This window comes from Aythya ferina (genome assembly GCF_964211825.1).
Source record: "Aythya ferina genome assembly, chromosome: 2".
NCBI classification, from domain to species: domain Eukaryota; kingdom Metazoa; phylum Chordata; class Aves; order Anseriformes; family Anatidae; genus Aythya; species Aythya ferina.
The window spans coordinates 15,348,213-15,492,391 of record NC_140297.1 but is presented as its reverse complement, the minus strand read 5'-3'; the positions used below and the strand labels follow the sequence as shown (position 1 = coordinate 15,492,391).

At 39.9% G+C, this 144,179-nt stretch overlaps 1 protein-coding gene and 1 long non-coding RNA gene across 6 annotated transcripts; one reads left to right on the top strand and one right to left on the bottom strand.

Moving 5' to 3' along the window:
• Positions 1 to 27,917: 27,917 nt before the first annotated feature.
• Positions 27,918 to 140,018, bottom strand: NRP1 (neuropilin 1). 5 transcript variants are annotated; one of them, XM_084508391.1, is made up of 18 exons: positions 139,888 to 140,018; positions 139,216 to 139,696; positions 135,861 to 136,035; positions 93,980 to 94,161; positions 89,106 to 89,333; positions 81,617 to 81,772; positions 79,138 to 79,304; positions 61,493 to 61,648; positions 58,460 to 58,604; positions 56,564 to 56,895; positions 51,856 to 52,000; positions 48,843 to 48,947; positions 45,796 to 45,855; positions 38,539 to 38,676; positions 35,553 to 35,827; positions 34,956 to 35,049; positions 32,950 to 33,006; positions 27,918 to 31,671 (listed from the first exon to the last, which is right to left on the bottom strand). In XM_084508391.1, exons 2-18 carry the CDS (start codon positions 139,280 to 139,282, stop codon positions 31,385 to 31,387), a joined length of 2,769 nt encoding a protein of 922 aa, XP_084364517.1. In that variant the 5' UTR covers positions 139,283 to 139,696; positions 139,888 to 140,018; the 3' UTR covers positions 27,918 to 31,384. The 5 variants fall into 5 exon arrangements, with proteins under 5 accessions (XP_084364517.1, XP_084364519.1, XP_084364520.1 ...); XM_084508393.1 differs by having other exon boundaries at positions 35,553 to 35,824; XM_084508394.1 differs by having other exon boundaries at positions 48,864 to 48,947.
• Positions 84,408 to 87,580, top strand: LOC311431985. Its single transcript, XR_014689753.1, has 3 exons — positions 84,408 to 84,505; positions 84,946 to 85,114; positions 85,705 to 87,580. It is a non-coding gene; the product is annotated as an uncharacterized lncRNA (long non-coding RNA).
• Positions 140,019 to 144,179: the final 4,161 nt, after the last annotated feature.

The window sequence follows — 144,179 nt, the reverse complement described above, 5'->3', positions numbered from 1 at the left end:
TGGCAAGACAGGTGAGTGTGCAATGGAAACGACAGTGTTGTGAGTGCCAGTTCACAAGGTACTACATCTATGATGTAGTGCAATCATACTGCCTTCAGTATTTGTGAAGTAACACTGAATTTTTCAGAATATTCTAGGGAATTTCAACAACTAGCCCCAAAGCACTCATGTGAGAGTTTTCTATGCTTTTCCTCCCAGCTGTCCTCTAAACAATAAAGAAAATGAAGGAAGGAGATGAACAAATAGATGGTATTCTTCTTCTCTACGCTCCCATTACACACAGACGTAAACCTCTTTAGAGCTGGTGTGTGTGGTGCAAAGCTTTTCTTCCCAAGACTTGCAAATTACAGATGAGCCCCTTTGCAGTATTAGATAACTGAAGCATGCAAACAGCTCACAGGCATATGTGGCTCAAACAGTTTTCATGGGAATGAACAGAGGGGCTAGGGTTTTAGTGGGAGAGAAAACATACAGAGAAAAAGAGAGAGAAAAAGGCCACGGAGGAAAAGCAGGTTATGGCATAGGAAAAAAAGTTGATGGAGAGCTTTCCAAGCAGAAAGTTGGCTGAAAAGAGGCTTGGAACCGTGACAGAAAAACATAATTCCTCCTTGACTCTTGTTCTGTTAAGGAAGACAGGCTGCTATATGCTATTTCTAAATGAGGAGGCTTGCATCATAGAAATAATTTATTTTCTCCTCTCAGAAAAAAAAAAATATCCACACAGGGTCCCAGTTTGGCTCAAAGAGTTTAGGTCAAACAGATAAAAAATATTTATCGAGACTTTGCTAATTGTGTCTTTACAGTGTGCCCTTGCTGGGGTTTATCAATGCCAAGAGCATGTTATAATTCTAGAAGGAGGGAGGCAAGGGAGCCCTAATAAATAAGTTACAGGGAAATTTATGCTTCCAGCCACCTGCTACCCAGTCAACTGTGTTAATGCCTGGCAAAATCGAAGTCCCAGTGAGATTTCCTGTCTCCTGAATATTAGTTTCCCCTGTAGTAGGTAGATACCTCTCTAATGGGTTTCTGGCCACCTGCAGACCTGTCCAGCTGGGTAAATTGCACTGCATTGTAATGAACCTGCTTAAGCAACCAGAAGGAAAGTTGCTTCAAAATTATTTCCATAATGGGGGAAAAAAATAATTAAAATATTATGCTCTTAAATAGCAAATAGAACAGCTAGAAAACTGAAAGCACTTATTAGTAGCTTGTCTTTTTGTCCTATCTTAAATGCTAATGAATATAGCTGATGATACCTATTGCAGGTCATATTATCAGGGCATACTAAGTTGTGTGATCTGTGCAGTAAGACATATGGGGACATTGCAGGCATTATCTGGACATGCTGTTTGGATATTTTATTAAAACATTTTCTAGACACTTTGTAATGCACCTGGAGCCTAATGTATTCATAGTTAATAAATTCTAATGGATATATAAATTTACAAAGGAGGCAAGGTCAGTGAGAAGGTAGATGTATCCCATAAATAGCACACTCCAGAGACTTGCCTATAAGATGACAAATTTCACCCTCCTTTCCTTTTCACCCCCTTAGAAATACTCATGGGAAAAGTAGCTGGGGAATCCAATGGATATGTGACTCATAGAAACATCAAGGATGAATGGAAAGGAAAATAACCTAGTTTCTCACACTGCTTTGTGACTTGTCACAGAAGATGAAGTGGCAAATCCTCATAGAAAAGATTTTCCAATGTGTCAAAGGTGAAAACAGGGCCAACCATCTCTGACCATATAAGCTGATAAGATGCAGTTCTTTCTGGAAAATTCTCACCTTCAGGGTAAGGAGGTGAGTAGCCCAACACACAAGCCAGCTCCTGTGTACAAGCGACTGGGGAAATCTTAATTGATAAGCATAACCTAGAAGGATATATTCCTGCCTCCTATTTTTCTATTGCAGTTTTATTATTGCAGATCCCTATTTTAATCTGTGTATGACAAAATGTAATGGTTCTTATGTGTTATTCCCATTTTGTATAGTAATAAAATGATTTGCTATCACTGGGTAGGCATTAGGTATTGTAAGTTCAGTTATTATGATTGCTGGACACCTCTTAGAATACCACGCACTGCAAGGATGGTCAAGAGTGTCCCAGATCTGTAAAGTAGTGTTCATTTGTCTGCAAATGCATGCTGTAAACTGGTAGGTTTGTCTCTCTACACTGGAGAGGAGAGTTTTCCATGCTCTAGATCTGGATATCACTTTGTTTGCATTGGAATGCCTCAGCTGGGATGGGATGCTTGCCTGCCCCTTACTACCATTTCCCACCTGAGTTCCAGTGGCTCTCCTTGCAGCCAAGGTCATGGGCTGACTCTGGGTTGCAGAGATATGCTGCAAGATAGAAAAGATGTTACGTTTGCAGAGAGGAAACACTTTTTCAGCCTTTTTTGTAATCACTAAAAGAAGTGGGAAGAAATGCTGGAACTATGATCTCCCATGATCCTACCACATGGCACAATTTCCCTGTGACAATGGTAAATTTGATGACGGTAAATTTACTGTCGCATTCTGTTGCATTGGGGTTTTTGCTTTTGAATTTTGCTCTGATTGAGTAAATATTCTGATTCTGTCTGGGCTTGTCATCCTTCTAGATTCCCTTGATTTTTTTAAATGAACCTCTGTGTTCAGGCATTGCTCACTGGGCAAATACTCCTGAATGCCAGAATGAAATAGTCAGCAGTTAGTAACAGCAATTACAAACAAACTCCAGGCCAATTTCTGCTCTGAAAATTAAAATATAGCAGCTTTTACTACCATTTCTTAGTCTCTGCTCCTTTTGTGATCTTTCTACAGATACATGAAATGTGGTTAATTAACCTGCCATCACCTTCTTTTCTGTGAATCAGTAGTCACGCTATCTGCTCTGCATGCTGAAGTTTTTCAGTGATGTATGTTCCTCCCTGCACTGACATTTTATTTAACCTCTTCATAATCTACTAACTTAATTCAGTTTTGCATACTTTTTTTCTTGTATGCTGGTATTTCTAGTGTTCCTGTTCTATTCATTTTGAAGTAGATAACCCACATTAGTGTAAGATGACCCAGTCGGTCATTCTTTCAGTTTGTTTCTTTGGTGGAACTTGGCCATGCTTTTCTGGAAGGTAAGGCTTCTCTACCTTTGCAGGTATATTTCACAGTTGGAATTCGGAAACTATATATATATATATATTTTCTTGACAGTTTTTCTATTATCCTAAATTTAATGAAAAAGAAAACTACAAAAGGAGAACATTTGCATTTAATAAAGAAGCTATGAAAAAATGAAGCTTGAAAATGTCGTCTTGTTTGAGACAGCCTTAGGGTAGTGAAATTAGTAAGTAAAATTTAGATAAAACAGAGAAAGATAGCTACCACTGCAATGCAGTGAAATGGAATTAAGGAGTCTGAGTGATTCTTTCTTGTAAAGGTCAACATCATCGACTGAGTTTTTGTGAACCTAATAAATTCTAAGATATGCTATAAATAGGAGCATCTCAAGGGCAATACTTAAGTCATTCAATTGAAAAATGGGACAAAATAAATAGTAAAATGATAATGAGAAATGGCAAATCAAGTTAAAATGGTACGTTTAGACCTGACTTTCTTGATAATACAATTTTAAAATGTTACCACATCAATTCTTATTTATAATGCGCTTTGGAAAGAGATTAACTAACTTTGGATACAAACTCGGTTTCTACGCAGGTTTTCAGTAATGCCAACACTGTATGTATTTGACTATTTTTAAAGGCTGTCACAGTAATGAAAATCTCTGTTTACATATTTAAAATCTTGTGTGAATTTTAACCTGTAAATCAAATGTTATATGAAAAAGGAACCAATGTTTTACTGTGTTACATTCTAGACAGAGTTACAATGTTTTATCTAATTTTTAGCTGATAAAATTGTAATTTGTTAGTAAGGAGGATAATTGATCAGAAGCTTGTGATAAATTATGTCAAACTGTATTTTTAAATCAAAAATTCAGGGAATTCATTTATTCAGTGACCTGTAGGAGATGAAATTAAATGAATACAGAGATCTATTGCAGCTTTAAATTATATTCACAGCTTTATAACAAGTACCCCACCAATTGTGTATTATATCATTTTCATTTTTATACAATATTTTTATAATTCTAAATTAGCTAGATCTCAAACATTATCGTCAAAAGTAATGGTTTATTGCTACTGGTTCTAAAGAACCAGTATGTTTAATATTTCAAGCAGAATATAGAAAAAGGCACCAAGAAGTAAAAAGACATTCCTGAAGATGGGCAGTGGTGAGTTTGGATGGGAGGCTGGTTTTCAGAATGACAGGACAGTCTTTGTCTACCCATTCACTTTATTTCATGCCATCATATACAGTGTTTTTTTTTTTTTTTTTTTTTTTTTTAACAAAGAATTAACATCAAAGTTCTTCATGGCTTCCACAAAGTCTTTGATATTTCTGCCTTTACAGAGCCATTCTTCTGTATGGGATGGTCTTTCTCATGCTAAAGGAATAGGACTAGGGGGGATTTTTGTGAACAATATCTTTCTCTAGGAAACTTTGCAATGTTTCCTAAATATGATCAGACTTCAGACTGGTCTTTTCTCATAAAGAAGAATGTCTGTAACCCATGATCAGCCTCCAGAATGCTCTGTTCCCAGCTCTGTCCTGACTGTAAAACCTCCTCTTGTGGCTTGATCAAGTAATTATATCATCAGGAGATGAGCAGGGACTGAAAAAGGGATTTTTGCTGCGGCCTGCTGTCTGAGTCAGTGCAGGGGAGAAACAGCTGCCTCCTGGCCTGGTTGTCTCCTTTTTGTGTGCTGTACCTCCCACTGAAGACATACTAGCTTTACCAGCCAACCATGTACACACTCTTCTTGGGCAAAGCAAAAGCTTTGTAGCTGGTGAGATGGAGAGTGAAAATGCAGAGGAAAGGTTGGCAGCCCTAGGTCTTTCTGCAGAAAGGGGTGCACCAATAAAATGCAATCATCACATGGAAAGTGAATTTAAGAAGAGATTGGACTGTGAACTTAGGCACATGGTCTGAACTTTTGGGTAGACCTGTGCGGTGTCAAGAGTTGGACTTGATGATCCTTAAGGGTCCCTTCCAACTCAGGATATTCTATGATTCTCTGATTCTATGAAAGGACAAGCAAGCATTATCTTCCGTGCTAAAAGGTATTGCCCACTAGACTTCATCCCCTTCCAGATCATTTGCTGTTTCACACAGATTAATATTTTCTACAGTTGTCCCTAATAACAGTTTGGAGAAAAGGAGTGCCAAGAAGTGATCTTATTGGTCTCTTCAACTTCCTGAGAAGGTGAAACGGAAAGGGAGGTGGCAGTCTCTTCTCCCTGGGAAGCAATGATAGAACACCTGGGAACGGCACAAAGCTGCACCATGGGAAGTTCAGACTAGAAATTAGGAAACTTTTCTTTACCATGATAGTGGTCAAACTCTGGAACAGGCTTTCTTATGAGGTGGTTGATGTCCCATGCCTGTCAGCCTTCAAGAGGCATTTGGATAATGCCCTTAACAATATGCTTTAACATTTGGTTAGCCCTGAACACGCTTTTTCATTAGCCCTGAAGTGGTTAGGAAGTTGAACTTCATGATCTGTGTAGGTCCCTTCCAACTGAACTATTCTAATTTATTACTGTATTAAAAAAAAACAACAAAAACAAACAAAACAAACAAACAAACAAAAAAACAAACACACAAACAAAACAAATGAAACATAACATCAAAAAACCCCAAAGCAGTTTATGAAATATTTAGCCACTTTCCTCACTTTCCTCAGCTAGTACTCACAGAACAGAGTGGTGAAGGAGAGCACTTAGGTCTCTGTACGTTGTGAACTGTCACATTAAACTACATCAGAAGAACTACATGGGGAAGCTGTGGACGTACTGCTTTGTTATATCTAGCACAATTTGTGGTTTTGAGGTCTTTTTCATACCCCTATTCTTCTCAATTAATGCATTTTGTCTACAGCTTCTGCCCTCTCCACCTTGTACTTTGTCTGCTGGGAGTGTGTGCAGCAGATGAAGGTAAAGCAACAACAGGAAAGCATATGAACATAGATGTGCAATAACCAGAGGCACTCACACAGAACAAGTGGTAAGGTCATGGAGAAGTCACAGGTAGTGCAGAACCTAAAAGAAAAAAGGACTATAACAGGATATGTACACAGAAACAATGCTGATAGTATCTCCGTCTTGTGCTCAAGACACTCTGCCCCCTAATGAATGATAGCACTGCGACACAATGGATAGGCACTAACGATTAAAAGAGCAGCAGGTAACCTGGCACTGGGGCCCTGGGCTTCATAATTTCTACCTAGCTGATGTCAGCGTGGTGGATAGTTTCTCATCCAGGCCAAAAGGATGTGGGATCCCAGAAGAATCTGCCCCATTCCTAATTCTTTTTTGGATCTTCACCAGAACTCTAGGAGAGAGAAGGATATCATAGTAAATGGCCACTGTTGCCTTATTTACAATCTTGCATCGCTCTTATAGGGTTATTTGAATCAGTTCATGAACTCGTAAAAGTTCAGTATGGTATTTTCTAAAAAAATGCCAAATGTTCAGTAACACACCTGTAAGCCCTGTGACGAAGGTCTAATATGAAAGTAGCTCACGAAAATCTTGCAGAGGGAAGGAGCCCAGACATGGAGGCATGTTCTTTAGCTATCAGTGGATACCAGGGGAGGTAAATAATAAAGACTGCTAGGCAGGCTAGAGATAGGCTTGTCTTCCTGTGTTGTGTTACAGCTTTAGAAAGGTACTTCTTTTATCTGATAAGCAGAGAAATTTTTGTAGGTGTAATATTGTGTAGAAGTCCAATCCAGCTGGCTGTTTGGAGGTGGCCAGGGTGTGAGGGAGGTAACTTCTGAGTCGGTCTAGTGAAGCTGACCACTTGAAGAGGAAAGGGCAGGCAGACAGTATTGCTGGAGAGGTTTTGTTTTGCAAGATATGGCAAAATGCCTGAGAGCTCTGTAGTGAGCTGCCTGAGGCTGTGAGTGAATTATACGTCTCTTTGTGCACTGAAGGTCAGACAAGGTGAACCAATGATCCTTTGGGATATTAAACTCCATGAAATGGAGTCAAGGGTGACCGGCACAGAAAAAAAAATGAAATAAGTCGTGTTGGGTTAACGCTAGTAGGCAGCTGAACGCCACACAGCTGCTTGCACATTCCCCATTGGAACTGGGGAATTGGAAATGCAGAAGTGAGAAAACTCATGGGTTAAAACAAAGGCAGTTTGGTAGGTAAAGCAAAAGCTACATGTGCAGGCAAAGCAAAATAAGGAATTCATCCACCACTTCACATTGGTAGGCAGATGTTCAGCCATTTACAGGAAAGCAGGGCACCATCACATGTAGCAGTTACTTGGGAAGACAAATGCCATTAATGGACATTCTGCTCCCTCTGCTTCTTACCCTCAGCTTTTGCTGCTCATCATAATGTCATGTGGTATGGGATATCCCTTTGGTCAGGTGGGGTCAGCTTTGTTCCCTCCCAGTTTTTTCACTGCTCAGCAACAGCTTAAAGGTTAGTGTGTTATCAACACTGTTTTGGTCTCAAATCCAAAACACAGAACCAAAGAAGAAAATCTAGTCCATCCCAGCCAAAATCAGTAAATAAGTTCATTCTGTTGGTTCTATTTATTTATTTTTTGTAGTCATTTTATTTTGAGAGAGAATACAGTAGAAATGAATTGCCTGCTACTCTAATGACTCAAAAGAAGCAGCCCAAGGCTGTTATAGAAGTTAGCACATAGTCAGTTGTTGTAACCATGTCATCCCAAGTTTGGGAACCATCAGTGTAAACTGTCCCAGAACTTTGTTTTGAAAACCATTAGGAAAACTTGTGGATTTCTCTGAATACCTTTAGGGCAGTTTGCAATGAGATACTTTTGTAAGAAGGAGAAAGTAAACACTCAAACTGCTAGATTTCAGCATGTATCAAGGAATCTAACAGAGCTGTGCTCTGTAATTGTAGTATTCAAGATAGATGAACCTAAATAGTTTTTGTATAGATTTCTGAAAGATCAATATTGTCGCCTCTTTTTCAAGCCTGTCCTATGACATAGATAGATACATTGCTAGAAAAGTTGTGTATTTGGCTGCTGCAGATATGGGAGAATTTCTGGCAGGTTCCCTGAAGATACCAAAAGAAACAATTAGAGCTTTCATTATATTCTCTGACATGTAAGAGTTTAAGATGTTACCTATAAATGTAACATACTGGTTTCTTTTATAAAAGAAATAGTTGAGCTTTTGCAGGAAAAAAAAAAGCCCTTAAGTGTTAAGTCTTTGGACACCAAACCTTGTAATAAGTAATTTGAAGAGGTATTGGTGGTGGTGAGTGATTTCTCTCTCACAACACCCAGGAACAATAGAAGTGAAGGTCATCATGGCATCAGTCAAGACCTGCTCGTTTCTGAGTCCTCCCATTGTGTAGATATGTTTCTGGGACCTGAATATTAGCTGCAAACTAAAATGCAGTTTGAATCCCACTGTTCTTTTTCCCTCATTAGATGAATACAGAAGAATAGAAAACAATGTCAGGAAACCCTTGCATTTATTTTTAGACCTATTCGTTAATGGTTTTCCCTCCCCCACTCCAGCCAAATTTCTGTTGAAGTTGATCACTAAGGGCTGCAAGACTTGTCCCCTTCATGCAGTGGGCTCTGATTTTGGCTGAAGTGAAGGCCTGCCAAGGTTCAATTGCTCAGTGAAGCAAATAGCAAGCCTCTTCCTGCAAAGGACACAATTTTATGCCCATGTAAAATTGTGGCTGTGATTTAAAGAGAAAAGTGGTAGCTGGAGAGTTTAAATGCACATTTCTGCCTGTCACTGTGTGGTTTTTGCACTTACCAGACAACAGTTTCATGTGTGCTGTAAGCCTGTCAGTGTGCCCCAAGGCAGAGAGAGGCAGTCCTGCTTCTAGCCCTGCTGTCCCTGCACCAACTAACTTCCCTGAAAATTTACAGTACCAAAAAAAAGCACAGAGAACTGAAAGCACAGTTGTGGTCTGGCTGGCAGTGTGGTTACAAGAGTGGTGATGCCAGTGCAAGCAGTGGGATGGTGACATACAACCACAGACATTGGGATGGCAGGGTCACCCCTTCTCAGTGGCTGCATGGTCTTCAGTTGGCTTGAAACACTTGTGGAAGCCCACCGTGAAATACAGACAGGTAGAGCCTTAGTAGTCGGTGATGTGAATTACCAGGGAGTTTAGCGGTGAATGAGCAAATCTCCATAGGAACTCCACAGTAGATGCCAATTAAAGGATCAAAGAGCAAAGATTCAGGTGCCAAAATTAGGTGATGATATTTGCAACAGAGAATGATCGGAGTAGTGAGGTGTTAATATATGCAGCTGGAAGAGAACTTTAAAAACTAACGGGTAGGGGTAAAGTAAAAATAATTAAAATTATATTTAATGAGGGAAACAGGAAAGGAGGCTAGCACTGTTTGCTCTCTGAGGAAATGAGAAAGAAGATAAATGAGTGAATAGAGAAGATAAAGAAGCAAAAAAAAAATAACGGAGGAAAAATGAAAATCACTAATTTGTTTCCTTTGTCTAATGGTATTATAAAAAGAAATATGAAAAATATAATTGTGACATTAGGGGAGTTTCATATTCCTTGATGATACATCAGTCTCAGTTTCAGATGTATTTGATCATCTGGATAGCTATCAGTAGGTAAATCTTTTGTCAAGATTAATCAGCTTTAAAAAAGTATGATTTAAAAAGCAGGTCTGTAGGGGCTCATCTGCAGTGGAGGTAAATTTTGCTTTCTCTGGCTGTATAGCACCATATTTCTGCCAATATGTTGTGGAAAAGCATCTGGCTTATTCTTGCTCACAGAAAAGGACACAAAAGTGCTTTATATTGTGTGGTTAAACTACTGACTTCTAAGCATCTGCTGCAGTTAGGGAGGAGTATATTGATATATCAATATCAATGCCATATGGCACATAGAGAGTTCCTTGCTTATAAAACTCTTGGTGTTTGTATGGGGCTGCTTTTGTCTTACAGGTAAGCAGACTGTTTCTCCAAACTGCACAAGCATTAAAATATTCTATATGCACAGGGGTGGTGAGGCCTGAGACTAGGCTGATCAGCTGGGGAGAGGCATTGCCAGAACTGGGAGCAGAAAGAAAAGCCCTTGATTTCCTGGCCACGGTTTTATATTAACCAACTACTTTTCTTGGGAAGAATGACTCAAACGTAAGTGGGAGGTTCAAATAGCAAAGTCACTATAATTCAAATAACACTATGAAAAATTTAAAATTCATAGCATGAGAAGTCAGTGGGAGAAATGGCAGGAGAGGACTGTGCACCCCTATGCTCTAAATAGCATCTCACACCGTGAAGTCTCAGCTCTGAATACCACCTCAAAGTAGTAGCTTATGTAGGATACTATGAGTTTCCAGTAGTGTCTGGCTATATGCTTGACCACAGAAAGTATAATACAGGCATTGATGTTGGAACTTGGTTGCTTGGCATAAATCCTTAGAAGGGGGAAGTCTACATCTTGTTTATTCCACAGGCTCAGTATCTGTCCTTATCTCCTAAGTACCAGAAGGTTTTGCAGCTCAGACTACCAGCAACACGGGCCACCTGCCAGCTGGGAGCAAAGCAGTAGCATGGCAGCCTTTACAAAGGCTTCTTTCTGTTTTATTCCACAGTTTTCTTTGGAGGTGATCTGTTGTCTTCTCTACACTCTCATGGTAGCTGATGCTGGCACAAGGACCTCTCTCAGGCAAAGTCTGTCTTCTATGGACATCTTTGATCCTTCTGGATCAGGCTTAACAATGAAGCCTGATATTGTCTTCTCAGCCTCTAGGCAAGCAACCTGTGGTCATCCACACTGATCTGTTTCTCCATTAAGAACCCAGTGTGTGGGAGGAGGGAGAAAGACTGATGTTGAAATTATGAGGCATTTTCTTTTAACTCTGCGTATTTGCCTTGTGGTTTCCTGTTAGTGTGATATCTCTTGTCCCTTCAGGAGGACCGAAACCAGAACAATGTACTCCTAGCCCTCTTAGCATTATGTAAAATTTGTATTTCTCATGTTTTAAAATATAACTAAAGACACAATTTGATCTGTCTCCAGTCTGACTAGAATTGCTCTGTTATGTCTGTCACAGAATATTCTTACTAATCTATAACTGACATTAATTATGTAAGACTAGCAAAGAACCAGGAAGGCTATAATGGTGGTTAGGTGACTCTGAAGAAGCAGATACTTGCAAAGAGAAATTTATTATTGTCTTTTCTGCTAAAAAAAAAAGAGGTTTGGCAGGTGTGAACATATCTAGTCACAAAGTAATACAAGTGTAAAAACCACAGATTTTAACAACAACTATATACACACGCGCGCATATGTACATATATATGCATATTTACACACAGGTGTCAACCTTATCAGAGATCTTGGAAGAAAGGTCTGCAGTGTAACTTCCTGTTTAGAAGAACTAAGGTATTAATACAGAAATATTAGACCTAGTCTTGTGAGCTGGGTTGTGTCCAATTGTGTTATAATGTTGACATATTGATGACTTTCTATAATTTTAGCTGAGATCTTAACGTTGGATCTCCTTGGCTTTAAACCTACAAGATTTTTTCCTACTTCTTACAGCTCACCACTGATTTTACCTTGCTAGATTAGATTAGTTAACCTTTACTGTTTTCAGACATGGGCTGCTAAAATTTCAAGATATTGTTAGACATAACAAAAAGACTTTTTCATTTGTAATTCATATAAGCTGTAAACAGTGTGCTGTTATTGCATACGGGGCATTTGTTACAGTGTGGAATGACTCTCAGAAATCAATCTTTTGCTGTTAGGCTTTTGGATAATATTTTTGTAGTGTTGACTAGTAGTGCTATTCAACTATTAGACGTTTCTTCTCTTGTCCTCTGAAACTGCTGGTGTTGGAATTTCCCAGAGACAGGATATTACACTAGACAGAATCACAGGAACTGTGCTGTCAGATCAAAACGTGTTAGGAATATATCTGTGGCAGTCTCAGCACAACTCTCAGCACAACTCTTATAATATTCTGTGGCAATAACTAGTCTTGGTTGTAGTTTCTTCTTATTGTGATACAGTTTTTCATCTGTAATAGTATTTTTTTTTTTTTTTTTTTTTTTTTTCAAACGCAGAGAATAATAAATATAGAATATTGTTCACTTCACAAGAGGTTTGCCAGTTAGACAGGGGAGGAGGTTGTTTCCAGGTTTGCATCCCTATGAAGCATGACTTCTCTCCAGCTCTATTTGGGACTACTAAATTCTTCCCATGAGCCCTCAGTACTTATCTGCCTTTCCCATGTCTTTTTCTGTGCTCCCGTTGGTTCTCATAAATACCCAACAGACTCTAAACTCTCTTCTTATTGAATCTGGCTTCCATTCACACCTCCTACATGTTCCAACTGATGCATTCATTGACCTTCAGAGATGAAATGAGGCACAAATAGCACCTATAACTTTTGAAGATGAATTCCTCTATCTTGGCAAGGCCTCACAAGCTCTGTCTAGATGAGTCAAACAGGACCTCTTGTGTCATTGAACTGACTTTTTTTTTAGTTTAAAAAATCAAGAAGTTTCTTCTTTAATACTTTTTTTGGCGTTCTTCTGAGTCTTCAGGTACAAATGCTTCAACTTTCCCAGGGTTTCTTCTCTGCCAAGAGAGCTGGAAATGTCCCTGTGTGGTGTCCTGAGTCCACTATCTGAGATCCTGGGAGTAATGCCAAATGTACAAGGCATGACAAAACCATGAATTGAAAATACTACTAACTAGACCAATCTAATTAATACTTTCTAAAACCACAAGTTTAGAAAATGAAGCAGGTAATTAGAAGTAACACACGTCTTTTGAAATCCTAGCCTTAGGCCATGTGGATATTCTGTAGTATAACTAGAAAACAGGACTGGGATCATTAATAATACTACTAAAAGAAAACTCAAGGCAGTGAATAGAAGGGACCAGGGTCAGCACTCTTTGATGGTAGTGGGTAGAAGTGCCTAACGGCCAGGACTCCTTGAGTCCAATGACTGTGTTCAGTGAGTTGTGCAAAATTGTGTGTGGGAGCCAGTGTAAGGCAACAGTTTCCTTGTGTCTTGGGCTGTGCTTTCCCATTCAAGCTATCAACCTCCAGACTGAAAAAATATATGTCCCAAATCACAGGGAAACTGTGGGCACTGAATTTGTCATCTGAAAAGTGCAGTAGGTGTTGTTGCCAGGAAGCCGTGGCATCCTTTATAGCTTCGCTATAATTTACAGCAGGCAAAGATTCTTTCTGGGGCTGCAGAGGCTAAGGCTAAAAGTGGTTTGAGTGTCAGTGAATTGGGTTGAGATTTTTCTTTTGAGGCAGAAATATTGGTAAGATAATTTGGAGTAGGAATCACTGGTGCTATGCTATTTTCTTTTTGACATCTCTCAGCGCATTGCCTGCACTTGCGCTCAGTTTCCTTGAACTGATGTGTTAATAAACCACAAACAAGAAAGCCCTTCCTTTGGCTAGCTCTGCCGCAGCATCTTCTATTTCTAGGATGCATAGAAAAGATAAAATATCCAAATGAGTGTGGGCTCTTTCTCTTCTCTTAGGGGCTAACCCTTGTCTTTTCCACTCCATACCAACTGAGTTCAAAGACCTCCTACTTAGTCTAAAATGGGAGCTTTGCCATTAACTTTCCCTGTCCAGTTGCTTGGCAACACAAGGTAAAGATCTAAACAAAAGGACAAAGAAAAATGATTTAATTCACAAGACACCCTGAAGAGCTCTGGAGGTAGTTACTTCATAGTACTCTTTCTGTGGTTTGGCTTATGCTGCAAAATTTTGCTCAAAAAACAGTGTGACACCCCCAGTTATCACCGGTATGCTGAAAAAAGCCCTTGTAGCAGACGCACATATGGCTGGAGAAAAGAGTGTTTGCTGGCATGGCTCATGCTGTCTGGGGAGGAGGTGTAAATAGATCAACAGAAAAATTCGGCTTAGTGACATATGTTACCTCCACCCTGGGGGTCTACAGCAGAGCCCTCTCTGCTGGTGCGGGGATGTACCCTGAGCATGTGTCTAGGTGACCCCTTGTGTGCCTGCTCCTCTCATCTCTGGCCATGGGAAAACATCGGGGGCTGATTCATTCATGTCTCCTTGCTGCCTCCAATGCGGGGTGACATGTCTCATTATGTACTGTGGTGGCTCTTGGCACTTCCATTCAGTGCTGGAATGAGATGCAAGTCCTCACAAGGCACGTAATGTATGCACTACTGGTGCCAAAGCGGAGCCTATCTCTTGTAAAATGGCTTTGATACATCGATAAATGGAGCTAGCTGACAAAAATTCCTTAACAATGAAGTATCATTTCAAAGCCAATATTTTTTTTAGAGTGGTGAAGGTACAAGGAGCCCTAATGACTAACAGAGGATCGTTATGTATGCAGGTGAAAAAGGAAGATGACAAGGATTTTAAATCAATCTATCACATTATGCATTTACCTGCCAGCAGTGAGTTTTTCACCCCTTTCATTTTCCACTGCCAAATACCACAGATTCAGGCTGGTAAGCAGAGAATTTGGGGGCAGAATTTACATTAAAAATGAACCTTTTACATAAATTATGACCTCTTTTGTTTCCCTGCTGACTGATGCACTTTAGCTGTCACATGCCCATTGTAGAGGGACTATTCTTTCCCTGATGTGTGCATGTAATTCTCATTAACATCAAGGCGACTTACAAGTACTCATTTGGGAAAGACAGAACCCGAAGTGCTTCTAAATGCTTATGACAGGGGTGCCCATAGTGCCAGGTCCTACCAGCCAAGATCCAAAATTTTTATCTAGTGGAGAGCCTCTCCCTCCCTGATATGTCCCTCAGACACTGAGTCCCAGTACCTTAACTTGAGTGCCCTCCCTGACCCTGCTGCAATCCCCCTCCAACTCCCCACATCCTCCTGCCTACCTGAGCCCCTCACTGGTCACAATCCCTCCTCTCCAAACAACCTGGGTGCTCTCACCCTGCAGCTGCCAGCCCTGTTTCGTGGAGCTCCCTGAGCTGGAGAGGCGAATGCATGCACATCATCCCTCCTGTTTCCATGAGCAGTGGGGCCTCCTTGCATGCTGTGGCCTTCCCCTTCCTGGTGTTTGACCTGCTGTCATCCCCTCCCGCTCTGGCACATCTGGTGTAAGAAAATGACAGCAGGCTGGGGGAGCTGGCAAGCTGTATGCAGATGACAAAATGTCACTTGGCTGCTCTCTATTGTGGTCCCAAAGCATTAGGACTGCAAAGAGAAGGCACCACAGTGGGAGGTTAGCTCTGGAAGGGGGAAGCTTTGTGGATTGCTTTTATCTTTGTGTGCAATTAGCATGATCTCTGTGTTAGTCATGGGCAAGATATCTGTTGGCAAGTGGCTTCTCCCACTCCCAGGTCTTCTTGCCGTGCTAGTACTGCAACAGAAAGAGTGGGACCAAATTTGTACCTTCTGCAGACATACTAGGTTGGTAGGCAAGGAAAGAGTGGAAAGGCAGCAAGGCTATTCCAACGGCAAGGGAAGAATGACCAATGAAAGTTTGACAGTGCTCATGCTTAGCATCTGTAACTTGTTTCTTGGTCTTTGTGGGTAAAAATCACAGAGACTTCTCATTTGATGAGTATAAAATAAAAAATTGCCCAACTGATGTTAGAGGAGTTTAGTCCAACTGATGTGAGAGGAGCTTAGAGCATAAAAATACTTCCAAATCATTTATCTCTGAGAGCTGGCAGCCCCTATTCCAGCCTTCCAAGGGGCCGCAGACTAATCACAACAATAAAGTAACTTGTGAAGTTAACAAGTTGTCTGCAACATGATAGAGAGGAGGGAATTGCCTCACTGAGGAAAAGAAAATTGCCTGCCAGTGGCATTGGTATTTCTTAAAATTAGAAGTCATGAAAGAGAGAAGAATGGCAAAAACACAGACAGAGATCACTGCTACACCTTTGGGAAGATGCCTTCAGTGACTGTGCAGAAGCAAGCAGCCACCTAACTCCTCCCTGGACCACCACCTGGTTGAATACTGAGATAGGGGTATTTCATAGTGGCATGGGGTTATTGGGCACTTGAGATTTAGATGAGTTTAGCAGATGCTTTCCAATCTCCAGAGTTTTCTTGTTATGAAGCCTTATGTATCTACCAGCTTTTGTGAACCTTAAATTAAAACAACAAAACAAAACACGCCTCTAGCTGTTTTGTAATTTTCCATAAGGATGAAACTGGGCACACGTAACTTTGCCTTAGAAATTTGCCTCCTGCCAGGTGTCTGAATGCATTTAGTTTCTTAATATGCTAGAGTCATGTAAGTTCAATAAGCCTAACAATGCACATTGTGGTATGGTTTACTATTTAATTACGCAGTTATTTTCTGCAAGAAATGTCTTTTCATTTTTTTCCCCTTAATAACTCCTTCTCAGGCTTTAGTGTTCTTTATCTAGAAAAAAAAAAAAAAAAGTCTTCTTTTTAACTGCAGAATGGGCAAACTGAGAGTGGCAGAATGCTTTTTGGAGAGTGAAACCGGCAAGTGCCTGCCAGGTTGTAGCGGTATTATGTGGCACAACTTTCAGGCTGGTAAACATGTGCACTTCTTAGTACTTGCTTTCATGTGGGGAGGGGGTGTAGTCTCAATATTTCACATTTGTCACCTAAGGGGAAGCAGAGCCATCATACTGGTACAGACCGGTATCCGTGCTGAGACTAGTCTGTTTTTCAGTAGTTTTAGAAAATAATGAATCACATGTTCTGTGCTTTTTGCTTAACAGCAGCATGCTCTCTAGAAGCTCAAGTATCTCTCAACAGTTGTTTCCTGTGCCTGAAGAAGGGAGTAAAAAGATGAGCAGTAACAGTTAGATGCGAGAGAGGATTAAGGCTGTGGGGGTGGTGAGCGATTCATACATATGTTGACATTTCAACTCTAATTAACTAAGAAGCGTTGAGTCAGTGGTGGCATGTAGCTACATGGCTGCTGGAGCAGAGCAGGGACTCATCTTTTCTTAAGATAGACATCAAAGAAATGTGGGCTAAATTGCCATCTGGAGGTGCCCATCTCTACTCACAGAAGAAAACTACATGGCTTGCTTTGACCTCACTTTTGGATGACTAGAGAGGATGAAGATGAATCCCACTGCTGTGACTCAGAGCTTGATCTCTTTTTCTGCTGTTTTGCAGAAGGTTGATAACTCACTTCTTTCAAGTTTCCAGCTTCCAAGCCTCATCCCTTACTTCCTTCCACACTTGTCCTCTTCCCCAGCACATGCAACTCTTTGGCAAGAGGCAGCAAATGACCATTTTTGTTTCAAGAATACTGCCAGAATTTAAAATTCTTTGTATGCAGTGGAACAAAATCAGACCTCCACTTTGTGTTGCTTTACATTCTTTCTGGTGAATGAACAAAAGCCTGGTGATGGTACTTACCTGAATGATTTGGAGACCTTTTCACTGTAAGATAAACCGAACTACGACCTTGGGTCATATTCAGCTCCTCTGCACTGCAGGTTTTCCATCTCTAGACTACTGACATGGGAGTTTTAATAGCAGAAGTTTTGTAACTTTCTTGTTACAATCCTGCCTGAAATATGTTGTGTTTAACTCCTTAGGATTTTCAAAGATGAATAAAGTGAAGCTGCAAAATACTGGCCACCTTCAATACATTCAGTGTTCTGACTTGTCTCTCTCTCCTATTCTGAGGGGGAAATCTCTGTTCTCTCTATAATTCAGAATGAAGTTACTGCTGCATATATAAACATATCCAGTACAATTCTGTAGTGATAACAAGGCTTCCATTTGCAATATAGTGTATGCTTTTCCAAACTAATTCTGGTAGCCTGCACTGAGCTCCACGCTTGCATGGCTACACCACCAGACTCTGTAAGGGACCAGTGTGAATACTGCCTTGCTCAGACGACTTGAATATGTAAATGGTGTGACACTTTAGTCTTAAATAGTAGCTTTGATGTTACTGTCCCTTTCATGCAAGAGGCTTTCTGTATTTGAAGACTGCCTTTATATGCACTGAAGTGCAATGGGAGAATCACTGCAGCAGTTCAATAGGAGCAGTAATGTCTGGTTCAAGAAGTAAAGAGAGCTATATCCAATTGCATCCAGACAGGTGGACTTGTGCCAAGCTAGAATTTAATTAAAACACTGGGATTAAATCCACTTTTCTAGTAGCACCCTCTTTAATTAAGTGCTTAAGGCAGTAGTATGACTAAGCTGTGTATCTTCTTGTTAGGCCTTCAGTGCAAAGTCTTCAGGAAAGAAAGAACCAAACTTGTACATTGAATAGGTAGAAAAATTAGACTATTTGCCACAGCCAAATGTTCTATTTCATCGAAAAGACAATGGGACTTGTGACAGCTGGTTCTATTTCACAAGCCAGAGCAAACAATAGAAATCATTGTCCAGATGGAGATGAAAACATGTTGTAGGAAACTGCAGTCACACTCTTCGCTTAATGAGCTACTTCTCTTTACTTGTATTTAATCATTGTCACATAGAATCTAGGGTCAGATATAAAATATATAATGATCTAAGTGCTCTTCAGTAACTCCTTCAATATACTTGAATTTGTGTTCAAGCAGGTTTCAAACCTAGCTTTAAAAATATTCTCATAATGCCAAACCCTTGCTTTAGGGAATCACTTCATCTTGATTGGTTGACAAGATATGTTTTTATTCAGTCCACAGGGGTAGCTTGTTTTAGAGGTCTAAAAATATCTATGATCTTTGGAATATTCATTCTTAGGGTTGCTCTTTGGTGCATTGCTCTTCAGTGTTTGGAAAAAGAGTAAAGGCTCTACTATCAAATGATAATGATGTATTGGAAAGTTGAACTCAAGCTTCTTGCAGCTGCACCAGAGTTCAATTACTCTAGAGATGACATGGAATTTAAAAAGACAAGTCCTGTCACTACCAATGACCATCAAATACATTTTACAGCCATATAGTTCTGTTGTGTATGGAATATTGAGATGATGCCAGGTCTTACAGATGCATTTTAAAGCATTACTTATTTATTCTACTACATGTGATGGCCACCAAGTTCTTGGGTCAAAAATCTTGGACGTATTCTATATGCACATTAATCAATTGCTGCTGTTTTCATTTTTTTTACAGTCAAATTAGGAGCAGAAGAGTTTCAAAAATCTGTAAACCTGCTATATGATGCAAATCCACAACCATATACCAGTTTTTCAGATTTTGGCAAACTACTGGCTATTGGCAAACTAGCCAACAAGTTCTTGAGACTTTGGATTACATTCAATAGTAATTTACAGAAGGAGTAGAGCATTGGAACCGCTTTCACAGAATCACAGAATTTCTAGGTTGGAAGAGACCTCAAGATCATCGAGTCCAACCTCTGACCTAACGTTAACAGTCCCCACTAAACCATATCCCTAAGCTCTACATCTAAACGCTTTGGGGGAAAAGAGGCAAGGGAATTTTTCTTCCACCATTTCCTCTGTGTTGGGAGAAATATGTTTTTTCTGACAGTAAGTTAGAACAGCTAAATTGGATGTTTAATGAATTCAGTGAGTTAGGTGCCTAAGGTGAACTGGTATCTGTATGCCGTTATGCACCAAACAACATGCCTAAGACTCAGAAATTACTTCAGCTGCTTAGAGAATGAGGAGCTACTAAGTTTAGGAAATGACATAAAAACTGTCTTTAGATATTTGTTAGCAGCAGTAGTTATTTGAAACTTGCCATCTGGGTTTTTCTTACATTCTGAATGTACGTTCTGAACTTACAGGTCTTGATTTTCATACAGTGACTTCAACTACTATACTGGATTTAATGTCAAAAATAGTTTCAGTGCTGGGAGCTATATCTAAGCTGTAGTGATAAAAGCTAAAATTGTGTTCTGTGCAAAAGATGATGATTATTTCATATTTAAAAGTCTGTGTGAATTACTGAACAGTTTTCTCTGCTTCTGTAATTGGTTAACATTTACTTTGCACATTTTTCTAGTTTTTCTACAATCTTTTTATTTATTTTTTTATTATTTTTTTTTATTAGTATTATAGCACTTATTGCATATCTGATAACATTCCTTTAAAACACTGGCATTGTTTTTCAGCTGGCAACGGTGGACAGTGGCCCTAAAACTTTCTCCTTCTTGTAAACTTTCATCTGATTTTCTGGGCTGTTTTACTTGAGTAGGACCTGCAGAACTGGGTCTGGTAGCACCAGTAACATAAGGAGTAGGGACATTTTGATTGCTCAGTGCTTTCCCCAGCTTCAGCATAGGTTAATGGATTTCAGGATGTCTCTTCACTCCTATTTAAATGACTTGGAAATGATGAGCCAGTTCCCATTTATCTATCATTTATATACTTTGTTTGTACAATGTCTCCCAGCCATTTATAACATATGCACCTAAGGGATGACAGCTGTCTATTGCATGCATTTTATTTGCTTTAGACTGAGGCAATAATCATAAATGAAACAGGTATTTTTTTAGAATGATTGAAGGGGGCATAGCAAATCTTCACCTTTGGTTTGCATAGTAAAAATGGAGAAACAGAAAATGGGCTTGGAAGACATGAAAATCAAAACTCTCCCAAACTTGATGACCCCTAAATCTTTGAAGAGTAGCATGGAGATAACATGGCTGCCTCTGTCTCTTTTGTGGAGGAAGCACTGAAAAATCAGAACAAAATTCACAAAGGTGTTGATTACTATGGCATATAGCGGTACTTATCCTGTTCGCCCACATAAATACAAAAAGAAGCAAGGCATGACCTTTTTGTTAAAATGCATAAGCAGATAAGAAATATGTTTTTTCCTAATAAAGGTAATCAGAAAAAAACTCAAGGTTCACTGCAGGCATACAAGTGTCAATAACATTATCTATAAGAATCCTTAATAACACTTCTGATAGTTTCTTCCAGAAGGATCTGTCAGGTTTCATAAATATGTTCACTAGGACTCCTGTATCACAAGCAGAAAAATTTTGGGTCATCCTTCATATTGCCTGTCACTGTCATAAATGTGTTCCTTGCTGAGAAAAATAGTCAGGAAACCATCTAATATAATGACTTGAAATGCATGGCAAGTTATGAAATACTGCTATATGTTGCAGGACTTTGAGACTTCCTAGTGAGAGCAGAGAACTGCACTTCAAAAATACATACTTTTCACTCAACGATTCAGAAAGAGTGTAAGACAATAAAATTGTAAGTATATCAAATCTCTAGGAAGAAAAAACCAGCTTTCTGTTAAGTTATACATGCAGATCAGAATGAAACCAAAGCACAAGACAAGGAAGTGAGAAAATGATTAGATGACTGTGTGGTAGGCAACAATTAATCTGAACTGCAGCACTGTAGGAATGTATGGTAATTAGCTCATAGCAGCTGGATTAAAACCAACCTAAGAAGCAAATTCAAAGAAGCCTATAAAAATCCAGGCTTAATTCTCAGTTCTAGATCCTGAATAAAGGTATGATCAAACCCAAGTCTGTCTAAGTACGAAGATAGGACAAGACTTCTTCAAGGTATATGCTAATTCTGTAGGTAGTAGTGGATGACACAGTTATAAAGGAACCAATCTTCTGCTTACCTTCACACTTCTTGTCTGCCTTTGCTACTGAAACTAAACCAGTAGTTTTTGAAAGTCCTACCATGAACCAAACACTTAAGCTTAGCTTCAGCTAGCATGATAGCAGGTGTACCAATGCTTTAAGATGTCAAAAGCAACTACAACCGAAATCAGTCAGAACAGTTCAGATCTTTAACCCCAGGGAAACTAAACAAAACCAACACTTGTTTGCTCATAATTAGAAATAGTTGGGAAATTTTATTCATTTCATTTTATCCATTGAAAATGTAGGCCCTATATAATCTGAACTGTAGCCCAGACTATTCTATAGAAAGGAGAAACTGATACTATGACAATAAAATTCACCCTACTGTGAGGTAGGCATCTGTAACAGTGGCTGTGACTTCAGCTTTGGAGGTGATGTTCCATTTAGCCATTAGCAGGTGAGCTGAATGTTACCCTTGAAAGCTAATCAATTAACTTTCAAGTGGTCAGCAATGTTTGTAGTAGCATCCCATTCACTTGATGCATTGATCATAAAAAACAGCAACGGCTCTGAAGAATGCAAGAGACATAGCTAGTAATAAAGGTACTTGATGAAGACACTGGCTTCAGAGCCATCTTTTCTCATAACAGCCACATTATGATTCCTGTCTGTGAGGCAGGAACATACATTTTCTGTATCTTTTTACGTTGTTTTACACTTATGGGATCCCAACTTCGCTATCCTGCAGGCACTGTCACAATATAAACATTAAATACAAATTGCTTCAGTTAAAAAAAAAAATAAATCCATAAAGTAGTAGAGGAAAATAGTTGCTGAATATTACTCTTTTTAACCTGCAAAATCTGAGCTAGGAAGTGAGCCAGAACAGCCATGTGAGAGCAGCCTGAAAACGCATCTGCCTGTAGAGGTGCTCTTTGTATTTCTAAGTGCATTGCACTGTCACAGGGAAGCTCCAAGCCTGACTTTCATATACTTAATAATCAAACAGGCCTTTCCCTTTAGGCAGAACTTCCATTCTTGTACTTCTAGTGCTTCTTCATTGTCTGCTGCAGAATCACAGTTGCATCTAAAGGGATAGTATATATGTGTGCGTACTATATTTAATATACAGACAGTGTGTTATTGGTTAAAATGTGTGTATTGATAATCAGCAACAGCTCCAAAAAAAAAAGCCAGTAAAAAAGCTGAAAGCTTTATCAGCACTGGTATCTAATGAAGTACCTTCAGCAAATATGTGCAGAGATAAAACCACGAAGGTCAGGCCTGTGCTGAGCTGTGCATTATATTTGAAACCCAGAAGAAATGGCAGTCTGTATTAAAGTTCACAACCTGTGTGAAATGAGACTTGATTAAAATAATACAAGTTGTTAGTTCTGAGATGGTTCTTTATGTGAAAAGAGCAAAACTCACCACATGTAACTGTGCAGTATAAAAAGCACTGAAATCTTCTCATGTGCATTTAAAGCAGTGCTTAGCACTGTAATAAAACACATGGTTCAGTTATAATGTGGGGTCAGTAATGCAAGGAGCAAGAAGAATAGCGTTAAATTAAAGAAAATGAAAGATCTGACTGACTATCAGTTTAGCACTATTACTCATGATGAGAAGTAAAATGAAGTTCACGACCCCATCTACTCTGCCTCTACTCTCTGCTCCTTCATGTCCTTCATCAGAAGGCATTTCCTCAAGGAGATTCATAAATCCATCGTTTTCTCCATCGAAATGACGCACACTTATTCTAGGTGTTCTAACCACCATACTTCTATAAACAGAAAAAGAAAAGCTGTTCTTTTGAGACAAGTTACTATGTCCTCTGTGGCTGATAGAGGTTTAGTATTTTTCTCTTAAACTACATGGTGACACCTTCAGAGCATTTCCTCAGTCTGTTTGGCTATCTAGTGCTGTGCACACTTACATTATTACAAACAATACATAGCAAAGAAGAACCAGAGTCCTCACAAATCATATAACCTATTTATTAACCATACTAATTAGCTGGTACCAGCTTATTTCAGCTTGGAGAGTAACCTGATCTTCTCCAGAAAGCAGCTACCACTTAAATTTTCATAAGCAAGAGTACTAACAGGATCTTTGGTAAGACACTTATGCTATAGAGAAATCCATCTTTTGTAATAATAGCTATTAAGAGCCATAAACTAATTGTAGATAATGGCCTACTATTCAATGGCAGTAATTCAGCCACTTTATTGAGATATATGGATTTAAGTTGACCACTTAAAGACCTCAGCATGCATGAAGAAAAGGGAATAGATTGTGAAAAGACTTGTTAAAAGTAGCAAAGATGATCCTGAGTTGTCTATATATTATGGCACTGAAATAGTCTAGATTTCAAATGAACTTTCAGTGACCTCTTACTGCAAACAGGATAGTGATGCAAAACAATCAGCAGGCCATGAAGAAGGGCAGCAGAACAGCATCAGCTGAGCAGATGGGAGGTCTGGTTCCACAATGGGCTTCCTAAGCTGACAAACGGGATCTGGGGTGCTCTGCACCATGCAAGACAGAGTCTGGGAGAACACGGCTTATTTCACTAATATTGTCTTAAGAATAATCAAGGCCAAATAAATGCAAAAGGAAGAAAATATGTCCTACAACAAATATTTGTATACAATTGATTATGTGGGCAATGGCTGCAAATTGGTATTGCTGCTTGCGTGTGTAACTGAAAATTATGCAAAGGAGCTGGGGTTAAGGGTCGAGGACCTTTTACACAGTGGGTGGTGGCAAGCAACTTCTACTTGTCTCAGTCTTAGAGCTGCTTGATAACTCTAGGGCATGAATTAACCAGTTTGAGCTGTACATAGGACTAAGCTTTAGTTACCTTCAGTCCTTGTTTTGGCTTCCATCTTCTGAGAACTGATTGAGACACTAGTAGAGCCTAGAATAAGAAGTTCCTTTCCAATCTACTCTTAGCACTATTTTCCTTTTTTTTTTTTTTTTCCTTCAAATTTTTCCAACCATGCCCAATATGTTTACATCTTGCCTACTTCAATATTCTTGTGCTGTCATGACTTTACAGTCTAGTTAAACATTTACAGGTGTTACAGAATATTTTTCAGACAGATCCAGTGGCTCACTCCTTAATGCTTCACAGCCATCTCAAACAACACCTCCAACCAGCCTGATGCCTTTGTTTTTCACTCCACAAAAAACTTATTTTAAAATAAATTTAATTCCTCTACTTATTCAATGAGTTCTTTCAGTCTCATAGACAGAAAGGTGACAACTATGCTTCCATTTTATTTTTATTTTTTTCCCTTGCTGACAGAGCTATGGGAAACACAGTCAGATTAGAAGGTTAAAAGGAGAGAAAGATAAAACACTGGGTTTAGTCAGTAGTCTCAAAAGGCAAAAGAAGAGTGACCCACTCGATTATGCTAACAGCGATGAAGCCGGTAAGTAAATATTAAGCAGGAAGATTGTTATCAACATTTAATTAATGGATTAATGCAAAAATATCAGTCCTGATCTATAAAAGAGTGAAGCTTCCTGAAAGGTAGATTATTTATTAAAGGGATACCAGTTGTACCCCTGACATGGAGAACACAACCCTGGTAGGGATGTGTAAAAGGAGTGGTGGGATGAAGCAGGCTCTTCCCTCTTCTGACACAGAGTATGTGGGCACTGAATGGGGCTATTTCATGCTATGCACACCTTAGTAATACATAATGTAAAAGTGTTTGGGAAGGGAGGGAAGCAAAAACTGGCACAGAGAAACATGTTACAGAGGAAAGGGAATCGGGGTGCTCAAAATTAAAATAATGCATGAAGAATGCCCATCTCACAGTCCTGAGATGCTGCCTGAGTCTTCAAAGGCATGTGTGCACCCATTTGCCTCTCTGAGTGAAGTTGTTCACCGTTTAGGTTCAGCTAATAGATGGGTTGGATCCCTTTCTTTCCTCTGTGCATGAGGAATTAAAAGCACATGGCAACTGCTTGAGAGGTTTCTGTAATGAAAACCTTTTTGGGGAACTTGTGAATTTTATATTTATATATATATATATATATTTTTTTTTTTTTGGCAAGGGAAAAACAAGAGAATTGAACAAGGAAGTTTTTTTGCAGCTTGTGTCATCTGAAATATTTTTTTTTTTTCCTCAGGCAAGCCCTTCATCCTCCAGCCTCTTATCATTAAATCCTTCAGTCTGCATTATGACAACACCTCCTCCTTGTTTTCCTCAGTTGAGAGCACCACCTGATCTCTCTCTCTGGTACCAATGGCACTCCAGTAAAGCTGTCATTCCTTTTTCAATAGGATCCAGCTCACCTATGATGAAAACACAGCAGTCTGTATGGTGCACAGTGATGCTGCACAGTGACAGGGACATGAATTAAATGCCTAAGATGAATAAAAACAATGTAAATTTAAATAGGAGAATATGATTATTGAAGGTGAAATTAGGTTTGGAAACATGATAAGAATCCATCCATCTGTGAAAAGTGCCAGAAGATTTTTTAATGAGATTTTCAGCTATAACCATTGAAGCACCATCAGTCCTGAGGTGATAAGATTACCGTTTGAATGAGTGTAACTATGAGAATCGAACTGAATACAGGGAACTGACCTACTGTAGAAAACCAATTAGGATCTGCAGGGGGACTAATGGGCAAGGAAAACATCTATACAAAGTATCCCATGGAAAAAAAAACAAAACACTTTGTTATAATTCAACAAACACTTGTAGATAGAATTGTGGTTATGGGTGACTAGATGCATAAGATAGTATAAAAGAAGAAATTAAAACTCTAATAAATTAATGTTGCTTGAACCTATATGCTGTTAGGCATAATGCATTGCAAAGGACAGGATAATTAAGGAATGGGAAGGAAATTAATTCTGGGATCTAACATCCGTAGTGTCTGCAAATTTACCTGTGATCTGAAAATCAAAACCAAATTGGACATTTGACTTTGGGAAAGCAGGTTAGGAGAACTGAATTAAAAATAGACTAATTACACATAAGAAAAGACATATGAGCATCAAGTTTAGAAATATGCTAGTAGGCACAACTGTCCTTTCCGTGATGCCAGGGGCTTTACCCAACTGTATGTCAGCTGGGCTGCCCCTGCCTCTCCTGCGCATCTGCCTGTTGCTGTATAATATTTTATGTCCTGCTAAAGAGCAATGAAATGAGACTGGGTTCAGCACTGCAGCTACATGGCTGCTGATTTAGAGCTGGTTTCTTTGATTTGTAAAACGACAGGGTTTTCTTGTTTCTACCTGCCTAAGACCCCTTTTGCAGACCATGACCCTAATATTTGAACCTCAGTGTTATGTACTCCTGGCTTTGGCTTTCTTTAGATGAACAATTTGTTATTTCCATCTGGTCATTATTTTCTTCCAAGTTTACAGGTTATGGTGGGTTTCACTACCAGAATCCATGGCATTATTTTTGTCTTCATGCAGTCTATTTAGTGCAGAAAATGGAAGGCTTAGTGCTAAGTAAGTATTAGCTTCTGGATTAATCAATTTCCCCTAAATGAAAGAAAGATAATTTTCTTAACTTGAAATACTTGTCTCTCTTTTCTCAACTTCATCCTCAATGGATTCACTTCATAGATTTTTTTTTTTTTCTTTACCACCCCCCCCTAATGTCATCCATGTTCCCTCAAATTGCCTTGTGGCTGAGTATCACAGAAACAAACAGAATGCAATGAAGTACATTCCTAAGGAATCTGGATTTAGTGATTGTATGAACAACCTTTACAACTAGCTTTTGAGAGCAATCCTCACTCTGACCACAAAGCAAAGTTTTGTTGGAAGCATTGCTGTAGTTCCATCTCATACTTTAAACAGATACAATGATGCTCTCTCAAGGAGGAAAGATTTGATACTTTCTCTTCAAGTGTCACAATCATCAAAAATATGGTAATAAATACAATATTTTTCCCAGTAGTAGTAAAGCAGCTGAGGTAAGTATGTCCATGCGCACTCAAACTAATGACATACTGTCAGTAGGTGTGTTGTTCATGTGTACAAAATAAAGGAAGGATTTGACAAATTTTAATGTGCAAAGTGATCAGTATCGAAACCATGGTGTTAAAACTATCCTAAACAATGAACTGTCCTACTGAGGTGTCTGTCCACTGTACACAAAGGTAGTTGAGACAATCAGATTAGATGAGAAAGTTAAGTTTAGAAATGTTCAGCAAATACCTAAAGCTAGCAAGATATATCCTAACTTTTATTCTAATTGCCTTCAAGCAAGTGTAACCATGATTAAAACATTGTGCTTGTTGCAAGATTCTAAAGAAAAACAGACATTTAATAAAACAAATCCATTTTAGTATAATAAAATACATCAGGTATGGGATATTTTATGAAAATGTTTAATTCAACTGTTTCTTTGGAATGTAGTAGTCATAGTTTGGAAATTTAAGTTACAGTTCAGTTCTATGTGATTTTTTTTTATGCTACTCAGTGTCTGAGAATACAAATGTCATTTAAAGTTAAGGCTTCGCTGTTCATTTTGAAACAACAATTTACAAGTGTCATATTGTCATAGAAAATAAAAATTTCTGTAAAAAAAATTTGCACAAAGTTTTATGATGGTACAAAACATGAAGCAATAATATACCAGTAAAATGAAATCATTTTACTACAGAAGATTTTTATAGTTTTTCAATAAAGAAAAAAATATGTTATTTTACACTTTAAAAATTATGAAACAATCTAAAACAATATAAACTGAACATTTTGTAACACTGCCTTTACAAATTAATAACTTTATAAACATATAATTTTTTTTTAAATATATTTATCAGTGCAAGATACTTTTCAATGTAAAGTTGCAGTATCATTTTTCCTTTTTTGAAGGGCAACTTTCATTCTATTACCTTCAGAGAAATCAAATCTTCAGTGCTAGATCCTCATTATCATAGTAAGGTCTGAAGACCACAAAGGAGATACAATTCTTTTTATGTTTACTATTCTCAGTATGTTAAAAGATCACAGAAAAACAGACAAACAACCACCAGCTTTACTCTTCAAACAGACCAAGACCAAGAGCTGGTCCAGAATCTATTGAGATCCATGGGAATATTTAAAAAGTTTTTGAGTCTGGGCTCCCCAGTGGGATTTTCTCTTCAAGGCAATATATAAACGTAACTCTCAGGCTAGTGGACTAGAATTGTTTTGAGCTAAGGAGAATAGATCTTAACACACCTGAATCACATGGTGGTATGCTGAAAATAGTTTTGAAAAATCCTTTATCTTTGGGTTAATTAACTAGCTGCTGTGATACCATGATGGTCAACTTACATTGTAAGACATAAATGAAAATTCTGCCTCAGCCAAAGTGAGCTTGTCACTTGGGCCATTTCATGGTCTAAATTTTGGGCTTAATTTTCAGGTCTTACGTGATCCGTCTCACCTTCTGGGCGACCCAAGGTCTAGAGGCTGGGGAGGTAATTCTTACAATTTAGGCAAAGGTATGATGACCTGAAGTGTGTGTTTGAATATTCACTGTAGTCTCTGCTCTCAGGAGTTCTTTGAAGTTGCAACTATTCACTGTTTTTTTTTCTATTGAGTCTTCCTCTAAAATATTTTCAACTACCTACCTCATATTTTTAACATTTAGTCTCCCTCCCTCTTCTTCAATTTTTAGGTTACTGGTTTCCACAGGATTTTCTGTTTTGTGATTAGTTTCTCTTTTATGATTAGCATTGTTTACATTGGTAGATATGCTTCAAAACATTTAATTGAGAAATAGGGGTGTATTCTGTTGCTGTAGTAACTCAAGGGTGAATTAGCCCTTCTGTATTCCTAACCCTTGGCAGGATACTTCATTGCTTTACTACAAAATCAGTTTTGGAAAGGACTAACTCCAAAAGTCACAATCACTTCCCTGACTCTATGAAGGGAATTCAGTGAGGAAGGAGTTCAGGACTTTGCAGGACACTTCTTCCACCAGGTTTGCACTGGCTGAAGCTCCCCAGCACTGGCTGTGTTGTGGAGGTCACTGCAGGTGGCCTGGGGCTGCTCTCACACTGGTAGGATGGGAGAAACCCTCTGTCCTCTCACCTCCTCCTGTGCTCTCCTGAGCACAGCATACTTGTTTCTTTTTACCCTTCTGGACCAGCTGCATAAGCTGTTGAATTTTCTTCATCCAATAATATTTGTCCCCAAATATTAAAAAATTGCCACATAATCATTGAGCACATTTTCCTGACAGCTTAAATTAGCTCATCTCACTGAATCTATCACTATCTGTGCTTCTGGTCAAACAGAAACCTTGTGGTATGAGATTGTGGCCAGTCAGATATAACAGAATGGTACGAACATCCCCTACATACACTGTGGGATTTTATTCTGCCCTCAGTACCCATGTGCAAGCCAAATTAGCATTGATTAGCATGAAAATACAGGTTTACTGAGAGAACAGAAGTCTGATTCAGGTAGTGGCAGCAGAAGGAAAGTTTCTCATTTTAAAGGCAATTGTTTCAGTGAGGGATTCATTTTCCCTAGTGTAATTAACAGGCAAGTTGTTCAGGATAAAAGATGTGTTTCATGACTTCAGGAAAAAAGATACTGTCACTTTATGCTGTTAAGAAGAAACCCAAAGTTCGACTTTGGAGGGTAAAGTTAAGAATTTTCCCTTATTTTTTTTTTTAACACAAACTCTAATAAAATCCTTTGCCATTACCAGCATGTTAAAGCTGCAGTTTTCTTTCCTTGGCAATGGCAAATGTTTATGCAATCTACTCAGAGAGAGAAAGAGAGAATGAGAAGAAAAAGGGAGAGAGATTTTACATTTGAAAATACATTCTATATGAAAGAACAATAAAAGGGGATATTGCAGCTTTATACAAAAGGGTCAAGAGACATGAAGTTGAAATACAGAAAGCAGAACAATCGAGCCAGGTGGTCAAATCTGATTAGCCCTTGCCTTGCCTAGGCTACTTTCTTACCCTAAAATATACTTTTCTTTTAGTCAGTGAGCCATCAGTATATGATTAAAGACAAGGGCGCAACTGGAGTGAAGCAGAGCTGTAGTCAATGTTAACACAATGAGAAGCAGTACAAACAAAAAGGCACTTGAGAGGACATACACTAGCCAGTGCCAAGGACTTTTTTGTTTAGGTTTTAGGCAGTACACTCGGTTACCAGTTGTGTCTGATGATGGCACATACTCTTTTATGGAGTTCACAAGCACAAAATTTAGTACAACACTGAAAAACATCAATAAAATTTGACTGTATTGCTTCGTAAACAGAGCTGACACACTATATCGGTACTGATGCAGCAGTACTTTCAAAAACATCCTAAACCTTCTTTGCCTATGCACAACACGAGCAATTATACACAAATACAGGTGCAGGAGTCCACTAAATTGCTGTTACTCCAATAATTTCTGGGCACTGAGCTACAGACAGCATGTCCATCCAAAGGACCCCACTGAATACATTTTGTGACAGCATCTTGGATTTTGCACAGTAAAAACAAAATTATCCATTAACGGAAAACAAAAGAAAGGGAGAGAAAGAAAGACAAAATGAACTATAAGTCAATCATACTTGGTCTCAACACCAGCATTTGATTATTTCAAATAAAACCAACAGAAAAAGCAGACTGTACATGATTCAGATTGTTAACACAGATTGGTGTCCATGTTTATCGGTTACACACTCATTGAAGCTCCTGAGAAAAGCTTGGCTCAGTGTCATCAATGCACTTTTCAGCCTGTACAGTAAAAGAAGATCAACAGTTCCCCAGCACGACCGAGCTATGTCCTTCCATCTCGATTCTCTGAAACTTCTCCACTCACTTTATACCTTCATGCTTCCGAGTAAGAATTCTGTGTGTTTAGTTTGTCTTTCTTCAGTTTTACACCATCGACCAGTTCAAAATTGTAATTCTCCAGTGCAGACAAGTTCCTCTCTGACATCCCATTGTGCCAACAAGCACAGTACAGGACAACTCCACAGATGGCTCCTAAAAGCACCCCAAGTGCGCTCATGGCTATGATAGTAATAAGGATTGGATCTAGGGTTTTCAGGACGTTGCCTGGTTTCCTGGAGATGTCATCGTAGTCCTCATCTGTATGATATCGAGGCGTAAACCCTAAAATGGAGTAAAGAATTGCAAAATGTTCAGAACAGATTGGAGTTAGAGCTTTGATTGATGAGCTGGAAATTTAGAAAAATAATATAAAGGTTTTGGCATAAATTGCTACATAATTTGAAAACCTAGCTTCTTGGAGGGTATTCATAAACAGCTGAAAACTATAATGTGGCCCAAATTGTTGTTGATTTCTTCATACTGTTCTTCAGTCATTGAATCTGCTACATGATAGTAGGGGTCTGACTCTGTCTTGATTTACATAGGAGTCTTGGGAAAGAATAACCAGACCTTTTGGTTATATTTTGCCAGTTTGTGGTATTTAGCTCCAAAATGTTAAATAAATATTATACAGCTCAGTGTGAATACTTATAGTCTTAGACATTGATCAGGAATTTCCACTGAGTTTGAGTCTGTCTCCACTTCACTGACTTCAGGATTGGACTTTGAAATGCAAACAGGGACAGAACTGACACGGCAGAACACTCTGCCCCCTTGTGTAAAATATTCACTGGGTATCATAATGTTTTCCCTCACCTTTTTCAGTTTATTAAGGACATAAAATAGACTTATAAACTTTGCTAATTGTTGCAGGAAAAGCAAAAAAACTCTTTCAGGACAAATGCTGCTTTCACTGAAACCAACGATAACAATCCCATTGACTGTAACAGAAAGAAAAAAAAAAACACCTAAGCTCTATGCCTGAAAAAGTGCGACTACATTTTATTATTGGGACAATATGACAATTATGATCCATTTAATGATCCATTTACAGCTATCATCATTGAAAACGATAATGCTTTGGTAGACTGGTCATAAAATGACATTTTCAGCAAGGTCTGAGAAATGATTAGCCTGAAGAGTTTTGAGCCTAATTACCTAGACACCGCATGAGACATAAATTGTAAGATATAATGATAGTTTTTCTTCAGCTTTGGGCATGCCTTCTAGATAACAAAGTATTATGGATCTATAGCGTCTGTATGTATAGATGCATGCAATGTAACAAATATATAAAAATATAATTTTAAATATTTGAGATAGTTATAAATGATAGAAAGTCTGTAATATTGTGTGCCATAGAAGAATTAAAATATGAAACCCTTGGTATAAATACAATCTTTTTTAGAAATTGATCTAGATAAATAAAAAAAAAAAACACATAGTACTATAAGCAGTTAAGAGAACCAATCTATAAATAAATAAATAAATAGAATACAAAAATTCACATGAAAATACACTTTTTAATTCATGCTCTTGTAACAATAACACAATTTTTACCTGTTTGATTACTTTCTGGGTCTTCTTCATCTATTTCATTCTCCACATCAGTTGATTCTAATGAAGCAAAGAGAATTGACATTGATTATTAAGGTTACAAACACTGATTGACTATCATGCTGGCAATAATGGTATAGCAGATTTTTCTGTGTCAGAGCATCATTATGTCAGCTTGACAGAACTGTTCATTATGATGGGCTCTGAAAATTAATGGAGAAAAAAGAAGGATTTAAAAACTCCTCTCCACCCAATCTTGGCAGAATTTTAGAGTTATCAGCAGGGGTTTTCCATGCCTAGGATAGAGAAATCAGTGTGATAAATTAGCATCTCATTCATTGTATTTACAATTTTGGAGCCCAATTCCATAACACTTCATCAGTGAAGGCATAGTTAATCACAAGAACAGTTTCACTGACTGCAGCAAGACCACTCGTGTTTGGGCTGCAGACTGAGCTTTTGGCTTTGGCTTCTAAAAGGAGGACACTGCAGAAGGATCAGGTAGTATGCCCTGCCTCTCCTTCCTAGTAACAGTCACTCTGGTAGCCTAGGATGAACCCCAGGAGATGGACTGAACAATAAAGAGACTGTACAGTCTTCTTATTTGGCAATGAAATTACCATGTAGTGGAAGCCTGTCATGTTATCCCCAAATGGCTGTTAGCCACAAAGGGTGAGGAACACCCTCTATTATTGTTCTCAGTTGTGCTGCCAACTCAGATGGCGTAAGTTTATATTTCTGATGCCGAAGCTTCTCAGTTCTATTTCCTCTCCTATGTGAAAGTCATTGCTTAATCTCCATCATGAAGGACAGGATTCAGTTTCTTGTGTTTATCTGTGGGTGCTGCTGCCAAATTACATGCAGTATGCGATGCAGATATGATCAGCAGTGACTGGAATAACTCAAGACTGGCCAGAAATAAAACCTCTGAAATAGTGGCTCAAGAATAGCTTGGCTCAGATGTGGAACAGGCCATGATCTAACATTACTCAGTGATATATGTCTGGGAGCTGGTGACTGTAGCAAACGAGGCACAGCAACCTCAGAGCTGCAGAACAGCACAGGACAGGTCAGGGGCCATTGCACCATGCTTGCACATCCAATGTGGGTTTGATAAAAAAAAGTAGGATAGTCTTCAAGTGGTAAATGATCTAAAAAGAGTGAAGAAATTAAATTGGAATTTTGAGCATTACTTAAGGCAGGTAAGAGCGTTAGGAAAAGCAGAATAATTTTAAGAGTACATCAATAAAAACACAGGGAGAAATGTGAGGATGTGAACATGCTGTGACCCATCAGTAGGGTGCCAGTTCTGAATCACAGAATCACAGAATTTTCTAGGTTGGAAGAGACCTCAAGATCATCGAGTCCAACCTCTGACCTAACGCTAACAGTCCTCACTAAACCATTTCCCTAAGCTCTACATCTAAACGTCTTTTGAAGACTTCCAGGGATGGTGACTCCACCACTTCCCTGGGCAGCCTGTTCCAGTGCCTCACAACCCTTTCAGTGAAGAAGTTCTTCCTAATATCTAACCTAAAACTCCCCTGGCTCAACTTAAGCCCATTCCCCCTCGTCCTGTCACCAGGCACGTGGGAGAACAGGCCAACCCCCACCTCGCTACAGCCTCCCTTGAGGTACCCATAGAGAGCGATAAGGTCGCCCCTGAGCCTCCTCTTCTCCAGGCTGAACAAGCCCAGCTCCCTCAGCTGCTCCTCGTAGGACTTGTTCTCCAGGCCCCTCACCAGCTTCGTTGCCCTGAACCAACAGACTGCATCACTGCAGTACAAAGGTCAGCCTATGAATTAAGCTATGGACCACATCAGGGTGTTTTCAGTGCAAACTTTCCGATATAGGCAGTAATTATGCGTCCCTTTCTCACAGAAAAAGGAAACAAACAGACAAATAAACAAAGAAAAACAACCAAAACAAACAAACAAAAAACCAAACAGCTACCTAAATAAATCATATTTTGGATGAGATAGCAATACATTCTTCCTATTTGTACTTACTTCTGCAATCTTCTTGTGCTACGTGATTGTCAATATTAATATCGTCCACAGCAATTCCTCCATTTCCTTTTCCAATTTCTCCCTCTATAACCACCTAGCAAAACAAGATAATTTTCACATTGTTTTCATGTTAACACACAATTGAAGCATTCAAGAAATTTTAATTAGCTGTTAACACACGTCTCCAGTTGTCACGATGCCATATTACATATACTTTGACTGTGGCCTGTCAGTCAGCACTGTAAGTCTTTCTGAACATACACATGCAAATGTGAATGTATATAATGCCATAACTTCAGTGAAGTCTTCTATATCAGCAGCAAAACTGTGGCAAGGATGCAGTTTTGTGACAGATGAGAAATGATTTCTAATGTATTTATTTGGCCTTCTATAACAAATTGCTTGTATCACTGTCATCTGAGATGCCATGAAATATGCCACTATTATTACTGTCACAGCAGCAGCACCTCATCTGTAGGTATAAACCTGTCTACATAAATCCTCCAGTGACATTTTCTGCTAAGGCGTATGAAACATGACCAGCAAGGTCTTACTGGCATCATCTCTGTCAGTGTAGCGAACAGCAGCCACACTCACCTGGTAGTGTTTCACAGACTTGTGCAGAAGAACACGTCCCTCCTTCCAGCAGTTTGCCTGGTGCCCACTCAGGGTCCAGAGCACCTGGTCGTATTCATCTGGCTTTTGGTACCGCAGCTTGATCTTCAGGGTGCCAACGTGCGGGCCGCTCATGTGGTACCAGAAAGTCATGCAGTGGGCAGAGTTCTGCGAGTAAATCACGGGGCTCAGCAGCCGGGCAACTTTGCCTTTCTGGCTTTCGTCAGCTTGTGAGTAAATGAAGTTGCCATCTCCTGCTGTGACAGAAGGACTGTGTTAGGAATAGTGACCAAATGTCATTTTCTTTGTTCACCTAATAAACCCCAGTCACAGCCACCCGTGCTCATGTTGCCTCCTGCCAAGTCTCACAGCTGAGGGTGGTGCTCTGAGAGCTCTGGGGAAGCACACGTGCTCCAAGGAGAGTTTATTTCTGCTGGCCATTGTCTCCTGTGCTTGCCAGGATGGCCTGTGCCAAGAATTGCTCAGGAAAGGACGCAAGAGCATGTTCAGTGTGACAACGTATGCTGCACTAGTCAGTGGGCACCTCTTAAGGAGAGCCAGTCCTCATGCAGCAGGCTTGGCAGAAATCCCATGGGCCTGCTCCACACTGATTGTGCAAAGAGCTATTTTAATCTCTGTTTAGTCTGTGTTTGAGAAGGCAAGGTTAGAATGGAGCACTGGAGAATAAGATAGCTGTGAGCAGCTATGGTCTGAGATCAGGAACTGAAATCTAAATGGTGTTCCTAAATCGAGTTATACTATTGTCACAAATGGTACCAGAGATATTCCCTTGGATTTTGGCAATAACAAATTGGGCTCCATATTTTTGTGAGCCATTTTCCAGAAGATTAAGATTATGTTTGGTATTTTCTGAAGAGCAGAACGGATCTATGCATGTTGAAATCTGAACACTGGATCCCCTTAACTTTGAAAATCATTTGCTTAATCACACCAGGAGGGAAGCAGGGGGGAATGTGATTTGGTAACAAGATGCTAAGTGAGATACTGACTACAGTGAAGTGCTTGTAATTTGCACTAGCAAAGCAGTCATTTCAGTCAGCTCTTGAACAGCCTATTTGTAGAGGATTAGGGTAGAAAACTACAAAGTTCACCTGTTGTGGGTGAGGAAATTGCATACACGATATAGTCACATAACAGGATGGAAACAGCATATACTGGCATATTTATTTGCCTATATGTTCTTTCCAACTTTGCTTCTGTGTAGAGAGCAGCACAACATGTGTGCAAATCTCATCAAAGAATGGTGATAGGGAAATCCAAAGGGAGGAAAAAAGAAAAATAATCTCAGATGACCCAACTGGCCAAAATTAATCATAACGTACATTTTGAAGTGGTGTATAGAATATCCTGCTGTCATAAAGCAATTGCTGTTGAAGATCACTTCTGTGGAGTTTCTTCAGCTTTATACAAGTAAAGCTGAGAGCAAGATATACCTGGGGATTGCTCATTGCTGTTCTGCCAATGTGCAAGGTGGCTTTGCTGGGTAATGGCCACACTGAGGGGCATGGTTGGGATGGCAGTGCCATACAGACTGCTCGTGGTCTGTGTTCACACCCACCCCACCCAGATGGCAAATCTGCCACATGAAGGAGCCCTTGGAGTTGAAGGAAAATTCTGGACAATATTGAAAGTGAGTGTAGCAAGCAGCAAAAGGAACTGCCTGTAAGACTTACTGAAGTTACAGTTAATGGAATGGATAAGCCTTCTGCACCAGCAGGGCCCAGCAGAAACAACAAAATCTCATTTGAAAAATATCATTTTTTCATCTCTTGATTGAAGACAGGTTCAGTCTCTCTATAATCCTTGGTGGCAAAGTGCAGATAGCTCTCATTTCCAGAATATTATTGCAGTGCTGGGTCAGGAACTCTGTCTTCATTGTCTTAATTAGAGCTTTACTTATGCATGCCTTTTAGATTTTGTCAGTCTCTGGCTAACGTAGCTTTTAACCTCCTTTCAATGTCAGATCCTACTGAGCCATTTCACTTTACTTTACATCAATTTTTCCACCATTACAGCCTTCACTTCAGCTAACTGCATTTAGTTAATTTGATGCCATTTATTTGTACAATGCCATTTATAGTCAAAGTATTATAAGTTTCTTTTTTTTTTTTTTTCTTTCTCTGAAACTACTGTACTTGTCTTAAGATTCAATTGAAAATGTCTCAGAATTTAAAAAGTCCAATTTTGTCTAATTTCCTTGTCATTCTCATTAGGCAAAGGGGTTGCAGAAGTGGGAAGGGGGGGTTCATCTCTAACACATTTGATTAATCTTCATGTATGCAAGGGAGAACACTGAAGTGAGAGGCTGTGCAGGTCACACACTACCTCCCCTTCTCCACTAGCCAGCAGCATATTTATTGCCTAATTATGCAAAGCCATGAGTTAGATACTACAAAACCAACCAATCGATTTCCCAGGGTAATAATTCTGGAAAAACTCTGTGTGAGCAAAGGGATCACTGTAATCTTCACCAACTCTTGTTGGAGAGGAGGAGGACATGGAAACAAGTCCATCGGGGAAGTTTTACTTGCAACACCTTTCTGTAGCAGACAGTAACTATAAACAGGAATAGTTCATGAGGTTTGTTCAGGACGGTATCATTTGGTAAGTTATATTTGCAGAATATTTGGCTATTCTTTTTTTTTTATTTTATTTATTTTATTTTTTTAATTATTTTTTCCCTATCCTGGATGGCAGTTATCCAAAGTCTAGTCAGAAGGAGGGAATATCTTCAATTCCTGACCATAAATGATCTTTATTCCCCAGCAGAAGGGACAATTATGGTCAGTTGTGTCTACATATAATGGATCAGTTTGCCCAGACTTATCTTTCCCACAATACATATTTTAGGTATAACTCATGCTCCTGTGGTTTTGGAAGGCATCTTGGTATAAAACAGAACAACTTATTCCCATGTAAAATGCCTAAATCATGAACTCATGATTACCTGTGTGGTCTTGAATTGGACCAGTTTTGCTGGTCAGAATTGCCCACTTCAAATCCACCTGGTTGTCATGTTCCCAGTGGCACAAAGTCTTGTGAGATCCCCAGCCAAACCCACAGTTGAAGTTGTATATTGGCAACTCTGCAGGAAAAGAGAGAAAAGAAGGAAGGAAATATGATTATTAATTGCATTATTCAGATTTTTCATTTCAATACCAAATTTCAAATTTCATTTCAAATATTCATTTGATATTTAAGGGAGCCATTCCCACTTGAAAGTCTGAGAAGCCATAACAAGAGCAGCCTTTCTAGGAAAAAGATGAAGAATGGCTATGTCTAGTAAATGAGATACCTGTTTTTTGTCTTTTTATGAACCATATTTTGTGATATTATGTCATTAGACTAATTCATCTGATTTGCCCACATTGTCTGGTAACTCTGTTGTAATATATATGACTCAAAAAGAAAGCTCTGGCTTATCAGATACATTCACTGGTTGTTAATACACATTTGCACCATAACTGTGCAACAAATCACAATAAGATTTGGATAAAAATAAGAAAAGTCAGGAACTCTAGTGGAATGTCCTTGTCCATAAAGGATTTCTGGTGAAATGTATAGTACGTGGTTTCAGTGAGAAACAGTATTTCAGCATCTTCCAGACAAACAGGCCCACAAGATGGCAGCATTGAAATGGACAAATTGAGACAGAAAAGGGACAAATGTGGCTGATTGCCAAGTGAACTGAAAATAAGCTTCAAAACAAGCTCCACGTAAAACAAGGGAAGTCTGGTATTATGGTCAGGATGAGATCATATCTTGTTTTCAGCTTCTCTTCAATTCTGCCCAAAGGTTTAATACCTAGTAGCTTATTTTATTCAATACAACTTGGAATTTGGTTGGGAAGATTATACAAAGATAGCACATAAATCCCTTATTTCTTATTTTCAGAACCAGTTTGAAATCTTTTGGGTTTTTGATTTCTACCCCACTGGTATGAACTTTTACCTCACCTTGAGCAATGGCAACTCCCACTAGAACAATACCCTTTCTACGGCAATGTTACCAAATTCTGAAGTCTATTCTCAGACATGACTCACGCCTTATTAAAGGAAAAAAACATAGGTTTAATTTAACGAGATGCTTTGTGCAAATATGAACTGAGAACAAAGGACTCTGTGCTCCCTTCACTATCAGCTCTGGGGGAACAATTGTGTTCTTTTGCTATCTCTCCCATTACTTAAAAATAAAAATTAATAATAATAATAATAAAAAAAAAAGAGAGAGAGGTAATGTAAAACTTAGAATGTCTTTTGTTTATTGTGGGAAAATACGGAGAAATGTGGGAAGTGAGCTGGGACCTGCAGCCAGGCAGACCTCTGAGGTGGATCTCCTTCAGTCTGAAGAGGCAAAGACCTTCTCCACACAGTGAGCCGCCCAGGGAAGACTGGAAAGACTTTTGAACTCACAACCCAGATTTTAATAGGAAGTAAACTAGAACTGTTATTTTATGAACCTCAAAGAAAACCTCAAGTGAGTAGGTTAAGACAGGACAGATACAAAAGGGGTTCATCTATCACTCTCTCCTTGCCCTTGTTCAGTGAGACCTTGCTCCCAGACAAAGTTTTAACTCAACTCACCATATTCCTGCATGGCAGCCACGGTGCCCTCTCCCCTCTGCCCCTCCCCAAAATGTCCTTCTGTCAACAGAGAGGTCTGGGTTCATGGCAGATCCCATCCATCCCCTCTGCTACAGCAGCTCAGCACTGAGCCCTGTCTCTTCTCCTGCCTTTCATCTGCCCCATCCCGCCCACTGCCCCCACCCTCCCGCCGGCCTCCGGAGGGGTCTACCCGACATTGTCACGGATGCGGCATCCTAACTGGGAACAAATGAATTAAACAGATACTGTCTGTTGCAGGAATTCAATGTGGAGAAAACGTGTTTCCTGGCGGACCCCAGCCCTTTCTAGGAAAGGGGAATATTGTGGTGAATAATCTCTCTTTGGGCTCACAACGTTGAAGAAGCAGAACTCAGCCTGTGCACACATGGATACAGAAAGGCAATTCATTATGTTTCTTACTTCAGTATATATTTTTTTTTTTTCCTTCCTAGACAATGGGACCGTGATCAAAGAGCTCTTGGCCAAAAGGGGACATCTGAAAATCAAGGGGATTTTTTTTTTTTTAAAAAAAAGAAACAGAGTGACATTGAAATGAATTAAAGGGTTTTAAATTTGTGAAAAATATCCTTTCATTGTCAAGGAGGCCTAGAGAGAGCTGTATTGCATGGCTTTGACATCAGAGCCATGAAACAGAACTTTAAAAAAGGCCCTAGAAAACCTAAAACAAAATTAATCTTATTAATCCCAAAGGATTATATAATGCAAAGCTTGTGATAGCCTGTGTGGTATTCAAACCAAAAGAAAGGAGAACAGTGGTAGAGAGATCACATATATTTGAAGATGTAACAGCATAAATGAGAATATAACACAAAGAGACTGAAAGGACAGGGATTGTTTGACTCTGAATAAAAATAAATAGCAGAGGACACAGGAGAAATATATAAATAGGTGAAGAACCTAGAGAAGGAAGATTACAATGTTCTGTTTTCTCAATTTTGTAGCCCAAAAACCATGAGGCATCCAGTGAAGTTCAATACTGATCAAAGGAAATACCTTCTCATACAGTGTGAACAACACTGCTTCCCTTGAATGCTGCTAAAGCTAAGCACAATTCGAAGAAAACTGGACATTGAAACAGATGAGGAAAATATCCAAATTTAATTGTTAATTCTAAAATGCAGGGAGTCACAAAAGCCTTTTGCTTCATGGTTTGAAGCAAGCTCTGAACTTAGAGCTTCAAAGCAGGACTAAATTTCACAGCACCATCTAATAAAGATTTTTTTTACACTTTCATTTGAAACATATAGGCCAGTAAACTGGCAAAGAGCCTAAGTCTGATATGCTTTGGCCATGCCTGTGTTCCTTGGCTTTGGTCTCACAGACAGCATAGACTAACATAAAAATGAACTTCTTTTCCATGCAGAAGTTAATGAGAATCCCCTGAAACTGAGCAGGATTAGGCATGTAACCTGCTCACAGTCAGTTACTTTTTGCTAGGCCCTTACTGTTTTCTCAGAAGTGATCATCTTAATGCATTCCTTAGACAATCACAGCAATGGAACTGAAGGTCAAAGGCAAGGCATTTCAGAGTTCTCTCATTTTATGGGCTCCTTAAACATGCCATCTCTTATTGTCTATTCTTAAGTCTCTTCCAATACTTCTCCCAGGGACCCATAAAAAGAAAAAATAGACCTGCTAGCCAATTAATAACAGACACTTGTAGCATCAGGATAGGTTCATTAGTCGTATGGACAGGAGGACTGTCCCAGGAAAAGATATAATAGTTCAATTCTTCTATTAAAGGTCCCAGGGGGCTGATACAGTAGCTCACAGTAAGCTACAGGCAATCTGTCCTCTTCTTTGTCCTTGAACTATAGCTTGGCAGCTCTTGGGGAAGGAAGGAAAGCAGAGAGGAAGGAAGGATGAGTAGCATTTGGTGGGCTCCCTTTGCAGCACTGGCCCATTCCCCTGCTAAGATAATTCCCTTGCCAAGAGGTGATTGATCTTGGGGTTTGTGCCTATTGAGAGGATGAAGAAAACCAGCTATTATGTAACTAAATAGCACCACTTCAGATGAGAATCTGAGAGGGAGGTGTGACGAAATCCCATATGTCTTTTTGAAAATGTAGGGTACGTGATACTGAATTAAAACAGATTTATCCTCTCAAAGAATAGCCAACAGCTGTACTTCTTGACCACATCTTGCTCACAGCTGGAGCCATTACAGCACACGAACAAGAAAGTCATTTGAAAATCTAGTTGAGTGAGTTTCTTGCAAGTCCATTAATCTTTTGCAGCCCACAGACTTTGACATATTTTTATAACTCCTCTGACAAGAGGCAAGAAAGAGCATGATGGCATTAAAAATGCTATGAAAATTCTCTATAGGATGCTCTTGCCAAAGGGTACATCAACATTAAAACGGGAAATTACAAACATAATTTGGACCACTTCAAAGTAGTATATTGGGTCTGATTCTTATTTGCATTTCACCTTTTTATACTGCTTATGCTGGTGGCATAGAATTACCTTAAATGATAGTAAATTTTAATTTAAGTGCTTTAATATCCCTTTACATCCCTTTATTGATGCAAAGTTGTCCTGCCATAAATGAGGATCAGACCTATTCTATCTTTAAATTATTTCTTTGTGTAGATTTTAACCTCAGGATTTCTTATTTATGTTTTCCTGAAATACCTCCTACATGTATGAAAAACAAGATAAGTTAGTTCTTGAACACTGCTTTGCAAAGAACTGAGCTTACAGTCTGAGAGCACATAATGTAAATAAACTGCTTGCTCTGGATGTAAATAGCTAAGAGTAAAGAGTTTCAGATATTTCTGTGGAATTAAAAGAGATGTGTTCAAAAAGGCTAGATGTTAGTGAGTCGTAGGACTGAGGCCTGAAAGGTATTTATCTTGACAGACAAGTTTGCTAAAGGCACCTTTTTAAGTCTGAGGAGCAAAGTAGATCTTATCTTAAAAAAAATCAAAGCTTTAAACATTTTCAGTTTGAAATCATGATTCTTTTTTATTTTCTTACAATTCAGTCCCCTTGAAATGAACTGCAAAAGTCTGTAATGGAAAGCTTGTTTATAAACAAGGCTTTCCAGCTATTTGCACTTAACTGTTTCCATAGGGTATGAAAGCTGGTGGGAATAGGATAATCTCAGGCTTTGACACACACAAGCGTGTTAGTCTGGGATAACAAGATTAGGAGTGTTTGCAGGCATGAGTGCAGGCAGGAGGACAGCAATACATGGTGTTAGCACGTTTTGCAGAAGTACCTATGCCACGGCAGGAGCTGGTAGTGAGAGGGCTGGAAAACATGTCCCAGATCACCGTGGCATGAGCTGTTGTGGCTGGCAATGGCATGCGTAGCTCATGCAGGGTTACCCGCAGGAGCCTGCATCTTGCATCTGTTCCTCAATAGCTCTTTGGCTTGGAGGTCACCATTTGCCTCGAGGTGTATTAGCATCTTAAGGTAAACCTTAGGGGTAATTATGGCTGAAGCTGAAGGCTCAGTCCTTGGTGTGTTAAACGGATACCTTGTTCAGCTTGAGAATAGCTGGAGCGTGCTGATCCCCTGATCCTTGGCCAGCTGGGGCCAGGGGGGCCCAAGCAGCTCTGTAGCTTCAAGGCTAGTTTAAACTATTCCATTTGTGGCTGCTGTAGCAGGCTTTTGCTCCCTGCAGCATGGCCTCTGGCTTGGACACACTTTCTTGTGCCAAAGAGGTTCAGCCGTGCCCCCTCCACAGAGGGAGATGCACCACCGCCATGCCAAGAAGGCTTTCCCCATGTTGAGGGGAATTTCTGGCTGCCCCTTTTGGGGAGTTTTCTGGCTGGTTTTCAGTGAGGGATTACGAAGCAGCTGGAAATCTTTATGTCTTAAACTGCAGATTCGGGAAACCTTATTTATTAGCATCTGACTGAACTTTGTCTATGATCTTTGTAATGTGCTGCCATGTGGGAGCCTGGGGTTTGGGATGTGAACTTGTCCCTTATTCCCCGGAAGGAAACAGCTCCTACCAACACAATGCAGGGAAGTAGCATTGGCATGCTCTGAAGGGAACCTCATAAACTTCTTCAGTAGAGAAAAAACTTGGCTCATCATGCAGTAAACGAAGGTGGTGCAGGAGGGAAGTAAGGAGAGAAAATGAGGATATCTTCATCTCTGGCAGAAACAGTCAATCTATTATTGGAGAGTCCCACCCAAGCCAAAGGGATTAAACACAACCTGTAACTGCATCTGGCACTGTGGAGGAGCGAGGAAAACTGCATACCACAGAGGCACTTTATGAATTTTCAATTAGCATTTGTTTAAATGCAAGAAAACAGTCAAAAGAACTGTAAAATAAATCCTTCATTTCAGCCAAATAAAAAGCTGCAAGATCATTTCAGACAGAAAAATCCAAATGTTCTACTCAAAAAACACTGTGATACCTCCCTCCCCTTCCCCAACCTTAAATTTTGGGTTTATAGTAGAATTGCTGGCTGAGGGAGAGTAGCACAGAGAAGTGTCTTGAGAAGTCAATGGTACCCCTCAATCTGCCTCACTCATACAGCAGGGCAGAGGTAGAAATGGTATATGCTGACCAAGCAAACTGTACGGCCCTGGAGACAAATTTTAGGGACAGTAAAAGCAATATGAGAATGAAGAGGCCAAGATGGGGAGCAATGTCAGAGAGAAGCCAGCTCTATCTCTTTAACAGCTGGACACCACTGGTGTCCTGTAGGAAATTTTTGCATTATTAGTACCTTTCTTCTACTTGAAGCAAAAGAAGTTTGTGTCACATAGTTGAAGAAACAATGATAAACACTTACCCACCCTGTTAATAAATCACTTGCAAGACTGTGCCTGATGGCTGTGACTGTACCTTAATGGAGGAAATGGGAGTAGCTGAAAACTGACCTCCTTACCGCTCTGCAATCAGTAATGCACAGAGCTTTAAACTGGTGTTTCCAGTCTCTACGGCTCAGATTTTCTGCCCAAATCTGTCCACTCTTCCACTCCCAGTAAATTGTACAGGATATTAAAAAATGCTATGAAAGCTGTGGAAGGAGCAAAGTAAGGATTTTAAAAGCTGCTAGTCATTGTATTGATTAACTAAAAAGGACCTGCTGCCAGTGACAACTTGTTTCTCCCTTTTCAAGTTTGTGGTAACAGTTTATGTAACCCCATTTTGAGAAAAATTGCTAGAAAACAATATTGTAAAACTGCCAGCTCCCTGGTGGAGAAAACTGGCAAACTTTACTTGTCTTAGTTTTGTAAAACCATGTATATAAATAGTGAATGGCTTGTGTGGCTCTGTTTTTGTTTTCCTGGAGTTCGCAAACACACTTTGTGTCACTGACATGCCACATTTAAAGACAGTGCACTGTGCGATTAAGTTAGTTCAATTTTGTCAGCATTTGGCATTTGCTGATGCAGAAGGAAATCTTGTTCTCTACTGTGTCTACATGTGGATGAAAGGAATAAAATATTTACTGTACAGAGCTGAGAGACCAGATGCTTCTTTACTTCAGAGACTTTTAGGGAATGGGGAGTCAGGAAGTGCTGCAATTCATTATTTTGTCTCTGGCATGAAATTTGGGTATGGAATTTATTACGTTTTTCATAAGATTTTTTTTTCTTTTTACCTGGTTGTAACGTGTTGTCTATTACTGTTGGCTTTTCTGTATTCAGCACTGTAGTACCACCTGGAAAAGAAATTATGCATGTCATGATACATGGGACACAACAAAGGACACAGCAATCATCAGGAATATCCTATATATAAATCTGAAATACTACCACCTTTACTAGACATGTAGGCAACTAAGTATGTGAAGCATGAAAATGTGACATTAAAGGTCTGGTTTCCTTTATAAATAAATAAATAAGGAAATTAGATTTTGTCTTTAAATAAAGCTTTCTGTCTTTGGAGTCCTTGCAAACACCAACTAATCAATCCTTGCCATGTCCCTATGGTTGTCATCACTTTATAGAGTGATTTGCTCAAAATCACATGGGATGTCAGTGACTGACCTTCCTAGCCCCTCTTAACACTCACCAATCTGTGCATTCAGCTATGACATGCTTGCCACATCAAAGACCTGAGATCCTCCAGCCCCTGCTGTGCTGGGTCCTCCCTGTGCATTGCTTCTCAGCTGCGCTGTGGCCCCAGCTCACAGGAGAGGTGTGTGGGAATTGCCCAAATTTTGGCTATCATCTAAGGCAGGTTTCACTTCTGTCTCAAAGAGCAGGAGGAATTAAGAACTTTCCCTTTGTCTTCTTCTTCAAGCAGTTGAAGAAGAGGTGAGCGGGGTCATGGCCCTCTCCCTAAGCCCACTAATTTTAAAAATACTTGACTTTTTTAAGGTAAGCCTCATATTGATAAAGGAAACAAAAAGTAAATTAGCACAATTATAAATGCGCAGTGGGGTGCTGATTACCAGTCAATGGCTTTTCTCTTCTCCAGCAAGCAAGTACTTAAAGCATTATAGAAAGGATGACTAAGATGACTTCCAATGAGAATGAATGCCTGAGCTATATCAGCTTTATGTTTGTGAGAATGATCTGATGGGAAATGCTATACGCCACGCAAATAGAGCAGCTCTGTATGGGGTCCAAATAGAGCAGGAAGGAATCTGGCCTACAGCACAATTATAGTTAATTGCGAGGAAGGCTTCATTGTGATACTCACATATGTGTGAGTACCATCAGGGAAGTGACTCTAGCAGCCGTACCCGCGAGAACGCAGGCGCCACGCTCACACTGGCAGAGGATGGAAGCGTGGAAGGCACTGATGAAACCCTTCTGCCTTTCTCTGCTAGCCTTAATGGGCCATAAGATTTACATACTTTCCTTCTATGCATTTTGGAGTAAGAAAAGAATATTTGCGATGAAATTATTGGTAAAATCACTTCTGTGCATTTTTGTGTTACATGTAGCATCATAAGTAAAACACTGAATTTCTGCAGTGTCCACAATTGAGCATGCACTGGCCAGGGTTTCTAGGTGGTGTAGTAAATTATACTCAAGTGTCTGCACTTTGGTAGAAGGGCAATGTAGTAATTTTCAATTTTAGTAGTGAAAAAGGTTCAGTTACCCAGAAAGCCGGTGTTCAGGAAGGCTGATGGCTGCTCCCTTGTCTTAGAGGTTATAAATGTCTCCCTAAGCACAGCCTGCAAAAATTGCCAAAGGGAGTTTCTTCTGCTCAATAACCTTTCCCTAAGGGATATGCGGGATGCAGTCCTGAGCTGCCTGAAGCACACAGACTATGAGCAAGTGAAGAGGAAGGTGCCTGCATAGATCTCTCTCCTTCCCCTCACACAGCCTCTATGTGAAATGTGTCTCTACCTATTGGGTCTTGCAAGACAATCGTCAACGTAGGGTTTTGCAGGAAGCCCCAGGGTTTTCTGACCTGACACTTTGCTTTCAGAAAAATAAAAAAAATACAATGTCTAGTAATATTGAAAGCTTCCTGAGCTACCTTAACACGATACAGACTATTTTATCAGACTCCCTGCATGGCTCTTTTTCATAAAGAGTAAGATTCATCTGGAACACTGATTTGAAAAGCAGTGACAGTGACTGTGCAGTGTCTTTTCTGCTCAAGAATTGTTTTTCAATATTTGATTTGCAACATGCATTTACATGAGACATTGGCAAAGCTCAGAAAGCTGAAACTGCACTTTCATTTGCATCTGCTGTCGGATGTTCTACTTGGCTGCTTCCAAAAAGCTGATCTCTCTCTTACCTAAGATTTCCCAAAGTCCTCTCGGACAGCTATTGCCAGGTTTTAATGCTATTTTATGTCATGGATATAAGAAGCAATAAACATTTATTAGATAAGCACACCAGGGAGAGGTGATGAAATAACCTGTGTTGCTCTGTCCAAAAATAAGCTTAGCTGCTGTAGCAGTATGGATCTGCTACAGAAAGATCTCCTCAAATGGGCCCAGAGCTTTGTGGAGCAAGTAACCTCCACAAAGAGAAAAAAAAATGTAGCAGTGCAGCTGTATCAGAAGAACAGTGGCTTGGTGCAGAAGGGAGAAAACAGGAAATTTAAGAAGCTTTCTCCCTTCCAAATGCAGACTACGCTATGTCCCTCCCTTCTATTTTTCTGCTAGTGATGGCAGTTTGGAGAATGTCAGCCCCTCTGTGTCAGTAATGCAGTGCTGGTGGGGAAAATCATGGAAATGTTTCCGGTGGTGTATGTGTGAGTATGCTTTGATGAAACAAATCTGCTTTGTTTCTGTCTGAGAAAGATTTGGGGCTGATATTTGAGTCCTACGCTAAATTTTAGGTGTGGAAGAGTGTATGCATCTTCAGCTTAAACAATATTTCATTTTGAGATCTTCAGTCTCAGACAATAAATCTCAAAAGGTTTGTCCATCTTTTTTCTTAATAAGAGGAAGTTTGATTAGGACATTTGATTAGACACAATTCCTGCTCAAAAATATGCCCTCTGTTCCAACTAGTCACTATTATTTGCTTCAAAAATTACATAGCTGAGAAAACAATCAAAAGTATTGTCATATATAAAAGGCAGATGCCTATGTTTTGACAGCACTGACAATACAAACTGCATACCAATGTCCATTTATGCTGAGTGATTAAATCAGTGCAAACATTTAGCTGGTTACTGGCGATGGGTATGAGCTACAATGAAGCTGCAATGGAATGAGGATGGTTTCTGCACCTGTCAGTTGGTAGTCATCACCTGTGCCACTGTGACAGTTCGCCTGGTCATCATCACACTCATCTACAGGCTTGCCTTCGGAAACGGTAGGAACAGCAGTAGGAGCTGAAACAAAATCCAGTTGCTTGGTTAAAAAGTGTGCTGGAGAATCAACATGCAATTGGCACTTACATTTTGATGAGTACCATATGCTGTCATTGTGTGTCATTTTTGAGGAAAGGAGCAACTCTACTTTGCAGGTTAGTTAGTATTTCTTTGCAATGGGAAGTACCTGTTCTGCCTCCTGCCCTAGGGCACTCTGCTGTGTCTGAGCTCAAGGGCTGAGCGGAGCTGTGCAGCAAAGCCCTGGACTGGCTGATGAGTGCTTGTTCCTAAAAAACTGGAGTGAAGGTCTGGCAAAGCAGAATGGGAGTCTCAGGGAAGGGTAGAAAACCCATGATTTTATTGCATAGCCAAAGCACCAGTGAGTGGGCCTGTACCTAGCAGCAGGAGGGCTCCGTGCTCAAGGTGGTGATTCTGCAGCACCTGCCACACTGCCAAAGAAACCTCTCTGCAGAGCACGTACAAGAGAGGAAATGTCTGAAAAGAGTCCTGGTAACAGTGACAGGAAGGCAGTATGATGTAGAATCACTTTGTGCTCAATGAGATGATCTGGAAGAAGTTTCTTTTGTTTTTATTGAAGTTATAAATAAGTAAGACATCAATGATGTCAGTCATCCCTCCTGGCCACCTGCTTGCTTCTCACTGGTGATGACTTTCCGGTAGCTGCTCCATAACCAGTAAAATCTGACCTTCGTTATTACAATTAAGGTCTTGAGATTTGTGAAAGATGCCAGAAAATATATCTAAATCCCAGTGTCTGCAAAACATATCACATCTGGAAAATCGGGATACAGATACCTGGTGTTATGTTTAAGTTTTATGTTCTAAGTATAGTTCCCTGGCTTAAGATAACCAGACTGGGAACATGGTCCAGGCTTCGCCTGCTGTCAACTACTGTTATTTTCATTAACAATGCTTTACTGTATTATTAGCTGTACAATAATGCTTCTCTTCCTTGGATTCTTCTTTGTCCTTCTACTGCCCCTGGAGTCCACTGGCCACATAAGGTATTAAGCACTTGGACTCATAATGTCAGAAGGGATGGTAGTTTCTGAAGTAGCTATATTCTGGGGTGAAACAAGGAACCCAACCTATGCTTTACAGGTATAATCTAGCCCTAGTTCTTCTGCACACTTCTGTACCTGTTATGAATTATACAGAGTGTCTGTTCCCCATATCTCTTTAAAAACCCCTCTGGGAGCTCCCTCTAGCTTTCTACATCGAGTTGAGTTTCTTATCCTGATCTTCATGCCCCTGTATAGCCTCAAGCTTGCCTACATCCCTGCCATCATTTTATATAAACCCCCTGGGATGCTCTGAGCACACAAAGCTTCCCCTTGCTCATTACTGCTGGAGAGCTGATTTCTACTCTTGTCTGTGCTTCTTTTCTCATTTCAGCTCCCGTCCTCCTCAGGAAATCTCAAGTAACTTCTCTTCATTCAACTCCCTCCTTAAGACACAGTTATACAATAAAGTTTTCTTATTCTGCTTCTCCCATAGGTGCTTTGAAATTGACCTTGCCTGTCCATGGGTGATCTACAGGTGAACTACCTTCAGAAGTGCACCATAGTGGGAAGATAAATAAAAGTAATGTGTCCCAGGGGAACATTATACTCGATGCAGCAGTTTCCCCAAAATAAAAGGCATTTTGCCTAGTTAGGCTACTCTTTGGCTCCTCCATCTCCCTGAGTAACACATTCTTGTACGGTGGTCCATGGGCTCATTTCTTGATGTCTAGGTGGCTACAGGACGCCTGTGACAGGAGGACGTTACCCACAGGTTGTGAGTTTACACAGGGCAGGTGCTGAGTTTTCTTTTCTCTTTTCTGAGCAAGCAGCACAATAGTCTGCAGGAACTAAGAATTCCCACAGGAAATGAGGACTTCCTGCAGGAACTAAGAAGTATTTCCAACCTACCCACTTTCCGGGCCAAGTGAAAAACACACTTATTCAGTCTGGCCTTCACTAAAAAAACAACACAGAACTTGGTAGTTCTCACAGAAAATACTTCCCACTTGTCTACCTTGGGAATGAAATGGTGAGAAAGAAATGGAGGCAGAACATTTGGTTTCATTCATCTTGGGAGCCTGTTCAACCACTTCTTTATGAGGTATCACACGAAACCCCCAATAATGTGTTTTGTTACTATATGTATTGTTAAGCTCTGTGATTTATAACCCATGCCACTGTAACATTATCCACCACATAAAAATGTGAAATTCATGTAGTTATCTGTAGTTATCTATGATGTTAAATAATTATTGTTTATATAACAAAAATCAAAGCATTATTATACCTCATGTCACAGCCCAAGGATAAATGTCTAAACTTTGCTTTTCCTGGTCTTTCATCTCTTGACATACTATTGCAAAATTAAAGCTTGGTATGGAACAAAGGGGACCTCCCTTTCTCCCCAGAAAGAAGAGCACAGACCCTAACCAGACAAGTAATCATTGTCTACCATACTGTCTGGTGCAACTTTCACAGTTTTTGAAGGAGCAAGAGGCATAATTGCTGTATTTAGTCCAACACACCCTCTGCATTCTCAGAAAACGTCTCTTCCTGGATTGTATCATTGTAACACAAAATATAAGTTCCTTTATTTTATAATACTAGCTCTATGCTTCTTGAAAGTATAATCATAAGGTTGCTTAAGGGAACAGAAAACCATGTGGCGAATATCACTGTGATTCAACAAAGGAATGGGAGAAAGAATAATATTTGTGCCTTGGGCATATTCAAATGTCTGCAGAGAAGGAACTGATTAGTCCAAGAAACAGCACTAATGGCAGTCACGGAAGCGAGAGTCCAACGTGCTGCCTGTACAGGAACAGCAGTGTTCAGCAGTAGTCCAAGTACAGAATGTATGTGTGAAAATAATAAAGTGCATTCATCTCTAGCAGAGCAATTACCTTCGAGTTCACAGCCCAGCAGCTCCATTCGCAGTCCCAGTCCTCCATGTGTGGCTCTCTCAGGATAGACACGGATGAATCTTGTCGATACAGGTTCAAAAGTCCGCAGTTCAGGTGTGTCGTAGTTGGTGTTTCCTTCAAAAGTCTGCAAAGCATAACAAATGCTACTTGTTAAAAAAGAAAAGGTATTTTCAACATTTTGTTCATTCTCTAGCCTTTGAATTAGATGAGAAGTAGGCCAGATTCTAACCATTTAATAAGTGTCAGACTTCCCTGCCCTAAATGAGAATGGAAAATACAGTTTAAGCTTCTTGGAAAAGTAATGCATTTCATTTTTCATTTTTCTTTTTTTTTTTTTTTTTTTTTTTTTTTTTCATAAACTCAGTAGCAACCAATCCATCAGGGTCATAACAAGAGCTGAGTGTTTAATGAGACATGTTTTTAAATGACGCTCTGATCTGGGGTTTAGCTGGGTGACATTTTCAACAGTTTTTAGGGAAAAAAAAATGACTGAGGTGAAGATCCTGTCACCTTTTAAGTGGTTACAATAATAATCCAACTATTCAAGAGAAAATTTCAATCTGATTTCCCCCAGTGACAGAGTTTCACAAGTTGCAGTTATTTCAAAAGGCATAAATTAAACTCCAGGAACAGTAGCTGCAAGAGTTCTTCCAGTGAGACTGCTATTGAATAAGAATAAAAAGAAAGAAAGAAAGAAGAAAGCTGCTTCCTGATAAAACTGCAATATAATCTAATGGGTAAGGCAGGTCAGCGAATGTACATTTCAGACAAAAATCTCTTGTCTGAGTTGCACTCTGGGTTCTTCAGCCATAATACAGCTCTCAATGGCATTTGTTTGATACTTTCAGCTTCTCCTGTCAGTGAAATTTTGCATATGGAACATGTTATAATTTGTACTTAAAGCAACACCCTGGGTGCATCCATGGAGATAATCGGTCATGAGAATGAATTAAATGTACAAAGAAACAGTCCTTGCCATGAAGTGTTTGCGATCCAAGACAGGCAAACAGGTTTTTTTTTAGCCTATTTTATGGTAAAAAATAACTTCAGAAGATCTTATAAAGAATAAAGAACAATATATGAAAATATGTATAACGATGAAGTAAAAGTAAAATGTTTTCAACTTTATTTTCTATGAATTAGTTAAATAACAAATCATTAAAACTAACTTATATGAACTGTTTAGAAGTGCTGTTACTTCCAACACATAGCTATGAGGCCTGAAGCTTTCTTCTGGAAGAAACCACCACCTGTCTGTCTTCAGTTTGAATTATAACAAAACCCAACCTGCAATAAACTCTTCCTATTGACCTGGGGGCAGAGAAAAGAGAAGCCACGGGTAAAACAGGCTGCATTGTCCAAGACAGAAAAAAAAGCATAGGTAAAACCAATTGCTGCTTGTATTTTTAGTGCAGTCCTAAAAGCCTTGCTTGTTTTTGCTCTGCATCTGTATATAATGAACCAATGGTCCAAAATGCCTTCTGGCCATTGGTTAGAGTGTCAGTCACAAAAGCCAATGATGATGGGTGGCTATGACCAACTGTATTAAAAGAAATAATTTCTACATTAACGCTTCTGCTCCTATTTCCTAGGAATGACTTATCTCTAACGTGTCTTCAAGGAGCACTGGCTGACCTGGTGTTCTGACAGTGCATAAAAGACAGTTGTCAAGAATTCACATGTAGATGGCCTGTCAGATCTAATTAACATGCAATTATATATTATTATATTTCAACAGCAATGTAGTGCAAATGATCAGAAAAGCTACCTACCATATGAGAAAGAATGAATGCCATTTTATGTGCAAAAAGTAGACAGACACATGTATCTGAGGAATCCTTGCTTCCTTTTTAATAGTAGTCTTAATAGCAACATATAATAATGAAAACTGTTTTATAAAAGACATCAATACTGGAGTACTGACACATAGACATTAGAATTCAATAGGCATCTAGAATTATATTGAATCATAATTATATTGAATCATTGTCCTTTGTAGTGCAGAGCTGCCTGTGATTCAATTTTGACTGTTCATTTAAAACACGCACTGATATTCTTTGTGGGGGAGGAGAAAAAAGTATACAGTAAAACTTCATTTTGTGAGTGTCTTTTATATAGGGTATGTCACAAATCGCTTTACTTCTTGCATACTACTTGTACTGCAAAAACAAGTATAATAAATAATTGCTAAACAAAAGAGAATATAAATAAGCAAGAGGGAAAAAAAGTCTTCCTAATAGCTTTTTAAATCAAAATAAGTATGGCAGAGAAATTTAAAAAGGTTGTTCCAGATGGCAGGATATTCTGTTTCTTGTGCAAGACATGACCAGAAGAGGTGTGAAAAAAAAAAAAGGTCATCAGTCGGTAAGTGGAAGTAGGAAAAAAGTATGGAAGACAAAGATGAATGTACTGAGCAAGCTTGAGCAAGACTTTGGAGAACAAATACCAGCTGGATTTTGAAATAAGTATGGAGTTCTGCATGGTTGTTTGAGGATCTGAGTGGTGTTCACTTCTCTGTGTGCTTGATAGAGGCTAAAGGGGAAACATTCTGCACAGACAAAAACAGTAGAAAGTGGAAAAAGAGGAAAGAGTTATGGTAGTCCTATGGAAGTAGCTGCAGGTATGGATGACAAGGTTCCATTGAGGACCAAGGTGATGTTTCATCCTTTGGACACACTCTGTTTTTACATTTAGCTTGTCATTGTTCTTTCTTTTCCTAACGTGCAGTTGTTTGTTTATTGAAAGTCAAGACTTTAACCAAGTGAAACGATGTGTTTCATTTCATAAAACAGGGCTGTTTCTAATCCATGTTCCTGCTGTGACTCATTATAGCATTCTGTCCCATCCAGCTCCACTTAACATTCAAAAATACTACATTCCAGTATTAACATTTTAAATCCCTTAGACTCCCAAATCATAGGATTTATCTAATTCTCTTTAAAGAAAATTTGTGCTTTGGAGTAAAGTTTATTAAAAGTCTTGAATTTTGGGGAAGGATTATAATTAGGCCACAAGAGATTTGAATTCCAGCCCTCCTAGTTCCATTAATCTTTGAAAGTTAATTTCTGGTAGTGATGAAAGCTGAGGATGGGCTCAGTGTGTTAGTTAGCACTCTAGTTTTCTTGTCAAACCGTTAACTTCTGACAATGATGGCAAGTGCTTGTATTAGAAAACAGAAAGCCATGCAGCAGACGGCGCACTGCTTTGAAAGCATATGGCATTATTTTTTTCCCTCATTGAGCCGCAGTGTAGAAGTACATGTCAAAACAACATCTATTTTAGAAAGAAAATGGTTAGATCCCATTGTTGATTTACACTCTCTTCACACTTTATGATGAAGTCAAAACTCATGGTAACAAGAGAAAGGAGCTGACTGCAAAGGCTGAATTCATTTAGTTTTAATCCCCAAAACAAATGATGAAAAGTGATGAGAAGTGAGAAAATGCAGACATATTCAGTGAGATTAAAACAGGAGAGAATGAAGTCCAATATTTACCAAATGTGCCTGGAAAAGCTACATCCATGAGCCCACTCAGCTTTTCCTTTAAAGAAACATAGGTTTGCCCAATTGAAGTCTCTATAGCAAAACAGCTTTTACATTTAATTTCCAGACTGACACAGCTAAGATATGGAACAACTCTCAAGGTTTCCGTCTGCCAAGCACCGTACTGATTTGCCTTTTGAGGGCACATTTCTGGTGGATCACATTCCCTGATCTTCCCAGTACTGCAGCAGTTCAGTCCCTGAACAGTTCTGTGTGCCCACTGCTTCCCTCAAGGGAAAGGAAGGACTGAGAAAGGGTTGTGACTCTCAAGGCAAAAATACACTTGGTTGAGCAACAATAGCAAAAGTAGATGGAAAATAATGAATGGGATTTGGGGTCAATTTTCTAAACAGTACATTTTATGTCCTGAAGAGCATACGTTCAAAGACAAAGCGAAGTAGGTACGTTCCCAGAAGCTTTTCTGGAGAATACTCATATTCTTTTTCCTGTCATTTAACCCAGCAATTTATTTGACCCTTCCCTGTAAATGCCTTGCACTTTTTGCTTGATCCTACAAACCAGCTTCCCTTTATTCCCAATCACGCACCAAGATTCTTCACTCGTAATAATACAATAGTACTTTCCACCTATGATGGGATAATGTCAAAAACGACATCACTCTTGCAGTGCGACTTAGATCAGACTATCATGGAGAGCCTGTGAAGCTCTCAAAGCAGCCTACAGGCAGTTCAGAAATCCAACAGGTACCCCATTGAGTTAAATAACACCATCCTCATTCAGCTGCTCAGAAAAAAAAAAGAAGCAGATGAAAAGTAATTCTGTGTCTCAAATAAGCCCACTCACAGAAAACTGCAGATGGAACTCCACTTTTTTGGTAGTGCTGGATATTACCGTTACATGGGATTTTGGAGTAACCTAGGGGCTGAAGAGGTGCATCACCCTTGGCAGAAGTAATCTTCTGAACTAGCCGCTGAATACATGAAACCTTTGCCAGAGTGGTTAATTTCCTGAGATCAGCTCCTGCACTCATTTTACCACTACCACAGCACCCCTTCAGTATTTTTGTCCTACAAACCCTCCTGTTTAGCTTCATTCTAATGTGCCGTTGTGCCTTTCCAAGATCAGAGATAAAGGTATGAAAATAAATATGAGTTCCTCCCCATGCAGAGCAATCCTCCTTACCTTTATCTTTTTCTTGCTAGAATCCATGATCATTTTCCAATCTGATCCATTGTTGCTGTAGCCGATTTTGAATTTTTTCATGAATACTTTGTTTTCTCGGTGCTTGCCTCCTTGGACAATTATGCCCCTCACCTTTTTTTCTTCGCCAAGGTCTATTTGAAGCCATTCATTTGTATATGGATGAGTAGTTGGTGGCAGCGCCCAACCTGAACGGCTTGTTATGAGGCGAGCATTTTCTGGGATCCAGTTTCGATCAACTTGAGTAGATGCAGTAATTTGAGAGTCAGGAATGAGCCCAGACACCATACCCAGCATCCCAGAGCAAGGATAATCTACAAAGAAAAAAAAAAAAACAAACAAAAAAAACAATGAACTAAATAGTTAATCTGAACAAACACCAAAACAGAAACAGGACATATCAATCATTTCAACTCTCATAAGCAATTTCTTATTTCTTTCTTATATCGAAAATAATCTTTTTGGGTTTGTATATAATTTTTATTTGTTCAAACTTGCACATCCTAGTTTTGGCAGGAAATGGAAGTACCAAAATACCACAAGTATTTCTGTCTTGATGGGAACCAAAAGGATCAGAAAATCTTATTCTATTCTTGTTTTCTATTCTTCTTGCTAAGCCAAAGAGTGCAGGGTCACATCTGAATTTGTGAATATTTCCCTAGGGAAAATTTCCCAAATCAGCCATAACCCTGTTGCAGATTACTTATTTCTTATGATGTTGGAAATGGAAATCTTTTATATATTCTATAAAATACAGTTTATTGTAGAACCTGTATTTTTCTATTGCATTTCTTTGGTCTCAGGCATTTTCAAAGGACACATAAGATAAATAATTACTTCTGTTATAGTCCCAGATAAATATAAGTCAAAAGTAGGAAAAGCTACTAACAAGGAATGAAGATTTCCAATATAGACTGAAAACCAGTTCTGCTGATTTTACCTTCATCTAATCTGGAAAGATTTCATAGATTTACTTGGAATTTTATAACTCTGTATTCATTAATCTTATGTTCCTACTCTATGGAGGTCAGTCCTAAGAAACATTTTGAAGAAAGACCTTAAGGAAAGAAAAATCCACAGAACTATTAAAAATTAGTGCCAGTAAACTGTATTAAGTACTATAAAATGGCACATTTTTTTAGAAAAATCAGATTTATAAAAATACTCAATCATTAACGTTTACTTTAATATGCACCTTGTAAATGGTCTTATAGAAGATTATTTTTACTTTACATATAAAATGTTAATACATTTTTGGAGGAGTCTAACATAATTCTTGGTTGTGTCTATTTTTTTTGAAGATAGTATTTTCATGGTAGTGAACACCTTTTGCTGTTAGCTCAGAAAGTACTTTGGGCAGTTATTTGGGTAGGTGTCTGTGTGATATAAAGGGATTACATTCCAAGAAGTGAGCACCAGTGGGCACCTGGGTTTATATGTCTAGGTGCTGGAATAGGCTTCAGATCTCAGGGTTTGTACCTTGCAGTGTTATATGTATATGAAATCTGCTGAGATCAAACTACAAATAGCAGTCGTGAGAGAGAGGGACGGGAGAGTAAAGAAGGGAAAACAGGAGGTGAATTTGGAAAATAGCTGTGGATCTCAGGTAATTTGCATGGATCCGTAAAAAAAACACAACATGAAAAGTAATTGCACTTTATTTATTAAACTTCTTAAAGCCAAACACTTAAAAGAGAATGCTAGAACAACATTAAGATAACACTGGATGTTTGTGTTGGGTTTTCTTTCTCAGTTTGTTTACATATCTACATTCAGACCACAGTGGAAATAGTGAAGATGCATTTCAGTAATAAAAATTAAAAATGCAGCATAGGCACAAGAAGTTCCTTTGTTTTTAAAATCCTTCCCAAGACCTACCTGTTATCTTGCAGCCATACACTTCAAATCTCAGCGATACTCCGTTTTCCCAAGTCACAGGTCTAATTCGCACAAACCGTGTTAAAACTGGTTTGGCAAACGGTCTGTAAACAACATCAGTGGGATTGCTATTCCCTTGAAACACCTTTGTGTGGAAAGAAAAAGTATATATATGTTAGGCTTTCTTTTAAATGGTGTTTATAATTCTGTGCTTTACAGATACTAGTGACACAAGGTCTAGCCAGGATTATTTTTGTGGGGGATGAGACAAAAGACTTACATGGAGAGCTATCTCATTAAACTGCTAACACAATGTTGCAGAAAAATAAGCTTTCCTTTGGGAGGAAAAAGATGGTCAATTATATTAAAAAAATATTTGCCACCTGCCACATCCCATAGCACACCATAATGCTGCAGAGCAGACCAGGGGAGCTCAGGGCCACCAGGAGAGCAGGATCCCCCCCTGAACACAGCAAGGCTCTGTCCACTCCCTGCCAATGTTGATGTATTCCTAATGCCTAGATCTATACACAGCTCTTTTCGTATCAAGGATTGCCATGTCCTGGAATAGTCCCTCACTGCCCAATTAGGAGAGTTTTATTCCTTGCACACTCACAGAATGATGCAAAAAACTACAAAACCTCACGCCCAAGTTAAAGGTTTGGATTTCAGTTAGACCATGTAAAAATCCCTGTATGGAGTTAAGCTAAAAACATATATTGTTTTGCTGTCCTTGGACATAAGTGTTTTTCAGAGCGTGTTGTGCAACCCTCGCTCTGTTAACCTTCTGTCTTTAAATCCTTTAACAAACACTCAGCCTTTCTATCTCCTTGCATACTGCAATGGAAGTCTATTTACAAGCTATATAGAGGGTTCTAAGATTTTCTCTGAGTCCCCTGAGGCTAACGGGCAGATCAGATGAACAATGAGACTTCCACAAGAAGAGACAGGATTGTGCTGTGCTTTCATGTCGAGGATCCTGCTAACACACTCCTTCCTAGCAGAGCCAAAACCTTGCAATGTTCTAGTCCAAAGAAGGTGATTCAGCTTCCTGCTTCTTTCTCACATAGAGGGAACTGACTTCCTGTTGTTTGCCAGGGACAGGGGCCTCTGGCCTTTTATGGGATATTCTTCAATTTCTTACATACGGTGTCTACTTTCCTGTTTGTTACTTGCAATAACTGCGCTAATTTGCAGTGGAGGCCAGCAGCACACAGCTGCCAGCTCATCAGGACTGGTAATTTCTTAAATAATTTAATAATTTAATATTGGAGTTTCATACCCAGCAAGAGATTTTAAATGAATCTACATTTCTTTTCAGCAATTATTATTTTTTCTTTCTCTGAAGGACATGCTACCATTCTCGAGGTGTGCCTCTGGCCAAGGCAGTGAGTCTCCCTAATGCACACAGCTCCTGATGACTACACAGCTCGCTGAGGCTTCCTTCAGGACATTGGTGGCTGCCTGTCATTTTTTTCATAGCCAAGTCTCCTTAACTTTTGATTTGTGTAAAGATACTAGAGGGAGACCGGTTGTACAGTTGTTTTTTTTTTTTTTTTTTTTTTTTTTTTCCTTGTCCTATTCAACAGCAAAATATTGTCATTTTAGAACTCTGATTTTTTTTTTTTTTTTTTTTTTTTTTAATAAACCCTTTGAACAAATACAAGACATTTAGTTCAGTTCTCTGTGAATTAAAGACAGCACGTACAATGGAAACTCATGTAAAATACACTCTTGGAGAGTTTACAAATTGAAGCTGATAATGAAAATCGGGCATGGTCTGAATTTGAAAGAGGCATTTGTTCAGATTACGGGAACCAGAGCCAGGAAACTCTGTGTCTTGTACGTGCTGTAGTGTTGGCTCCTCCTGTGACTTTGGGTAAGTCAGATATTGTACTTTTACAAATCATTACATAGTGCCCACAGTGAGGCATGTGACTTTCTAAAGTTCCTTCTCAACTGGAAAACCAGGATAACACCTGTCAAAGAGAGGCTTTCAGGATTCCTTGTTATTATTATTATTTGGTTTATTTGTGTACTAAGTGTTTCAAAGAAGAAAGATGAACACACTGATCACTGCTACCATTTTGACTAGATAAGTGTAGCAGCCTTGGCATAGCACTTACAGATAAGTAAGGGACAAACCAGTAACCAAATATTTACAGCTAGGTATGGTTGCACTGACAACTTAATATTACACAGCCATGCTGAGTCCTTGCAGAAGAGCCACAAAAAAGCTCTTTTGAAGAGAGTCAGTACAAAACATTTCCAGTTTCATCAGCTTCTGGCAGTTGCTGGGGATGCTGCCCCTGGGTGTGTCCCAGGTGAGGCAGGAAGGGAGGCACAGCCTCACTGGGACTATTCACGTGAGAGCTGGAGCAGAACTGACTTCTCAGTAACGAGCTTTATGCTCGTGGTAGCGGATAATGAAGATTTTTCTCATGAGTGTCTAAAGCTGTTTGATTGGGAGGTCACAAGGAGCAAATGCGCTGATAAACGGAAAGGTGATAAAAATCTATAAGGATGGAAAGGTATGCCTAATTATCTGCCTACATGACCTCCACCACTGAAATGCTTAGAAGTCTAACAAATTACTAATGACTTGGTAGCACTCCTGCAAGGCAGCAGGGCTATGCTGAGGTACTGAAACAGCACATATCCAGAGCTTTGCAGCAGATAAGGGTCCTATATTTTAAAAAGTTCCCCCATATTGTTTTCTCAAGATCACATAGGAAATCTCTAGCAAACTGGGAAACAGCAGCACACTCCAGGGAAATGAGCCAAACCACTCCAATTCTGATGGCTACAGTGGGTGATGAAGCACCTTTTCGGCTGCTTGAGGCTGCCCACAAACAATTTCTGTGGTCCATCTCTATTGAGACAATTTCTGTCTTTTAGGTTTGGGATACTGTGAACCTTCATCATGCTGATTAAACATTTATTTTATATATTTATTTATTTAGAACAGATAGTAACTAAGGAGTTCAATAGCCTATTTCTTGGCCAAAGAGAGGTAAAAGAGAAAAGACTTACAACAGGCTTGTTTCCCTCCTTAAGTGTAATCCAGTCTTCTCCATTGGAGCTGACGTCCACACGGTATGTTTTCAGGTAATATTCTTTCTTTGTTTCTTTAGAGATAGCTCCTTGGGTCCCAATTCCAGAGACGAAGCGGAGAAGGCTTAGATCCACCTGTGGTAATGAACAAATGGGGATGTGAGGACAATCAGTTTAGAGAACACCAGTACTGCAGAAGTGACCCCACAAGCCCCACATGTTTTACAGAGATAATAAAGATTTTTATAAGGAAAATTGCAGCATACTGTTGACAATAACATGGTCATAGCCTCTTCTTTTGCTAATAGTGTCTCACAGGAGACAGAAACATTTGCCTGATCACTCAGGGGTGTTACCCACATGCCAGAGAATTATTTTTGTTCTGTGAGGTAGGAACCAGAAAACCCATCAGTGCCACTGGGAACCACTACACTGCAGACTAGTTACTCGTGAAGTTCCTCAAGGACCAGTCTGGTGAGCAATCTTCTTTAATACTTTCATTAACTATCTTGCATAGATGCTAATGAAATTTGCTGAGGACACAATGCTTCCAGGCATTGCCAATACAGAGGAGAGTAAAGCAGTGAGAGCTGAATGACCCTGAGGATTGGAGTATTAGAAATGGGATGAAATTTAATAGTACAATATCAAAGCCATGCACTTAGGGAATGATAACAAGAATTCTGTTGAAACCCAGGAGCTCATCACTTGCAAACAGACAGGGAGAAAAGAAACCCATAGTGTATTACTTAGACACAAGATAATTATGAATCACGGTGTAATTTTGTAGGGGAAAAGGCAAATGTAGCTTATACTGCATGAGGTATTTGCAGAAAAAAAAAGAAGGTAGCACTAAAACAAGTGCAATAATTCTCTTCCAACTGACAACTGTAGTGAACTTCAGTCATTAGAAAACACTGGCATTTTGAACTTGCTGGAGAAATGGAGGCTATGATGTACACATGAATGCATATTGGAGGCTTTCTGGAAAATTCAAAAAATCAAAAATTTTTTTAATCGATTTAGGTTAACTCCCCCTCATTCTCCTCCTTAAATTATTTGCAATACAGATCTGTTTCCTCATCTAGTTCATCTCATGGCATCACGGAAGTTGAACTGGGAGGATGATGCTGGGTGCCAGAGCATGGCTACCAAAGTCAGCTCTACTAGCAAAAGAAGCCTTTGTCCCAGCTGCCAAATGGCTGAAACTAGGCATTAAACTTTCTCACTGCCTGGTCAATAACCACAACTATGAAACACCTGCCATTTCCTTACTTCCTTTCTTTAGCCATAACAACAAACCAATTAAAATCAAATTAATTGCTCTGCCTTCTCCACAGCTAGAATATCTGTTTCCTAAAACAAACCATTTAATTTCAACACAAAATTACACTGTTCACAAATTATTAATCAAAGCAATTAATTTGCCTCAACTTCAGTTGTCCATACTTTAGTAGCACAATAATAGGTTGAATTAGCCCTTCACATGTAAATGTCCAATGAATGTCTCAGGCCTTCTCATTATTTCCAAAGCATGCAGGATGCAGCATATAGGTCCCCTGTGTCCGACAGGCATCCTTTTTCCTGGATGTATGTCATATATCCAAAGGCGCTGGAGCGGTTAAATCAACATGCTCTGCATTCTCTTTCAGAAGGCTGAAGGAAGTGCTACTGAGGACAGGCTGGCTGCTTTCTCAATTCCCATGTCATATACAAGTCATTTTGAAGTCTTCCAACACAAGAATAGGAGCCTTGTGTGTGACAGATAGAACTGGCTTTCAGCACAAAGCTGCTGCCCCTGCCTCAGATTTTAAAGCTGGTAAAGTCTATATGCAATATTTCAGCCTTGGTCTTCAGAGGTGAAATACTGCAACATTTTGTTTTGTCTTGGTTAAAAAAAAAAATAAATCCAGTCTTTAAAAAAAAATAATAAAATGGGAGCACTGCCTTACAAAAACAATCAAGTGATTTAAAGTAACTGGAGAGTCTCAGATGTTAGATTGTTGCAATCTGAAAGTTAATGGGGGAATCTGGGCATCATTGCACTGAGCAATCTCAGCTTAACTTCAAATGCTCTCCAAACTGTACTCTGCTGATTGTAAAGTGTGCTGCGCTGAGTTATGTCCAATACCACATTCACTTCCAGGCTGAAGTGCACTTGAAAATCTGGAAGTCTGAGGGAGTGCAGAGCTAAGTTATTTAAATGATCTGCTTCTCTTACAATTTGAAACAGCTCTTCAGTTTTGAAATGATTAGGGTCCCAAGCCTGTACTGTTCCAACTGATTTGAAATGATTCTAGTAGGGGCTTTTTAATATACAGTAAGTACTTCATTGTGAATAAAGTCAAGCAATGGCCTATTGCAAGAGTTCTAGACATCTGAGGACAAGTTAAAATTTAACATGGGGTTTCCAGGGGAAGATTTGATTAACTGATGCCTGAACAGACAAAACAGCTACTGGTCACTGACTGTTCAGACACCTCAGGCTTGTCCCATCAAAGAACTTCAGGCGCCCAAATTTTGCTCAGACCCAGGCACCGATATTCAATACACCCCCTTAAATCTTGGGGCACTGAAAATCCTAAAACACTTTAATCTAAAAAAACCCTGTCAGAATTCAAAAGGTAGGCAGAAATTCTCCTGCAGAAATTAACAGTTTACTTGGAGAAAGAGATTCTGAGCAGGCCTCCTTCTTTTTTTTTTTTTTTTTTTTGCCTACAGGTAGGGAAGAGGCAATTCGTGCTCCTGGCCCTGGTAACTGTGAAATACAATGTAAGAGGGGGGCATCTTCTGTCATTAGGAAGAACATTTCTTCATGCAGAACTGCTCTCTCCAGATCAGCAAATCTTCAGGTACTTCATGAAAACAGTAGCAATGTCAACAACAGCCCTGGCTCACCTATGGCAGGTGGCTGGAGCGTTTAACTGCCTGCTGCAGCTTCAAATACCTTGCAAAGGCAAGCTGCAGCCCTGGACCTGCTGCATGCATAGGGATGTTTGCTCACAAGTTGATAGAGGAAAAAGAATCACATTTCTCCATCACTGTTTTGTGAGTGAGGGACAGTGCATATAGAAAAGGTGGGGTTAAGCAGCTGGGAAGCAGAAGGGTTGGAATTAGTACTAGCTTGGTCTCAGCACGGAGGTCCAGAGGAGAGGTAGAGCTTAAGGCATTTTCATCCCTTTGGCTGTTCTTCACTCTGGCCTCCAGAGTAATTGCTCCTCTCCAGGTGCATAAAAACAGAATTGCAATGCTGAGCACCTCTCTGTAGTGCCTAAGTGTGTTTGTGAATCAAGTTCTAAATTTACCAATCTTCTTCTCTAAGTAAGGGGATAGAAATAAATTATGTAGAAGACTACCTTGGAAACTGTATGAAACATCTTAAAGAAGCTGTTAAACTCATCTTCATTAATCACTTTGTGATGATTTTTTTTAACTTTACCTTTTGTAAAATGCAAAATTGTGCATAGAGTACACAATTTAAATGTCATGGGGACTGCTCAGGGTTGGAGCTCAACCATGTCAACTGCTAATAATGAGTGGAATCTGAAAGTACCGAAATATAACAGAGGTAAGACACAGCTCTTCTGTACCTTTATCCTCAGGAACCACTGCAGGGTGGTAGCTAGTAGTTCTAGTACAGATGTGTCACCAAATGGTTAGGAACTCCTATGCTTTTTGGAGACTTTTGCTTCCTGAGTCATTAAATTTCCAGTCAGCTTAGTATGTCCTCTCAACAGAGGCCTCCAAGTGTTTACATGACCAGAGGTAAACCATTTTTCTCAGATCCAGTTGCTGCCAGCCAAGACATTAATATGAATCCTTAACAGCTAGCTTTTTGTTTTGGACTTCTTGTCCTTTTTGTGTCAAGAACTTGTGTTTCATGTAAAAATGAGCTGCAGAGAGATATGCTGATGAAACACAGTACTTTTGAAGATGAACATCAAATGCATTTCCCTGCAATTATTTGACATTGAACTTTCTGCACGTATGATAAACAAACATCTGGTATTTATTTTACAGGATGCAAACGATTTTGTAAGTTATTGCATGCTGTATTGCTGTGATCAAGATAGGCAGCTGTCTCCAAGCCTGAAATCATGACATTTCGTTTCCATGACCAGAATTTTAGCTTTAACTAACTGTAGTACACTGACACTTTTTCAAAATTTTGCTCGCCTTCATTCAGACTAAAAAGCATCTCCCTTCTGGAAAATGGAGCCTTAGGGCCTTATCCAACAAATTGCCTGTGTTGCGATGTGACCACCTTTATTGGTAAGTACAAGATTGGGAGCAGACCTGCCTAAAGGAATGAGCCTCGAACTTACAAGAAATGAAGAATATCTCAAGTGTGTATTTTTTTTTTCCAGGAGAGAAATGTTCATGTAAAAAAGCCCCAGTTGTTCCTCTTTCTAAAATCAATTTATTTCCTGTGAAATCATATTGCAAGACAGTAGTGGTTTCTATATATGAATTATTTCCCCACTATTTATTCTGCAATATCTTTTAGCATCCAGGAAAAATATTTTTATTGCTGTCTTACTGTCTCCAAAAAATGTGGGTGGGTGACACATTTGTAAGACATAGATATGCAAGGGGTGGCATGCACATTTGATTTGAGAGCAGTTAAGGAGAAGGAAAACGAATAACATTTAGCTCTGCACAATATATCATGTAGCAAGTCTTCGCAAACTGCTGGTTAACGAACAGCACACAACATGCATGACATGAAATGAATATTGCTTCTCCCTGTTGTCATACATAACCATGCCATTGTATGGAAGTCCTTATTTTCAGAATGAAAATCTGCCTTGCTAAATAAAATACAGTCATTGAGGGAGCTGTAGCAAGGGAGCAGTTTCACAAGCTTTTAACACTCCTACTGTAGGTCTGCTCAACAGCCTGAGAAAATAAAGGACAAAGCGCTGGAGTTTGATTAACAACAGGAAGCTTTTTGTTGTGGGCATCTCTTGTGGCTTGAAAAGCTGTATAATCCATCACTTGACACAACACACCAAAGTAAATATTTTTAAAGAACTGTGTCATTTCCCTAGATAGCATACAGTGCTCTGAGTTAGATTAACTGTTGTGATGCTTCACTGTTCTTCTGTCAAATATTTTAATTAAGGAAGATCTGATCTTTTTCATTAGTTAAGCCCATATTTTTTATTAGATGTTGCTGCTGTTTTGACCAATCACATTCTCCCTTGATGTATACAAAACTATCACTTAATTCTTTTATTGATCAAGCTTGAAGTAATAAAGATTATAATGCTAAATAAAAATGGCACAGTCTCTAGTCGAAATTCTGAAAGGAGTTTTGTTAATTTGGTTGGAAAATTACTTCCAAAAGTCTTCATCCTTGAAATAAGTCATCACTACAAGAGCACAACTCCTTGATTAATGACAGGGTGTAAATATTCATCCTGAGTTTAAGTGAAAGTAGTTAAATCTATAAACCATCTCAGACTTTTGTGCAAGATTCTCAGTGTTATTTGTGACAGCTCCATAAACAAAGAAAGATGAAAATAATGCTGTTAGTAGGATCTCTCCTGAGTCACTGAAGTCTTTCTCATCGACCTTGACAGCAACATACTGAAAGCCCCAGAAGAGAAAGCAGCTAATCACACGCTCAACTTCTAGCCTGTGCTAAACAACTGCCCTCAGTCAGTATGCTTTACTGAACTGATGCTTATGTGACTTGGCAAAAATGGGAAGGTATGAAAGCAAAGATGAACAAATATTCTTGCCAAAGAAATAGGAACGCTTGGCAGGGAAAAGGAAATGAACTTTCTTTAGCAGTTGAAATATTCCTCACACTCTTTGCCCTCTGCCCAAATGCTTTTCTGCAGCAGAAAAAACGTGAGCGTAAAGATTCCCTGTCTGAAAACAAAGAATTGATTCAAGGCAGGCTATCGCATTGAGATACCGATGCTGGGATTACAGTATTGAGTTCAGTGATTTCATTTATTCATTTATTTATTTATTTTTGCAGAGGCAGATCAGCCAGTTTTTCCAAGAGAATATTCAAGATAGGCATGAAAACGTATGACTGACAGACATAAAAGAACCTGGGTCATCAGTATGGGGCTGGCTGAAGAAAGAAAATATGCAGAAAGTATAAGAAAAATGAAATCCAGAAACAAAAAGGAAAAAAAAAAAGACAAGAAAAAATGAAAGAAAAGGCCTCTGTGTCTCTGACAGAGAAAAGATAATGCTTGTGTGGGCTGTATTGCATCTGGATTCATGGCACATTCTCCCACTTTTATGTTAATTTTTTTTTTTGCATAAATCAGAAGCAACTAATTAAAAAAGAAATATTTAATTCTGACATGTTCTTTGAACTGGTGTTCCATCTGGTTCTGTTTGAATAGTAAAATCTGCTGTAGTTGTAAAAATTGGCAAGCAGCACTCTGGTGAAGAGAAACAAAAGAGACTCAGTATAGCAGGTTAATACACTAGCATTTCAACTTGAGACATTTCCAGAATTCAGCAAACCAAATCGCTCCAGTATGGAAACTATAAAGATCAAATGCGAAAGAGAAATGCTGCAAGTGGGCTGAGAGAAGTGCTGCCACTGGTACACATTAGCTCTGCATGATATTTTTAGTGTGAGGCTTTGAAGGGGTTGGGTGTAGAAGTTCAGGCAATGCCCTGTTCCCCTGGAAGGGGATAACAGTACTGTGTGAAACACAGCCGGTGCCCATGCAGTGGCAGGGAGCGATCCTGCCGCTGTTCATTCATTCCCAAGCTCCACCTTATGCATCCTGGTAGGGCTCTGATGTGACGCGATCGTTATTCAGGAGGCTCAGAAAATACCTTCTTCTTAATTTATTTCTTACTTCAAAACTACTTAAAACCTGAACACCGAGATACAATAAACTCTGATAACAAAGAGAGGAAAATGTAATAGTATTGGGATTTCTATAGACTCTGGGATCTAAGTAATCAGCATCTTGTGCCATTCGAAACCTCTCTGTAGCAATGAAGAGAAAGGCTGATTAACTCCCAGTGCTTTAGAAAAAGATTGTTTTACATCTTGCAGGAGCATATCTTGCTGTGAAATATTACTTCTTTAAAATGAAAACCTTTGCTTCAGCACTACATTAACTTGCAAATGGATAACCTAAGACATTTACAATGACTTGGTCAAAAAAGGAGGAATGTGAATGGCCCCTTTCTCCAGCTAAGATACTTAGGAACCCTTGCTGAGCCATAAATGAGTCAGGAACGTAATACTTTTAATTAACGTTTTCTGAATACTTATTTGTAATTTACATTTAATTTTAAACCTGAGCTTAATCCTCTGATCTGGAATGAAGACAACTATTTAGTGCAGTTTGAATGTAACCTTCCCTAGTTTGTGTCAGAAACTATAGAAAAGGGAAACTCTATAGCAATACTTGCAGAACCACTCTTTTCTGAGAGAGGGACATAATTGTAGGACTTTTTTTCCCCCAAGTGTACTGAGCAACTAATGCACAAATGGGAAACAAGTAATCCAAAGCTTCTCTATCAGACTGCCTCACATGTGAATAACTGGGCTTTGGGTAGAAAACACTGAATTTTGCCTATGAAGTTCTCATGGAGCATTTTTTTCCCCAGCTGCTGTCTTGTTGAAGTCAGAGGGTACAGGCAGCAGGGCTAGATTTGAAATATGTTTTGTCATTTTAAATATAAATACAATATTACACATGCATACACACACAGAAATAACCTCTGCTTCTTCCAGTTTAGCAACATGCCTATGTTAATTGTGTAGGAAGCTCGGAAGCTCGGGTATGATGTGTTATGCAGAGTTAAACCTATCTCAGACTTTGATAGTGAAGACAGATCTGACTCTGTGATCACTGGATTCAGAGAAACTGCCACTGAAGTTGCTGGAATTTGCTATAAAGTCCAAACTTTGGGTTTTCTATAAAAGTAGCACCAAAATGTGGAAAAATGTCAGTGTGAGATTTAATACTTTTAAAGCCTAATTTCACTGGCAATTGGAATAGGTATATAACCTGTGTCACATAGAAATTTATGTATTTATTTTTTTTTTTGTGATCAGCTTTCTCATCTCAGAAAATCGGTGCAGTCTCTTTAAATCAGTCAGTCATCCACAGGAGTCTGCATTCATTTATTCTCTGTTAAATGGAACTGTCAGTTTTGTTGCACCAAAATTCGATTTTCTATTTCATACACATTGTGTATGATGATTTTAATTTACTACTGGGTCACCAAACAAGTCAACACTTTTTTAAAAAAATAGGAGTTTCTTCTACTTTCTAGAAAAATGTCAGGTAACTGCAGTTATATAGTGTGGTGAAGGCACTGTAAATGTTCAGGGAAAAATAAGTGATAGGCTGTACATGCCAAGATCATCCTGTTTGGTGTTTCCCTCATAGCTTCAGATGTGGATGAAATCCTTCCGAGGTCGTGATTTGAAAGACCCACTCTTGAGCACGGTGCTTTTGTCCCATGCCGGAGGAGGATGGGGACAACAGAAGGGATGCTGCAGGCTGGTGACAACCAAGGCAACTTCCCCTCTGGTGCTAAAGCAGAGCAGGAGACTGCTTCCTCTCCAGTGCTGCCCTTCTCTCATCAAAGCATGCTCAAACTCCAGCTGCTGGGATCTCATTTTCAGGGTTTTGCTGGCCAAAGCAGGGTGCCTGGTTTGTGTCCTGCCTCTTTGTCTCTCTAAAAGTTGCTCTATCTCTGTCTATGTAAAGGGCAAAGCTATTGATTTTTAAGTGCTGTGGCTTTGTAAAATAAACACAGGATGTATTTTCTTAGTTAAGCATATCACAGAAAGGGGGAGCACCACTATGGACTGTTAATTTTTACAGCCTGATAACAGCATTTTAAAATTATTCTGTGCTCTGTCAGCCCTTCAGCCCACAGTTTGAACTTAATAGTATTTGCAATGGAAGAGCTGCTGCTAAGGCTGAAAGCCACCTTAGTCCCTACTACAACCATCTATAACCTAAATATGACCCATTAAAATATGCCCTGGTTTTACATGCAATAGGACAAATTAATCTTTTCAGCGGCTTCAGAGGATCAACACCAGAAATGAATTTGGCCACAGTGTTCAACACAGGAGGCTGCAAAGAAGAGAAAGACCAGACTGCACAGGTACTGCTGGCTGCTGGAAGCTGTCTGTAAACAGAGCTCCTCCAAGGAGAAGCCAGTTGCTGCTGAAGACGGAGGAACCCAACCTCAGCTTAATGTTTGGTTCACTTTCTCTGCCAGTAGGCTTTGTTTATCAGACAGCTGTGAAGTTTACAGTGATGACTTTTTAAAGAGTTTTTTTTAAACACCTTGAACGAAAACATTAGAGGTGAAGCAGAATGGAAGTATTTCTCTGTTGAAATATACTTTTTTTTTTTTTTTCTTTTTCTTTTTTTTTTTTTTTTTTTTTTTTTTTTGGTGGAAAGAAGACAAATTGCTGTCTGAAGGGCAGGTATTTACCACTTGTGAGAAATGTCATTTATCCTTCCACTTTACCTATTTTGTTACTGCTGTGAAAATGTCACCTAATGGGCAGAACAGAATTAAAGTGGGACAGAGAAGCAGAATAACACAAGGGCAGGGGAGACAAATAATAACTCAGCAACAGAAAATCTGGAGCGTGGATGCCGGAATGGAGAAAGACCCACAGGACTCATGAACTCTTCAGCTTCATACTACTGTGCAGGTGTGGAAAGAGTGAATAAAAATGCACAACTGTCTCTGCAAAGCACTCAGCAGTGCACCTATCATCTCCAGCCTGGGGTCAGCCCCGTGAGAGCAGAGACCTTTAGCTCAGTAACAACTCTGCTTATTATAACATGCCTCAGCTGTGCGTTCCTACCCAAGACTGTGTTTCTACCGCTACCCTTAGTCATTTAACTTCTAGCCTTAAGCTCTGCCTTGCCTGCAGTTTGACACCTGCCCGGTCTTGTAGATTAATTTATTTCTGCTGGACACAGAAAAATCTCCTTTTGAGATACCTTCCCTCACTTCTGTACAAAGCACTGGCTGCGGTGGAGCAGATGTGTTGTGGTGCTGGGTGGGCAAGGCTGCCTCAGCCCACAGGGGGCCTGCAAAGCGTCCAGGAGAGAGCTCCCCTGCCAAGCACGATGGCACAAACAACTGATTTTTTTTTTTGGCCTGATGGCAATTAAAAAAATCAGGAAATAATAACAAATGGTTTGAGTCAAGCTAAACACGTGAACCCGTTGAATGGGGGGAAAAAAAAAGAGGGAGAATAATCATACAGTTCTTAATATTTTTAAGTGGTTTTAATTTCTGTGAAATAAAGTAGAAGGAAAAGATCTTGTGATTAAAAACAAACAAGCAAACAAACAAACAAAAAACCAAAACAACACAACAAAACTATGTGGCATTTACTTTAAAAGCATATTTAAAGGTTTTCATTTCTTTCCCTCCTGGAACCAACTATTTAGCAAAAGTGAGACAAATTTACAAAATTATTTTCAGAGTTGCTGATTCAGTGCTTTTGCTGGACACATTTTTAATTTGCTATATCAGCTCTATAAGGCCATCTGTCTTGCAGCCATTGAAGGGATGTAGGGCTGGACTGGGAAGTGGATGCATAGGTAATTACAGAGTTATATACAAACTACTCAGATCTCTGCATAATGGATCCCCTGAAAGAACTGCAACTATTATAATGATTAGGCTGGTGGTGGAGGCTCAGAGGGGCTCTGCTTCTGCTGCTCTTCCATATGTTGCATGCAGGATTGCTCGAAGCCACATAGGACTCCCCTCTGTATTAGAGCTGATGCTGAAACATGTCAGTGGGATGTAGAGAGGATTTTCTTCTAAACTACACTTTGCACCTGCACTTCTGGAGCAATAACGCTGCCAACGGCTGCACACAGCTCTCTGAGCATCCCTTCAGCCTCCCCAGAGTGATAAATCTATGGCTGGGAACTTTCTGGTACTAAAATAGCTCTTAAAGCACTTTGAATAATCAAAAAAACCTTCATACTTTGTAGGCCCCTTTTATTTCTCCCTGTCCCTCTTGTCTAATTTCAGTACTTGCCTTTGTGAAACTCTACCATTGATTCCCATGTCACAGTAAATAAAGGTACGAATGTATCCTGCTGGGTCAATTAACCCCAGTTCTGCACTGTGTCACAGCCTGCACTGGCTGTGATTTCCAGGAAGGAATATTCTTTTGTCATTCTTTGCCCGTGTGCAAACGTATGTTAAGACCATAAGATAACTGTAACACTTTTCCACACAAAGCTAACTCTGCTTTTTGTAATTTCTGGAGTGCAGCTACGAACTGTAAAATGACATGAACCATGTGCACGTGTATTCTTAAGTGGTAGAGAAGACAAAGGACTGACAGTTTTTGTACTTTCATGTCAGTGTGCTCCCTAATGATGGGCAAGCCTTGCCACAAAGCCTCTGAACCTCAGTTCTTAGGCAGTCCTTCAAAGGCTACAAGAAGTGGGAGGCTGAGGTTTCCTAGGTTTCATGTTGTTCTATGCAGAAAGATGATGCTCTTCACTGCAATATCAGACTCCGAAAGAAGCAGAAATAATAAGAATAAAACCAAAAGACATTGTTGACTTGCATTTCCTTGAGCTTTCACGTGAAATATTTAGATAAGCTTGCTCAGTAAAGTTAACCTGAGCAGCTGCCTGATGTAAGAATAAACCTGTTAATAAAACAAATGTGCTGTGCAGCAGCAATGTATAAATACTGACTGCATTTTTAAGTGAATACCTGATAAGGAAATAAGCTATGACACAGATGAAAGGTCGAGACACCAAGTGATGAACTGCAATTATTTTCAGAAGTGCTGCAGGAATAAATCTGCTCTAATCTATATACCAGTTTACAGCAACTATGCATGCTTGTGGGTTTCACTTACAAAGGAGCAAATAACAGAGAAGGTAGGTTACCGCAAAAGTAAAGGAATGAAGACAAATGTGGAAGGAAAATTCCACCTCAGAGGTCCCACTCATTCTGGTGAAGCAGTGTATACATAGAAGTGTTTTAAATCAATGGAAGTATATTTTCCTTGCACGGGAGAGTTAGTGTTAAATAAACAACTGATATTTCAATCAGTGCAGGCAAGGGGATCTCCCAGGTTGCTTTGTGAGGAGGCCACTTCTTACCTCTCCCTGCCTGGCCCTTCTCCAGAGCCCTAACTGCCGCAAGATGCTGAGGGATAATTTTACACCAGGTCGGCTGATATTCCCAGGGGCGGCTAGGCTAGAGGTTTGCCCTGCAAGAGCCCTGGGTGCCAGAGGCACTGCTGTGGGGAGAGGTCTGGGTGGGCAGGAGGAGGCCAGGGGCAGCACACCAGATCTGCTTCCCCTGTGGACCTCCGACCCTGTGTCCACTTCATTCCAGATCTGTGCCCTGCCGGAAAACCCAGCAGTGCAAATTTGGGCTGAACAAGCCATTTCTGTCATATTAGCCAGGACACACAATATGGAGTTTATCTTACTCCATATTCCTGTGTCGGCAGCAGAATGGAAGATAATACCCAATCCAGAGTATAATGTCTATTTGTGTTAGCCCCCTGTTAACCTTTTTGAACAAATGTGAACTGGCAGAGTGTGTTTATACCAGATTAGTGCCTTTTGTCTTATGGCTGCAAAGTTTTGATCTGACACTCTGATACTAGGATTCTTAAAACTGAATAATTTATGGCTGTGTTGAACCTCAGCCATAATACAAACTGAGGATCTTGTACTATTAACAAACATGCTTTTTAAAAAAAAAAAAAAATTTTTTTTTTCTGGGCAAGCTGTAGGTCTTGTTCAGTGTTACAGGATGGAAGAAAAATTATGCCACCCAGAAACTATCATCCAGCTTGGTGGGAGTGCAAAGATTTGCGTTACATGCATTAGAAGAAACATTTTGATAGAAAGCATACAGACTGCAGTAAAAGTACCCAGAAGGTGTTGCTCCTTGCGGGTTTGAAAACCCACACCATTATGAGGATTGATGACAGCAGAGGTTCCCAGTGACCCTGGTAATAGGCAATCAGTTTCCCTTCAAAACCACACGTACGTGGGTCTCAAGTGGCTCTGCCTTAAGGCACTCTCTGGATGGGCACCCCACAAGGATCCCTGCCTGTGAGAGCCACTGCCACCTCCCATCGGTGTGACCTGATGAAGCAAAGGCTTGCCATGCACAGCCAGCCATGGCTCCTGCTCAAGGGATTCAAAAGTGAGATGCAAAAAGTTTCCTAAATGCAAAGACTCTGCACGTTACTTTTTCAGATGCGTGTAAACGTGACTGCTGTTCTTAAATGCAAACATTAAATCTACTCTGTAAAAATGCAATTACTGCTGCCATGGCAGAAATCAGTCGTCCCTTTTGAAGGAATGCCTTGAAAATGCAATCATAAAATCCCTGCACATTATGGATTTCATTAACATTGTACTCCCCTAGGATTCCCAATTGCACAATAACAGCAGTTCTTTAAATTTTAAATACCACAGACAGGAACAGTTTCACTAAAACCAGATGTGAAACCCTTGCACTGGCCTTCTTACTGGTTCTAAGTACTGAAACTGGCTGGTAATTGATACCTATTAACATGTTTGTTGTTCAGATTACAGAAATGGAAACACTATACTATTTTTCCTGTGAAAGGATACGTTAATGAGGGACAATGACTTACACTGCAATGGCAGTTCCCTGCTCTTGATTAAATTAAAAGTCTGTTTTTATTTTTTTATTTTAAATTATGCTATTTCACACTGAAGGGCAGCTGAGTGTGGAAAACCTAAGTGTAATAAACAAGGACATTTAGCTTAAGTTTGAGGAGCTAATAACATCCCATATGACAATAAACTAACTTCATGCTTATTTTTGGCAACCCTTGCCTCGTGAATATCTTTATTCCATTAATATTAGAAAGTCCATAGACTTTATTAATGCGATTTTAAAGAAGAAATTCAATCTGGAGTGACTCTGTTTCTGATTATGGAGTCACTCCAAATCTAAAGTCAGTTGAGCAATTTTTAAAAGTATATTTGAGGTTAAAAATAAGAGAGAAGTTACTGTGCAGATTAATGGTGTGAGCACGTTATTGATATTTTGAATCTAAGCTTTGGCATTTATTTCAAAACAAGTAAGGAACGGAATGAACAGGCAACTTTCTTTTCACAGAGCCTGGCAGGCAGGCAACATTTAGATGCACCCAGGAGCTAGTACTTTGTCAGACACAAAGGAGAAACCCAGTTTTTCCACCAAAGAATGGATTTCATGTCCACAGATGGAATTCATGTAAATACATTGCTAACAGCAAGCCAACATTATTTTCCTAATTATTTTCAGTGAAATGGTCCAAAAGACGTCAACACCTCAAAGGAGACAATCATATCGCATGCCCTCTAGACGTCCTCTGTAGATACCAATCTCCCTTTGCTGATATGTAACTGAGGTTTTCTGTTTCTTTTGTCTTAGCAAAAACATTAACCTTGAAGGGAGGGCTAAAAGGAAAGGAAAGGAGACCTATAATATTTGCCCTATATAAGAAAAAAAATAAAATACACTAACAAAATTAGTATTTGGAGCTGAATTTTCAAGCTGTTTTGGTCATGTATAATTGTACATATCTCAAATATATATGCCCTAGTTGCATATGTGTCTTGGCAGTTTAAAGGCAGACGTTGCTACTTAACCAGCTGCAGTGTGTGTGCAGGTATGGAAACCCGCAAACACGGAATGATCAATGAATAATGATATACATAAAAACTCTCTCAGACAATGGCATATAGGCAGAAATTTTCAAGTTAAAAGTTCCAGGTTTGCCACAGCTGTATCCTTCAGCCTCTTTTTTGCTACTGAATATTATCTTGAGCTCTTGCACTGTGCCACAAAAACTATTTAAGTAGTGCTGCACAAAAGCGTATACTTCACACAAATTACTAGTTTACAATAGCATACAGAACAAAACAGAACAAAGTGACCTCTGTCCTTCATATAAAAGTGCCTTCATCCTTTTAGAAAATATTACCATTTTTTTCAACGGGTAATTTCAGAGCATTTTATTATTTGCATGTCCTTGGTTGTTTGTCTGTAAGCTCTTATGGAGATGAACATCTGTTCCTGGGGATATTTGTACAGAGGAAACATGGGATTTCAATACTATATCCAGATACAAACTCACAGCACATGCTTACTGCCAGTGGCATCAAGCCTTTGTAGAAGATGGTGGTTCACGTGCTCAAGGACACTGCTACTGAGGTACCTGGTGATCTGAAGTGCTTCGCATCCATCTCAAGATTGTTGGTTAACTTTAATGGGGAAGTATCTAGAGCACATTTGGAGTCTTGAATTACTAGTATGGTTGTTGAATAGAACTATAATAATTAATTATAATAATTCATATTATCATCACACAAATTGAACAAGAGAGGAGTTAAGCCATTGTACCTTGTGAAAAGCCAGGGGATAGCAAGTCCCCAGACTAGCTTATCAATGTGGTTGCTTCTGCTACACAGATGATGAGTGGTAGGATGATGAGATGCTACACAGGATTAGTGGTAGGGATGATTAACAGTTCCTCTGCAACACATGTAAAGCACGCGTATACAATGCAATTAATCTTCAAGCAGGATTTTGTAGGCTCAGTCCTGCAAACAAGACCCAGCTCTGCAGTGGAGGCTGCTATAGCTTAGTTTCTCTGTTGTGAAGTCTGCCTCTGGGGTGCTTGTCTCCCCAGCATGGCTTCTAGGTAGTGGAGGAGATGTCCTAGTGCTAGAATACTCAGGGAAATGGTACATGCTGCCTTTCCCAAACTGGGCCTGGGTGAAGCAGGTGAGAGCTGTGGCATGAGCAGGATAGCATACAATAAACCTCCAGCTTCTTGGCTGATGGAGTACCTGGAGGCAGCATAAAGCTGCTCAACATTTTGCTTGGTAATTGTTTCAGCCACTGAGCACCCTGGTTTGTGGCAGAACACAAAGGAGGCTGAGAAATTCCTGGGCAGGAGGCTTGAGGTACCCTCAGATGTTTTAAGTATAAACCACAGAGTAGCTTGGATTCTGTTATGTGTTTGTTATTAAAAAAGTTAATGGTTAAAAAAGGCCTTTGAAACTTTTTCTCAGAAAGATCTAGTTCTAAGTGAAAGGATTAAGCTATATATATATACGTATGTAGTCATCATAACTTAATAAAGTTAATAAGCACATAGAACACATGAATGAGATTTGACTAGTTCTCTTGTTTTGATTATCCAGTCATAAATGCATAAGTGACAGCAGAAAAGAAGGAAATAAAGAAAAAAGTGCCAGCCTTCTGACCATATGAAACACATGGACTTTGATTCTGCTGCATTCCAGCCTTTTTCTACATGCATTCCATAGATTTCAAGTGGCAATGATTAATAACAAGCCTAGCACTTAGATAAGGCTGGGGAGATTTTAACTTTTATTCCTAAGTAAGGAAAAAAAATCAACAGAATTTTTTGCCACTCTGTAGCCTTATTAGGTCCATCATACACAATTACCAAGTTGCCAAAAGCTCAGGACGTGTAGGGGCCCCTAAACAGGACACATGAAATTTCCATTGTGTGCCAAGGATCAGAAATGAAAGATTTCCCCCACTTTCTTCCCTTTACTAACTACTACTCAACATGTTTTTAAGCTTTCTTGCAGACAGCAAACCTCACAGGAAAAACCTATGTGAACATTCTTATTGATGGCTAACGAGGCATTGTTTTTATATGTCAGTTAGTAATTTCCTACAGAAAACAACAGGAGCAGGAAAAAAGTTTCACATACATGAACAAACTTTCAATATCATTAATATGGATCTAATATGTTCAAGTCCTTCTCTTATTTTTTTTTTTGCCAAAATAAATAGAAACTAGAACACAACAAAGAAGTGTAAGTCAACCTACATAATCAAGATAAATCAGTATTTTTTGCCTAATGAAATTAATACTGGCCTGTTACTATAGATTACTATTTGCATACAGTAATTCATACAAGCAATTTTTTCCTGTTCAGGAACCATGCACCATAATGCCTTGGAGCTGGTTACAATTAGCAAGCAACAAGCTTGAGCACAAGCAAGAACCCATGAAGTCTCTTCATGGGGGCACATGTTTGCAGGATTACTGCAAAGCCCAAGTCTTGCTAAAACAGCTGTGTTTAAGGACGTGGAAGAATAGCCACTGTACAGAGACAGGTAAACTCATCTCATGTGTGAGATATTCTAGAAGGGATTTAGGTCTTCTGAGGTGAAATCTGAGTGCATGAAAACACCATCCTGTATTAATGCTTAACTATAATCAGCTTGAGACATAGCACATGCTCAGTTTACTGGGACATTCCACTTTAAGTGCATGTTAAACTAATATTGACTTTTCCACTAAACCAAAATCTCTGTTATTTGTGCCCAGAAGACTGAAAAAACAATAGATGTAGGAAGCAGAAGAATTAATCTTCCTGACCTTTCCTTTTTTTTATACCTTTGGGAGTCAGTCTTTTTGTGTGTGTCTAATAAGGAATGTAAGCTATTCACTTGCAACGATTCTTAGATTATGTAGAAGTACTTTACTGTATTATTTTGCTCTTTCTTTTGCATTCTCCACGTTCAATAAAATTCCACAGGGTATTATTAATAATATATTTAAAGTATTATCTTTTTACCTGTATCCATTCCCTGGTAGAATCTTCCCCTGGGGTCCATCCATTTTCAGGGTAATTTAGCCGGGACCTTTCTGAAGACCAGATAGCACTGTACTGGGAGGAGACAGTGATTTGATCAGAGTGAATTTCTCCTGACTCCATACCTAGTGGTTCCATGCACTGGAAATCTGAAGAAAAATAAATTACCATCATTACTATGGTCAGCTTTTTGATGTAGACTTTGAATAATGAGAACATTTTCCTGCTTTGAATATGAATATCTAAAGAATTTATTTTTATGTGACTTTGAATTCTTTAGCAACTTTAAGTGAGGCAGTATGGTGCTTATGGTGTCATTCTTAATACTGTCATTCAAGTTGCCATGGCAATTCCTGCAATAATAATGCTATACAAATATTTTTAGCCCAGCATTGTTGCCATTTCAATACAGGACAATAGAATTCTCTTTTCTAGGGTAGCACACTCACTTCTGTAGATTCATAATATAAAACAATGTATGCTCAACTCATAATTATACACAAAGCCAGGAAAGACAAACTATAAGACTGTACAAAACAATTTTGTTTAGAACTATTTACTCCAGTACAAAAAGTGTAAGATGTTTTAAAAATTCAAGCTATTCTCTTTAGGTCCTGGACACCGGGAAGAAACAGATCAACTAAATTTGAATCTAGGTCAGAAGAGTATTGACACAAGGGAATTACCACCTCTTCTGTAATGTGCTGTATTTTAAATGAGTTGACCATCTCCATCCAATCTCTTTCTGTTGACATAAAAATTACCTAGATAATTTAGAGTCAATTGACAATCCAGTCAATATACTGAGTTCAGAGGCTGATAGGGCATGGAGTCTGAATTCTTTTCTCACTCTTCAAAAAGATATTACTACTGAAGCAGTAGAAGCCAGTGGCCTTAGATGGATTCTCAGAAACAGCTGCTTGTGGACCTCTGCCAGGGCAGAACATGTGGCTACACTTCAGTTTGGGAACTTCACCATACATTAGTATAAATCATTCCTTCACTGGTAGCTTAAGATAAAATGCCAGTGTGTGAAGTAGAGGCCCTGACATTTGGGTACATACTTGTTCTCAGCACACCTTGTCTGGCTCTGAGAGAAGTAGCTGTGTCTCTAACAGAGGGGTGGGTGCTTAGTTTTCAAGACCCCCTACTAGAAACTGCTGTCTGGATTCAGTACTAAGGTCAGGACTACCATTTCCATGTTACTATGGGAAGCCTGCTCTGCTGCTGCCTCTGATTCACCTCATCTGTTGAGCAAATGCAATTGCGAGCTTTGAGAGCTACAGCTCACTGCTTCTGTGCATTGGACCTAAAGAGGAGGAGAGTAGAAAGCATTCTGTAAAGTGTGAAAGTGAAAATTGACTTAGCCTTGGAGACTAATTTGTAGTTAAGGTGCTCCATAACAGAATTATCAAGCTTGCTGAAAAAAATGCATTTCCTGTGTTCCACCTATTTCCCCATTTCCCTGCTGCTTCAGTGTAGTAGGGGCCTTTGGTGAAGTACTGAAACTGAACTACTTTAGGGTAAGACTTCAAGTAAATCAGCTTCTGCTTGGAATCAGAAGGATTAGCCACTACAGAGGACACAAGTCATGCTAGGTTGGAGTCATAACAAAATATCTAAAAAACAGGTGTCCAGTCTCATGGATTCTTCCCATTCATGCCAGCTGGGGTATGTCCCATTAACTCCTCCTTGCTGTGCATCTACATGGTAGCTAATGAAGATGCAAGGACAAAGGAGAGGTGAGGAGAAACATGAATAATTTCAGTTTACTGATTTTTCCTTTGTTCCTTCTTTGATTAAACAACTACATCAACTCCAAATCTACTCAAAACTCAGTCACAGAAAGGAGAGTTTGATTTAAAGTATATTTTATCATTAAGCAAAGAAAGGAAATCTGCAAGGACATGTTGTAACACAGCCCATTATTTTCCTGTGTCTCCCTCACTTGGTTTCATTCTCTGTGCAAAGAGTAAGCATGAAAATGAGGCAACTGGGAGAAAAGTAACAGAGAACAAAGCTTCGATAGCTTATGAAATGGTTTAACAAGAGCACGTATTATTAAATGGGTTCTTTTTATTCAAGAAATCGATCATCAAAGCTTTTTCCATGTAATAAAAGAAGGCTTTGGATAGTGCATTCATTGTTCATGTTTCATTGTTTTAATGTAACTATTCAATTGCTCTGCATTTCCGTGTTTCCTCGGTCAGCACGGTTTTTAATGATAATTTTTCCAACTTCCTGGCAATACTGAGGAATAAAACTGTGAGGAAAACATAGCTTTTCAAAGGGTAGCTGTATTTAAAAAAAAAAAAAAAAAAGGAAAGAAAAACAGAACCAATCCTCCCCCACCATCTTATTTATTTAAGGTTTCTTTAAAGTTTCATGCAACACCTGGTGTGCAAGAAGACATAACAGAGAGTATTTTCCAAGAAGCTCTGCAGGATGGATAAATACTGACCTTCCGATACACTGCTCTGCGACACGCTGTAGTTTGCTGAGAATCCCTCTTTTGCTATTGCACTGTCGGTGTAAAATACCATTGAAAGAATCCCTGTTGAAGAGCGGACGCGGCCTGGGTTGTTCTGCCCACAATAGCGCCCTATGTGTGGGCCAACTGCAAAAAGACAGAATATAATAGTAAACTACCACTTCTGCTGCAACAATAGATGACACTACAATAGCTTCCAAAGAGATTCCCTCAGCAGGAATAAGTGAACCTCTACAATGGTTTAAAATCACAGCCTCATCAATAACTTAGCAATGAACAATAAATTGCTTACCCTGCCCCAGTAATCTTACTTCTAAAATGTTCCAGGTAACACTCCATAAAACCTCTGAAAACGTAAAGAACCAGGATTTCAAAAACGTGTCCTTTAAAGTGCACAGAGAGGGCAATGATGCACAAAATTACATGTACAAAACAGCAAAAGTATTTTCCAAAGTGTGGTTGAAGCACCTATTTATGACAAGGACATCTGAATGTCCTGATTTGCCCACCCAGCCAACAAGATGCTGAATACCCTTAGCTCTAGAAAAAGCTCAGACAACATTTTCCAGGATTTATGCCCAATGCTGCAGACAATCTGTTAATTTTATAGCAGATTTGGGAAAAAAATAAATTAAAAAATTGCTCTTGTATTGAGGCAATGACCAAATTCTCTTTTTTTTTTTTTTTTTTTCCCCTCCTATTTAGACTTTCAGGACATCCTCATGGATTGTTCACCCATATGCTCAATATTAAAGAATATTGTAAAAGAATTCAAGAAGAAAATATTAATCCATTCAAAAGTGCAAGGATTTCTTAAGTATACCTCCATCTCACAGAACAAGCACACATGATTTCTCTCAGTGTTAATAATGTATAAACTGGTTCCTGATATTTTTCTGGATTTCCTGTGCAGTGAGATAATCTTTTCCCTTAATTAAGCTACTCAAATCACAACTAACATATGTGGCCTTCTTGCACTTGAGCATTCCCTACAGATAGGTCTCTAGGCTGTTGAGTAGTGATACATCTGTGCTTACAAACAATAAGAACAGATAATGCTAAAACGCCATGCATGGAGTCAATCATAAAACTAATCAGAGAACGTCATTCTAATGCTTACACCACTGGTTTCCAGGCTTAAATTAACACCATGTCATATCTCTAGGAACTCCATTTAACTTTCAGTTTAAAATATAAAATGTTTATATATCATAATTATTCACAGTTCAAAGAAAATCCACAGCTAACATCATTTTGTAGTCATTTGTTGGCATTTTCCAACAAGTAAAACAGTTCCAGCTTGGAATAACTTCATTATGTAAGCTACACATTTCTGTAAGGCCTTCGAGTTGCCAGAAAGAGAGAGCTCAGATGATATAGCTTTTCCTGCCAGCATCTATTTTTCAAACCATATTCTGGCCAGAGTTAGTCTTCAGTTACTTTGGCAATCTCAGGGCATTTATAGTACTTGCCAGTCCAGACTTTTTCACCAGGGTTGTTCAATGTGGTATTGACAGTGTGGAACACCCTATACAGCATATGAGTTGGATTCTTTCTCATTCTAGAAATCATTAAAGCTTTACAGTTTTATTATCTGTAGCAAGAAACTAGTTGTTTTGTTGTTACCATTACTAGCCTTTTTAAAATACAAAATAATGCCCCACTTCAGGCTCCAATTGCTGCAGTTCTGGTATATATATATCATTCTGTATGTGTAAACAGCTCTGATCCTGCTCTTTCACATGATGGTCTTTTGACGTTACAGTCACTGATCTGCAAGAAAACAGGGAGTATAAGGCCATCATGTTAGGACATTCTGAGCCTCCTTCCTCTCATTTCCTGCGGGGAAGCATCTTTGAGATGACAAACAGAAGAGAACTTTGTTTAAAGCAGACAGGCTTTAAGATTCCCCATGACTCACTGGTTTATAATTTTTAAGACACATTTAATGTTTCTGCATTTCAGTCTTCTGCAGATTAGCACTGCTATCATAGTACCATTCCCTTTACTAGCTGTGTAGATGCAGGAGCCAAAAACTTGCAGAACATGACAGAAAAAGGTATTGCATTTTTTGCACAACATGTAAACCTTACTTGTCTGAGCTAATATGGAGCTAATATATCCAGATCTAAGCAGAACTGGATCAAATAAAGATTCTTGCTTTTCCTATGTAAATAGCTAACACAACTAAAATTCTTCTTTTTCCCTGCCTTTTTCCTTTTTTCTGACTCTTCTTTATGACCCGAGATGAGCTTTCATAATAGAACAGATACAGCCCCAGATGGGAATTTTAGGCTGGCAGGTGCTGAAAAGTCATTAGGCCCAGAAAGCTCTTTGCAGGCTCTGCCTGTAGACCATCATGCCACTTTGCTGGCATCCCGCAGGAAGGCTTACTCCAAATATAAGCCACTTGGAAATGTCCTCACTCAAGGTCACTTTCACATTACCTGCAGAACAGAGGCATTTTTTGTGAGCCTGCTACTTCACTTGACTGCACATGCTTTAGCTATTTCTGAGACTTTGGCTCCTCTGTCCACTGGCATGGTATGTTGTAGTAGAAAAGAACTACTTTCAGGTTAAATGATGGAGGAATAACCAAGAAAGCTGTTTTACAAGCTTTTTCCCAAAATGCAGAGTCTAATTTTAGTGCTTGAATAAATCCTTGGTTATTCTTAGTAAATATGTGTGAAGGTTTACAGGATCTGAGTTATCATTTGTATAGAATATGGCTGACGGCTTAAGGCTAAACAGAAATGTTGTCCCTACTTATTCTTCTTTTCTTTTGCTTCATACAACTGACAGCATAAAAGGTGAAATTAATTCCAAATCTGCTGTTTGCCTTTCTAGCTTTCAAAGACTGTAAGTATCAACTAATTTTGAGACTTGTTGAAATATGTATATGTACTTTTGATTGAAATCTGAGCTTTTGGAATAGAGTAATAATTATAAAAAAAAAAAAAAAAAAAAAGCAATGAAAAATACTATATTTTATTAGAATATCAGAATATGTTTAATATTCTATATTTTTAGAATATTAGAAGAATATTCTAAAATATTAGAAGAAATGTTCGGTTAACTAGCCATTTTACTGAATTTTAAACTTGGCCTTTATAAGTGTGCTGGTGTGAAAATATTGCTGTGAACAATATTTTCACAGCAGTGTGATTGTTATTGGCAAAACATTTGCACACTATTTAGGATGCTAAAGAGAAAAGAATTGAAAAATGAATCCTGTTTTCACAGTCCACTAGTCACACTGAGCTTACATACACTTTTATATCTTAATGGTTTCTCACAAGAGTGAAGAAAGCAACCACAATAGAGGAGGAAAACATCCAGATTAATAGCAACCTTCATTTGCACTGATGTTAACAACTGCAGTAAAGTCTCCTGTTTTGCTCTGTAATTCGGTGGAAGCTCTTGTGGTATTGACTGAAGCAGCAATGTTTAGCCTGTGGTTCTCAAACCGTATGTAAACTTTATATTACTTTTGAGCCCTAGTAGACAGTCTATAGAGTTTCAAAGAGAGCTGTATGATGAATATGTGCAATTTGTCACTTAAGCTAGTCCTGGTTTTGAGTGGGCTATTTTTCTTCAAAGTCATCAATGGACTGTTCTTGGCCAAGGCTCGCTGAGGTGTATTTGTGCTTTGGGCAAAGACACTTTTGGTGTCTAGTTTATTTATTCAAAATCATACATTTATATTCTGTGATCTACTCCCTCCTGCTCCTGCTCTACCTGTTACTGTTACCGTCTTCAAACCACCATCCCTTTTCTGCACAATATTTGCAAAATGCACCTGTAATTTCCAAATATTCTCCAAAAGTGTTTCACTTTTTGCTTTGTTTTAAAGAATAGACCAAAGAGTTCCCGTGGCATAGTTATGTAGAAACAAAATACCAGGATTAAGGCATTCCTGAATGCCTACCATTCCCATCCTGAACTGGGAAAACACTTACACTAGTGCTTAACTTCAGACCTGTAAGTGTCCTCTGTGAATTCCTTTTGAAGTAAGTCTAACTGCTCATGTGTTCTGAAGATAAGCACTTGTTTTGCAGAATCAAGATGCAAGTACTCAGCACCTGCCAGATTCAGTCAACTAAAAGGATGACCAGGAAGGCTGAGGACTTCACAAGCATGACAGATTTCAGAATTAACTTCTTCATGAATGATCATTATGGTTGCTGGCAAATTTTCTGAAGAAAAATATCCTTTTTAAGTATCATTGTTATTTTTTATTTAAGAGAAAATTTCTCTCTCTCTCTCTCTTTTTTTTTTTTTTTTTTTTCTTTTCCCTAGGGGGAGGAGACTGATGCAGGGGTGCTCAGGGACTGGCAGTACCTGGCTCAAACATCAGTGCCCACTTTCCACAGTTAGAGGAGAGCACCATGTTCAGCAGGCTGCCCACCTCATTCTGCACTGGTTACAGTCATGACTACTTTCCACCAAACTGTTCTGTCATATTATTAAAAAAAGAGAGAGAAAAGAAACAACAACAAAAAAATCATAATCTCTGCAAACCAGAGCTTTGTTGCTTGGATAAGGGGACTTGAACTGAAGGACATACATCTTTTCCAAACATTTTTAGAATAAAAGTTTACAGTAAAACAAAACAAAGTGTTAAACTCCTTCTGGTACATTGCTTTCCTCTAAGGCCAGCTGTCTGCCCCATTATTAGAGCTAGACTCTACTCTGTGTTTATATAAGTGTAGTGCAATGGGGACTTTAACCTCTACCTCAACTGGGCATGTGAGCAGTGATGTAGTACAGTAAAGTGAAATAGCTTCCTTCTTTATGGCTATGTCCACATGAGAAAATAAAGCTGGCCAGGGAGCATCCTCTGGACCTGCAGTCAGTGGCCAGGGACTGTTTCTGGGACCAGACTAGCAGTGTGACACAGCTCGCTCCCATATGGCTCTTCCTTTTGAAGCAGGACGGCCATGTCCAACGTGCCTGCTGGGAACAGCCCCTCGCTCCTCCAAACCATGCTTGGGAATTATGTGGGGAAGTTTAAGCTGATGTGGGCTACAACTGTGCAAGGGAGCATGCCAGTGATTAAGCAGTACATGCAACCAGAGACTGTTTCTCTAGCCTGGTGCTTCAAAACATATCTTCAAAATGTTGTTTCATGGACTGTAGGGAAACAGGAACAAAGACTCATCCTGGAGGAGCCTCCCTTGCTCAAAGGCAGCCAAATTATTGAATATTTTTCTGAAATGTACTACTTCCATGTAGATCCAAATTAGATTTATGTTGCGTCTCTTCTCTCCCACCCCTATCTTCAGTCTATTGCCAGATCATACCAGCAGTTTCCTGTGTCATCTTTGCTCTTTGGCTGAAATAGTTCTCCCTCTCAAGTATTCATCCTGTGATGCATTTATACAGAAGAAATCACATCCTCTCTGCCTTTGTTAAGTTAAACAAGAAAGCCTGACTGCTGGCTAAAGAGCATCCCACAGTGAAATGATGTAGGAAATGCTTCCCTACAACCACTACAAGGTCCAACAGTTTGTATCTAAGGAAACATTTCTCTAGTCTACAAATTCAGCTGAATATTTACAAACATGTAAACACCCTTATTGGATGTCAGGAGCATTTTGGATTTAGACAGTTTGTGAGGGAATTGGAAGGCAGATAATGCCTGTTGTTAATTGCTCTTCAGTATGGCTCAGTCACTTTCTTGAACCAGGAAATTACCACTTTGAAACCCTCTGACACTAACAATAATGCATTTCTTTTTGGTAATATTACACATAAATTGATTGATTGGATCATCTTTTCACAAGTCATTTGAAATCCAAGTTCTACAGGAATTTAGCTTGAAAAGATTTGGCCTATATACAAATAAAGCTATTATTAAATGTTCCAGACATCATTATTGTGTTGTTAGAATACTGTTTTTCCTAACTGAAGCATTAAATACTAAGTAGTCTTTCAGTTACTGTTATGGCTCTTTCTTTGCTGTTTATTGGAGTAGATTGAAAAGAGCCACGATAAACCCATTAAGCATAAAACAAAAAGAAAGAACAAATATATGTTAAAAAGCACATACCTATTTACCACAGTATCAATAAATACTTTAATTAAAATGATATTGGGGATTTATCTAGGAAAGCAGGCAAGTTTAGATGAGTTATTAAAATATATTCCTGAAGTTATATGTTTTCATTTAAATGAAATATTGATGTAGCATTAGCAGTTCGTAGAAACTGCCAGAAAATATCTATTAATATGGGTTAGCACACCAGTGGAAAACTGAAATATCTGTAATTAGCACCCAACAAAACAACATCAATCATTAATTTTCATCAGTCAATGAATTTTGCAACAAGTTACAAAAGAAAGAAGATAAAAGGCAGCTACATGATGCTTCCCTTTATCAGTCTGCACCATACAGGAAAATACTGAAAAAGGCATCACAAAAAGTATTACATAGATGTTTGCACAATTTGTATGGGCAATAGGGCATCCTAAAGGTTAGGTACTTATCTTGAGCAGCCCCTTTTAGACTGCAGCCTACCTAGCTGGGGTTCATGGCTGCCCCTTTCCTGGAGAGGATTTGGCTAATATGGACTGGCTGACTTAGGTGAAAAAATAAAGAAATCACAAAGTTATTTTGTTAACCGGTCTCAGTGTAGAAAAGGGATGTAAGATTGGATGTGGGGTGAAATGAGGGCTCATTGGCTCCATAGACTTAGCTAATATCTAGTTGGGCACTTATTGAATTAAACAAAGTCAAGTGTCATCAACAACTAAGTGGAAAATTACTGAGATGTCAGAGAAGTACGTTCCAGAAGGGCATCAACACACCCACCCTGGCACGTGTGCCCAGCTAATCAGAGATTATAAATTAGCAAAGATAAAGCCTTTGAATTTGTTTATACTGCTGGAAGAGAGTATACTGTGGGAGAGGAACACTGCAGTGCCTGATCACCAGTGCTACCTGAATGGCAATGGGACTGCCCATTGACCTGGGGAATTGTTCAGTGAGTGTAACTATGGATGCCACATTTGCTCTAGCAAAGAAATTCTCTGCTTGGTCAGCAGTTCTGAAACCTGTTTCCTCTGGCTGGAGAGTTAGTACCTGAACTCCAATTTGTGCAAGTTTCTGGATATTACTGGAAAATTCTTGTGTTTTATCTGTGAAAGTTTAGGACTCATTACAGGGTTTCATATTTTAGTGTAGGAAGCCCATCACATATTCCCTCTAAAAATGCATTTTTTCCCCAAGCCAACTGTTCAAAAGTACATATATTTCATAAAAAAAAGTACTTCACACTGTGATATGCTTTACTGAATGAATTTACAGAGCGTTTTCCCCATTTCTCTTTAATTCAACTCATTTCAAATAAATCAAACAAGGACCTCTCTACTCTGGCATTTAAAAAAATGAGAATATGCCTTCTGCAGCACACTGTGGAGTAATGGTTACGTGTATCACAGTCCATTTTTCTCTTACCATCAGGGAATCCATCCCAGATTTCCAATCGGTCATAGCGACAGAACGCTCCCCCTGGGGTATTTGAATCAGGTTCTAGTTCAAAGCTTTCAAATTCCAGTATAATCTCTGACATCTTTGGTGCAAAGATAATATAAGTGCATTCAAGGCTATTGGGATATTTTTCAGGGAATCCAGGGGACTTTATCACTCCACTTGATGAAGTAAAGTTTCTGGAGCATTCAGGTCCTGCAAGAGAGAGAAAAAATCACCTGGGTTAACACTATGCTACTAAGCAAAGTAGTTAGCTGGAAAACAAATTAGGCTGTGTTGTCTCTCCAGCAGCAAAGGTGGCTTTTCAATGAAACACCTCATTTTAATCACTGTATTAATCATTCAGCCAGCTTGTTCATATTACTGATAGTCAGGTTTTAAAGTGCAATTCACATACACTGTCTGATCTCCAATTTTCAATTTGTATGGAACAATATGAAAACTTGTACCAGCTCTAGAAAAAAATTATGACAAATACAAAGCCATGTGGGAACAATGAAAGTGTAAGCTGCAGAAATCTCGACAGAGCCCTAGAGAAATAATTATAGCCCCTTCAAGCTCAAATCTTTAAATCTTATGGCTGACAGGCTTTTATTGGTGAAATAGATTTTTTTTTTTTCCAAAAGCGGGTGAGTGAATTCAGTAGAGGGAGTAGTGGTTTCAGATTCCTGGAGCACTGACTCAGTAACTCTGCCAGATGTGACCTATGCCTCCTTGACAAACTAAATGTGAAAGGTAATTCGTACACGTACCAAGGGTGAGTGACTCATTCTGAGTGGTGTTGACACAGGTGCACCAGTAAAATGTTGCTGCTAGTGCAGGCATGATAAACTGTGTGATTACAGGCAGTGTTGCTAGAAGTCACCTAATGTCAATGTTGACACATTGGTTTCCCCCATGTCCCCACCATGGCATAAAGTGATGCTCCAAACACTGCTCTCGGTAGAGCAGGAAAGCGGTGCTGGAGATGCGAAGCCAGGTCAGTGGACTTGCCTTGAATACAAGGGACTAAAACCAGAGTCAATCTCTTGTTGACAGATGATGTTTCTCCTTTGTTTAGGTCCCTCAGGAATCCTCTCTGTGGATCCCACATCTGCAGGTGTGCTCTCAATAAACTGCAGGCACAGCCCACACATCTTCCCATGAGGTCAACTCAGGTACCCCCCTCTCTGACTTTTGACACCACTGGTTTAATGGAAAGTGATTTACAGGGTTTGGGACATCTGTGGATGGCAGCCAACCTGGGGAGTTTGGGTAGGATGACTCAGATGAAGCTCTTCTGACATGGAGTAAAAGAAGGACACAGGCAACAGAGTTTGGTTGCAACAGCTCTGTGCTGGGGAATGAGTGTGTGTGAGCTTTCAGTGTGGATGAGGATGCCCAGCTTCCTTAGAGACTGTAGTCAGGAACCTTAGAGGACTTCCAATGCTTAACACAGATCATTGAAGGAAAACAGTCTGGCTTGTTGCATATATGAATACTCTTATTTCACCATAGAAAATGTTTTCCTTGTGAATGTGCCAAACATATTACCCCCCACAGATCTGGCCACCTTCCAAGTAAATTCAGCATACAAGAGAGAGGGATGAATGAATTTAGTCAGTTCAGGTATTTTTGTCCTTCAGCAGACACTGACGGGAAATGCTTGAGCTATCACATCAATATTCAGAACACTTCATGGCATATTTTGGAAGATGTAGATATTAATGCTCACGTAACCTGACCCATTCCAATTTGGGAAATTACATTTTGCCTATAATTATATCACCCCCATACGCTGGATATTTCTCTTCTCTCCCTGTCATTCTCTTGTCTCCTAGTCATGTATGGGAGGGTTATATTCTAGTTGTTGCTCCTCACTCCCACCAGTAGCTGTTCCAGGATAAAATAGCTTTGGAGTATGCCATTCATAGCATAAAGTGCTCTGTACTCCTCTTGGAATCCAATAAAAGATGCAATATAAAATGTAAGCCAGGATCATTATTGCTTTATTAAATACAGCCAAATCCTGGCTCTGTGAGTATGTGATCATCAGGCTCCTTACATTCACACATGGCATCTCAGTACCAGCTTGCGTTGTTTTAAACATGTTCAAGCCAATCTGGTGCAAGAAACAAAAAACTGTATTCAGAAGAGCTGCCTCACTAAAATGCCCTCCACAGATTTTGACCCTTTATTGACACTGTGAAAAAAAAAACAACAAGAATTAAATCAACACTGAGGCTACAAGGAACTCCACAAAGCAATCTTCATAGGAAACTGGCAGAAAAGGCTCTTGCAGAGACCTAACAAAACAGATACCTGTGAGGCAGGGAGATTGCATGTGTGTGTGCATGCAACATAGTAAAAGTGATGAGCTGAAGGGAAGGGAGACAAAAGAGAGAGCAAAGAAAGAGAAAGGGATCATTTCATTTGCTCTCTATAGGTGTCACGGAGCCAGAAGATCATTTGCCTTCTTGGTTGACACTGACTTTTCTCTGAATTTACACCATAAACTAAGGTTAGGAATGTTGGACGTGAACTATCTTGATCCTCTTCTAGTCAGTACCCATCCTATGGGAGGCTGGCTGCCAGAGCAAAATAAGGAACATTTCAGGGTAGCTAAACATTAGGCAACATGTTATTCTGGAACTCAACATCTCCTTCAGTGTTTTGATGGCTCAGGAACTGGATGAGAAGTAAAGGCAGATCCTACTCTCAAAATCCATAATGCATTTATCATGCATTTATCATTTATCACATGTGCTAAGTGTTGGTTCGGGATTCAGCTGAACCTATATTTTCAGGAACCTACAGGTTTAGGATTCAGTTTAGTGCATGGGTAGAGTAATGCAATTTTTCTTTTCTAAAACTAAAGATGCTCTCACATCTTGGGATGTAGGAGTGCTGGAGTGCAGCTCAGACTTTGTCTCAGTGCCGCAGGAGCTTGGGATTGGGATCATTTTAATGCTTCTCATGTCTGGGAAATGATAAGCGAGGTAGTGAATATGCTAAAACAGGGCATGCTAGTCTGCTGTGCACATCTGAGCTTCATCTGCATAACAGGGTAAACTGGTCAGCTTTATTTGGTACAGAAATTAAAATGCAAATTTGGAATAGCATCTATGCATTAACTTAGAAGTTAAAAAGGGATGTGTTCCCACGACAACTATAACTTGTACCCTTTGTGTACACACAGCTTTTTCTAATGCTGTACCCGGTGATAACTTTTCTGCCTTAATATACAGTTTATGTGGAATGAACTAGAGTTAAAGTTGTTCTGGGAGCCATAATTTTGAGTTTCCTGACTTCTGTGTGTGTAAAATCACATTCATAATGCCAACTTAACGTGCTTAATGTGTATCACTGAGAAATGTAAATGACCACACAAGGAAATAAGCACAACATTCCTGTCAGAGTTCTGACTTGCCACTACACTATTAGAAAATAAATAAAAGCTTTTCTTCTTGAAAACACTCAGTTACTAAAATAGATTGTTTCACGGGCCATTCTTTCACTTGTTCTCATGTTTCAGCCTTGGTCTTTATGAAAGATGGTACTATATATATATAAGCCCTGAGAAACTTCAGGACACAGTTTCAAGAGTTTAGCTTCCTAAAGACACCAAAATAAATAGAGATATTTTTCAGGAAAGCTTGGTGTCATTTGGATGCTGAGTTCTTTCAAAAAATTTGACCCTGAAGGTCACCAAAAGAATTTCTGGGAGCCAAGAGTGGATTTACAGACAAGGAAGATAGTGAACAAGAGGTCTGTGGCCCCAATTAGCACTGTGCAGAGCAGCACTAGTGTGCAGCTGAAAAGAGACCTCACTACTGAGATTCTCCTCACTAACAATACGGCTACTGCCAAGTGCGTGTGCTCAACACAACTGAAAATCCAGCTCTGATTTAGGTGCATAAAAGGGACTTGAACTCATTCTGAAAACGTAACACTGTCTGGGAGTCGTTTGCATTGGAAATTTGGAGTTTTTATCTGCTTTTGTAAATATGACTTGTATCATTGATGTTGAAGTCAATATTTTTGGTTGCTTGGTTGGTTTTGCCTTGTCTTAAGCTTCTTGTCTTTTTGTATACTATCTGGTTGTGGTCCTATATTCTTCAGGAATGGGATATATGAATTATTTATCTCCATCCAACTGTAGGGAAAGCATATGCCAAAAAAATTATCTCAAGGTCCTTTTAGTATTGATTCAGAGAATTATTAAAGAAAGACTATCTATTGGTCTGGTTAACCCTGGACTGTTTCTCTGGGCTTTTTTTGCCTGTACCACTATCTGTGCTCCCTGCACAAGCATCCAGTAGGACTAATTTCTGAACTGTGTGACCTTCCCCACTCCTTTAACTCCCAAACATGATTTGTGAAAGGAACAGTAACATCATCTGCTGCCCATGTGTACACTGGTCCTTTCTGAGCTCACAGCTGCCTATTGGGAATGCAGAGCAAAGCACTAACCAGAATAAGACAGGGACTCAGAAGGTTACAGTGCTGTTAAGGCAGTAACATTGTAAATCATACAGCAATTATTATCACAATAAAATAAAAATAAAAAAATAAAAAAAAAGCTTATGGTTTTAAGAAGATCTGAAGATCCAAACAAACAGCTGATGAAGACTATCAGATTACACCCAAAGGAGTCAATCCTCAAATGCAGCTGACCCATTGGATTCATAACAATTTACACCCATTGAATACATGCCCCACATTGCAATGACAAGGGTAGTATAATTCTCTCTTTCAAGCATTTTACCATATTCCCGCCATTCCTAAAAAGTATGGTGAACTTTTTGATGAAAGCAAAAATCACAAAGTGATCAGCTATATAACAATAAATTGTTTCTCACCTCTTTTGAAAACTTCGTAACGGATAGAAAATCCTGCTCCATGTGTTTCATAGTCGGAAACAAATTTAATGAAAAGATATGGTCCTGAAGACACTAAAGGAGGGGGAGCAATTTTTCCACAGTACTTTCCCCATAAGCGTCCTTCAGCATTATCTCCATCAATCACTTCAACATAATCATACCTGGTAGATAAATGGAAGGAAGAAACTTTTAACTTCCAGGAAAGAAGGAGACCTAATTAATTTAGAAACCATAACACAACATAGATAATCAAGAAAAATGCTAGCTTGCTTGGAAAATGCATTATGCTGAAAGATGTAAGCAAAATGAAATAATTAAAATGGACTACATTATGTCTGTAGACATCATCTGGCAACATGGAACTATTAGGAAGAATGGTGTCCATTATGCTTGCAGACAATGTCAGCTAAAGTAACCAATTAACAAGAAAAAAAAAGGAAATCTCATGAGCACAATTCTGTATTATTAAATTGTGTTTCTTTGTCTGTGTAGTGTTGTTATCAATACATAATGCATAGCATTCTTTTCAAACTGTGAAGTTCTGTTATGAATTCAAAAATGTCTTTTTGGCTGGAGCTCTTTATGAACAATACTTTGATTTCCATATGCTGTCCTCCAAACATATGTCCACAGAATAATAAATAAATCCCTAAACATTAGTTTTTCTTCAAAACTCCTCCACGTTGCAGATCAGTGATAGAAAAATCTGTTATTTTCCCCATTATTTGGACAAATAATTTTGAATCTCAAAATCCACACACCAATCACAACACTTCAGTTTTCTCAGACAAAACTTGTCTCATTACAAATCACCTTTTCTTAGGTATTTGAATCAAGCACGCTACACTGTTCATGCTTGTTCAGCATATGATTACTGAACAGGCTGGGCTAAATCCTCCTCGGTTACTTGCTAGATTCTCAAGGACTTCATAAAAAAAAGCAATAATATGCAATAATGATAGGCCTGGGAGCACCAGTCATGTTAGGGTTCCTCAGCTGAGTGACCAGAAATGCCAATACATGAGGCTGGGTCTCACAAATTGGATTTCAGTGGGCTGGGGAGAGCTCGGCAGCTTGGTGCACTGAGCCAACCCGGAGAATACAAATGAGCATCATGGTCACGGAGAGGCATGAGCTGCATGTGTGGAGACAAGTCGGGTTTTAAGTTTTATTAGCAGATGATTTCACTCAACCCTAGGTGGGAAGGAGGGGCAGACACAGTCTGAAGAATTGGTTTAATCTTTTCCTAAAATGTGGTGGCATTTGGAGCCTAGGTTCTGCTCTGGTCTCTTGGATTGTATCTCTGCCTGTAATTCTTTGCATCTCAGGCATGCTGCCGTTTTACTTAACAGGTTGCTGTTAGTCAGACAATCTCATTTACTTTTCATTAGCCTACTACAACTGACACTAAAATGTAGCCATTAATTTGTTTAGACCTTTATTCTACTATTAGGTTCACCGAAATGTTCTGAACATATTAATATACAAGGAAGAGCTAAAAATGACAGTAAAATAAAGCGTGTCTGACATTTTTAAAGAGATCAAAGGAAAAAGAATGTCTTTGTGATGACCAATGTCATTTCTAACAACCCTGTTCCAAACCATCCAGGGCACATTACTTATGTTTACATAAAGTCCCATGAGACAACTGCAAAGATGATATCACTAGTTAAAGTGGCCGGCTTAAGGCTCCTTAAATTAAAAATGACATTATCTCATCAGTTAAAACTGTGTGCCAGCTTTGGTGTATATCAAGTAGAAAATAAAGCTGACACTGATGGAACTGTAAGCATTAACATATGTGAAATATTGTGTTAACTGCATTTCCCCCTATGTATTTGATTTTTCTAGTAGCAATTGCTCAGCTAGTTAGCTTCACTGTCCCATTTCAAATTGGTGGAAATACAAAGAGGAAATGTTCATTTATGAGAAAATTTAAAACCCTTCAAGTAACTTGCATTTTTTAAATTAAACCTCTGTTCTTGCTACAAATTCATTATGATGGATAGGAGTATCTGAAAGTTGTGAAAGGAATTATTAAAAGACATCAGAAAGAGTTCCTTTTAAAAATTATTTTATTTTATTTTATTTTATTTTATTTTATTTTATTTTATTTTATTTTATTTTATTTTATTTTATTTTATTTTATTTTATTTTCCCAATAGAAATATACTTAAGAATACCAGCTCTAAGTTCCCTGGAATACCTATTGGATGCACTCAGGGTTGCAGGCTGCTGGTTTTCAGACCTTATGGAATAATAAGTGTTAAGACTTTTGAACTAGACAACCTTTCTCCATATCCTTAACTGCTTATTAAAGAGTAACCACTCAAAGCATTCCAAACACTGTGATGCAGAGAATTTTGTTCTAGCTCAAGAGTAGGTGCTTAAAGTTATTTGTGAGCTTTGCATCATCTGACATTAATGGGGTTCAGATATCTCAGTCCCTTTCTGATTTTGAGTGACATTCTTTGCTCTTCTCTGACAGCATTACTTCATCAGTTACCCAGGTGACATTCAGGGCTCAAGCCTCAAAAGTACTTGATTTTTCAAATTAATATTGATAACTCTACTGCTGAATTTTTACAAATTAAGAACAATTTTATCTGTAAATGTTAATCCAATTTTACATGTTTTTACTATTTGTATAAAGAAAAGAAAAAAGAAAGGTTTGAATTCAACATCTTTCTTCTGCTACACCTTAAGAATAAAAAATCTTCTACAGTCTTCCTAAAGCTTTCATATACCACTAAAAACAAGTCATCGATGAGTAAGTACCAGCTTTGCTATTATATGAAATAATATTAGGCAAAACACATTGAAATTAAATTCTATTGCTCTCCAAGGTTTCCTCCTCTATAGCAATAGCCTGCCCACACCTTTTCTTTGTCCCTTATAGCAACAGAACTGTAATTTACAGTGCTCTTTCTGGCTGCTGTGCAGTTGTAAATGAAACAATTTGGTTACAAAAACACTGTCTTCTAATGGATTTTGCAAGTTATAGGTCATGCCGGCCTGCAGAGATTGAAAGATATTTTTGATTTTTTTTTCTATTGCTCTGAAAAATTACTGACAGACAGAAAAGGTTAGATGTGAGACAACAGGTATGAAGTAAGATTTGAAAAAGGGAAGCTCTAGAGATCGGCCCTACAACCTTCATGTTTAAGGGATCATGGCTTTCACCTGGCAACCAACAAATGGGTTTGGATTCTCCCACACTGGCAGCAACATCTGAAATCTGGGCTGCAATAACTGAGTAATTTTGTTATTTTTTTTACTAGGGAAATTAACTTTGGATTTTACTAGTTTATCCTTGGAAACCGAAGTCCTACTGTCATTTTTGCACTTTTCAAAATCCTACCAGAGATCGTAGTGTATCACAAACAACTGTTCTTGTAAATAGGGGAAAGTACAGTCACAACTCAAAAGTGGAGTTGCTGCCAAGGAAGCTCAGAAAGCAGCTTGCATCTCCCTCTGGACTTGGTCGCAGTTCTTCTCCATAAGTATGTCAGGAGAAGATGCTGTGCCAGGGATGCAGTTGGCACATTGGTTTCCCTGTGAGGAGCCTGAACGTGTCACCTCCGCAGCGCCCAGACAGCCTTGGCATGCAGCCCAGAGTACTGAGTTTGCAAATTCGGATTTCCCACTTGGCAATTCTTCGCTCAGTTACTGCTGCCAATGGTGTGGCAAATATTTCTTGTAATGTTATAGTCCTTTAGGGTTTATGGCATGGAGATGTAAATATAAACACAGTGCTAACCATTGCTCTGAGTTTCAGGTGAAAGACTAGCACGTGAGTTCATGTGTGAAAATAGGAAAGGCGTGCCCATGCCAGTGGTTTGTCAGTGGGTTTGCTCCTGGAGCCGCTATGCCAGCATACAAAAAGCTTTCCCTTTTGCTTGCCTGGGTCTCTCCGGATATCCCATTTGTGTTCACTTTCAGTTAGCACTGTAATAAAACTCTCAGTTTTGTGCGGGGTGGTCTCTCGAGGCAAGCCTGCTGAAGCTCAGGGTAGGGATCTTGTGCAGCACCACTCCTCCCAGCCAGTGCCTGGGCATGCTCTCACTAGGCGGTCCTAATTTTATGGTTCAGCAACACAATGGCTGGGAAATATTCCCATTGGAGTGATGAGGGAATCTAGAATTCCTCTGCAAATTCTTGAAGGAATTGCAAAAAGCATGCTTTTTTTTTTTTTTTTTTCTTTTTTTTGTCTTTTGAAAGTGTAAGTTATAGGTTCAAGGAAAAGGCCAATGCATACTTATAAAAATGAGCAATGGGCAATGAAAAAAACATAAACAGCTGCAGAATACAGATTTTGGTGGATTTTTCATTTCCAGTTTCTAGTAGGTGATAACAGTGCTCATGTCTGTTTTCAGTTGTGAACGTGCTGGCGACCACTGAAATGCACCACAGCACAACGTGAAGGGAAGTGAGAGCATGGGAAAGCCCTGCCAGTGCTGCAGCCAGCCACTCTGCCAAGCTACATGCTTCTGCACATTTTCCTAATATTAGGGCGGCAAGAGCTTATGCCTTTTGCCTAAAAAAAATATTCCTTCCTAAGACCTATGTGGAACTCAGCTGAAATCTAAGCTTATGCTATGAAACAATCAGTGAAGCGTATAGAGCTATAATTTACATCTCAATATGCCATATTTTTCTTCAGCCTACTGTAATATTCACCTATAGGGCGGTTATGAATATTTTGGTTATTCACCTGTTAGAATTAAAAGATCTTCCACCTCTCTGTTTCTTTCTTTCTCTGTTTCCCCTTTCACCAAGCTGTTAAATCTCTCCCTGATTCAAATTATCCATGCTGGACAGACTATCCTTGGTTATGAGAATCTGTTTCCCAGAATATATCTTTCTTTTGCCTTTATTCTATAATAAACTCTTTTTTTTTTTTTTTTTTTTTTTTTTTTTTTTTTTTTTCCCCTCACAATTCTCCATCGTAGCTGAACAGAAGGCACTGGAAGAAGAAAGTTAAATAACAAGTTTCGAGTGGTTCCGCTCTGTGAATTTGTGCCCCATTAGTGACTGAAGGTTAGCGGTGTGGGATTTACTGCAGTGCTTGTGGCACAAAGCAATCTGTATCCCAGAGCTAAGAGCTTAAGAACGGCAGGCACTCAAGGGATACCAACCTTAATCCCGGTTTATTAGCGACAAGAAAAAGAAGCACATGCTGTTAAAAATAAAATAAAATAAAAAAATAGGCACAGCCCCAAAGAGGCTGTTTTTCTGCCGGGAACCTCAGCGTCCATCAGGTTGCTCTACATCAGAGCTCTTGCACAGCCCGACTGCTTTCCAGAGCTCCTGTCCCCAACCCTGGTGAGGTGACCCCTCTGAGGGGGGGCTGAAAAGGCAGCCCCCTCCTGAGGAGACACATCAGCCTTTGCTGGTGGCTGGGACCCTCAATGGTGGTTTCCACCCAGAGGTGGTATCTCCCATTGCAAGAAGACTTCTCATCAGAAATCTTCCTCCATCCTGCCAAGTCAGCTGTTGATGTGGACATGTCTTTGGCAGAATGAGTGAAATGACCATTCTGTTTTTCTTGCTTTCTTTCTTAAATCCATTTGGAACCCCAGGAGATCATTTCTCGGAGTGGGAACACACACACAGTTGAATTAGCACCAGCCAGGCCATGCACACTCTGTGCAAACAGGGGAGGTGGGAGTGAGTGCCCATGGCAGGAATCTTTTAAGCTGGTTTTGGCTATGCAGGATTCGCAGCATGGATAGAGCACCCTGAGGGAAACAGTATATCATCTGAATCACACAGTTCTCTGAAGTGCTGGATATTTAAATTAGCAATTTGTAATCAGTTAATGATTTGTAATTTACTGAAATCCTTGTCAGTCTGGGAGGCTTTTGTTTCAGTTGGTCTTCTCTAAGCTGCTGCTTTCATGGTCTTCATCCAGGGCCAAAACTCACTGAAGTTACTCATGCTGAGCTCCTGTCAACCTAAGAGATTTCTGGGAATAAGGCCATTGGGATTTGGCCACTGTTCAGTAATTTACTAATGCCATTAACTGACAGTGGGTCCCCATTAAGAATGAACTGGTGAGGTTATATTTTAGTGCAAGGCAATGCTGTAGAGAAAAAGAGAAAAGATGTAACAAAGACATCAATGAAGATCTACAGTTACCCACTGTAACAGTTTGATTACAACTAATGCTAGCAACGGTTTTGTTATTACACTGGTTTCTGGAATCATCTAATGCTTTGAGATTTGACCTTTTATGTTAAAATCAAGCTTTTAATTCTCTGCAGAGCAGGGGAATCTGATATACAACATACCTTAACCAATAAAAGTTGAAAACCCAGAAGTAATAAAAATAATCACTACTATTTTAGAATCTGATTATCCTTCATCTTATCACACGCTTCTGGTTGTTTGGCTCATGTGTTTTGAATACCTGGGACTGGCAGAACTGAAGATCTGAACTAAATAAGCAAGATTATATCTGTACTTTTATCTATACTGCTCCACTGAGAACAGCAGAGAGATCTTTGGCTGCTGCAAATGAGATTAGCCCCTTTATGTCCATGGATCTAAGCCAGTTTACACTGATATATGGCTAAAGAGGGTGGAAGTGGTGACAGAATATTTTTCCTTATATTTATTTAATTCTATTCTATTTACACCAAATAAAACCTGGAAAATTCTTCAACAGAAATATGAACACCAGGATTCAGTCCAGGAATGAATGTAACAATGTCATGCAGAATTGGAGGCTGTGGTCCAGGTTTTACCATTTCAGTTTTGTAGAGTCCTAGGGGAAGTAAGAGCAAAATTCATCTGCTAAGGTCTTCAGCATATCTATCTGCAAAAATCATTTTACCAATGAAAAGATCTGATCTTGAAGTTAGGGCAAACTCCACTGATTTCATTGCTTGTCACACACTGTAATAAATTATAATATAATGATCCTAGTATATAAAAACGAAAACCTCTTCTGGGAAGAAACATTCAATTTTAAACCTCTTCAGTGAGGAACTTTAGTTCATAACTTTCTGGCATAGAAAAATGTTATATTTTCACAGAAAAAGGTTTCTGTCTGTCAAATAAGACAAATTTACAAATCCATGACTTCCACTTTAAGTGGGGAAAAAGAAACACTTAGGAGTTGAAAGGCTTCAGAGACGATGGAGCTTTCTACTGTCAAACTGGTGAAGTTTAGTATTTATAGGAAATTCACATGCCTCTAATTACTCTAAACTCAGTTCCCAAGTAAAATATGCCATCTGGAATATATTAGAGTCATTTACAACTTGTTCACCTCCCTGTTTCACTGCAAAATTTTACCTCTTGCCAACTTCCCAGTGTTCTTCACAAAATAAAATGCAGGCTAATTTTTACTGGTTCTTTCATAGCTACTTTATCTATGTTGAGCCAGCTAAGGGCTTAAGAAACTGAAACAAAGTCCATTTCTTTTTTTAAGTAATTGTTTTTATCACTGGCTATATTTTAGTTTTGTGCTCCTTCGTACATTTCAGGTATGAGGGTTATGCCGTGGTTTAGTTTTGTATAAAGCCACTAAGTCAACATGGTTAGATTTGGAAGGATATTATAGGTGATAAGAGAGACAAAAAAGGAGGCACAATCAATCATCTTGCAGAAGACTTGGCTTATGAAAGCCCCAAAAATAATTTCCCCAAACTCAATTACACAGCTTTGTTTTTGTTTTTATGACCTCCCAAGAGATGCCCATCCATCAGAACACTTCTCGTTAGTTGAGCAACTTCACCCAAGTATGCCAATCTGTTTATACGTGAAGCTTTGCAACATTCCTCTGAGGTAAAGTTGTCATTCTCATTTTACATATGTGGAGACAGAAGAGAGAGGAGTGCCATTCTAGAAATTTTGCAAACAGCAAGGAACAAAGCCTAGATAGCTAGATACCGTGTTTTAAATAACGTCAGTCTAGCTCCTTCTGAAATAATGGAAAGATTCCTAGTGGCTTCTGTGGGTGTCAAGTAAAGCTTCTTAACAGAGGCTCAAAACTTGGAAGTTTTCTTAAACCGTACAACTGGAAGAAGGGGCTGCAAAGTCTCACACAATTAAAAATCAAATACATTTGTGTGATTTCTGTAGGAGAGCTAGACTAAATTACTTACAGAGACTTGTGCTTATATACACACACACTGTTGCAGGGAGCCAAACTCTATCTGTATGCCTCTATATCCATTAAATATTGTTTTCATGTGCCTAACTAGTTTAATGGTTTGTGGTTGTATTAGCGCTGTTAGCATGTACTGCTGAATTCACTAAAAAGCCTGGTTAATTGCTAAGTTATTGAAGCTTCAGGTTTGGTTCCTCAAATGCCTGAAGAACAGAGAAAGGGACCGAACTGAATCAAACCAAGATCAGACTCTTCTGTGATTATTTTTCTTTCTATGAAAGTAGAAAAGGAATGCTTTAAAGGGATGGCAACCTTATAGTACTCCATTTGGGAGTTTTGAACTGCTGATTAATTTGTAATTATCCTATTGGGATCTATGTGGTATATTAATCATAACCTAAGGAACTTGACTTTCAAAAGTATTAGGTAGATGTTAGCTTTACACAGAAACTGTGAAAGTTCAGAACATAAAATAAGTTTCACGCTTTTGAAACTCTCAAATATTTTTCCCTTGTGGGCTGTCTACAACCTCTCTGAGCAACACCCGTAATTAATGAAACTAAAAGAGGCTAAAGGAGAAAGGAAATTGCAGACATACATATCAGCATTAGGACACAAGTTATGGCAATTTTCTTCCATGGCAACCATGTCCTGAAGCTCTGTAAATGCAGTAAAATGATGGGTATTTATTCATTTATTTTCAGTTAGGAACTGTATTAAGAGAGCATTAAGGATGCAGTGTTAGGCACTCAGAACTCAATATTTCTTAATGTTTTTCTCTTTGTTCTGTTTTCTGCATCACTTTCCCTTTGGGCAGGCCATTGGCCAAAATGAAAAATCCACTGTTGGATTAGTGTCTTCGTGTACACAGTTGGTATTGATATAAATGATTTCTTTTGGTCCTGCTTGCCTGGAAGTGTGACACATGTAAATGAATACATTGATTTTTGCTGAAACTGCATCTAAAACCTGTATATAGTCACACAACTAGAGTGTAAGGCATACTTACAAAGAACTAGAGTTATTGAAGAGCATACATTGCTGACTTTTTTGACCTGTCAGTGTTTAATTAGATCTCTTTTCTGTTTGTTTGTTTTTGGTGGGGAACATGGGCTCTTAAGTTATTGTCAAAGAAAAAAAATATATTTGAATTTAAAAAAGAAGATCAAAATTTTCAAAGCTTCTCTGGCTTGAAAATTAATTCCTAGGGTGTGTGAAATGTGGGGAATTACTAGCTAAATATTGTCATAATGCTGAGAAGACCTTTGGCAGTTTGTTGTAACACTTAGAGATGAAAACCCTCTCTCCTTACTTCTCTCATATAATACAAACATGGAAAGACAAAGTGTCTGACCATAGCATCTAGAAGCACTCTCTGGCACGGGAGGCACACAAAGCTGAATAAGAAGCATTTGTAGTTCAGAGATCAACCCACTTACAATGTCTGCATGCTTCCTGGCGGGCTGTTATCTCAGCACAAAATCATCTGGTTGTGTACATTGCCACTTTAACAAACAGCCCTTAAGCAGCATGAGTAATATGTGCAGCCGGCAACTTTAAAGAAGCCATGGCTTTGGGAAATCTAGATGATATTTCGCAAGAGCAGTGCAAAGAACATTTACTCATGGAGGCTGCTTTCAAATTTCAGCCTTCTGGTCTCAGTAACTGGTCTGAAGACCTGCCTGAAAAAGTCCCACGGTTCTTCTGTTTTGCAATGGGAACATGTGTATGCACGTATGTGTGCTTCCCTCTGCATGAGTTTTTACATTATTCCTTGAACTAAAAAAGACCTGAATCATTTTAGCTCTCTCTTTCCAAAGTTCATTATCGTGCAGATGAGCAGCCTGGGAAACTTTCAGCCTAGAAGACAGGCATTTCAAAACAAGTAAGCCAAATGACAACAGGGAAGCAGAATGGAAACTTCTGCAAATTAAACTATAGTAATGGCTACCAGTTACTTTCTACTAATATGTTGTCTAGCTTCAGTACAGACATTATGAATAGAACTGGTATTGGTAACTGAATGTGCTTCCTTATAGGTGTAGTTGGTTTTTGCACACATGGGTTTGTCAATCCAGCATGTTAGTTCAAACCTCCCCATAAGGTTCTGGTCTTGAAGTCTACATTAAGAAATTCAATAGCATCCTCAGCATCATTTTCTTATAAAGTACATGGATACTTAACATTCATTGCAAACAAAACAGTATTTCTCTTAAGCTCAGTTTAGTACAGTTCTAGTACCTAGTACTTTTTTTTTTTTTTTTTTTTTTTCTTGTTTTGTTACAAGAGCTCAGTTGAACTGCACCAATTTGGAACATCAGTATATAAAAGTTGGTCCCACTGAGAAATTTTGTTACCATTTTAATGTGTGTATCATTGAACTAAAAAGTATATATATCTTCAAAGAATACATTTATATTATGATGAAATATATCATAGTTGTTTAAAGCTGCTAAGCCTGAAGTTAATTCATTTGTATCCTGTATCACAGAGAATGTCACAGTTTTTATGAGTTTTGTGACCTTATGATTTATATGGATCTTGAGAAACAACTATGTGTTTAGAATGGAGGAAAACAGTGGCCTATAAACATTCCCAGTAGCCTACAAACAGGAACAGCTTGTTAGCTGAGGTCAGCCGTATGACCCAGCGCCTAGTGAAACCGCATTGTTACGGCTGAAGCATGGGGCAAATCAGCCATGCAAAAGAAACCCACCCCAGTGATCCACCTCTCATAAAAATGTCTTCCTTAGAAAGAGAGGCATGTGATAATGACTTTCAGGAAGGAAAATGTGCACAGCAGATCAGTGTCATTCCTGGTGCAAATTTACAGGGTTTAGTTGAGTTGCATCAGAGGTGCATTGACCTACACTGTTTTAAAACTGAATTGAAAACCTGCCAGAATTCACAAGTGTCTGCTAAGGATTTTTGCATAGTTTTCTGCTAGTACTAAATGCTTACTCGAGAAAGCAAGTAGGGTAACGAACATACACACAACCCAAACACATACAGAGCTCGTGGGCTTCAATAATTGGGACCATACTGCATAAATGCGCCAGCTCAAATCCCCAGCGGGAGCTGCACATATGTCAAGGAAGTATTCATTAGATGGGATGGAGTTTGTCTTTCCAGTTCCTTTTCCTCTCTCATCAGTGCAACTTTGTGAGATACAGTCTTTTAAATCTTCTGAGCATTTGGACCTATACTCAGTCATTTTATGTAATATGTATATTATAATATATATTATCTCTATAATATATAGATATATAGACACTATGCACAAAACCTAAGTCAGAACTAATGCACTCACATAGGAATTGCTGTTTTTCAGGTCTACAGTAATGTTTTCCTGGAACCATTCTCTCTCATCCTTGTCCTGGCTGTTTCTACAGATGTGATCCAGACAACAGCATAGTCTTTTGGAAATGGTTGTTACCAGGCCCAAGCAAGCATGGGATAATGGTGTAGATTTGCTTTCTGTGTTTCATGGGACAGACTTCTGTCCTTGCTTTCTGCTCCGGGAGATGGACAGTGTGACATGGAGCTATAATAATGCATTATCTCAAATATCAAGGGAGCCTGCAGTAACACAGTGAATTACAAACATAGATGGTATTGCAACTTCATTCCCCTTCTAACCCATAAGAGAGTGGTGCTCTAAGTCTTCATTAATCAATTACAATAAACAAGCTTTGAAAGGCAATAAACCATTACAAGGCTGATGAAAACACCTATTCTGCAATTAAATGGATAAAATCCTGATTCGATAGCTTTTGTTTCATTTACACTTCCAGTCAGGTATCTATTAATGCATTTATTTTTGTTTGTCTATTTGGTAGTGATAAGCATACAAGAGCAATCTCTGTAAGGCTCTGTGGTATTAAGCATTGATTCTTTCCTCTCCTTCACTCATAGCAAGCAGCACGCTAACCCAGACAGACAAGCCGTGAAACACGTTTGGGCCAGATCCTCTCGTATGTGCGGAGAATATGAGCAAGATAAGCCATGCCTTCCTTTGCAGCTTAATAATGCAAAAGACAGGTTTTCACACACTGGGGAGAACAAGGTTTGTTTGCCTTATGCATTCTTAAAGGTTTAAATTGTCCAAAACAGTAGTAGGAAGTCTGGGAAGGAAATGAGATAATACCCCATCCCTTTCCTTGCATCGAGTCCCCTGAGCTGGCTCATGGAGATTTCTGGCTTGCACAGAAGGAGCTCAGGACTCCTTTTGGCAGCAAAGTCCCTGCCCACCCCTTGAGCCTAGGTGTCAGTGCACAGCCCCCTTTAAAATTTTACAGCGTAACATAACCTCATTTTGTTATGTTGTAAACATTTCCAAGATACAGGATCCTGTTTTTTATTAGGGGGTGAAATGGTAATAATCCCCCCCCTCTTTCCTGAAACAGGCAGAAAACCCCTTTAACAAATTAAATGTATGCGTTCTTCATTAGCTTTAACCTGAGCTGGGTCTCACGGGCACTGTAAACCAGTCCTCCTTTCTCTCTCTGAACAAAGGGATGTTAAAAGACTAGCAGAATATTACTGAGGCAAAACTCTGCCCGACTAACAGTAACAACACATGTTGAGGCAAACAGATTCCTGAAACAGCTCCAAAGAATTGGATTTTCACGTCCTTGGCATATAATATCCCATATTTCATCTTTTTCTCTTTTACAACACATTTCTCCTAAAACAGATACCATGAAGTGTCCTCCCCCCCTTGCATGATTGCCACATGTCTGGTTTAGGAATCACACAAGGCAGATGACTTTGAGAAATATTTCAAACCTTTGGCCCTTCCCCTGTGAAAATTCCACATGGGAATTCACCAAAATCAGAGCTAGCAGTGGGATAAGAGAGGAATTCATGAAGGATTGTCTCTTTTTCCCATAAGAATAAGGATCATGGAAGAGCCTCGTGTGCCAGCAATGAAAGGATATATGAGCTGGAAAGAATCTGAGTAAGGTTTCTGTGCAGAATTATGCTCTGGGAAAATCACAGTATTTCTCATTAATGCTGCTGCTCAGAGCAGTGATAACTTCTACCAAAATTTGCTATTCTTGCATTTGGAGATGTGATTACAGCACAGGGACACATGTCTGAGCTATTTTTATTTAACTGGTTGAGGTACTAATAATGTCATAGGCTCTGTTCAGTGCTGGATGTTCCCACTGGGGACAATAAAACCTATGCCACTACAGCTTTGCCACTAACTGGATAAAGTTTTTGCACCATTACAGATACTGTAGTCATGTCTTCAAATGCAGTGTGGACACAGACATCCAACATGTGGCAGGCTGGAAGCTGGGAGTCAACCAGCTGCCAGACTCTGGCCCTCAATGTGATGGGGCTTGGGTCATTCAGGGAGATGGGAGATGACTGCAGAAAGTGCACAGAGAAATGGACTGGAAGGCTGAAAGCACAGCCTCTGTTCCCATGGCATTGCTATTCAGTGAAGCCAGGTGTCAGCTAACTTCCCTGTGCCTCAGTTTTCTAGTCTGGAAAATCAGTGATATTTCCCTGAAAGCATTTGAAGGCATCAGATGAAATGAAATGGCTATGACAGTGACACTATCATTAACTCAGTGATTTAATAGGTCTTTTGTAGATAGTTAAATGTAGTTGAAAGAGCTACTTTCTTGCTGTTCATCCTTTCTAGCTTTGATTTACATTTTTACTTTTGCAAATGGACACTGAGCAAGAAGGACAAAGGGACTTGTAATGCTATGTGTTTTTGTGAGTCTCCACTTCAAAATGTGCATAATGAAATACGGCATTGTGCAACTCCTGCCACTACATCATACCCTATTCTCATAAGCACATTATAACAAGTAATTACGTTTCTTTATAACCCAGAAATACTCGTGGATATAGTCTTGTATAGGTGTGCAGACATTTACACAATTAAAATCCCAAAGCATTAATAAATGTTCTGCATAAATCTCTAGGTTCGGGAGGAGGCTACTGTGACTCCTAAGCTCCTTAGAAGAGGTACTTACAACAAACCTGAAGAACAAAGGATCTGGGGAGAGTTTGTTTTTAAGCAGAAAATGATTGTCTGACATCTGAGGGATCCAGGATTGCCCTGAATTACCTTGTGCTTCTATGGAGACCTGGTGAGCTGAGGGACAAGCACTGGTGTGCCATGGTAAGGGGACCCAGCAGGTTTTCCATGTTTCGCTCTTGACTAAACAAATTGGTGAATGAATTCAAAGGATTTCTTCTGTCAGAAGGGCTATGTCCCGTGCCTGAGCCCAGGTGTGAGAGGTTGGACACTCTTCCCCAGAATTTCTAAGAAAGTGATGAGGGTGGCTATGCATCAGGCAGAAAACAAAGCAAAACAAAACAAAACAAAACAAAACAAAAAAACCCAACACAAATAGGAAACAAGGAGATGCGGTACCTCCTTCAAATTCCTGGCAGCATTTTATTTTCAAAGCTCAGCTGATTAAACTTTTTCACCCTTTGATAATCAGCATAAAACCCAGTAATTGTACTGTGGGATGGAGCTTTACCACATAAAGTTATAGCAAAAACCATCTTGTTTCATTAAAGCCTTAGCCAAATTGTATATAAGATAGATTGCATACACACCATGAAGTTGTCAAAACATTGTGATTTGATTAATGAGGCTGTTAATTTTGAGACTTGTCTCCCATACAGATCCCGAGGCTCTTCAGTCACATCAGGGCTTGTGAGGTTAACAGTATTCCCTGCCAGCCTTGCTGTGAGCCTGTCACGTTGTAAGGACTCTCTCTGTTTGCCATGCAGGAGCTGCCTTAGCTACCTGGGGCATCAGGAGAGGAAGCAGGCACCATTAGCAAAACACTTCCCTACAGCAAGTCATGCTGTCTGTGAAGTGCCTGTCACCCAGTATGACTGGTGCCCTTTACTCCCACAGCTTAAGCTTGCTCTTCTCCAACACAGATTTTAATGCTTTTAATCCCTCAGGATGCAAGTCCCACTCACTTCAGCTTTGCAGTCCACTGCCCATGCCTTAAACCAACACCCCTTGCATGAAGAAAAACAGAGAGTTGCTATAAGGTAAGTGACAATGGTTTCTTATGAATCCTAAAAATAGCCCATCCTGTTTTCCTTATTCCATAATATTTGTGTTATTCTATGGAAGAATCCCTGGGGCAATAGCATAAGTAAGGAAGACAGAATGGTGCAGAGGTCTTTGCACTCATTTCAGCCCACTCTTCATACACAGACATGTAGACATGCAAACCCCTAATTAGAAGGTATGAAGAAAACTGTTTTTAAGTGTGATCATCAATCATGTGTAAATTTATGACCTTCTATTTCCATTTCTTTCATTTTAAACACATCAGTCTCAGCCGACTGGTGGTTTATTAAATCTGTACTATCCACTACTCACATGATGTAGAAACATAAATTACTCAGCAAACCAGAGAAGTTTAATACTCAGCCAGTCTCTTACCCATGCCACATGTTTTACCTTACAAAACCTGCGATAACAATAGTTTCAAGAACTGATATGTTCACTAAATACTTTAAGAGTTAGACTGTACCACCCTGGTTTTGTTTATGTCAGCAAGCCTACTCGTGTGAAAAAGGATTTAGCAGCATAGAGCCTGGACACAGAGCTGCGGAGAAAGGTTTTACTGTTCTCAGTATGACATCAAGTTGGGCCAGCATCTAACTTGCTGCAAATAAGCCAACATAAATGACAACTACAAAAAATCTCTTCTTATATGGACTTAGTGATTCCAGTTGTGGCAAACTCTACCCCCCCCCCCCCCAAAAAAAAAAAACAAAAACAAAAAAACAAACAAACAAAAAAAACTTTTAAGACATGCATGTGAATTAGAAATGCATAATTCTTGAAGTTGAATCACTTGACAAAATTACAGACAAGCCTTCCTATATTCCCCAAGTGCCTATACTCCCTAAGTCTAACCTAAGTTTGTATCTCTGTCAGTACTGGTAAAGAATCTGTTACAAATCCTCCAGCTTCTATATGATTCAAATAACTTTGAATATTACACTGTTTTACAAAAAACATGTTTTCAAACATTATCCAAAGTGATGCTGGAAAGCAGAAATACAATTTCTACATGCAATTTGCACCAGCCTGTCAAAAACAGCATAAAAGGGAGAGAGGTAAACAGGCTACGTGATATGTTTTGCTATAGTTAAAAGCAAGAATGTATCTCACCTAATAATTTAAATAAGATCCTGTCACCTGACATTTTTAAAGCCTCTTGATCTCTTTCTTCTAGTTCCCTGGGTTGTGGCTTTCTAGGGCGCAGTGGATGGAAAGCCATGGATTATTTTTTGTGTTGCATATGCCCCCCTTTACTTTGCCAACCCCCCTGTTAGTGAGAAAAATGAATATTTGCTTTTGTGAAGCACCACTCCATTGGCGACGGTGGAGAACAACCTTTACTAAAGCTTCTGAAAGCCATGGGCTTTTTAGACACAGGCCAATCTATAAAACTGCCAAGTTCAAATTTGCTGTTATTATCAAGGCAATAATTCTTTGGCCCTTTGTTAAGATGATTTGCCAATTTTGTTGGCACAAATTAGGGACTGAGATTTAACCTCCTGTAATTTGATTTTGAAATTGAATTTAACACACACTGTCCCCCCCAAATAATTCAGAGGTAATGCATTTGTTTTGCAATTTTCTGCACTTGGATATAATGCTAGGAAATGACAAATTTTATCTTTCCAGAGCAAAGACAGAAAGAAAGATACGCTGTTATCACCAGTTTAGTGCAAGCGGATAAGCCTGAACAATCTGAAGATAAAAACCTTAGCAGAATATTTAGAACTTCAGCCTCACATCCAGCCTATGCATTTTGTCACTGAATGCAATGTTAACACATTCATTAACTCTGAAAGTGGAAGGGACTGGTGAAAAACTTAGAAATACTGTAACTGAAACAAGAAATAATGGACATAAATATGAAACAGGCACAAGAAATCATAGAGACTGGGTCAGCCTTTTTCCCTGTCGTAACCCAATTAGTTCTGAAAGAATTATACGAACCATTATTATGTCCCCTTAAATTTCTAGCGGGTCAGATGTGGCGCAGGAGACTGTAGGCTGCTTTGTAGCAAGCAGCTCAAAGTATTTGCATTCAATTTACATTTAGAATATGTAACACAAGCTGAGAAGAGGCTGGAAGACTCCTTTCAGGGATCTGCGTTTTATCTGTGCGAGGCATTCAGCCCCAGCCTGCCTGCTCCATTGGCGGGCTCGTTTGCTCTGGCAGGGACCTCTAGCGGAGCCCCGCACCCCTCCCCATTCAAAGAGAAGTAGTTATTAATTATTCTGCAAGCCATCTCTGATGGAAAAGTGTCACTTCTAGCCTCGGCTGTCTCCCTTGACAGCCTGCTACTTTGCTTAAGTGATCTCGCAGTTACAACATTTTTCATAATATTGAACCTAAATTTTCCTTGCTGCAGATTAATCCTGTTCCTTATCAAGCACAATAGCTTCACAGCTCTCAGTCAGTATTTCTAACATGAAACAGGAATCTTGCTCAGAGTACGTGATGTCAAACTGACCTTTGACTCTCACACTTTAAATACATCTCTTGGCATCCTGTGCAAACGAAAACAGACACCACTTGCTTCTTAAAGATTTTACAACTTGCTTGGGCTAATTACTCAGTCTCCAGCACACACAGCTCTGCGCTTACCTGTCTGGAGGAAGTGCAGATCACAGCAGCAAGGCGAGGTTCCTCAGATCTATTATGCACCAGGTACTTCATTAATTACTGAACAGACAAAGGGAAATCTGTCCGTGGTTGCTTTTTTCCTCCCTGCTACTGTGCTGCAATCCCATTATCCATTTGGCTATTTCATTATGAGCAAAAGTAGATTTGGGTTCCATTGCCTGTTTCAATTCCTGGTGTAGCTTAGCCACAGCCAGTGAAATTCCAGTAGGAACACTTTGGCCCACTGTGTTTAAGTATTTAACCATCTGCACAAAAACCACAAAAGAGACGCCCAAACCAAAACCACTCATTTACATAATAAGGATGTGAACCTACTGCAGCCATGTGAAACTATCATTTTTCACATGTGCCTGTGAATCTTTTCCCAGGCTTTTGTAGAGGGAGGGGCAATCTGAGGGCTGGGATCTATGAAGTGAAGAGAAACGTGTGGGTGGGGAAAAATGAGGGTTTTAATTTTTTTTTCCCCTTTTATTCTTTAACAAGTATGCAGCAATTGCTTCTGTATTTTAAAGAAATGTTAAAAATACCCAGAGGTTATAGATTGATGTTTTTCCTTAATGTTTATACAAACATAAATGCACAGCTAAAATAAATACAGAAGTAAAAGGAATACACCCACCTCTACAATTACAAAATCTCTTTCCCGTGGGGAAATTTCATCGTATCCCCATCTGTTAGAACTTGGATTGTGCCACGAACCATTATGGCTTATATCCCTTAATTATTTTGTATCATATGAAATGTAATTGTGGATATTCTACATCTTCCTTGCAAATCCTTAATTTTCTTTCTTAAAGCTACCTATATTCTTGGCCTTCCCTCTGTATGGTGGAGATGAATTCCCAGGGCTAATTAGGTGTAACAGGGTAAGCCACAGTCCCAATCCCACGGTCTCAGCATAAGTTAAATTCTCACAGAGATGATGGAACTTACTCTAGGCTGAGAAAAAAAAAAGGGAAAACCACAGCCAGACCAGTCTGCCATGCAGCTTAACCTGGGAGAAACAAGGGAGATGAACAGCGGCGCTCCTGCATGGAGGACCAGGCAGGAACTTGGCCTGAAATGGAGGCCCAAAAATCTGCATTCAGACATCACTTCTCCTCTCTGGAACATTTTATGAAACTCCATGGATACTGGTAACAGAAGGAGTCATGTGGTGTCCTGTATGGCTGCTACAGCTCCACCAGAGCAGAAAACTGACAGGGCTCTATCAATTTAAGTGGACACAATTTAATACTCAGAGGCCTTGCCCAAGGCAAGTCCTCCTCAGTACACCTAGAAACATGTAGCACAAGGTTTATTTAATAACTGCCTTTACGTCTTGCAGCTGAAATACGGTTTCAAGTGTTCTTGCTCCAGTGAAGAACATGGAATTTGTAAATTGAGGTGGTTTGACAAAACTTGCTTAAAACCAGAAATCACAAACCTCCCTATGCATTGTACACATCCTGCTTCCAAGATTTGTACATCAGACTCCTAAGAGGAAAGGGAATCTATGTTCTCAGAGCGTATTCCTAAAAGGAACAGCCCTTGGGATATTAGCAGCCGATGAAAATAATGATTTTGTAATTTTGACTTGCAAACTACCTGTTTGGTTCATCAGAAAGTCTCAGATCCTCCAATGCAGAGGCTCTTTATAACAAAGACAGAGCATCTTGTTTGAATTGCAAACCCCTCCTGCCAAAGCAGAGGTGATGGATTTCTTACACATCATTTCTTACTGGATATTAGATATCCTCTAATAGACTCACAATAAACCCCAGCAGATGTTTGAAAGGCACATAATTTGCAATTATTATATACATATATCACAAATCAGACTTTGTATATATAATGGTTGCCCTGTAATCATGCTGCTTTTGTGAATCAACTTTTTTGTGATATCAACTGTTCAAGCAATTGTTGAAAATTTTCACTGGTCTTCTACAGTAAATACAACTCTGAGATACTAATAGCTCACAGCTACAGCTATGTTTGGGATGCAAGTTGAAAAGCTGATCTGTGGCTGTGTGCAAGCACGTTTTGCACCCTCAAAAATGAACTCAGCAGACCAGAGTGGTGGCATGTTCATTACTTGAATTTCACTTGCAGTTCATCACTTAGCAGGGGATTTATTAAAGTATGTGGGTAAGAGGTGGACAGAGAAAGAGAAGCCATCCTGTTTTGCTGCCAGGTGAAGAGGACAGTCACTAAATCTGAGTCTGGCCTCCATTCCTGAACTGAATGCAACAGAGGAGGCTCAGGGATGGAAACCCAGCACTAAGAGAAGAGTTGCAGGCTGGAAGAGTCTGAAATGAGCTTCCTCATGCCACTTGCAAGCTAGAAAAGGAAAGGAAGGTTTCCTCTGAGGATTTGAAAAGAAGAATAGATGCATCATGATCACTTCAGTATTATTCACCCTTTTTGACATAATCTTTGTCTCTTTGGTTTGTTCCTGTCTACTTTCACATGAACTGAACAGTGTTGAAAATATACAGACATTTCTACACAAAAGAACACAAATATATCATTTGAATGTGAAAGAGGTGCTAAGCAGTGCTCTCATTTAAATGATGGCTAGAGCCAAGAGACACAGGGCCTAAGATGTATGAGAACAAGACACAAAAAGACGCATCTCTACCATGTTTAAAAGCACATTTGTTTAAGTACACCATGCTGAGATTACATTCAGTATTTTTCCCTAGGCCTGGAGTTGTTGAGACAGACCGAACATAGCTGACCTTTGGAGTGGGATTTTTGTGAAATAAATAAACTGGATGGCAGAGTATAAAAGTTACAAACTTTAGCATGCCATATGCGAAAATCTTGTAAACAGTCCATAAATATCACCTGCTGGGTAAGGCTTGAGGAAGCTGCTGCAGAATTCTTTGCTAACATCTTTCCCCAACTCCTGAAACGTTCAACCATCTGGTAATGGTGCTTTATTCTATAGCTTTTCTGTTGGCATGTGCCTATAATTACAAAACATGCTATTACCAGCTTCAGTCTGGATGCACCACAACCCACGGCTGGGGATCAGAAGCCCTGACGTTCTGACAGAAATGCTGGGAAAGGCAAAAGCACTCTGAGGGACACCAGCACAACATTTGTCTTCCTATCTTTGAAGGCAATTTTACTGACACTAAAAGTGACTATTTTGCTAAGTATTGTGGTCGCAAAATTGAGCTCTTAGTTTTTCTTCCAGGACCTATCTTCCTGATGAAGAAGTTAGCATTTAATTACCATTGAAAGTAAATGCTATTTTTTCCCTATTTTTATTTATTTATTTATTTTATTTTCTTCCAATAGCTACACAGAGATGGACCAAATTCAACCGTGCGGCAGCTTTAAAGCAGGGTAACTTGTTAGTTACAACTTATGTTCTGAAATAAAGAAGCCATTGATTGCTTTAAGAGTTCATTCCTTATTGCATTGCTTTCTGAAATAGACCCATTTTTCAGTTACAGATCTGCAGAAAGTATTTTAAGGTCTTCTTTTTTACACATAAAACTTCTAAAATACAAAAATGACATCTTTTTCTTTTAAGAATTTAGGTTTATATATTCACTCTTTGGTGGACTTTCATCTTGGGATTGAATTTTATAGCTCATATTTAAATCCCTAAAAATAGGGGCTTACAACAGAATTTCTGACGTTCTAAACCACTGTGCAGCAGCCCTGGCTGGCATTGCTCTAGCTAGCACTGCTTTTAATCTACTGTTTGAATATACTGCTTAAGAAATACTTCAGATTTTAGTGGACAGAATAGATGCGGATCCTAAATGACTTGCCATGAGAAATGGAATTAAGAACAGTACATACGGTTTAATAGCTTTATCATTATGAACAGGCACAAAGGCTGACATTTTAAAGTCATTATTCTCTTGCACAAGCTGGTACAATTATACTTTTAATCAAGAATTTCAACTTCTTTTGTTACTTCCTGCCTTTCCTGTGATATACAGTTCCCATTTTGGCCTCATCCTGTTTTGTCCTACTTCTTGTATGCTAAGGAGTCTATTTCTAGTGGAGGCCAGCATTTTTCAAATGCAGTAACACACTAGAAACATGAAAGATTCCCTTAGAGACACTGTTGTTTTTTTTTTTTTTTCCTTTCTTTCTTTTTTCTTTTCTGATTTTTTTTTTTTTTTTTTTTTTTAGCTGATCAAAAGGCCACTCTGACATCTGCTTCTTGCTCAATAAAAATATTATTTAAGAAAAAAAGAGAAACAACTCTAGATTAGCATTGCATCCTTGTCTTGGCTGAAACCTCAGCAAAAGAAAACGCTGGCGTCATTGCCACTTACCCTATTGCTGCTTAACTTTACCCATCCTGTTTTAATTACACAAGGTAGAGAGACAAGAAATCAGTTTGTAAACGATAATTTAGTGTCCTCTATTTTTCCTGACTTTTAAAGTACACAGCTACTTATTATAATTTAGCAAAACATGTGGAATTTGAGGAGGCTGCCCTGACAATTTGCCAGGAGTCTACGAACTGCCTCCAACCTGCATCTTTCAAGTCTGTTTGTGTTTTGCAGCAACAGCAGCTTCAAGATTTGGGCTTCTTGATCTTGGAAATTGGTCTAAGACAGGGTCATGACTTTGACCCCGATTAGGAAAAAAGTTTCAAGCTCAGACCTAAATGGATGCATGTGAACAGTCTTCTGAATTAGAAGAATTTTATAGTGCCTCATCTTCCACGCGGTGTGGTCTACAGTGATTACAAGCCCTAGCATGCAATGCTCTTTCTTAATAGAAACAGTCTTGTTCATGTGCTGAAGCAGGAATATTTGGACCTTAACTCAGTCACGTTACTAAGCACGTGCCTAATTGTAAGCACCTGCTGGCCACATTAAATTAAGCATGGTTTAAGCATATGTTAAACAGAGCTGAGGCAGCACTGAGGAGAGGCTGAAGAAGCTCAAGTGAATGAAACGTGTTTGCTGAGTTAGGCTGTCTATGTTGTATGCCATTCCTATACTCTGGTATTTTCTTTCCATTCCCTTCTACTTCATGTTCTTATGTCCTGTCAAATTTCTTCTTTGCTACAGAAGATTCCTCACTGCCAACCATTGCGCTCCTGTGGTGCATGTGCTCTGCAGGAGTGACTCTGAATGCCACAGACCAGTGAGCACAGGTTGTCAGCTTGCCCCAGGGGGATTCAGGACAGCTTTGAGCCAAGCACAGTGGCATGCCTCATCTCAGAAGTTGCATGTAGCACTGCCTCAGCAAGTGCACTTTTACATTGTAAGCACATCAACAAGTGATACGTATTAAAACAGGAGTTTCAGTTCTTGAAGAAAATGTTTACTGCTAAATAAACAGAACATAAAGTTCCTGTCCTCATTTTCTGTTTTCATTTTTACTTGTAACCTGACTATAGCACTTGTTGTGCATTAAGCCTGTCACGTGGTGAAATATTTCCAAACCTCTGCAAAATTTTTCGCCTCGCTGAGATGGGTAATACTGTACCAGCCCTGGCAGCCAGCTCCGTGCCCACTGCAACAGAAATGAAGTGTCTGCAGCTATCTCAGTCTGCCACCTTTCCAGCCCACTTCAGGCAGCTATTTCTGAGGACTTTGGGAGGAATTTATTTCACCTTACAGTAGTTATCTAAAAGTCAGGGAGGTGCTCTGAGCTAGTTATCCCTTGGTAGTCTGGGGAGAGAGATAGAGGCACCTATAAAAAATGATTTAGCCTGTTGATCAGCCTTAGGATGGAAAGTACTTTTGCTGGAAGTATTTCCCCTCCCATTAATCACAAGAGAAGCCCAAGTATCTAGGTTAGAGGAAACACCTAGCTTTTAGGAGTGTAAATTAATGAGATGAGATGAATGAATCTCTGCACTTTGTTACAATTTTACTCATAATTGTTTCTCAGTAGCACTTCCTTGTCACTGGCTCATGCCTTGCACTTCCAGCTGCATGGCCACTCTGCAGCAAATATACTGTTGTTTATTTCCTACATGCATGCTAACACTGCTTTCTGCTACATGTTCCCTCTACGCAGCAATTAATATTGTGCAGCACTTCTTTTGCCAGGAAGAAATTTCTTTTGTAGAAACACAACTGTTTCTTTTTAGACAGCATTAGTAAGCTTGGTTTTGAATTGCCAGAGGAAGAGGGAAAATTGCAAAAGATTGCAGCATTGGGAAAGGCAAACAGGAAAGTTTTAGACACTAGCAGTGACCTGCAAATCTTCTGGAATTTAAATTGGAGATGAAGTTATCAGTGGGGATGAGAAAGGTGTAATGTTGGGGAGTAAAGATGAAATTTAGCTCATAATTTTGGCTTCTGGCCCTTACTTTCATGTGTACACAGTGCAGCTAGTAGACACCTGTGCTTGGGACTTGAAACTTGGCTGGTAGTTGTATCCGTGTGGCGTAAAATGGCATATTAGGGCTTTGATCTAATGCTGTGACCTAATCTTGCAGGAAGAATGACTCTGGCTCTGACACTCATGCTCCGAGTGAGCTTAGTGATTTTTGTGGGTGAGTACAGAGCAACTTTGGAGAGTTCAAAAGTGAGGGTAGCTGCTCTTGTGGCCAGAGCCAACAAAGGCAGACACTTGGCAAACACAACCAATTCCTGCCTCTCTTATCTTTGACATGCTGCCACAGCTTTACAAACACCTTTCAAAGGAAACGTGCTGCAGTCGGGCCAAAGTAACTGCATGCCCTTCCCCTGGTTTTGGCTCACCAAGGGTGCTGAAGGGCTTGGGCACGTAAGCACGGAGGATGCCGGGCGTTCCCAGAGGAGCACGTATTTTGTGAGCATCAAAGGCAGCTGAAGCCAGGAGCCTGCCCGCAGAGCACATGTCCCTGCTGTTTGCAGCCTGCAAAATGCAAGGAAACACTCCCAGTGCACATGTGGGAGCTCTGCTCGATGAGAGAGGACTCCAGGACCCATCTTGCAGATAGCGGCTACGGAGATGTTTGAAGTCTGATTTACTGCAAATTGGCTGTTTGTTGTTGGGCTGTTGCGTGTGATCAGAATGGGTCATCCCTGCCAAGGGACGTGAATGCCATTCTGTCAAACAGCATCTAAGCTCTTCCCTAAGTGGAAACAATTGCTTCTCCTCTCTTTGCAGGCACCTCTGCAAGTTTCTTAGGTGCCACTGACACAGTTCATGGATCAAGTATGCCAGTAATGGTAATATTAAAGAAATAACTGGAGAGAAATATAGGAATACACTTTTTTTTTTTTTTTTTTTTTTTTTTTTTCCCACAGTAAAATGTTAACTTCTACTACAAAGAAATATGCAATAATGTTACCATCTGTGTCACTTTATTCAGGCCAGATCCACATTACAGCTAGAACAGCGTTCCCAAGCTGAAACACTGCATCATTATTAGCAATTACCAACATAGCTCCATTATTAGCAATGAGATGTCTATAGCCAGTTCGCATCGTCTGTGCTGCTTTTATTTATTTTGGAGAAACAATGAACATAAAATGTCTCTGCTGGACTCTGACATGGTGTGTACAAAGGCAAATGTCTGTTGCAATCTAGGGGGCGGACAAAGAGGAGGTGACGGAGGGAACTGCTCAGCCACTGAAAGTTACTTTCATCAGTGTTTCCTTTGGCAAAGCCTGCTCTGAAAATGTGAGGGGAAAGGGGGTGGGTGCTGAGAAGGGGGAGGAAGGGGGAGATGAAAAAAGCTAAAGATGTTTTAAAGTTTTTTTTTTTTTTTAACTTTATTTTTTTTCCTTCTCTTTTTACAGATAATTGCTAATTATTTGAGAGAAGGGCATTTTTTTTTTTCTTTTCTGCAGATAACTGTCTCTTATGCCCTAAAATCCTGTAGAGTTTGGCTGAAATAGCCTTTAACATGTCCTTTAAAAAAACCACTAAGAACCAGCAGATAGCGAATGATCTATTTAACACCTGGGAAAAGTAAATATACCGCAAGAAAATATTAACCTCTGTTCAAAACCAGATGATTCAAGAACATATTTTTAGAGTGCCTTTTGATTCAGACACCAAATCAGTTTTCTGGTTACTGGGTCAGGATACTTAATGGCTGCATCAAACACAGGGTGATACACGAGTGAAGTCCTCAGCTCAATGACAAGGGTATGAGATCTGCTCGAACGTCTGAGTGCACAGTTGTGACTGCTTCTCTTCAGAATTTGCCAAGAATGCACATTAAAAGAGGCTGCAGGGTAAAAAACTACAGCTGCCTGACAGACAGGCAGCAGCCTCATTTTACACAACTCTTGTCTGTACTCCACTGAAATAAAAACAACAGGCTGATTCATAACTTCCAAATTATCCATGCAAGAAGAGTGGATTTTTCCCTGCTATAATGAGAGTGTAGGAGCCTCTATCCTTGATGCTGAGCTTCAATCTGCCCCCTCACTGCAGCCGCTCCAGACCATACACACTAAAATAGGCTTTAACAGCTCACTTGTTAAGAGCTTTTTCATTGCATGTGCTTGATACAGTCCTTAGCAGAAAGCCTATTTTTGATCCTTTTCTCCAGACCTCAGTCTTGGGCCTGGATACTCTGGGTGGGGTTGCTGACACTGGCTGCATCCACAATCTCGTGCTCTTGCCATGGACTCAGGGAGATGCACAGCAGCAGCTCCCCAGGATGGTGGGCAAGCTCTTGGACATCTGCAGGCTTTGTGAGCTTTGGGCCAAAGTTACCTCCCTCTGGACCAAAGCTGGCAGTTTTGGCCCTGCATCCTGCTTGCCCCAACTCCTGATGCTAGATAGCTCATCCTTGAGCTCTTTAAAAAGGCATTTTCTGGGCTTAGCTTAGATGGTGGACCAAGACCCACTTGGGCAGGGGCAGGTTTGTGGCCTTACCCCTCAGCTCTCCTCCTGGGATGGCAACTTGATGGCAACATGATATTTTCATTAGTTTTAAAATTGAAAAACAAGAAGACTTTTTTTTTTTTTTTTTTTTAATTAAAAACATGAAATCTAAGGTTTTAATATGAACAAGGAGAGCTGGTGAGAAACTAGTACTGACTTGGGTAGAAAGGCTGGGATATTACATGAAATAAAGAGTCTTAAGCATCCTAATTCAGAATGAAAAGGTCTTCTTTTGTTTTTATGCAAGCACTTGGTTTATATGGATTACTTCATTTTAGCCTTTGTACATATAAAATGCAATTCCTTTGAGTAGGAAGTTAGATGAGATGATTTCCTGAGGTCCCTTCCAACCCAAATGATCCTATGATGGAATGAAGCAAATTAATTACAACTCAGTGAAATTATATTTTCATCTAAGAATCAAAGAAAAATAATCAAATAAAAAAGATATTTCAACATTTTCTCATCAAATTTGAAAGAAATTCAAGCCAAAAACTGAAATGAATGCTGCCACTTTTCTTTCAGGGGTAAGAGAACTGGACGGTTTGAATTTAAGCCATTACATGGCAATTGGCTTTGGAGCCAAAGGACTTTGCCTGTTTATATATTACATGTTTACAATAATGCTTCCTAATATGATTTAAACTACTTCTTCCCATGGAAAAAAAAATATTGTTAAATGTTTTCAACTAGTAATAAGCTGTGTTGCATTTTTCAGTGCTGTTCCCACACAAGCAGAACCCACCAGCCATCTAAGATACAGTTTCACTGTTGCTGAGACTGAACTCGTCTGGAAAATTCTTCAGTACTCGTCTGGCAAGAACTATATAAGAACATGCTTTATTAGACAGAATTTTTCTCTCCAAGTTCCTTAGTGTAGATACCGCCAAAAAGGTGTTCCTTGGGATACAATAAATGACCATGTGCATGGGTACATGTGCAGATGTGTGAGATTTCTCCAGCACACACAGCTGAGGCCACAGGAGTGACAATTCTTTTATAATCCCATTTTCACGTGCTTGGAGCTTTCTGAGCTGTATTATTTTGTCACAGAGGTTTACATGTGGCCCCTTACTCAAAGGTGATATTTTTTCTGAGGTTTCACAAAATCTATTATCCATTTTTGAGATCCAGAGGGTAGAGAAATGCTTTTCCTGACTCCTAGATTCTTGTAGCCCTGTTATGGCATTGATTTTAACACAGAATTCTCTACAGAGTTTAATAGCAATCAGCAGCCTGATGTGCCTTAATGACTTCCTCTGTGCATTCAAAAAATGGCTAAACTTGACAAGCTGAAACCTTCCAAGGGGCCAGTGCTCACCGAGTAACAGCTCCCAGGTCAGTTTGGGATTATTATTTTAGAGTAATAACAGATTAAAGACATTAAGATTTCCTTGACTTCATAAAAATGTTTTGAAAATTAGTTTTGTCCTCAGAACAGCCCCTGAGTTTAGAGCTATATGGCTGCTTCTCAGCTGGTGCACATCAGAGCAGTCCCGCTGCACTTAACGTAACTGCAGCAGGAAAGGATCCAGCCCATGAGGGAAATACAAAGCCATCAGTCACAACTTTATTGTCTTCACTTGAAACATGCCAACATAAAAATGGTATAGTTACGGTGAGGATGGGACCCTTAATATTTGCTATTTTACACTTTTGTGTGTGTGTGTGTGTGTAATACTTGGAAAAGAGCAATCCCCTGAAAACATTAGCTTGTGCAATGCACAAAGGAAAATGGAATAACAAAGCTTTTTTTTTTTTTTTTTTTTTTTTTTTCTGTCAGCCCGCTTAGTTTATCTCCAGTGCATTTGTCAGACAAGAGCAGTGGGAAAGTGCAAGAACACTGCAGCAGCCAGTATGAGCTTTGTCCAAAATATGCCAGTAATTTACAGATCTGTGTCTTCCTTAGCAAAAAGTCATGTCCTTGTGCTTATTGGCCTTTAATTTTTTTTTTTTTTTTCTTTTCTCCTCATCTCTGTAAATTCATTTTGAAGCCAAACAAAAATTTGGCTTCCATAACTCTAGGATGTCTAATGTTATTGCATATATATATACTCAGAGATAAGGATAGTAGACTAAGTGGGATTTTTTTTTTTTTTTCTGGGATTAATTTTGTTTTCTGCAAGTTTTGGTCATGCAGTGAAGGGTGAAGAAACACAGACAGTGAAATCAATGGAGATTAATATTTTATTTTCCCTTTGATTATTTTTTTTTCTAAAAATATATCACTTGAACGATAGAAGATTCAGGGCTGTGGCTGAGGAAAGAAACAGCATCAGAAAGCTGAGACTGTAACAAGAGTACAGCATTGCCAGCTCTCGTGATTTTTATCACCAGTGTCATGAAATTTGATGGCAGGTTTTAAAGCATCAGCTGCTTATATCATGGTATTGGCAAATTTCTCATTTAAGATGAAGGAATTTTCTGGCTATTTACTAATAGATAACAGACAAAATCACCAAAAACATACTAACAGGAAAAATACTCAATACTTTTTGAGATTCAAAAGTTTCATATTTTGAGGTCTGACATGATATCCAAAACCTGGAGAGGATATTAAGAAAGAAAACCACTGTTTTAGTCAGGAGAGTAAATCACCCACAGAGAGGAGGTGAAGAAGGACTAGGCATTAGGGGGATCAAGCAAATCACAAAGCAGCCCTAATTGTTCTGAAACCAGGTTAGGAAAATAGGTAGAACCTGCACCATACACCATGAATTAAGTGTGCAAGGGAAAATGGGGTATTTTCTGTATTTCATTATTGCTCTAGCAGTACAAATGCATTTGAAAACTCATGGGCCTTTTTGCTCCCCTACGTACACCGTGTGCTAGAAAGAAAATAATGTCCAAACTCAGAAAAGGTTTACAACATACACTGGCACCAGAAAAATATTCTTCAAAAAAAAGGGTTTTCTGGAGCCTAAAATCATTTTGTCCAGTTCAAGTGAGATCCTAGTCCCACACAGGTGGGGAGAATTTTTGCTGCTGACTTAAAGAAGGCCAGAATTTTACCCTATGTGCAAAGGAGAAATTTCCCCTGCTGCAGACAGAGCAGGCCCCAAATCTTTCTGTCATCTGCTTCCACCCAATAACAGCTTTATAGAAGTAAGTTAAGAATGAATAACTTAAAAGCTGCCCAAGGCGGCTCTAAAGTGCTGCTTTCCCTCGCTGCACATGAGAAGACAGCCATTAGCGCTGCTGCTGCGTGGTTCACAGCTCCTCGGGGGCCGCTGTGCTTTCAGAATGGCCTGGTTTTGTACTGGCAATATGCACATACTGGAAATTGGTTGCATTTGGATGCTATTTGGCGTTCAGTTTTGAGTTAGTGCTGTGTCTGTTATAGATTCTTCTCATCACGGATAATATGTCTCTTGTGAGCACGAGTCCTATTCTTCATTTTTGTTTGGATAACACTTCTCTCTGAAAGTCGATAGATTGCCACATGCATTTTTATACAGCAGTATATTGTTTAAAAAAAAAAAAAAAAAAAAAAAAAAAAACAGCCAGAAGATTAAGAAATGCAAAACAATGGCAAATAACTATTACACTGCACTACACTTCCACCCAGAAGTCTCTAGGGACTTGACAAACATCAATGAATGTACCCTCAATATATTTGAAAACATGAGAAATATTATCCTCTCTAAGGAAACTAAGGCACAAAGACATTGATTGACTTGCCCAAGATCAAGCAGTATGAGAGAGTTAGCACTGTGAACACTGCCATCATGCCCTAGCACAGAGTCCTGTGTAGTTCTGTAAAGCTATTAGTAGAAAGAAAGGTTTGTACACATGTCGAGAGGACTTTGGTCTATATTCTACCTCATTTTAAGAAGCTCCTGCCCATTCTGCACAAGTATTGAGGTCTGATCTTGCTGAATGGCAGAACTTTAACTGACTTCACTGTAAGTTAATACAGTTTGAGCTACAATGCTGGTCTTCTGAAAATTTCTAGGGTGATGTTGAAGTGTACAGTCAGCTCTTGTTCAGCTGACATAAATCTCTGTAGATCCACTAACTTCAGTGGAGAGTTCTTTGGGCAAATTAAGACTGTGGACCATGAAAACCAGCTTCCTTTCTTTACGTATTTAAATTGAAATAATCTGAAATCTTTCAGATGAGAAATAGCTGAAGCTGAGATGTGGCAAGGAAGGATATATTTTCCTTTTTATGTTGAGCATATGGGGACATGCAAAAGTTACCCGGTGATCAGATGTTTATTTTCAGAGCACTCAGAATTTGATTTCAGAGCATCAGCTGAGCTGTGGTTACACCTATGAATGTGTTTTCAGTTTGCAGCCTTGGGGGTGGGGAGAAGAATAACTAAAAAGGGGATAAGCTACATTGCACGTCATATGGAATATCACAGGGTGAGAGCGTGCATATGGATGATTTCCATGGAGTAAGCGAGGTGCTTGAAGGTCACACCACAGTAATTTATCTAGCTGCCTAGTGAGGCAAGTTAAAAAAAACCTTCCTGGAAAGAATAAGTTACAGTAGGCAGAGGAACTGCTTAGCTTAGACACTTCGCCTGAGATAGTGTTCAAAGAGTAAAAGCTGGGAAAAAATCTATTTGTCAGTAAGTCCCCCAATAAGTACATACAAATATGTACATGTATATATATATATATTGCAATCCAAAACTTGCAAGCAGCAGGGGAATCATATTAAATTTGCTCACAAAATTAGTACACAAAAAACTCTGTAAGAGTTATGTACCAGTCTATACACTGTTTTTACAGCCACTTTAGCTATACCAGTTTAGAAACCGTTATGGAAAAAGCAGTATAGCCCCTACTACAAACTGCTGACACTAGCAAGGTTTATTTCTGCAAATGTACTGACATAAGGCATCTTTATACTAGAATAAATGTATCCCCCTGTGTGTGCTGAATTGTTTTAACTATACACAAACAAATCCCTAATTGAAGTCATTAAACCAGTACAAAAATCAGTGCATGAAGACTAGGCTTTAGAAGACAAAGATTCAAGTCTCAAGGAGCACACAAGTATTGCTAATAAAAAAATATATATGTAAAAACTTAGAAAGTAAAAATGTAATAGGCAACAGGGGTACCCTGATTGCCTGGGAAATTTGAGACTGGATCTTGGTAGTAAGTTTAAGTTTAGTTTGGGGGAGAGCTATTTGTGTGGGAAAGGCTGAAGAGCACTGGTTTCTTGAATAATGACATGCTATGATGGGAAGAATGAGAAGCAATTTGGGCACTATTAGCTACACTGTTCAAGAGTAATAAGGAACTTGAAAATGATGTCAGAGAGATGAGATAAAGAAGACTATTATACTGTCTGAAGGCCATCATCTAGGATAGCTGTGGAGCATAAATGAAAATGAAAACCAGTAAGGAACATAATACAATATGCTTGTGGTATTTTATGTTTGAGATGTTAGCAGGTACAAGACTATTGGGCATCAGCGAACAATCTTCACTTGCTCCCCAGCTCCCTGTGGTCCTGCATCTATTGTGTACACCTACATTATATAGCACATATTCTTTATATAATAAACAAAACAAAACAAACAAACAAACAAAAAAAGAAGATTTCTGAAATGCATTAGAATGATGTTAGACTATATAGACTGGCTAGAATGTGTACCTGCTTTAACTGTTTGCCATCTGGAATACATGGAGATGAATCTAAATTTTCTGCTACAAATGCATGTAAGGAAGTTTTGGATTTGAGCCCAGATATAAATATACAAATAAATAAAGGTTATAGAATTGTGACACAAGTCTCAGGGTTTTCTGGGAATGACAAAAAATAAAAAAATAAACAGTCAGCAATCAGAACATATGCCTTCCGTGCTAAAACATCTTATGCTTCTGTCTCCAAAACAGATTATGGAAACGGCTGTGAAACAGAAAAAAAAAAAAAAAAAAAAAAAAAAAAAAGCTTTTATTTAAGAGCCACCTTTGCATATTTTTCCAGACTTAACTAAAGCTACTCAAATGGAGCAACAGCCTAGCATTTCCTATAAGAAGGGTTTTTAGCATGGGAGACGTAAGCCTCCCATTTTGCATCTGGCAAAGTTGAGTGATCACTATGGAAATAGGCAGCGCAGTCTACATTTCTGCATGGTGATCAAGCTAAAGCTTTTCTAAATTGCTGATCTGCTTCCCTTGTTACAGATGAATACATCAGACGAGAGTCGGCAGAAGTTGCCTGGCTTAATGACAGATTGGCACAAGATTCTACACCGAGACAAACTTCGATTCTTACCAATGCACTTAGCAATTTGTCCCAAACCTTCACTGTTATGAGCTCAGATTCTGGAGCACAAATTATAAGTTCCATATGGTGATTCATGAATTGAGGGGACAATAAGGATTGAAGCTGAATTTTCTACTGTACAGTAAATTTCTCTGCAAGCACCTGAAATCCATTGTTACAAAAGTGACTACTAATTTGTATAGGGCCATAAATGTATGTCCTAGCTTTCAAGCACTGTTAGCCCTGCACAAGTGAGTCTGCTGTTTTAATTGTCTTCGGTGGAACTGTTTATGTGAATATGATGAGGAAAAATTTAGAATTTGGCTGAGAGAGCATTTCTCAAAGCTTGAGGCAGAATAATCGCGTGTGTGTGAACAGACCTCTCAGTTTTCCCTAGGTGCCTGGTTTCCAACTGAAAAAAGGAGTGTATTAAAAATAAATAAATAAATAAATAAATATGTATATATATATATATATATATATATATATAATATATATATATATATATATATGTATCTTCTTTTCCCATATGAAAAGCAGTGGGGAGCAGCCCAACATAGGGCTGAGTTGTGCGGGCAGTGTGGCTGCTCCCAGCTGCAGTGGGGTGCTTCAACCCCTCTTCCACGCTATAGTCCTAACGTGCTGTGTCTGCACATGGAGGCAGCCCACAGGGCAAATGTGCAGTGGAGCTTGAGCTGGTGGGAACGTAAGGAAGGGATTGTCCCAGGCTCCCATTCAGTGTTAGGCATCTGCATTTAGGGGAGGCATGGGGCCACTACAGCTCCACATCAATGTGGAAGGCAGCAGACAAGTGCCCTAGTTTCTCCTGTACAACAGCTGGTTATTGTACTTCTGGGATATGCATAGTTTCCTCTGGAAGAAATCACCACGTCAAATGGGTGTCTCTTCCATATATGCATATATTTTCTCAATGGTCCTTTTGAGCCATCTAAATCCTTCATTTTATAGCATTACGTAAAATATTTGTAATGTTATTAACATGCAAGATAAGTCTAAATAAGGACAATCATTTTCTGTTTAAATGTATTTTGATCACACAGTTCACAACCAGCTTTGTGGCTCACAGTTTCACAGTACCTTATGTGTGAGAAATGATCAGAAATTTTATTTTTTGAGGTTATGATTTTAAAAACCTTTGATATTGCCCATGAAAATCAATTTCCTCTGTGGAAGTTTAGGACTTGGGAAGGGGGGTTATGCTCACATTTTTGTGAATTCGTACAGAAAAAATAAAATGACCTATGCACCCAGAAAGTTGGCAGGTGAGTTATTAAACCACTCTCAAATCTCCTTCAGGAAGTTCATTAAAACTCTATTTGGAAATGACCAGGTGCTTGCTTCCCACAGTGCAAGAGGAAAATCTGTCACCCTGTTTAAAAAATTGTTTGGTTACTTGGGATAAAGAAATAATCATTATACCAAGCTGTGTGGTTTTGTGATGGAAAACTGTGGCTTGGTGAGAAAAGTGCCAAGGTCAATGCAATGAAAGACCCACAGTGAACTCAGACCTGATTTCAGAAGTCAGTGGTGGATGGAGGCCAGAACAAAATCTTTTCTGTGGTTCTCTTTGAAAACACTTTTTTTTTTTTTTTTTTAGGATTCTGGATAAAAATAACTCTTTAGATTGAGAGTTTTTAGCTTGAAAGAAAATATCTTTAGAAAAGATTTTTATATATTTTATGAGGATTTCTAATGCTGACAAAATTACCTTGTTTGACACTGGATCCTGACCTAAATACTACGGCCAAGTCAACTAACAGGAAAATAGTAGGGCTAAGCCTTTTTCATTCTTTATACTGCCAAACCACTGCCTCTTGCAATCAGGATTGATTACAAACACCCAATTAAGAGGCATTTGGAACATGATCTGAACACTAATCCTGTCTCCTTTTCTCTTTATACCTAATTATCAGCCTTAAGATGGGTATTAGCGCTTTAATTAGTAGATTTACTTTAGGAACTTCTACATAAACTAACAAATCTATACTATAAGTATAAATGTACGTACGTATGCACAATCTTAGAGATGTGCACGTAACATATACGTCTGTATCCAAGTTGTTCTGTATGACACATAAGTCTAGACATATACATGTGAGTGCTAGTGTATCCTGTTTTCAGACATAATTTCATTCTTTGGAAATACTACAAAAGAAAATAATTGAATTTGGTTTTACATCAGCTCTCTCTCTCTGTCATAATTATCAATGTTATAGCTTGCAATAAACTATAATTAAGAAACTAATTTTCAGCAACACGTAGGTTTTTGTTTTAATTAGATTAGCATGGGGGAGGGGAGTGAAGATGAGAGTGGGGTGGGGTTGACTGAAAGCATATTGAATGTTCCATGGTGTTAATGCCAACGATTCTGGGTTTCAGTTTAGAAAGAACTCAGCCCTCTGTTCTGAATTTGTTTCTGTGTCTGCAGAAAGGCTGAAGGATGAGGCTCATGGGAATCCATATCTGACCCTTAGATTTTTTCCTGTCTGAAGGGCATCTGGTTTTAGCACAGCAAGACAGCGTTTTCCCCACAGTTCACTTAACTGTTCGGATTAATATAAACACCTGCATCAAACTGTTGTTATAATTACACTGTGCTATATAAAGGGACCCTAATCAAGGCTCTACAGTGCCAGGCATGTACTGATGCCCACAGAGTATAAAACAGGCTCTGCATCCAGCATCTCCATTCCTAACACATACAAACACAGACATCTAGTGATGACCAGGTAGTTTGGTCATGGTTTCCCTAAAAAAATTTCCTGAGAAAACTCAAACCCAAACCACCACTCTGAAAGAAAGAATTGTTAGCCAGGTTACAATAGAGACTTTCAGAATCTATTTATTATACTGTGTAATCAGAAAAACAATTTAATTTCCAACTTCTTTCAACTCTTATTTGGTATCAAAAGCACAATAAAATAGCAGAACTATTTTTAGATACTTGCATCTGATACATGTATGGAAATACACACTGAATCCTGTAGCAGAGGCCAAATACTATGATTAAGAACCTTTAAGTTAAGGAAAAGTATTATCCATGTGCACACATGTGTAAGCAATAACATACTCTGACTACACTGCAACAAGTTTTATTTGCTTCCCTGATCTTGAGTACGCTCTGGCCTAGTTCTTTTCCTTGGCACCATTTACCACAGCCTTCCACAGAGTATCAGATAGTGGTGGTCACCAACAGCACACTAGGTGAGAAAGCCTTTCATGTACTTTAAATGAAATAGAGAAATGCTCTAGGAGTGCACCCCAGAAACATGAGATATTATACGCCCCTCAAGTCCACTGCAGCAATTCTCAACCTAAATTCCACCAAAAATGCTTTTTTCTTGTTGTGTGGACCAGAATGAAGGATGATCACCTCCATCCCCTCAGTAATCCCAAATAATCTTTTAGTAGCCCCAAGCAGCTAGATGTTCCTATTGAAGGAGAGGTTTCTGAGACAGAAAAAGGGGGTGGAGAAACCTCCCCTTCGGCCCTGGTGCAGCCTTACCAGTAAGTCAGTGCTTCTCATCCTTCTCATGGCCACATCTAGCCTGACTTCGGCAGGAAGGCAGGCATATGCCAGCCTCCTGTGGTGAGGTGCTTGGTGGGGTGGTTCAAGGTATGTGGGATGGGTGATTTAGCTCATTCAAATCAAAAGACACACACGGACATGGGCATTACTCCAGCTGCCCTCAGCAGATGATGAGGGGACATTCAGACCTTTCTTACGTACCTTGTCCTGAGGCAAATGGCTAAAAGTCCAGCCCTGATGCCCAGAGGAGCAGGGCCAGGTTGTTAAAGTTGTATTTCTTGTTGAAAGCTCAAAGGCCTTAATTCATTCAGGCTTCTCTACCATGCTCAACCATGGTCAAATATTGTTCCTATCTCTCACAGGCCCAAAGTAATCTGCTCCTTTGCTGTCTCTGCTGCTTAGCTGGTGTTGTCAGCTCACTGCAGTCACCTCACTGCCTACCAAGCTCAACAGCAGCTGAGGAGAGAAAACTCTGATTATCGTTTGACATCAGCATGACTAATGCAGTTATAAAAGTCTTACAGGGCCAGTGTTCCACCTTTCTTCACAGCCAGAAAGAACAGGATACAGCTCTGCAAAAGTGGAGGACAAAATTCCCACTGCTTTCAATGATAACAAGACAGTATGGGGTCCAGACCTTGCATTGCTGCTGAGATGACCTTTGTACAGTTTTTGGGAGCAATTCAGGGCTGGAAAGCCCTGAGCCAAGCCCCAGGCACAGCTCCAGGCAGTCAGAAAGCAGCTATAATGTGTGCAGCCCTTAGTAGTTCAAAGGACCCTTCTGACACATGAGGCTTGACGGCAGCCCAGCTGTGCCCTTCGTGCACAGGTCTCCTAGGACATTACTGCATTGCCACAGCATCTCAGTGCCACCTGGGGCTCAAACTGCCTCTGCACAAGAGAAATACCAACCACAAAATCTGCAGAAAGCAGCCTTTGCCGTGTGGAGGAATGGGAACCAGGATTTAGACAAAAGTAAATGAAAGCTTAAACTTTGCAGAAACTAAAGAAAGGCTGAGCCATGCCTTGCCTTGCTCCTGTTTATTTTACCAGCCTCAGTTTGTTATACCTACAGATTTACAGCATAAATCCATTGACATTATTTAGAAATACAATGGATGGATGAATTTCTAACATCATTAAGGGCTACAGAAGTTCTGCGGGGCTACAGTTGCACTCAGTATGTCTGGCTGGCCATGTTTTTTTTCCAAACTCAAAGGTCTGGAGGAACTGCTTTCTTCTACATAAACAAACATACGTATTTTTTTGCTCTGCATTTTATAACTGACGGCAATTTCTATACAGCCCTAATCTCATCGGTGTAACTAATCCTTGGTAAACACAATATAAAGAATAATTACCTATGACATCTCTCCTATGACTGAAATGTTCCCAAAATGGGCCAATTTTTCCACACAAATTGATTTGACAGCATTGTGTATACACTCTATAATCGTCGCGTAAGGATGATATTTATTCTATACATCTGTAAATGATGGCCCATAAAACAATTGTGCTGTGTGGTATGTCTATGAAAACCTTGTAAAACAATACAGTCAAGTCTGGCAACAAAGTCAATTATTTGTCAGTAAGAAAACCACTTTTGGGCTTTCTCTGCCCAGCTCTCCACCTTTCTTAAGCCCTTTTCTTCTGAAGCTTCACATTCATTTTCTTAATGTTTTTAACCTAGTGTCTGTGAAATTTTTATTGCTCCCTAGATAATGACATCTGATCTGAATGTAACCACACACCTCTTTGCTCAGCAACATTTGTCACAAACCATTATAAATTATCATGCTGATAGTGTGCATTGCTGGGAAACCGGAAAAGTTCCATAAATTCAAAGTACTGTATCAGTGACATTCTTGTTTATTTTCTAGGTATAAAGTTTTACTGGATTCAAGATGGCTACATTTACACAGTAGGATACTTCAGCAACACGAGACTTGTACAGCTTGCACCGAGTGCTGAAAAGCATTTACCACATGCAACAAACATCGCAGCATTTTAACTAATATGTAGCCATATGTTTTGTCTCTTCTATTCATTTTTACCATGTTCCTGACTAAAACAAATGCATGGATATTATCGGAGCTTGCTTGAGAAAAGGCAAAACAGCAAACAGAAACTGGTTTTCCCTTAAAGTAAACCATAACTTCTGTTTCTTTACCTCCTAAAGAGGAGGCATAACATTCATTAAAGTTAAAAGTTAAAAAGAGACTGTGTATTTTTTCATTACATATTAATATTCTTGATAACAATCTGTGGTTGACATGATTGTATGTTTCCCGTTGAGACCCAGTATTTCCATTATGCTGTTGCAGTAGTTCTGACTAGAAGATTTTTTGTTAGATGAACATAGCTTGTGTGAACATATTTTTAATAATTTGCATATCTTTATTCTTCAAAACTGTGAAAGTTGAGTCCCTTGGACTGTCTCCAGAAAAACAGGATTTTTCACCATGTTTGCTTGAAAGAACTCAAATGATCATCAGAAAATCATACATATATGAATTTTATTAGGAGTCATTTGAGAAATACTTATCCATTAAAGCACAACATAATAAGTAGGTAAATCAAGTGCATATTTTTAAAACGAATCCCAGACCCTAACATACAAAGATACTCACTGCAAACAGCTTCAGTACTGCTAACACTTAGATTTGCTTCTTTTGATTCTCCTCAGAGAATCAACCTTTCACCAGTTTTACATTTCAATGTGCCTAGACCTCTATATAGAGTGATATTTACAAAAGTTAGGTAAGGCCTCCTGATTTTCTTGTTGGCACTACAGAAAAAGATGGTAACCTTTCCAAAGTCATACTGTTTCCCCCCTTGGGCTCAGGGGTTCTTCTTATTAAAGTTATTTCCAACTCTAACTAAGGTATGCAATGCAATGAACAGCATTATAAAGCGAATTTTGGGAGCCAGGCCAAAAAGCTAATCTTCTCTTCTAGTCCACTTTAATTGTATGGGGCATTTTTTGTTCCCAGACATGAATTCCCCTATCTCTCATTTTCTATCTGCATTTCATATTTAAGTGCTTATTAATTTCCAGTGATAAACCTTTCAATAAGCTAGTGTGTAACCTAAATTGCACATTTCTAGATTGCACACTGAGTTGATAATAAATGAAGAATATTAGGAAATCAAAATGCACTTAGCTACAAACCCAAAAAATCTTGTGATAGGTTTTATTGCATTAATCTCCATTTGTATGCAATATTTGGTATGAGGAATGTGAATTTTGTAAGTAGACAGTAAAATCTGAAACCACAGAGCTTGTTGACAAATTCCTGTTGCTGAAATCATTTTCTGTTATTCTGGTCCTAAGGTTCTTGGCACAAACACAATCCCTCTCAAGTTAAAAAGAGCAATTTTAAATATAAGTGAAGTAGCAGCTGAGTAATTTATCATAGTCTAGAAGATTTGCATTTCAGCATAGACCAAACGACGGTAAAGTCATCACCATCACACACTGCAAAGACAATGCAAACAACCCTGTTTAGAGACTTCCTTCCACCCACTACCATCTCATTACTGCGCTGGGCCCCCTTTCAGACGAAGAAATAATGCAAGGGGGAGAGTGGACAATGAATATTGAGAAGGGAGCGATGAAGGGAGGGAGTCAATCTCTTCCCTGGACTGAGTTCAGCTCAATCTGGCACTGTTTAGCACAACACTATGCCACAAAGATTACTTGTTCCTTAAATAATTGTATGCTGTACACCACTTTACTGCTGTCAAAGACCATGTTGGTTTTATAGCGTTGGAAAAACATGTATTCTAGCAAGGAACAAAAAGGGGTTGACACTGAAATATGCTTGATTTAATTTCCTAATTTCTGTCTAAAAGACAAAGAGAGAGAGACACACAGACATTTTTAAGCATTAGCACTGTCCCACAGAAAGAAAGCAAAATCTGTATCAAGAAGGCACGGGGAAGTGAATCATTGCCTGAGTACAGCAAATTAAAAATTAAAGAACGGGAAGTGAGCGTGTGAACATATGGTGTGAATATGAGCCACAGCTCCAACACCACAATAAAAATTCATTTTAACAAAGAGTCAGTTTAGTTTTATGAGCATAGGGTTTTCCTGCATTATCACTTGACTGTGGTACTGAAATGCTGATATATAAGAAATTACAAAAAACAACAACAAAGTGGCTAAGCACCACCACACTGCATGATTAAAGAACTTCATTTTAAGAGAAATCAATAATTATGATCTAAGTAATCTATTTATTAAATAATAGGAACAAAGGCAGGCATGGTAAAAATTAAGTGCTTGAGTACAGACCCTCTCTAAGTCCAGCACTCTAACCTCACAGTCTATTACTACCACTCCTGATGATGCTAAGCACCACTGTACAGTACCAGAGCCTGTAAAATACTGAATACTCACATGAAATGTCAAGCACCAATGGCAACTGAGTTTAATCTCTCTCTGACATGCAGAGAAAATCTTAGCTGGTAGCATTAATAAACAATGAGTCTCTCTCGCAGTTATCAGAAGGGGGTTAAAAACCCATGATACTCAAATTTTTAAATACTGAATCATTAAAATATTTTCTTCATGAAATAAGTATTTAGAGGGTGTAGTGAAGAGGGGAGTGATCTGACCACGTGTTGTCTTGTGCAAACTATGTGGTTTCCAATCAAAGACCTGGGGAAAAGTGGTGAACAGTGTTCTGGGAGGCTCTTACTCCCCTTCCCACTCTTGGAAATAGATGGTCAATATAAGTCAGTGGGAATATAAGCACAGAGGAGCACAGGAGCCTTGTTTTTTCCCCTTCCTTCTCTCAGAGCACTACAGGAGAGTAGGAGGAGGGAAAAGAAGAGCTACTGGCTATAAATCAGCAGCAAGGGGAGAAAGAGAGAAATAATGTCTATGGACCTGCAGTCCGCTGCACTGTAATGGGTGAGAGTAAATGCCAGACTAATCCTGCGTTAAACAGAGCCGGCATATTACAAGGTGCCCGTTTCAGCCACAGGCTGCCAGTAGCTGTGGGGACGCAAAACGACAGAGAACCGCTCTTTAACACTTTAGAGCCACGTTCAAAAAAAAAAAAAAAAAAAAAAAAAAAAAAAGCAAGCAGGCAAACGAACGGTGCTCGGCGTGGCGAAAAGCGCAACCCGCGACCTCAACATCCTGCCTCTCCCCACCCCGGGGAGGCCGAAATCCAACCCGCATCCCCCGGAGCAAAAGTTGCCGAGCCTCCCTTCAGCCTCCCCTCGCCCCACGGAGGAAGCTCCGCTGGGAGGCTCCGGCAGAAGGGAGGCTGCAGCCGGCGGCGGGGCGACCCCCGTGGAGGCCGGGGGAGTCCCCCGGAAGCCGGGGGAGCCCCGCGGAGGCCGGAGGAGGCCCGTGGAGGCCGGAGTTGCCCCTCGGAGGCCGGCAGGTGGCGCCGTGGCGCTCCGGAGCGCGGCGCCCGCACTTACTTGCAGTCGCGATCCTCCAGGTCGAAGTGGGGGTTGAAGTTGATCATGATCCTCTGGTAGGGCTCCGGGGCCTGGATCAGCCACTCGCACTTCTGGCTGGGGTGGTAGGACTGAGGGTAGCCCGGAGAGGTGAGGTACCCGGGGTTTAGTATTTTGATGGTGTCGCCACATTTGTCTGCAGTGGGAACGAAAGAGATTTGGCTTTTTTTACGGTTGCCCCCAGGCGAGCACCCTGCACGGCAGCCTTCTTCTAGCAGACTTTTACCGCGTGCTTACAGGAAGGCTGTGTTTTCTGAAGGACAGGGGCCTGACACTCTTTGCCCACCCGTAAACCCACCAGCAAGGAGCAGAGGATTCCCCTGCTCCTCAACTTCTAAAAGCTCCCACAAGGAAACAGTGCCCCATACAGTGTTCAATCCTTGCCTCCTCACAGCAGTGCTAGTGCTGCCCCAGAAGGGTGTCAGAGCCTCAATTATCCCCCCAACTATAATCTGCTTAAGTATGAAGTTTTAAGGGAAGCTGGGGGTGGGGAAGCTAAAAGGCTGCCATTTGACCCCCTGTCCAGCTCCACGAGAAGCCTGGTCTGTGTCACTGACCACTGGGATTGTCTTGGTGGATCCCCGCTCACTTGCAGCAGACCCTCCCGTTGTTTTATCAGTCCATAAATCTAGGCAGTTTGAAACTATCTGTGCTCTTCAAACCCAGGCTGGCAGAGAACAAAGTGGTTTTAGTGAAGCAGAAATCATCCACTATTTATTCCTTCAAGGAAGTTTGTTCATGCTTGGAGACTGCATCAAAGTAATGGAGCAGAACAACATCCTTTCCTCTTCCCTCTGTTCCTCCCTCCCTCCCTCCCCCCAGCAACAACAAAGGTTTATTTCTAATAACAAAATAGTTGCCAAAGTTTTCAGAATCACCAAGTGTGACTGTGAAATGTGGCATGCTGCACCTTGGTCCTTTGGCCAGTGTTGTCAAGGTTGCATTTTAAGGCTTGTGCGAAAAATAAAAAGAAACAAGAAACCCAATCTACGTGGTCACTCGCTTCACTGTCCAGTGCAGATTTGTGTTTTCACTTCATTACTACTATGGTTTTCTATATACAAATCTTTGGGGAGGAAAAACTTTCCCCACACACTAATTGTTTACTTTTGAGCAATAAATATGATGGTAAATTACAGACAGGAAGACTGCACTAATAAGTGAGCCTATACATCGCTACATCCCCAAAATGGTACATAGGGACTGCAATGCTATATCTAATACTCTCCCTGTGAAAGCAAAATGGCACTTTGCTCTCAGCATGAATTTATAAATGTAAGGGATTTTATTGTAGGAAAACCAGGTCAAATGGAAATGAATGAAGAAGTATACATCAAAAATGCATAAAGCTACACACTGTATAGATATTATTTGCTGTAAATTAAGAGGGAAGGAGATGATCCGTACTCAGCTGTGTGGTCCACAATCAGATATTGCTAAGCATGTTGCTGGGAATGGCTATCTTCTTTATTTCTGCTTTGCCTTTAAAAAACAGACTGTTTTCCTGTAACCAGAACAAAAGGCGCTGCAGCTCAAAGCTCAAAAGCTGTCACTGGTGATCTTGCTAATCCGCTGTCTGGGGCTCTCAGGGAATCTTGCCTTTTCCTCCCTGTGTAAGCACACTCGGAAAGTGATCCTGTCTCATTAAGCCCACTCCAGCCCTGCAAACAACATGGCAGAGTCTGGCATCTGTTAAATGCCTGAAATAAAGCAGTGCTGCTTCTAGTCACTTGACAGAGTCACTTCAGAGGACACTAAGGTGGACTTGCTACCACCAGCGCTCCTTAATCTGCGACTTCTGGGAAAGTGACAGTGTAATAAGATAATGCGGTCTGCTAGACTCCCTGGCTCTGTGCAATCTCTCTCACACTTGATTAAGAAGAGCAGTTTCTAATGACTTTGGACCATTAGCTCTAAATAAGGTTAATGAATTAATTTAGCAGACACTAGTGCTGGACATAGGTGAAGGTGGCATCAGTGGGTCTGGGAGGTTACGGAGGAGGCTGATGGCCTGGATGACACCAGCAGGGCCACCACGTTAACTGCTCATACTGGAGGCTTCTGCCCAGCACCCTGCCCCACTCCCCTTCCAAAGGGAAGAAATGAACAACAGGAACGCAGAACGCCCCTCTCCTGCCCCTCATAGGGTGCAGGGCTTGGGGCACTCCTGGATGATGTAGGACCAGTGGGTGGCTGCCCGTGCCCCCCACCTGCCTGGGGTGAGTGAAGCGCTCCCGGAGCATCCCCGTGCCCGGCTCGGCGCGCGGCTCTGACGCCTTCACTCCCGTGCCACGGCGCTGGGGGAGGCAGCTCGTCCTGATTAAATTAAGCAGCCTCCTCAAAACATATTGGGAAAGAGATTAACTTCCATCATAAAACACGCAATTTTAATACTCTCTCTTACACGACACTCCACTTGCGGTCTCTTATTAAAACAATATACCAGCCTAAGTGGAGGGTGCTCTCTTCTTTTAATTACTTTGATTGAAAACCCAGTCAGGCAAAAGTAAATATTTGATAATTAGTTAATAATAATTGCACAGGATCTGCCGGGAAAGCAAAACTCACACGAGCTGTTTCATGTGCGAGAGCTAAACGTCAAGCAGTCTTACAATTAGACCGTCTTTAAAAATGCATCATGCAGTAAAAGATTCACGGTGCCCAGGCATTGTGCAGGCAAGGAGGAGCGCGGTGCTTTTAATTAGTTGTGTTTTCGAGGACTGCCAGATAGTAAACTAAGCTACATCAGTCATGTGTTACGGGATTTCTCTCTGAGACGAGAGTCTTGAGCCTTCGCAGAGAGGCTCAGCTTCTCTCTTGGCACCGTGCAAGTTGCACGTAAACTGCAGACTTCGCAAAGGGGTAGGCGAGAGGGCTCGCCGTCTGAGGAGTGCCCGCAGGTACACATACAGCTAGTAGCAGGCACGGTACTCTGAAATACTACGCTTTGGAGAAAAAAAAGAAAGGGGGAAGAAAGAGCCTTCCTTTCTAAATGCTCATTATCTCTCAGATATCGGAGGCGAGACTTATTTAATTGCCTATGGGAGGAACCACTATGAAGGTAATTGGCCGTCCTGAGCTTGCGAGAACGAGCACCGCGCTTGATACGACGACCCCAAAGAGCGGAAAATAAAGTCGGCGGCCGTACCCGGCCGGGGGGGCACCGGGGCTCGGACCCCGCCGACTCCGACCTCGGGCACAAAGTTCCCCGCTACCGGGCGCGGGTCGGGGCCGGCCCCGGGGCCGCCGGGCCCCGTCGCCAGCCCTCGGTTCCCCAGGCTGAGACCCGAAGTCGTCCCCCCCCCGTGGCACTTACCGCTTCGCGGAGCCCTGGCGAGGGTGAAGGTGAGGGCTGCGCAGTGCAGGAAAAGTCCCCAATCCATTTTCCCTTCCGAGAGCAGGGAGAGGATGAATGATAATAACAATAAAAAAAAAAAGCCCTCCACGCACAACTCTTCCTAGGTCTTAAATCCTTCGGCCGGAGCGAGGAGCAGAAAGCACGGTCCGCAAGGGCAGTCCCCGGGGCAGAGGGAGGCTGGCTTCTCTTTCCGTGCCTCAAGTCGCCCGCATCCTGTCATTCAGCTCCGGCTCCCTCTCCCTTTCCCCACACTTGTTCCTTCTCCAGGCGCCGCTGCCCGTGCCATTCCCAGCGAGACTACAAAGCCAAATGAAAGCGAATGGATATAAAAAAAAAAAAAAAAAAAGGAAAAAAAAAAAAAAAAACAAACACACAAACAAGACAGACAAAAATCCCGGCGGCTCCTGCTTGCACCTCGGGGCGGGCTCCGGGGAGTGCTCTGCGGAGGGGAGAGAAGGAGAGGAGAGCGGCGGTGAACGGGGACGGGCGCCGGAGTTTGGCAAAGTGCGGCCCCCCCCGCCTGCCCCGCTCCCCGATGCGGCGCCGCCGCGGCTCCCCGGGGGTCGGCGGTGCCCGGCGGTGCCCGGAGGCTGGGGCTGGGGCTGGGGCTGGGGCCGGCCCCGCACTCACCTGCCCCGGTGGGGAGCGAGCGGGCGGGCGCGGCGCTGCCGCGGGGAGTCCCGGCCGGCCGGGGAAGGGGGAAGCGGCCGGGCGGCTCCTGCTCGCAGCCTGAGGAAGAGGAGCGCAACTCAGCGGCAATAAGAGAGGCCGAGGAGCCGCCGTCTCCCAAGCCCCAGTCCCCTCCCCCTCCCCGCCCTCCTTCTCCTCCTCCTCCTCCTTCTCCTTCTCCTCCTCAGCCCCCCAAGACATCGGCAGCGCGGAAGAGCAGCCGAACAAACAGGGCACAGCCCCAGCCCTGGCACCCAGCAGGGGCGGGGGCCGCGGAGGTGATCAAGAGGGGGGGAGAGCAGCGGCCTCCCCGCCCCGACAGGTAGCGCCGAGCCGGCCGGGGGGACCCACCTGTGCCCCGTTGGCTCCTGTGTGGCTCCTCGCAGCCGTGTCGAGCCGTGCCGTGTCGAGCCGTGCCCCCACGCCCACATCCCTTGTCTGCACTCCCCTCCGTGGCGCCCCGTCCCTCATCCCCTGCCTCCTTCCCCCCCCTTCCCCAGCCCCACGCGTGTCCCCCCCGAGCCCCCGCTGTCCCCCCGTGGGGCACCGCCATGCCCTGCCCTGCCGTGCCGCGGGGTGCTGGCGGCGCTGGTGGGGCTGAGCTGTGGGGACGCACCCCCTGGGGGAGCCCCGGGTTGTGGGCTCGCCCGGACCCACCTGCATCTCCGGGGGGGGCACTTTCCCACACCCCCTGCCTCCCAACCTCCTTCCCATCCCTGTTGTCACCCAGTCTGGCTGTCACCAGTCTGTCCATCTCCCCCAGGAGCTGAGGAGTGGCCAGGGTCCCCCTGCTCCTCAGGGAGGCTATGTAGCACAAATGTTCCGTCAGGGAGGGCAATCTGTCTTCTGAGCAATCCCTCCAAGCTGGCACCAGCGGATGGGCACCAGTGAGCTCCAAATCGTGCTGCATTTGCCTGGTTGGTCTGGCGCTCACCGACGATGGGGCATGTCCCTCCCGTGCCTCATTGCCCTGCCTTACAGGCTGCCCCTGCACCCTGGGAGTTATTACCTAGCTGAACCTGACCGCTTCTTTTATGTGGAGTGCTTTGAGCTCCCACTGTGCGGAGGCAATCCGGTCACTGGTGTAGGGGTTAGACGAAGAGCTTGAAGGCTGAAAGCTGAAACATGGCGTTAAATGGTCCCCAAAGAAGGGTCTGCACTACGAAAATGACCTGCGGCCAGCAGTGGATGTCAGCCACTCTCATCTCCCACAGCAGAGTTTGAAAACAATTGTAACTGGTGCACAGCTGAGGAAAACTGTTAATGCTTTGACAGAAAAAGGGCCTGTTAGAGGACCTGCTCTGCAAGGAGGCTTTCTGAAGGATGCAGAGGGAAAAAAGCCAGGCTTTGCTGGGGCAGGGTCACCCCCGCCAGTGCAGCCACAGCAGTAAATCTCTGTCTGCTCTGAAGATGTAACCATGTTTGAAATAATTTTCAAACATAGCTGTAAGTCTGCAGCCACACAGATTAACTACAAATGTGTTACATCTGTGTTCAGAAATCGTACACAGATTCAGCCTCCTCCATCCTTTTGTCTCCAGCCCCGAGTCTAAGCCTTCCACTCTCACTCTCCCTCACTGCCCTTTTGAAGCCCCGACTTTAAGGTCAGCTGAAGTCTGGAGATTAAGTCTGTAGGAAATCTGTCTGCTGCTTTCATACTGCACACTCTCTCATCACTACTTTCTGAATTTTTGCCAGCCACTCCTGCTCTCCTCTGTGATTGCAGTTCTGCAATATCATGCACTAAAGCACAGTTTGATCCTGTTACATTCTCTGCACACTTCATCCTCTCCTTCCTCAACCTCCGACCTTGCTCATGGCCATGCCCATATCCATGCCCATGTCCATGCCCATGTCCATGTGTCCATGCCTCCAGACAGGCCGTGCTCTTTGCCTGGAAACCAGGCAGGCTGGAGATAGTCAGACTGACTTACTTCAGGCTCATTTCCCTGTCTTTAGGCAGTCTCTCGATCGTCACATACAATACCTATGCACTTCTGTGATTGATTGGGATGTATACATTCTGGGTAGCACATTAAGCCCTCTTTCTGTTTTACTCTTAGCGAAGTAACCAGAACAAGGGAGAAGGTGAGAAGTAACAGTGGTCTCTGATTATTAAAACTCTCATGCTGCTGGACAGTCCTTGAGATAAATTGGTCCTGTCCAATGTGTGCACATCGTAGTCTGCATTGACTGAGTGACAATATACACTTTAAAGTACATCTGTTTTTAAATTCTGAAGTTATCTGCTAATGATAGCTAATTGGTGTATATGCAAGTGTATACATACATATTAGCTTTAAAAATAAACAAAAACCAGTCTCAGAAGCCACTATTAATTTTGTAAGAGAAAAGTAGCAGGTAGATACCCAGAGACTGTGTGTATTGTGAATTACGGATGGCTCTCTTGCCATCATTAACATTGTCTTGTTCGGTGGTATCTATGGATCTGAAGAGAGGGAATACCCATTCCCTGTTGTAAAGATGCTCCAAACAAACAAACAAAGCAACAAACCAACCAACAGTGGCATTTTTTCCATTTGTTTCCATATCAGATTAAAAAGTCACCTTCTGCAGATGTGGGCATAGTGTGCTGCTAGCTAGTGTGCATTTTTAAGATATTCCATTATCTGAAAGAAAAATTAAATACTTAAATACTGACAGAACATGTACGTTAGTGAGGATGGTACAATGTGATAAATTGTAAGACTAATGATGAAGGTTGCTTTTATCACCTCAGCCTCCCTAGTAACTGCTAATCCATATACCAAGGCTTACTTCATTGTGCTCAGGTCTCAAGTATCAGTGCTTCCTTCTTTTGCACATAGAGAAGTGTACAAGGCCACAAAGACAACTGGACAGGGATGGCCTCTGTTGTGTCTGAAGTGGCCCATGAAGGAGGACTTCTTTTCCTCAGCACTCTGTGGACATTTTGGGTTTCCCACCAGGACTGTTTTATTTTATTTTATTTTATTTTATTTTATTTTATTTTATTTTATTTTATTTTATTTTATTTTATTTTATTTTATTTTATTTTATTATTATTTTTTTTTTCCTCTTGAATTCTCAAAGCCTAGGAAGTATAGCAGAGTCTGGTACATTAATGTTCTTTCTTATCATGATGTGAATGGCATTGGTCTAGTTTTTCTACCCATCTTTTTCCCTCTGGTTCATGGACACAGGCGCATGTATCTTCCATGTGTGAGTTGCCCTGAAATGATGAGTGAAGACATTCTATCCTTGGTTTACATATATTTATCTGAAAATGTTTAATCTTTAATCATCTTGAATATAAACTGGCATCAACTGAAACATTCAGAAGTTTCTTTTTATAATCCACTTCTCACATTTTAGTCACGGTATTTTAGGTCCTGCTCCTGCAACTGCTTACATATTTGTTCAGCTCTCCATTTTCACATCAGTAATGGGATTTTATGGCAAGGATGAGTTAGTGTTACAAAGACTGAATCTGAATCCAGTGTATGTAAAAGCTAATGGAGTGGCAGGCTCTGGGGTTTGGGTTCAGGCCCATCTTTGCTTTATAATTTGACTTGGTGCTTATGTTTTTTTTGAAGATTGTCTGCACTTCTGTTATAAACCTGTTTCTCAGGAAGTTTATAATTCAGCCATAAAAATATTTGCCTTGAGCTAAATCATGTAATATAAAACTTAAAATTCCAAAGGAAAAATCAGTTTCCCATTTTAACAATAGCAGAACAGAGCAACTTTGATGTTTACTCCTTTATGCTCTCATATAGTACAGTAATACATTTAATTAAAAACTAAGTCTGGCAAATGATTAATCTATGGCCAAAGACACCTTTATTTGGTATTGTTTTGAAAAAGAAACACAACAAATTAAACCCATCCATATTATTAGATGCCTGAAAATTAAGACTTCCTACAAATATTTAGGGGAGAAGTCGAAGTGCATTTGCTTTATGACTAGTACCTACTAATGTCTTCATATATGTAGTCTGGTACTCATTTATAATTGCCTTTCTAATGTTTTCCTTTTCTTTCACTTATCTTCCCCAAGAATCTCTCCCAAATTAGACTTCTGTTTCATCTCCTCTCCTGTTGCTTTGACCATGTGAATCACTACTTGACTCCCCATAGCTTGCTGTACTGAACTGAAGGTATTTATCCTTATCTTTAAGATCTGACATACATTTTCTCTTGTCTATATCTCTCCGCTCTCAACTGTTTTATCTCCTACATCTTTTATCCTCCTACTCAGTCTCTCACACCCA

Bases quoted from the DNA above. Each gene is read 5' to 3' on its own strand.
- NRP1 (XM_084508391.1), bottom strand. From the start codon at position 139,282: ATGGATTGGGGACTTTTCCTGCACTGCGCAGCCCTCACCTTCACCCTC. The intron at 61,649-79,137 runs GTAAAAAGATAA...TCATTACCACAG, and splicing joins CTACCAGGGAATGGATACAG to GTGGATCTAAGCCTTCTCCG. The intron at 48,948-51,855 runs GTAATTGCTCTG...ATTTTGTTTCAG, and splicing joins GCTGGGCTGTGAACTCGAAG to CTCCTACTGCTGTTCCTACC.